The sequence below is a fragment of the Copadichromis virginalis genome, linkage group LG3 (genome assembly GCF_057382275.1).
Source record: "Copadichromis virginalis isolate Kocher_CV1m ecotype Utaka linkage group LG3, C_Virginalis_male_GT1.1, whole genome shotgun sequence".
Taxonomy (NCBI): domain Eukaryota; kingdom Metazoa; phylum Chordata; class Actinopteri; order Cichliformes; family Cichlidae; genus Copadichromis; species Copadichromis virginalis.
In genome coordinates this window covers 33,093,010-33,236,852 of record NC_140620.1, presented here as the reverse complement: position 1 = coordinate 33,236,852, position 143,843 = coordinate 33,093,010, and the positions used below count along the sequence as shown (strand labels likewise).

The 143,843-nt window shown below is 40.3% G+C and overlaps 2 protein-coding genes, 2 long non-coding RNA genes and 2 pseudogenes across 11 annotated transcripts in view; 3 read left to right on the top strand and 3 right to left on the bottom strand.

Moving 5' to 3' along the window:
- Positions 1 to 3,911: 3,911 nt before the first annotated feature.
- On the bottom strand, positions 3,912 to 4,444 carry LOC146714268 (uncharacterized). Its single transcript, XR_014919295.1, has 3 exons — positions 4,394 to 4,444; positions 4,054 to 4,113; positions 3,912 to 3,974 (listed from the first exon to the last, which is right to left on the bottom strand). It is a non-coding gene; the product is annotated as an uncharacterized LOC146714268 (long non-coding RNA).
- Positions 4,445 to 16,406: 11,962 nt separating this feature from the next.
- Positions 16,407 to 20,268, top strand: LOC146714267 (G2/M phase-specific E3 ubiquitin-protein ligase-like). The gene is made up of 7 exons (XM_085450737.1): positions 16,407 to 16,487; positions 16,687 to 17,180; positions 17,362 to 17,672; positions 17,784 to 17,959; positions 18,322 to 18,494; positions 18,677 to 18,891; positions 19,183 to 20,268. The coding sequence occupies exons 1-7, from the start codon at positions 16,425 to 16,427 to the stop codon at positions 19,440 to 19,442; spliced, it is 1,692 nt and encodes a 563-aa protein (XP_085306863.1). The 5' UTR covers positions 16,407 to 16,424; the 3' UTR covers positions 19,443 to 20,268.
- Positions 20,269 to 36,890: 16,622 nt separating this feature from the next.
- On the top strand, positions 36,891 to 99,851 carry LOC146714266 (uncharacterized; annotated as a pseudogene). The gene is made up of 53 exons (XR_014916480.1): positions 36,891 to 36,948; positions 43,446 to 43,466; positions 43,859 to 44,182; positions 48,031 to 48,036; positions 48,703 to 49,441; positions 49,544 to 49,866; positions 50,597 to 50,911; positions 51,012 to 51,335; positions 51,456 to 51,767; positions 51,868 to 52,636; positions 55,097 to 55,411; positions 55,505 to 55,855; positions 55,980 to 56,291; positions 57,122 to 57,436; positions 57,537 to 57,860; positions 57,982 to 58,293; positions 58,387 to 58,713; positions 58,838 to 59,149; positions 65,575 to 65,889; positions 65,983 to 66,321; positions 66,446 to 66,757; positions 72,384 to 72,413; positions 73,151 to 73,306; positions 73,403 to 73,570; positions 74,357 to 74,386; positions 76,435 to 76,590; positions 76,690 to 76,857; positions 77,143 to 77,172; positions 79,102 to 79,140; positions 81,029 to 81,184; positions 81,281 to 81,448; positions 83,145 to 83,174; positions 83,620 to 83,658; positions 83,860 to 83,898; positions 86,146 to 86,301; positions 86,398 to 86,565; positions 87,524 to 87,553; positions 89,735 to 89,773; positions 90,080 to 90,229; positions 90,328 to 90,495; positions 90,632 to 90,909; positions 91,003 to 91,055; positions 93,155 to 93,276; positions 93,373 to 93,591; positions 94,761 to 94,964; positions 95,149 to 95,280; positions 95,399 to 95,592; positions 96,725 to 96,901; positions 96,986 to 98,359; positions 98,457 to 98,498; positions 98,856 to 98,906; positions 99,027 to 99,102; positions 99,389 to 99,851. The product of XR_014916480.1 is annotated as an uncharacterized LOC146714266 (transcript).
- Positions 99,852 to 109,394: 9,543 nt separating this feature from the next.
- On the top strand, positions 109,395 to 113,217 carry LOC146714265 (uncharacterized). 6 transcript variants are annotated; one of them, XR_014918783.1, is made up of 6 exons: positions 109,395 to 109,440; positions 110,482 to 111,254; positions 111,739 to 111,859; positions 112,112 to 112,150; positions 112,344 to 112,465; positions 112,611 to 113,217. It is a non-coding gene; the product is annotated as an uncharacterized LOC146714265 (long non-coding RNA). The 6 variants fall into 6 exon arrangements; XR_014918785.1 differs by lacking the exon at positions 109,395 to 109,440 and having other exon boundaries at positions 110,146 to 110,662; positions 110,762 to 111,254; XR_014918786.1 differs by lacking the exon at positions 109,395 to 109,440 and having other exon boundaries at positions 110,146 to 110,667; positions 110,762 to 111,254.
- A 13,052-nt stretch (positions 113,218 to 126,269) lies between these two features.
- On the bottom strand, positions 126,270 to 133,394 carry LOC146714264 (scavenger receptor cysteine-rich domain-containing protein DMBT1-like; annotated as a pseudogene). Its single transcript, XR_014916479.1, has 9 exons — positions 133,365 to 133,394; positions 132,725 to 132,920; positions 131,865 to 132,176; positions 131,391 to 131,744; positions 131,003 to 131,314; positions 129,977 to 130,109; positions 127,738 to 127,997; positions 127,402 to 127,520; positions 126,270 to 126,893 (listed from the first exon to the last, which is right to left on the bottom strand). The product of XR_014916479.1 is annotated as a scavenger receptor cysteine-rich domain-containing protein DMBT1-like (transcript).
- A 2,612-nt stretch (positions 133,395 to 136,006) lies between these two features.
- The window catches only part of LOC146714263 (scavenger receptor cysteine-rich domain-containing protein DMBT1-like), a 20,543-nt gene continuing 12,706 nt past the window's right edge, over positions 136,007 to 143,843 (bottom strand). The window contains exons 2-5 of the mRNA XM_085439655.1: positions 137,418 to 137,741; positions 136,998 to 137,309; positions 136,560 to 136,615; positions 136,007 to 136,012 (exon numbers count right to left, since the gene is read on the bottom strand). Of these exons, the coding sequence (XP_085295781.1) occupies positions 136,007 to 136,012; positions 136,560 to 136,615; positions 136,998 to 137,309; positions 137,418 to 137,741 (698 nt within the window). The remainder of the gene's footprint in view (positions 136,013 to 136,559; positions 136,616 to 136,997; positions 137,310 to 137,417; positions 137,742 to 143,843) is intronic.

Below are 143,843 nucleotides of genomic sequence, written 5' to 3'. Positions count from 1 at the left end.
TGACTAACCTCGTATTGTGGATGGATTATCTCAGTTGTTCTCCTGACTGAAGTTTGGTCCGTTTACAGCATCCTGCCATGCGATTGCATTTGTCTCTAACCACGAGGAACCTTCACGTTAACTTTTATTAGTGGAAATGTGTTAGTGTTCGTCCTCCAGCTTCACTGTTTATATTATGCTAACATAGCTGTGTCGCTAGCGATCAGGTAGCACATCATTATATACCAGCTAGCCCAACTTCAGTAACCCTACAAACATCACTGCTGTTTAGTTTCCTGTCTTCATTTATGTTGGAAGTGATAACAGAGCTGTACGTTTGAATTTTTTCAGAAATCTCTCAGTCAGAACATGCTATATCATGCTTAGGTAACTAGCGAAACTAGTGAGCTAACTTCTGCTAGCTTCCCCATATGGAAAAGATATATATAAATCTTGTAAGGTTTTTATCTGTCTTGTGTGAAACTTGTATGAAAAATATACAAGAGTGAAAATACATATAAGATCCCTTAAAAAATTATATAAATGAAACTTGCATGTTTTGGATACTTCTTAAAAAAATATATGACATTAACCCGACATATATTATCCTAAGAAGAAAAATGTAATATCATACTTATATGAGTTAGACAATCATGAGTGAAACTAAACTATTGTAAGTTTTTCATAGAGAACAAAAGATTTACTTGTGTTATCACAAACAGGAAACAACTAACAATTAACATTGAATGACAAAAAGATGTGGGGGAAAGCCACAAATTTACGAGAAGTTTGCTTTGAACATGTGATTAAATAAAACCCTACATTAGAATTTCCCTCTGGGATTGATAAAAATGCTTTTCATTCATTTGTGTAAAGTTTATTTATTTCTTTGTTTAGCATTTTTGCAAAACTAGGCATCCTATTCCTGACTTTCAAATAATGTTTTTTCCCGTTATTGCATTGACATTTAAAGAACAAACTTTTACAATAAGTTTGACAAATGATTAAATCAACACAGTAAATATTCAAAATACATCTCAAATGTATTCTATATAGATGGAAAAGATATTAGACAATATTCATATTGTAGAAATATTTTTAATTTTGCACAGAATCAGCAGATTACACAAAGATGTAGATAAAATACATTTTATATATAATATATTTCTGTCTTTTTACATGACCCAGATTCATTATGACAGTGCTTTAAGGACCATTTAAACACCACACCACTAGCTTAATGGAATTACATTGAAATACATAAATGTTGTGAACATGCATTGCAAAATGTTTTGACAGAATTATTTTTTTCCCCCAAGTCAGAAACCCATATTTCAATAAGAAATATGTTCAGAAATGACAGCGTGAATGCGCCACCTTTATGAACTGCTATGGCTTTAGACCTTGTTAGCTGCACATTTCACTCTTAATTAGAATGACATTTGACACAATTGAAAGCCTTTGAATCTCTCCCATAATCAACCCCATAATCAGTAGCTCCACCTTCACATTTGGATTGAATCATTTACAATAAGATTTAAGATTAAATTATTTACAATAGTACGTATTCAGTAGCTGACATACAATTGAGGTAGAGTCTGGACACTGTATGTACATACGTGGCCTAACTATCTGAGTAGCATTTATGGCTTTGTAAAAGCCTGTGGGAAAGTGAACAGTTGACATATAGCTCAGCTGAGTTCTTATAAGAGAACCTCTGGCTAACTTTTGCACTGTGCAATTACCATATTTTCCTATAGCATATAAACAATGACTATCCATTTCAACAAAGTGTGAGACAGCAAAAATACTTCCATTTTTTAAAAGCACCACATAATTGTTTCTTTGTTTTGTTTTGCTGTACGTGTAACCGTGAACAATGTCTCCATTCATAGAAATTCTCTTGTAGTAACTCACCACAGAGTTTGTGGGAACCTCTCTAACTGGGTGGAGAGCAGCTTGATCTCTCAGAGATATTTGTCTTACATTTGGTGAACCAAGGGCAGTCACCTGAGTAAACTTTTCATGCTTCTTGACATGCTGGGTTCCTTGTCCCATTTCATTGCAGAACTGTTTAACTTCTGCAGCTGCATTTGTTAAGAACTGCTTAGCTAAACGAGGAAAGGCACGGGAGACTGCCACTCGTTTGCATATTTGTTGTGGTACAGCTTGACTACTTTTTATTTGTTTCAAGAGGTACCCATTGAAACTTTCAAACATAAAGGCTGAGTGAGCCCATAAAGGACCCCATTGCACAACACTTTTACTCAAATGCAACAATGAATGAACATTGAATGTCATGTGCTGTTTTCCATACAGAGATTGTACACCTCCAACAAAGTACACTAATGCGTCGTGTGCGTGGCTTATCAGTTCAGTATTTAATTCGGACCCCAAGAGAATGCTTATCCCTTCTACCAGTAATGCCCAATGACAGTGATACTTCTGTGGAAGTATGCCTTTCAGAACTGGCAAGCTACAGTACAAAAGCCAATGCTGCCACTCATGAGCTTTCCAGAATTTGCGTTCAATTAAAGATCTTGGAACTCGAGCGACGATACCTGGAGGTTTAATAGCCAAGAGGTGTTTGTCTATGCTTGCTGTTTGTACACCAATGTACCATGGCTCAGAAGTGTTTTTAGAATCCATCCATAAAGATGCCATGTATCTGCACACACCAAGCAGTACACAGTGCATGTAGTCAGGGACCATTCCATTGATAAGATCAAACAATGGCAAATCTGCAAGAGGAGATGAGCCCTTTATCCCCAAAATAGTCTTCCCTTGTCTTTCAGCTATTTGTCCTATTTCTACTGTGGTTTTATGATTTCTGTCACTTGGCTTTTCATCAGGACATGCGTAAACCCTTGTTTTTCCATTCCCTTTCCTTGTTTGCATCCCAGGATGAAGGCAAACTCCACAGCCATATTCACCATTAAATTGCTTGAAATTCTGTAACAATGGTCTTGCTACAGCATCACACACACAGCACAATGTCTGTACTTTCATGTGTCTCCGTGCCTGATTGTTAGGATCTTGCCACTCAAAACCAACTTGAGAAAGATTTGCACACTCCTCGACAAATGGTTTAAAGAAGCAGGACATGTCTGGCTTTTTGGATCCAAACCATAAAGCACATAGAAGTACATGTTTGTCTCTACTCTCTGGTGGTATCTCATTAATGCAACACAATATTGGCCAAATACTAAATTTGGAAGACTGAAAAACTGGTACACCATCACAATTAAAAGTGAGGGACAGAAAATCATCTTTACTGGTAGACTTTAAGGTCTGATACAAGCTGCCATCACAGATGTCCTTTATTACATGGCTACCACTGGGATCACCTCTGAAACATAGATCATGCACATTGTAGTTCTCAAGAATGTCTTTTAGCTGATCTTTTAATAGTATACTAATAAAAAAGTTACCTTCCTCTAAACTGGCTTTCACTGTTGTGAATGAAGAACATGACACACAATTAAGTGTTTCCTCCAAAGATTGTGAAGACCCAATGTACTTAGTACAAACTCTACAGTAATGATGTCGTTTAAACTGGTTTGTAATATCAGCGAAGGGTTTCTCCAGAAAATACCTGCTTGATGGAACTACAGTAGTCCCAGCAGAATGTAACTTGAGCAGTTTCAGCAAGTCCTCCATTAATACACCTGTAGTGTTGTGTCTCAAAGCAAAGGAGAGGATTGACATGATGCTTTGATTTTCTGTTAGTCCACTGGAGCAGTTCACATCAACTCCTGCTTCAGGGACGTTCTCCTGAATGGTTGAAAAAGAATTGTGTTATATTTGAGCAGGTTTCACTTGTTTTCATATATAGCCTTGTTTTTTTTTTTTGCAAAACTGCATTTACAACATAAACAGCAGTCATAGCGACGTTTGTCATAGTTAAAAATGCAATTAACCGCAAGTCTTACCTGCACCATTGTGACCATTTCTATTCTTTCCTCCTGTCTTTGGGTGGCATCTTCATTGTTTCCCTGAGAAGTATTCAAATTAACTACTCTTTAAAGAAAAGAGAGCCATAGAAAGGGAACACATCTTGCATTTGTTTCTTACCAGTGACACCGTTTGTGGTTCTGGTATCTGCTCATCTCTTTGGGCAGCATCTTCACTTTCCTGTGAGGAATACAACCCAAGTATTGAATATATATATGAATTAAATATCCGAATGATATATTCCAGAACAAGTAGTGAGTCTGTCACTGACATATTTAAACAGCTTAATGGTGAGCTGTACTTTTTACTTTTACAATGTGATGGAGTAGTGTAGAAGAGACATAAGAATGAAAGTAATGCTTTATTGTGGCCTTTTTTCTGTATGTTGCTTTTAAAAGGAGAGAGAAAGAGAGAGAGAAAGAGAGGGAGAGAGAGACTATAATAATGTATTTTTATTTACCATTGGAACTGTGAAAGTTCCTTCTCTCTGGCTGTCATCTTCACCATTGTCCTTGAAATGATACAAATGAACAACTTGTTTAAGATACATTTTTCACAGCTCCGCTGAAAACAGTCGGGATGAAATTTCCATGTTGTTATTATTGTGATTGTTATTATTCTTAATGTTTTTATTGACCTTTAAATAAACACAATGAAAGAGGTTGTCTTCTAAGTAAAAAACTACATTTTTTTTATTATATTTATCATCTCACAATTACTTAAGTAGCACTTCAGATTACTTTCAATGCAGAAACATTATGAATATAGTCTAGATTCTCAAATACTTTGCATTTTCTTATCATAACTAACCTAAACAGAATTTATCAGTCATTTGGCAAACACAATAAATTATGTTGCATAACTTATCATTGAAAATAAATATCTATGTAAGTGTATGGAATTATTCGTTTGTTAACCTACTTAGTACACACAAGACAAAAATATAAGCCAAGTTATGGGTGTCAAATTAGAACTGAAATGTTCCACTTAACCAAAGTATTAAAACCCAAACACTTTGTATCAAGTGCTACTATGGTAGCTGATAAGACATTAACGATATACATTCACTTACTTGTTGTTGTGTGTTGTGCTGTCCGATGTCAGTCAAAGCTCTGTCGATTTTTCTAAAAAAGTAAATAAATTCTTGTAGCTTTCATAACAATGACAGAAACTGACAACTGTATTAACTTATTGGCAAAGGTGCACATACCGTTTTTTCCATCTGGTCAAAGTACGTGAAGGAATGTTTTTCCGCATCCAGTCTATTTCACTTGTGTCAGATCTATAATGTTTTCTTTTCGGCATCACTGTCTCTTAAGTTACAAAACTCAGTTGGAATGTCAGTATAGTCTATAATCTGTGAAAAACATATTCTACCGCCAAATAGAGAAAATACTGACGTAGAGCATGAACTCAAAAATTTGTTTTCAGCTGTGAGTGCCATGATTGGTTAAGTGTACGGTCAAATATGAGGATACACCAATCAAAGGCAAAGTAGGGCGGGCCATGCTGCAGCGTACAGGTGGCCAGCTTTCACCGCGAGACCTCACACGGTCCTCATCAGGTAACGGCTTCCTTACGTAATTTAACAACAAGCGGGAAATCGGTCTAATAAAGTGTGTCTTGCAAAGATGGAGACTACGGAGACGAATAAAACTAATATCAGAGGTAAGTCGCCTAAATGTTTTCGAATTTGAATGACTTAGCTTAAGCTAATAGCTTGCTAAAAGTGGTTTGATGTTTTACGGGTCACATAGAAACAAGTGACCAACGTGGAAATGCTCTTTTCAGAGAATTATGCATGCGACATAGCACTTGGCGGCATTAAAATGGTTCAAACGGTAAAAGTATGCCTATAGAAACCATGTCAAATAGAATATTTTTTGATAAGAAAAAGCCTTTATTAGCATATAGCCCGTAGCATTCTAGCTAGGAAATAGCAACTTTTTTTCCTCCCCCTTCATTTACAACAGAACACGAGGAGAGGAAGTTTGCAGTGGTGCTGTGGAGTGAAGGGGAGGACTATGGAAAGCTTAGTGAAGTAAAAACTGTTAACATATGGGGGTATGATGACTCCAAGATGGACCAGCATGGGAATCCCATTTCCACTTACTCGGCAGTTATTGAATGGCGCCATGGGAAGAAACAGCGAGGAGGGTGGCCACACTACAGGGGCACTGTTGTTTTTGTCTCTGGTAAGTAATTGTTAATGATTTGAAATGTAGAATGTCCTTCTCTACTTGAAAGTAGTTCTGTAAAGAAAAACTGAATTCACTCTTTTTTTTTTTTTTTTTTTTTTTTGTGTCCCGTTTGGATCTTTAGCCATCAGAATTGTTGTCTTAAGGCCAAGAAAGATGCCAAGCGGATTTATTTTACCAAGTGGATCATCATGGCCTTGCCATATTGGTCCATTTGATTGACCTTTATTATAATTATGAATTTATTTTATTTTCAGTTGCTACAAACGGGACAGACATAACTGGGGGATAGGACAGGGAGAAAGAATGAAAGAAAGAGAGGGAGAGAAAGAAAACCAAAGGGGAGAAGAGACGGTGAGAAGGGGGGGGGGGGGGGGGGGAAGAAAGAAAAAAAACAAACAAAGAAAAAAAAAAAAAACACCTGGGTCACCTGTATGGAGAAAAAAAAACAGAAGAGAAAGCAAACAACAAAGAGCAACATAATAAAAAAACACGGCACCATCACAATAAACTAGCTAGCAGTAGATATCAGTAGATACTAAATAATAAATGATATTGTGCAGCACGCAAGATAGACAGCGCACAATGTGCTTTGAGGCAGCAGCCAAGAAAGCTGTAGTCCGCGTCTGTGAATACCCGTGTGTACACCTGTGTGCACACCTGTGTGGATCAGCATGCTTGTATTCCAAAGGTTTCTCCATGTAACGATCTGCTAGGGAGTGTGGGGAGCCACAGCCCCGTCCTCCAGGGTATGAAGCAGGTATGGAGGAGATCAAAACTCCAGACATCCAGAGGCCCCCAGAACACAAGAGACCAAGGAAGACCAACAGAGGGGCAGCCGCGCCACTGTCCCAGTAAGAGCTGAGGAGAGTCCCAGATGAGGGCTCACTCAGCAGCCGCGGAGCAGAAGCCAGGGGGAGTTGCAGTGACGCGCCCGTGAGCTCCGCCGGCAGCCAGCTGTGCCTGAGTGACCGAGCCCCAGGCCGAGAGGCCGGGGGCACCCCACCTCCGAAGTGGCCCGAGCGAGCCCCAGGCTCCAGGCCCCGATAAGCGGCCGCCAAGGAGTGAGCCGGTGTGTACCCGGACGCCCACCCCCAGACACAAAGAACCACCAACGCACCGACACTTGAGGGAGTCCGCCACTGGCAGGGGAAGTGTTACATTCCACTTCCCATAAACACATGGAGCAACACAACAAGAACAGAGAGAGAGGTGAAGTAGATCAGATTTTCACCATTGCTATGTGTGGTTGGAATAACAGGGAAACTAGTAGGGACAGTAGTGTTAAAAAGGGTAGGAACAGTGGGAGTAATAATGGTAGGGACAGTGGTAAATTTAAGGGGAGAGATGGTTGTAGGCAGTGGCGGAGCGGGGGGGTGGCTTACTGGGCTTAAGCCCGGGTTGTTTTTTCAGAAGTCCGGGGTCTTTTGGAGTGTAATTTTTTCATAGTTATAACTATAACCTCTGCAGAGAGGGAGAGAGAGGAACAGAGTGGGAGATGGAGAATGAGGACAGAACAGAGATGGAACAAGAGCAGGTGAGACACACGTGTTAGTCAAATGGTTGTTTACCAAAAGTATCACCATATCATAGGTACTCATGTATCTCGTACCTAGTGTTTCTTTTTAGGTTTGTTATTTTTCAAATTCTGTATTTATTAAGTTATTCAGGCTAAATAATTATATAAACTTTTCTGAATCTAAATAGGGGTGGCACGGTGGTTAGCACTGTTGCCGCACAGCAAGAAGGTCCTGAGTTCAATTCCACCATCAGGCCGGGGTCTTTCTGTGTGGCGTTTGCATGTTCTCCCCGTGTTTGCGTGGGTTCTCTCCGGGTACTCCGGCTTCCTCCCACCGTCCAAAGACATGCAACTTGTGGGGATAGGTTAATTGGATAATCCAAATTGCCACTAGGTGTGAATGTGCGAGTGAATGTGAATGTGAGTGTGAATGGTTGTCTGTCTGTGTGTTAGCCCTGCGACAGACTGGCGACCTGTCCAGGGTGTACCCTGCCTCTCGCCCTATGACAGCTGGGATAGGCTCCAGCGCCCCCCGCGACCCTGAAAAGGATAAGCGGAAGCGAATGGATGGATGAATCTAAATAGTGGACTTTGGTAGAATTAAAAAAATAAGTGTAGTGCAGGTCTATGATGATTTTTTTAGTGCTACTATCATCTAGTTCTGATTCTGGTTCTGTCTTGGTTAAATCCTAAGTAGTCCTGATTTTGAACTGTTGTAGTCCTGTTTTAATTCCGGATCAATTCTGGGTCTGGTTGAATTGGGGTTTAGTCCGCGTGTCTTGATACAGCCCCGACTTTGTTCTGCCTTGCTGCTTAATTAAAAAACTACTTTAAGGTGTCCTGCAGATGTGATATATATTTTTTTCCTATATGAAGTCATTCTTTTTTAAACAAAACTCAAAACAGAGCCTAATAATCTTTCAGTCATTTCTACCCCTCCCAATCCCACATGCATACTACCCTTTAGGGCTAAGCCCCGGGTGTATCAAATGTCTGCCTCCACCTCTGGTTGTAGGTGGTGATGTTGGGCAGATAAAGTTTGAGTCACTGTCAGTTCCTGAGGAGGAGAATGTAACAAAGCCTAGTGGTGTCTCTGTGATGGTGTCACTGATCCATTTCTGGTATTGGGACAAACAAGTGTAGATTGAAGGTCCCCAACAAGTACTATAACTCGTAATTTCAAACTGGACCCAGACTGATTCTGCCTTTATCATGAGTGGTTCTCCTTGATCTACCTGTGAAAAGATATTCATAAAAACTGTGTAGACAGGTCAGTAACTTTTAGAAGAGGATGTGTCTAAGTAATATCTATCTTGCCGAAGCACTAGTCTTATCAACTTTAAACTAACTTGTTATTTTTATTTTCTGAATAGCAGGCGTGAGAAAATTTCTAAAAGTTTCATTTGACATCTGAGCTATTATTCTATTACTGGGTCTATTGTGTAACTGCAAGCAAGCTACTGACAAATGTATTAAAGAGTCATTTTACTAACAAGCTGCTTCCAGTGCTGAAAGTTTAAGCCAATCACTTAGCATTCCACCCTCTCATCCAATTATCCAATTATCAGAACTGGCACTAGTGTTAACTGAACTGGAGTTTTTTTCAGTTTCTTATTTTATCCAATGCTGGATATAAGCTACTGGCTTCATTCATCCCCCGCTGTCTTGTGCTAACATTGAGGTCATGAAATGTCCTTTGCAGTCAACTGTTTAGACAATCTTTAAATCTGGGACTCTCCACCATTGGACCCTAGAACTGAAGAAGCTTCTCGGATGAGAGGTGAAACGTCTTCAAGCAACTTAAAGAAATCCAGACGCTTTTCTCTCGAAGCTCCTTAGACTACGATGACCTGGATGACTGAGAACCTTCACAGACATATCTTTAATACAATTTCTACCAGAGGGCTGTGGACAAGGCCTTAAAAAGTCCAAATGGACATCTGGACTTGTTTCTTCGCTTCCTCCTTGGTCTTTCACTGCAGACCAATCACGATCTCCTACAAGGCCTGCTGACACAAACAGGAATCAGCTCACAGATAAATAAGAAGACAGTCCATTACAGTACATTAAAGAAAGGATGAATGGCACTCTCTCCAGAGAAGAGCATCAATCTGCTCCACTGTTTGATTGAACTGAACAATGACACTATAGTGAAGGAGGTCCAGCATCACCTGAGTTCAGGACAACTGTCTAAAGTTGATCTTTCTCCTGCTCAGTGGTCAGCTCTGGTCTTCATCATACTGTCATCAGAAACAGAACTGGATGACTTTGACTTGAGGAAATACTTAGCTTCAGAAGAGGCTCTTCTGCAGCTGCTGCCAGTGGTCAAAGCCTGTAAGAAAGCCCAGTAAGCATCCAGTTTGATCCTGGCAAGAGATTGCTTTAAAGCGTTTCTTTGAAGACTTTGGAGAGTTTACTAAAATGTATGTTTCTAGGCTGAGTGGCTGTAACCTCACAGAGAGAAGCTGTGAAGCTCTTTCCTCAATTCTAAGTTCCCAGTCCTCCAGACTGAGAGAGTTGGACATGAGTAACAACCACCTCTGGGATTCAGGAGTGAACCTGCTTTGTGTTCTACTTGGGAGTTCACACTGTATGCTGGAAACTCTCAGGTAAGCTGACTCTTTGCTTAAGAAAATTTGGATATTTCACAACTGTCATTATTTTATAGATTTAAGATGTTGTTTGTCTTCTGGTGTAAGCTCTGAAAGAGAACAGTAGAGTAGAAGTGAAACACACACACACTTCATAAATCAGAAAAACATAACTTTGATTGTCCGTCATAGTGAAAAAGACGTTTTATTCTATTTTATTCTATTTTATTCTATTCTTTTTTTAACCTTTTTTTTTCACCCTTTAAAACTGGTCAAAGCGGGCACGCTATGTTTTGCGTAACTATTTTTAAATCCCTGTAAAACCAGAACGTAAGCTAGCGCTATAATTTTTTTTGCATATGAAACCGGAGTTGTACTTGCATCTTATGCCATCCGCTTGTCCTAGGTCACGGTTTCCTTCCACATATGGCTTTGCAAAAAATGCATAAAAAGCACTTGCAGCAACAAAAACACGATATTCCAGAAACGCGCTTTGCCGATCCGATCAGCTGTTCAAAACACTTCCTACGTTGGAACAGACGTCAGCGCGAACGATCGTATGTCCGCCATTACCTGCCCGAAACCGGAAGTGACGTCATTTTCGTGGAAAATGTAGTTTTTGGGGTTTTTTTTGTTTTTTTTTACCTTCAGGGCCTTATAAGCCTATACTGGTATTTGAAGTCATGAAGTCATGTTTGACTTCATGCTTTTCTGAATAGTTTCTGGGATGCTTAGAACTTAAATTGCACTGCTGGAAATATTTTATTTTGGTGCACATGCTGTTTTTTTTTGTTTTTGCAAATTTGGATTATAATATTTATTTTCATTTTTCCTGCAGTATATAAAAATTGGTGTATCTCAGAAATAAAACTATGAAGACATGCAAAATAAATTTCCTGTTGTTAGAAACTACTTTGTGCAACTTGTTTGTATTGACAGTTTTGAGGAATAAACCTCTTAAATTTCTCTAATTAGAAATATATGTAAAAAACAAAAAACAAAAATGATTTTCAATTTTTTGTAGTTTATTGCACTTTTTTGCAATTTGTGTAGTTATTATAGACTTAATGCATGCATGTTATTAAAATATGTCGGCTATAGCGGTTATATTGATGTATAGCAACTTGAAATGCTCCCAAAAATGGCACTACAGCATGTAAAAATATAAAGATAACTCTGGCGGACTTGGTTCTATGGTAGGTCTTAAAGGGTTAAAATGTATGCAAATATATGTGGGCCTTAAGCCCCACCCCTCAAGTGTGCCCCCGAATGGCAAAACAGTGCCAGCAAATCGAAACTGAAAAACAGCAACACTGACAAAACAGTGTCAGCGAAAAAACAAAAACTTTAACGGTAAAAAAAAAAGATGTAAGTGTAAAAATTTGGTTGTAAGGGAATTATTTGTTTTAGATTTTTTATTTAGCGTTTCAGTGAATCTTTTTTCACTATCATTTTGTTTGCTTTCAATACAACATTTTTCAATACATTTATTTCAGTTACAATATTATTTTTCAATGCCAGTATTGTGCCAGTATTTAAGTTGGCATCACTTTAACCTTATAGAGAGGGAGCCTCTAAAACTGTTTACAACTGTTAAGCTTTGTTGAGATTCATTATCTGTAAAGTTGGCTGAAACTGTTCAGTCTCAATTAGAAACAGTAAAGCGGAAATTCAAAATTTTCCTCCCTTTTTTTTCATTTTTCTGAAATCAAACACTTCATTTGCATGGCGTTATTTTTGTGCCTCTATTCAGAGAGCACATAAAAAAATTTTTGTAAGCGTAAATGTTGCATTTTGAGGAGAAAATTATTTTGAGCAAAGAAAAGTTTCATTTGGGGGAACAAAATTCATTTTTGAGTGCAAGAAATTTATTTCAGTGTTTGCTATTATCCATGTACACACACAATAACGCTCAGTTGTTGGCACTTGCTCTTGCTCAGATCTCTGCTCTGTGTGCTCACAGACGTCTGCAAACCTGCTCTCAGTGTGTCATTCACGCTCACAACATCTCTGCTTCATGCTCAACTCTCTGTACACCATTATAAGTGTGCAACAAAACCAACCAATCACAGACTTTGATGCAAAAATTCTGATTGGCTGTTACGGTCTCCAATTAACTCGCTAGCTGCATTCTGGAAACACAGTCCAGAATGTAGCTAAATCCAGTGGAGTGGTTTGTTTTAAGCTAGATTAAAACCAACAATGGTCTTAAAAATTATATATATTAAAATAAAATAATTTAACATACTAACCGAAAATGGATCTGTCTTGTTTCCACTAAAAATGTTTTATCATAATTATGGTCCTGGCCGTATTTAATCATGAATGAGTGTTTCTTTGGATTGTTTAGTTGTGTGTTCTGTCTTTTTTAAGGTGGGCATACACTGTGGGATTTTTTTTCAGTCGCGTAATTTAGCTCATGCTCAAACTGTACGATTGACTCACAGGGGTTGGGTCACAATGCAGGATCTCACACTATACGGCCCGATGCTCTGATGCGACCTGAGTGCTCACACTGTGCGTTCATAACATGAAGCTTATAACACAAAATCTGTCTCTCGCGCTCCCTCTCTCTCCCTCTCTGTCTTTCACTGACACAGACATGCACATCACCACCATCAACTTTGCTAAATTGTTAAATTGCTAATAAGATAAAATAAGATTATTATTCCCACACGTGGGAAATTTGTTTTGTTACAGCAGAAAGTGGACAGTGCAAAGTTATATAGCAAAAATTAGAGAACACTGGAATAGAATAAGATACTGTATACAACTGTACAGAATAGAATAAAGTAAAATACTATATACAATAGAATAAAATAAAATACTATATACAATAAGATAAAAATAGGATACCGATGCTATATACAGCTTAGTAAAAATACAACTTTTTCAGAAAAAGAATATTGCACTTAGTCTTACTGCACGTGAAAAACATTGATCAGCTGTGATTGAGCAGCAATGTCCATCCAGCTCTTTTCACAGTTGTTGCGGTTGTGATAATTTTGTGAGGCCACATAGAAAAGGCTCAGATGAGCTTTGCAAAGTTCTGCAAGTTGTGCCTCCATCGCTTATGTCCAGATCACACGGTGCACTGCCACGCTGCTCCGTCTTTTCACTTTCATTTCTGTGTTTGCGCATGCGCAGTTTGAGAGGCTGCGTCGACGACGACAGGATTTCAAACATGTTTGATTTTCTTACGACCAAACGATTGATGACCGGGAGCTGGTTGTGTGGTGTTAATCCCTTCTCGTTACCCCTTGTATACTACACGATGCACGACACACGATTAAGGCGAAACTCGGGCCGATCCCCGAAACTCAAAATGGGCCAAAAATCGCACAGTGTGTGCCCAGCATTAAGTATGAGGTGCCGTAAGGGACATTATTACTGAAACGCTCTCACACACACTACTGAAATGCTCTCACACACACTACTGAAATTTTACCTCTCACACACACTACTGAAATGCTCTCACACACACACACTACTGAAACGCTCTCACACACACTACTGAAATGCTCTCACACACACACTACTGAAATTTTACCTCTCACACACACTACTGAAATGCTCACACACACTACTGAAACGCTCTCACACACACTACTGAAAATCCAAGGCATTTCAGTTGAACAGGAAGGCGTTTCAGTTAAACAGGAAGGCGTTTCAGTTAAACAGGAAGGCGTTTCAGTTGAACAGGAAGGCATTTCAGTTAAACAGGAAGGCGTTTCAGTTGAACAGGAAGGCATTTCAGTTAAACAGGAAGGCATTTCAGTTGAACAGGAAGGCATTTCAGATGAACAGGAAGTTGTGTCCAGACCAGGAAAGTGAAGGAAAAAGTGGTACACTTCAAACCACTACACAGATGTCTACTCAGCAACCTGCTAGTAGCCTAAGTGAAGCAGCCGCATTACTCAACAGTATATTAGCCTCAGCAGAGACCATCAGAACTTTGTCAAATGCAACAGTTGTGGGGCAGCAACCTGTTGCAAGTACCAGTGTGGACGGACTGGATAGTCACTTAACATCCCTCTTTCCCTCACGTCAACGTAGCAGCTTGCCCATGCCAGCGACATCTACAGTCAGGAGAGAATGTGCACCTGCACCACGTTATCAAACTCGGCAATGCTTCGGCAGCTGGACATCAGGCACCAGAAGAAAAAGGTAGTTACAAAGTTTAATGAGTTTGTATTCACTTGCCTGAAATGGGGCCATATGTAATAGTCTGATATTTAAGAATATACTGCAGGATATGAAATTCTGTTACTGTCTGACATGTGCAATATCACTTCACAGAGGAATCCTTGTCGCAATCCCACCGCTGCCTCAGCATTCCCATTGCCAAATTAAACACTTGTAAGAAGAAAAAAAGAGAAAGAAAAAGAGAGAGAAAAGAAAAAAAAAAAAAAAAAAGAATATACTGCAGGGCTCGCAAAATCGCTAGCCCGACGTCCTGGGGCTAGCAATTTTTCCAGGCTACCAAAATCTATCTCAGCCCTGCCCGTCGGCCTATCGTAGGAAGGAAAAATATATGTCAATGCTTTTGCATTCTTTCGGAAATGTAGCTGGGTAATTATGTTATTGGCATCGGTGAGCCACTGTCAATATGTGACATATTGAAATCGCGTTTGAATTTGCGCTTGTTTTTTGCTTTCACTTTGCAATCACGCGAACTGTGTATAGAGAGCGACAGCACTGATTGGTGAGTGACGATAATTTGCGCACCAATTCCTCTGACATCATCTTATCAATCGTTAGCTTACTACGCAAACATGACAAGTGAAATCTCCCGCTGCAAGCTTAAACATGTGAGAGGTTGATCGCGCAGAGAATCGCTGAGCTTATGTGAGTGTGTGTGTAAAAGCAGCAGGATATATATTTCAGTTCTGCTGAGCCAAATAAGACAGGTCAGGGTGAAGAAGTGACAAGAAGAAAAGCTTACCACAAAACGGAACAGTTATGACAAATCAGACTATAAGGCAAAAAGAAAGTGCAGCTTTATGGTTTCATGGACAAAATAATTTCTGTGGCTGCAATATGACGAGCTAAATAACCAGGGCTGCACATAAGTGGTCCGCAGGTGCGCATTCGCTGTCAAAACAAAAGACGCGCACAAGATAAGAAGTTGCAACGCGTGTTTGCGTACATAGGATTTTCTGGAGGAGGACAGACATTTGTTTAGAACTCTTAAAGATGTCGAAGACGCTCCTTTAAGCAATTACTTTGGTTTTCCTCCACCTCCAAACAAATGTCAGAAGGAGTCCGAACCACAAAAGAAGCGCTTATTCTCGGAAAAGTATAAAAAAAAAGTATATAAAATTAACCCTTATGTTTGCCTAACTACAACAATATATTTATATTTCAGAGCTATGGCCCAGCAGCATGACCATTTCAACAAAGATGTTATACTACTTCCAACTCCATCATGGGGAGTAGTGTGCAAACAAGGTTCAAAATTATGGTTACACAAACATGGGCACATCCTCAGTGCTTTTGAATTCCAGAAGACCTGGGACAACCAAACTGTCGTGAAACACATCAAGGAAAGCTTTGGTGAACACATTCCAGAGGATGTCAGGTAAAATACTATTGTTTATTGTTACTGTGTGTATTCATGTAATGACTTGTACTTAAAGATAATATACCAAAGTAAAGAAGTTTAAAATATTGTGGCGAGCTCAGACAAGGAGGAGACGGAGGTATCGTTTGGTCTTGCTTCCCGTGAGCTAGCCAGGGAGCACAGCCGTTTATTGACATTTGCAGAAGAACACTGCCGCTAGCTAACTGCTCAGCGCGGCAACAACAACAACAACAACACACAGGGCGCCCTCTGACCCCGGAAGGACACACTGTCGCAGCGAGAGGGCGTCACCCGTCACTATGGCAACATACACAAAACATAACTGTACAAACAGAACCCCGAACAGCCCTGACCCGCTACAATATTATTCATCATTATAAAAACATATGGACTATACCAGTAGAATTTAAAAGTCATAAAAGCATACACACAAACAGAACAGTATATAATAAAATATTTAACTAATATTTAAAATATTTAACTAATTAGCAATTGCTGTTGTCCCTATTTATTTTTTGTAGCCTCGAGTTTCTAATGGCTTGTGGCAATAAGCTGGTGTCTCCAAAGCTCAAAGATGGTCAGGAGCTGAATGGGATGGGATGCTGATCCTAAAGGTTTTTAAAACCAAAGCCCTCTATGTAAGGCCATCAAGGACACTTTTAGTAAGTTCCTAAAAGAATGAAAAGTAATCATGATTTGGGAAAAAACATGTCAACAATTGGGCTTCTAGCAAAATAGAATATATTTATTTAAAACAAGTGTTTGGGAGCAATCAATATGGATATTTCTTATTTTAATCTTTTTAAGATAAGCTATAATTACTTGCTTTTGATATATGTTTTTGGTCTTTCTCTGTTGAAGAGTGAATCAGATGAAGACAAAGATCCTTCCCACATCAGCTCCAAATCAGCATTAAGCAGTTGTGCAACTGATAAGGACAGTGACAATGATTGTTTTGAAGTTGATAGTTCAAAAATCCAACAAGACATGAGCAGCCAAGTCACTACAAGGTTAAGAAGTCATGTTAAAGGTGATAACCCTGGCACTAGCAGTGATGAAGAAGATGATACTGGGACCAACTGTATTGGAAGGAGTGTTGGTAAAAGGCAACGAGCTAAGCAAGGAAGTGATGGGAACAGCATTTGTGATGAAGGCTACATGGCAAGAAGTGATGACAAACCTAGCACAAGCAGTCACAGCAGAGATTTCAATGCAAGAAGTGAAGACATCCCTGCCATGAGCGTTAATGATGAAGATTATTCTTCATATTTAACTCTCGTGGCATCGCTTTCTGGCGATTCTTCAGATGATGAGGATTTAAATCAAGCTATAATTGCGAGCTTGGAGAATCAGATGTGAGTAACAAACATACAGAATTTGAGTTTGAGACATGATTATAGCTTTCCAGAATTGTCAAATCAATATAAAACTTTTAAGCTTTAAATCTCTATGATCAGTGTGACACATATTCTCAAATTCTGTAACATGACTACATGGCTGATATATTTTATTTTCTGTTTTATTTTCTTTTTTTAGTGCAGAAAAAGTCCCTGTTCAAGAGATACTGCTGGAACTATCAAGCAAAATTAGCACAAAACAGCAGTGCAAATTTAATATAAATCGCTCTGCTGTGTGGGAGGGAGCCTTGCATGGTTTTCAAAGGCTATCTTATGATCCCAACTTGATGATCTGTGTGAAATTCTCAGATGATATGGGGAAAAATGAGGAAGGGGTTGATTTAGGTGGGCCAAGGAGGGAATTCTTGAGACTATTGATGGACACAATTGCCAGGTCAGCCATGTTTGAGGGGAAAGAAAACTGCAAGGACTTGGCTCTTGACAGTACTGGTAATTACCTGTTTTTCTAAGATTAATAGTGGGAACTGTTTAACTGATATCTATTTTTACAGGCAACATTACTGACAATTTTGCTTTTCCTTTTATTCTGTTGCTTTGCAGCTCTCAGAGGGGACTGGTACTACATCTCTGGGAGAGCCATTGCAGTGAGCTTGGTACATGGTGGTCCACCACCTAACTTTCTGTCACAAACAGTATTTTCCCTTCTGGTTGGAAATTCAGCAAATCCAGCCCTGGAAGACATAGCTGACCTGGAACTCTTTGAAAAAGCCAGAAAGGTCTCTATATGTTTATTTTATAAATCTTATAGTGAATTGGAAATAGTTTGTGTTCCAGTTTTCTTTTGCAGGGAATGTTTATCCGGATCAGTCTGGCCATTGCTGAATGCCAAGTTTTTATATGTTGCTGCTGTATTAAACTAAGACTCAGCAGATAAGGGTAGACAAAAGAGTATATTTTCTCATTTTTTTAAGCACATTGTAAACATATTAAAAAAATATGTGTAGTCATTTGACTTCCAATGTACGCTTGGGCATATTGTGATTGTGTAGACTACTGGTGGCTGGGTTCCTTCTAATAGGTTATAAGACTACTGAGTAACTTCCATAACAAGCCCTTCCTCTGCTCTTTGTGATGCTAGATATCTCAAAGTACAACCCTTGAGGACCTTGAAAAGTCAAAAGAACCTCTGCTTGATTACTTGACCAATGCAGGATGCCTGAGGCCTATGCGTTCACTAAGAGACAGGGATCTGCTGGTACATGACATTGTCATGTTTCAGGTCATCCACAGGGTTCAACGTCCATTTCAAAGGTATTTGGGTATTCTGTGTTTTTCAGATTAATTAAAATGGTGATAAAAATCTTACCTATTAATCAAAATGGCCAGTTAATAAACTAGTATAATTGATTGTGCCAAATTGATAATATACAATTAACTTAGAAGCATGAAATTGCAGAATTATTGAATAAAATTTCTTTGTGCTGTTTATCCAGATTTTGTGAAGGTCTGAAAACTCTTGGGGTTCTCGAGAAAATGAGGAGGCATCCAGACAGTTTTCGCCCTCTGTTCTGCTATGAGCCACATATGCTGACTGCTGACCAGGTGGATGATCTTTTTAACATTCATCTATCTCCAGAAGGAAGCAACAGAAGAGCTGCTGAGGAGATGGTTGTTACCTTCTGGAGAGACTATCTCCAAGATGCAGAAGGTAATTGTCACTTTAATGCACAATAAATAGATGTAACGATTTATAGGTTAGCATTTCTGAAATCTTTATTTTAAATAACATACTCATATAACAATAACACCACATTACCCTCTTGGTTGTAGTAACATTTTTACATAGTTCTTTGAGACTATTGAAAGATGAAAAGCATGCTCTATAGTCATTGCAATAACAGTCATTAAAATTCTTGCTTTAGATTAGTACTCACTGACAATTTATGTTGGCCAAATGAAATAACCTTTTAACACTTTTTTCCTTCTCTGTTTTATGCAGAAGAAGAAGAACCTTCCAAATTACAGAAGATATTGGCCTTTGCAACTGGAGCAACTGCGGTGCCACCTATTGGCTTTTCCCCAGCACCCTCGATTGAGTTCATTCATAGAGGAGACGATGACTTCTCTTCTACACCAATTTTCCCTCTTGCCAACACGTGTGTTAACTGCATTAGGCTGCCACTGCATGTTTCATACCAGCTGTTCAAGGAGAAGTTTGATTTTGCATTAGGTAACACTTACGGCTTTGGCAGGGTATGAACACATTATGCTGGAGGAGTTTGCGTGTTTCTCTTTTGTATTGGTCTCTCTATTGATTCAAAGTGAGTATTGAGTATTAACTTGTTAAGGTTTTAATATTTCCAAATTTACCTGCCTCAGTCAAATTGATGTTTTAAGACATCAATTTGACAAGAAGTGATTGTTCTTCAGGATTCATACAGGTAGATACCAATTGTTTAACAGCACGTCAGAAGTTAATTTAGATTGTTGAGTTTGAATATACAAAATTTGTGTCACTTTACTCATTTCATGTGTATGTCCATCGGTTTTTGATTTGGTTGTCTTTGTGTTTGTTTATTCTTCTGCAGTTTCTGTTTGACAACAGAGCTGTCATTTTATCAGTTTAAAGAAAATGGTTTCAATATGTTAGTTTCGATCACATATGTTTTCTGAAATGTTTGTTGTATATTTTTATTTTTTGCAAAATATTTTATTTAATTCAGAAGGTGTAAAAGTGACGAAAACACATCTATTCCATGATTTCCATCATTTTCTAATGGATTCACTTGTTGAATTATGTTCATTGCAGTCTCATTTATGTTGATGTCAATATCTGGAATATTGACATTATTGTTTGTTTGAAGTTCTGGTAATGGCCCTTCTTTATCAACGCCATAATAGTTATCAACATGAAAAATGTCATTTATAAATGACAGGATTCCCACATTGTTTGTGACACCTGTATGCCACAGCTGAAGAGGGGTCTGTCCTCCTTGTGTAGAGAGACCATGGTTGTTCCACTGATTGACAAATTCTGTTAATGCTCTTTCAATCCTTGGCAAATAAACATAATGCAGACAAAAAAGATGTAGCTCATTCAGTGAATCCAACATACCCTGTTCTTCCATAAAGTTAAAGATATTTATAAAGTGTCTTGATACAACTCTGTTGAGTTCTGCCCACAGTCTTTCAATTCTTTGGTTATGTACTGAAACACCTGTAATAACACTGCCTACTCCTATTCTCTGTAACATAAAACGAGCAACCTGCATATTTTCCATACCATGATCACACCTGACCCTTAAGGGCAAACCAAAGTTTTGTATTCCTTCCAAAAATAATGATAAGACACTTGAGGCTCTGTTATTGGATAAGCAACGTAAGTATATGATAGTTCGGCTGAAGCCATCAACACAGCCATGCAGGACCAAGCGCCACCTAATCAACTTGTGGTTGCCGTCAAAATGCCTGTTGAGAGATCAGAAAGCATTACTACAGTCCCACATGTTTGTTCATATTATTTAGTAGTGAATTCCTGACCCTGTACTTAAACAAAAACTAGAGGTTTCATTTTGTACATTTACTTCAACAACAGCACACCTCTGTCTCACACACACACACACACACACACACACACACACACACACACGTGCTTACATGTGCACACACATACACACAGTGGCATAAAATGTCTTTTTCCACACTACGTTTACCTGGCACAATTGATGTTAGAGATTAAAATTGTGATGTAAAATAAAGGATTAAACAACTCAACAGTATATACATTAGACATCTAAATTGATGTACTATGAATCTCCCAAATATTTAACATACTTATATCAATTTCAGTTTTTTTGGTTATTGTTATTTTTTATTATTATTATCGTATGCTGATCATATAGATTAACTTCAGTAATGTTTTGAATGAAGGACCTTTAATTTTGATGTATTGTGTTAATACTTTTAAACAGAAGGCCTGGCCATTTGTTTCAAACCAGTGAACTTACCATAAGTGGTTGGGGGCATGAACACTATAGATCCTTCACCTTATCGCATGACGACGTCTAAATGCACGTCCAATACGATCCACTTCCTGTAGACTTTGTCTGACCCTCCAACGTTGAACTCTTAAGCCACGAGATCTCAGACGTCCAAGAATGTATACTTCCCCTGCATTTGGAGTGTTCTGTAGGATATCCGTCACAAGGCCATTCAGTTCTTGATTTGAAATATCCACATAGCTTAATGGCTCAACTCCCAAAGTTTGTCTGTGTCTGTACAGGGTTGTTCGACTTATTCCAAAGCATGATGCAATTCTCTGCCATGTCATACCAATGGAAACAAAGTGAGAAATCTGTTCAGCAGATATAGTGTATCGTGGCCGACCTGGATGACCACTCAAGGTGGTTGGGGGTAACAATCTGTGGGTCACATAAGCAGATCTCTGTCTAGCATCATATTCATGCAGCAATCTGCAAAAGCATCTATACAAGGATCCTAGTAGGTTGGTGGCAACCCTATTATTGGGATCATATCGAGATACAGCAGCAAGAAATTCTGATAGAGTTCGTGTATGATCATCTAGCTCTCTATAAAGCTGCTCTTGTCTGATATTGTCCGAATTTTCATTTTGGAGCGCCCCTACATTGCAGAGCACAAGTAAAAAAATCTTTCAACATCTTCTTCATTGGTTCTCACTTCAAACAACAAAGAATGTATGTAAAAAATGACAAAGATCCGATGTAATTTCATTGTAGATGAGGTACTGTCAGACACAGTCTTTCCAGATTATACGGGCAGCTAGCATAGCCAGGATGCCCCGACTTGTTGCAATAGGCTGCTACCCTACAACAATGTTTGGATAGTCACTGATGAAAGCAAAAGATTTTTCAATTATACCTCTAACAGACTGTTGTAGACGTCACCGCGGTGTTAGCTGTGCATTAATGTGTTATTTGTTTTTCCTCACCTTCCTGTGCAGCTAAAATACCTTCCTGTTCAATTGAAATCTTCTTGGTTTTCAGTAGTGTGTGTGAGAGCGTTTCAGTAATAATGTCCCTTACGGCACCTCATAATTAAGAGTCTCTGCTGGTCCCTGGTTGGATTGGGTGAGCTGTTTTGGACTTGTTTTGATATGACAGCTACTGATTTTCCATTTAAAAAAACTGCCTCCAGCAGCCATTCCTCTTGCAGCAACTGGCAGCAGCAGCAAACCCTTTATTGTTTAACCCTGTGTGTGTGTGTGTGTGTCTGATGCACAAGGGGTAAACTGCCTATTCATCTTAGTATGAGGGTAGCGCTTGCCTTTTGTTTGGCTTTTGTTTCTCGTAGGGTTTAGGTAGCACTACTGTGGAATAACTTGTTTTGCTTGTTGTTTTGACCTTGTTTAACTCTGGAGGTTATGCTTTCAGTTTTGGTATGATTAGTGTACTCAACCTTCAACCCTATCACCCTTTTTTAACCCTTGCTCTCCTGTACCCCCAGTCTAGGGTGCAACATGAGGTGGGGGCTTGTATGTGTTTTTTCTGGGGGAGGTGGGGGTATTGCCATGCAGGGTTTTCTGGCGTATCAACCATTGGCCAATGGATTACTATAATTTCCTTATGTGTATTATCTTTGCTTATAGTGGTAAATAAACTGCAGTGAACAGGATTTATGAAGAGCTCATATATAAAATAGAGCAATTATGCATTTGCAAGTGTCTTTTATGACTCCACCCAGTCATTTTTGGCCATATAAAGTATCTTTGCAAAACTGTTATAATTGTTGCTTATATTTCTGCTGCCCTCATGACCAGAGTGCTCTTAAAAGACATTTTAATGTCATGTTTTAATGTCAGTGACACTCTTTCATCCTCTTTTCATCATCCAGTCCTTAAGTGGCTGGAAAAACTAGAAGCTCTAGCAGCAGGCGGGTGCATGCAGCAAGAACAGCCAGCTCACAAGTACCTGGGAAGAGAGAGAGCAATACACGAAACTAAGATTGGGGAGTGGACCCCAGGAAGTGCTGGGACCATGACTATCCAATACAAGTTGCCAATACTACTAACAATAAAACAAAAACAAACCTGCATAAAAAAAACAAAAAAACAACAGCAACAATAGTAAAAACAATCATTGCTGAATCGTAGCTTCAAAGACTACAGTCCGTTGAGGAACTTTGTGTAGAAATGTGGTCCAGCTGGCTACACAACATCACAGTGAATGCATTCTTTCAGCAGACCAAGTGAAAATATGAAGACCATTATGTTTGATCTTTATCTTGTATAGGAATTTATTTTACTTATGTATAAATGACATTATTTTATTGTATAATGCCTTGGTGCCACTGGATTTTAACAAGTCTCACACTCATACAGTAAGACAAATGGTGGGGGTGTAGTAAGGAAGTTGGGGGAAGCAGACCACTCCACAGGAAGAAACTTTTGTCTCTTCGAGGACTCTGGGAGTTAGCAAGGGAGTGTGAACCTTAACGCTGTGTACTGCCTTTTGTTCCTGAAGAAGGTATTTAACTGAGAGCCATGCTAGGCTCAGGGAGACTCTGTTGACCGTCTGCCCCACGGTCATGCAGGGACTTCATCAAGCTTGGTTGTCTGTTGTTTGTGTGTTTTGATTAAAGATTGTTAGCTACCGCTCACCGTTCGTCTGCAGGCTTTATTTAAATGGAAAACTTCCACAACAAAATGGCGTCGTGAACAGGATGGTCCGTGTGGTTGCTGAACAACGGTTCCGTGGACGGGCTGATCACCCCTGAGGAAAAGGTACCTTTGTCCTACCGGCTGTTGAAGCAAAGGAAATGGAGATGTCACGGAGCCGTGTGTTTCAGCCACCACCGAGACCATAAATTTTGAGGGGACTCCTGCAGATGGGTGAGTTGTAGCTAAGTTGTATATACAGTCATGAGGAGTTTTTTGTCTGGCCGAGCCGTGAAGTGCCTGCTGCTCCGGAGTTCAAGTCTCCGTAAGGAAAATCCTGGGGTTCGAGTCCCCAGGCTTGTGTTCGGTTCCGGTGTTGTGCAAAAGAAAAGCAGTCGTCTGCCAGAAAGTAATTGCAAAAACACCGGTCCATCACAGGGAACGGTGGTTTGAGTCCACCGTTGATAATCACGTCTGCACAATACAGTGTGTGGAGTGATGGTATTTTAGCACTTTTCTGCCGAGAAGGGAAGAAGGCCATTGCAGGGGACGCTCTGAATGTAAATATGGGATCTAGATCCAGTAGCAGCGGACGTTTCACCCAGCGGCCAGATATAAAACTCAATATCTGACTGTATGGGAAAAACTGAGTAAATGTGTGGTGTGTAAGATTGCAGAGAATGGTTGTGTGGGAAAAGTTGATGTGTGTGTAAAAACAGAAAAAATGGGGTTAAAAAATGTTGAAAATGGGGAACAAAAAGAAGAGAGAAGTGTAGAAATGTGTGTAAAAGTTGTTTCCAACTAGAGGGAGAGGGTGGTACTGCAGGCCACCAGCTCCCCTAGGAGCTCCCCTACACACATGAAAAGGTCTTTTTTAGCAGACTTGTTGATGAAAATAAGCAAAAAAAAAAAAAAAAAATAGGAAGAGGGTTTGGTGTTTTTCAATGTAGAACAACTACAATCTCTCTGGGTTTTTAAGAAAGGGGAGTTCAGAATCAGAGAGAGGAGATGTGTTGTTTTAAGCAGTGATAAGAATGATCAAAATGTCTCAGTGTGTCACAGGTGAAGAGCAGACCCGGATCAATTTTCCACGTGCCGCAGTCAGAAGAAAATTATAGCTTAACTTCCATGTGTTTGTCACCTTGAGAACACAAGCTCCAAGAATCTCTCCCTGAAGACAAGAAATGCAGTTCCAGAACAACGAGATGGATATCAAGAGCTTACAGCAGCATCCTGAGTAGTGAAGAAAAGGTCCAGCAGCAACTGTGCAAGACAGCGGCAGCAAGGAGAAAAATGGCATCATCATGACTGGATGGATGGATGTGCATTTCCAACGAGCTGCAACTTCACTGTGTGTGAATGGACTTTGAAAGGACTGCCTGAGTTGCACATTTGCCACTTTTGGAGCAAAATGGCAAGATGAGACAGTGGAAAACAGGACAAAGCTGAAAGACAACTGACTCTCACTGGACCGCCTTAAGGGGGGGGGGGGGGGGGGGAGATGAGATGAGACCACAGTGGAAGGAGCAGGGCAGGACATGGAGGAAGGCTGTTTTAGTGTGGGAATGAAATTTGAGTTTAGGAAACTGGGAAGAAAAAATGACTGCCTTGTGTGGAGAATTGAAAAGTGTCTGGCGCACCGCAAAGAGGAGAGGTACACAAAAATTACACAAACAGAAAAATGCATTAATCCTACTAACACAAACACACATGCAATGAAGCTCATGAAGATCAAACAGTATTAAGCATGCATTTCTGTTACCATCATTTTGTCCGGTTCACTTAGCAGGTTAAGAAGTGATACATAGACTAGTGAACTAGTATTATTTTTGAGGAAGGATGATTGAATCATAGCAGGGGTGAACAGAATGCTGCAGGGGGTCAGATGAGTGGAGACTAATAGTTTCTTGTTTCTGATGTGTGGGGGAGGTTTTATCATGACACACATCTGGGTACATGGGGGAAAACAAAAACTCTGATAGAAAATCTGATAGAATATTGTCGTTGTGTGAGGTGTGTGACTGGTGGATGAAAGTTTTGGAGATTTACTGATGCATTTTCCTTTGGTACCACTTTGAACCTGCCAGTTTTGATCTATCATTCTAAGAGAGTATGCTTAGACAACTTCTAAAAAGAGGCCTTCATATTTTTTGATTTTTAACAGTGCACTGAGATTTTTTGTTTGGCAATTTTCTCTTTTTCAAGCAGGCTGCAAGATCGGAATCGAAAGCGCTACACAACATGTAGCAAGTGAGCTTCTCCAAAATGAAAATGGGCTCGGGAGAAAGCCACTTATTTGGGACAATCAGAAAACAAGTCCCTGTCAAAAAGGATTCAGCGAGGTAATCCAGTCTAAATTCTTTTTTTGTTTTTTGAAATGACATCATTGCTGGCAGTAGAAACTTATTGCGTCACGAGAGGTTCTACTGTCAGCAAATAAAAAATGGGGACTGACTGGACTGACAAAAAGCTTGACTGACTGCACCTCCACCCAGAGTGACAAAAGGGTGGATGTATGTATGTATTGTTTCTTTTTATAGGAGCAGAAAGGTGACAGCAACAGGTTGCATGAGCTTTTGGGCCGTGCTGACTTAACCTTTTAATTGCCACTTTCAGTGTCTTTGTGAATTTACCAGCAGTGTGTTATTCATGACCTTGTATTGCTTACAGTGCAGAGTTCACTGTGAGAAAGTGTGCATACAGATGCGCTGCGCTAACATCTATATCACTTTTTCCACAGCAGAGGGTTAATCGTCGGATCTAATCACATGATTTACAGCAGGACACACTGCTGGCTAATGTTTCACCCCCAACTTCCTAATAAGCTGACATAGGGCAAAAGAGGGTTTTCCGGGGAGCTTTCATTTTTAAATTGCAGGGACCGTGACATGAGGGATACGGAAGGATTGACTGAGGTGCAAATGCAGACCGTGACTGGGAGAGAAGGCTTCAAGAGGACCAGTGAGAAGCAGGAACCATCTCCAGGACAACTGACAAACGACAGTGGGCTGCACCACTGGGCTTCCAAAAGATTGTCATGAGGAGAACAGCAAAATCTTAAAATAAAATGAAAGAGTTTCTACGTTGATGTTGAGGAAGACTACAGGCGTGTACAAAATACTCTGCTCCTCATCTACAGCCGCGTTGGAATAGAAATGTGAAGAGAGCGTGCCAAGCTCCAAAGGTGACAGCACAGAGGGAGACCAGCATTGGAATTATGACTCTGTAGATGGCACAGACACCAGGAGCCATGACTGTGACTGAGAATGACCACCTAATGCTGTTTCACTTTGCCATGCAAAGTATTTTGACACTCTGGAGAAGGCCTTTCCTCTGTGTCATTGTTGTTTCCATTTGCATGTGACAGCTTAGATTGTGGGGGTGATTAAAGATGAACAAAGGGTGGTGAGAGAACAGTGAAGTGAGGATACACAGTGTGAAACTCCTTTAAGTGAACAATAATGTTGATGTGATATACAGAATGTCAGGAAAGAAATTCTGGTATTAATGTGATTCTTGATTTAAGAATCAAAGGGTGGGATTGTATAGGAATGTGAGGACTCAGGGCTGTGTGTCGGACAGGGTCGTCTGCAGTACGGGGGCCCCACAGGGAACGGTTCTGGCTCCGTTCCTCTTCACCATCTACACTGCAGACTTCTCCCACAATTCCACCCAGTGCTTCCTGCAGAAGTTCTCTGATGACTCTGCAATAGTCGGCCTCATCACTGATGGGGACGACAAGGAGTACAGAGGTCTGACCCAAGACTTTGTGGACTGGTGCCAGCTGAACTACCTCCAGATCAACGCCAGTAAAACCAAGGAACTGGTGGTAGACTTCCGCAGGCACAAGCATTCTCCACTGCAACCACTGAACATCCAAGGTATGGACATTGAGGCTGTGGACAGCTACAGGTACCTTGGTGTTCATCTGAACAATAGACTGGACTGGACTCATAACTCAGACGCCCTCTACAGGAAAGGGCAGAGCAGGCTGTACCTGCTGCGGAGACTCAGGTCGTTTGGAGTGGAGGGCCCACTCCTGAAGACCTTCTATGACTCTGTTGTGGCTTCTGCTATCTTTTATGGCGTGGTCTGCTGGGGCGGCAGCATCTCTGCTGGGGACAGGAAGAGACTGAACAGGGTGATCCGAAGGGCCAGCTCTGTTCTAGGATGCCCTCTGGACCCAGTGGAGGTGGTGAGTGACAGGAGAACGGCGGCTAAGCTGTCATCCCTGATGGACAACATCTCCCACCCCATGCAGCAGACTGTGACAGCACTGAGCAGCTCCTTCAGTGGGAGACTGCGGCACCCACGGTGTGGGACGGAGAGATTTCGCAGGTCTTTCCTCCCCACTGCTGTCAGACTCCATAATAAAGACTTTAACTGATCAAGCACACACATCCATACATATGCAATAATACTAAGTGCAATAATCCTTTCTGTCATCGTTGTATTTTTACTCAGTTGTATATAGTATTTGTATTTGTATTCTATTTTTATCTTATTGTATATTTATTTTATTTTATTCTACTGTATATAGTATTTTATTCTATTCTGTACAGTTGTGTACTGTATTTATTCTTATTGTATTCTAATTTTTGCCTCATAACTTTTGCACTGTCCACTCCTGCTGTGACAAAACAAATTTCCCACGTGTGGGACTAATAAAGGTTATCTTATCTTATCTTAATTTATTTTACTTATGTATTAATCACATTATTTTATTGTATGATACCTTGGTGCCACTGGATTTTAACAAGTCTCACACTCATACAGTAAGATAAATGGTGGGGGTGTAGTAAGGAAGTTGGGGGAAGCAGACAACTCCACAGGAAGAAACTTTTGTCTCTTCGAGGACTCTGGGAGGTAGCAAGGGAGTGTGAACCTTAAGGTGTGAAACAGCTGTGTACTGCCTTTTGTTCCTGAAGAAGGTATTTAACTGAGAGCCATGCTAGGCTCAGGGAGACTCTGTTGACCGTCTGCCCCGCGGTCATGTAGGCTCTCCACAAGCTTGGTTGTCGGTTGTTTGTGTGTTTTGATTAAAAAATGTTAGCTACCGCTCACCGTTCGTCTGCAGGCTTTATTTAAATGGAAAACTTCCACAACAATCTCATGAAGCTACAAATGGTTTACGAGTCATGCACATGGAGTGCCTTCAGTCACGAAGTGTACATTATCAATATCACATGAACGTTTATGAGTATCTGCTGATCCAGTCCTTAATTAGCTGGAAAAACTAGAAGCTCTAGCAGCAGGCGGGTGCATGCAGCAAGAACAGCCAGCTCACAAGTACCTGGGAAGAGAGAGAGCAATACACAAAACTAAGATTGGGGAGTGGACCCCAGGAAGTGCTGGGACCATGACTATCCAATACAAGTTGCCAATACTACTAACAATAAAACAAAAACAAACCTGCATAAAAAACAACAGCAACAATAGTAAAAACAATCATTGCTGAATCGTAGCTTTAAACACTACAGTTCGTTGAGGAACTTTGTGTAGAAATGTGGTCCAACTGGCTACACAACATCACAGTGAATGCATTCTTTCAGCAGACCAAGTGATAGTATCAAGACCATTATGTTTGATCTTTATCTCATGAAGCTACAAATGGTTTACGAGTCATGCACATGATGTGCCTTCAATCACAAAGTGTACATTATCAATATCACATGAACGTTTATGAGTATCTGCTTTGAACTACGATATTAAGCAACATTTTTTTTAAATTTAGTAACCTGACCTGGGCTGCTACAGCGGGTCAAATATAAGCTCTAACAAAGTGTCTCAGACAGTGGAAGATTTAATCTGGCATCCTGCATTCAACAACATCACGTACGAGAATGACATTTGTCTTGTGAAGCTGTCAGCTCCTGTGACTTTCACAGACTACTTTCAGCCAATCTGCTTAGCCTGAGAAAGCAGCACTTTCCACAGTGGGACAAGCAGCTGGGTCACTGATTTTGGTGAAACTTGTAACTTACAAAATATTAATTTTATTTAATAGGAATATGCAGGATTTTTTAAAGCTGCTGACTATTTTTTATTTTTTACAATTAGGTAATGGTCCGTTCCCAAACATGTGAAAATGTGAGAATTCTGTATTACTTTATATATTACTTTCACACTGAATTGTTGGGGTGTGTTATTGTTTCAGTTTCACTGATATTATACACTGTTAGCTTTCATGACTTGCCCAAGATGATTTATTACTCATTCATTTGAGTTTCAGCAGAGTTGGATACATCTGTAGCATGTAAAATACCTTCCAATAACTTCCGGGGAAAATGAGCTCCTTAGTTCAACATGTCAATCAGATAAAGTGGCTTTAAAAGTATGTCTCTATTGAGACTGTTCAGTGTCTGCTTAGTTTTTCAGCACTGGAAGCAGCCTCTTGGTCAAAAGTAACCAAATCTTCAATATATCTTCAATATATTTATGATTAGCGTGCTAGCTATTAAGGTACAGCTCTGCCCTGTGAGCTCACTGCACCACCCCTCCTCTGCAGCAGGCCAAAGACCACACCTCCACCACACCAAAGCCCCCCAAAAAGGTAGGAAAAGCCCTGTAACTTACTTTCAAATGAAATATGTTCCCTAAAACAGTGGACAGAGCTACAGTGGCATGAGGCAGTTACTTACCCAGTTAGTTAGCAGCTACGACCCAGCACTACTTGTGCAGTTAAAAGAACAGGTAACGTTTTGTCGCGCTGTTGCACACACAGCATGCTAATTTCTTTCATTTCATCAGCTGCAACAGGACAACTCACCAATGTGTAAGTAATAACCTAATACTCCTTTGTGCTATAGACTACAGTATATGCTTATATAGATACCTTGTCACGGTACTGGGTCTCCGAACCAGTATATGTGTTTCAGCCCTTGTAATTATATTTCTTGACTATTGTTGTCCGTAGTTTTTGGTTTTCATTAGTTCTTAGTGATTTCTTCCTCCCTTAGTATTTATCTTAGCCTGTGTTTAGTCTCTGTTCCCATGTGTACTCTGTACTTTTCCTGTGTCACTCTTGTCTCTATCTTCCCTGCTTCCAAGTCAGCCATGTGTCTGTGTGAAGCCCGTGTCTCTGAGTCTGTGTCTGTGAGTTCAGTTGGTGTGTTTCCTGTCTTACTCTGAACGTCCGTGTCTTACGTCAGTGTAATCGGTTTTGCTTCTCCTGCCCAATTACTCCCAGCTGTGCTCTTCTCCTGTGCCTGATTTCCCTTGTTATCCCTCAGCGTATTTAAGCCCGCACGCACAAACACATCCTCCAACCACACACACCCATATTTTGCTCCATTGCGGGTTTTTTTTAACACCTCAAACATTTAGTAAACAATTAAGCAAATACAAGTAATCTGCAATAAATTACAGGTAGTAATAAAATAAACTACTAACTCTTATACGCTATGTCCACACCTACACGGGTATTTTTGAAAACGCAGCTGTTTCGTCCACACGTAAATGGCGTTTCGAATCACCAAAAACTGAGATTTTTAAAACTAATTTTTCGCGTTTACGTGTGTACGAGGAATACAGAGTTTGTCATGCAACGTCAAAGGTATGTGCCTTTTTTCACGTCACGCTGTGCTTTGTTTTTTACTTTTTCTACGTGCTGAATTGCAGAATGGCAGATAGAGATGAAATACTGTTAATCTGACTATCTGCAGGTTTTACACGCTTACATAGACACGCAGTTAATATCCCTCCATTTACAAATGCAGAGGCGTCACGGTGTGATTATTTTACGTGTAGTTGTTTTTTGTCCTGTGTAATAATATTCAACATTGCTGTCAATAAATTTTTCAAAAAATGCCTCTCTGTGCAAAATGGGTTTAAAAACATAAACAGCTGTGGGATCCTGTTTGTCCGTGATTTGAACCGAGGGAACAAATCGTGGCAGAATCCGCCTGATGTTATTTGTATCCAGCTGTAACTTTACTGTATAAAGAGCTAACATCTCCAAAATGTCAGGAGTAGTTAGTTATTATAACAAGTGTTTGTGAACTAAAAATCAAGAATGTGGGATACTGTTTGTCCGTGATTTAAACAGCCCAGCGGTGCTCCCAACGAAGGGAAAACCAATTCTGCAGGGGAGACCGACCTTGACACTTGTGCAGGTGAAACAAAAGGGCAGATATGCTTCACCTTCACCATATTTTTTAGTCTTCAGCTTAGAATGAATTTGGTTTGGAAACATGTTCAGCGATGCTTCATCTCCTGCTTTGCGTTTCTGTGGGCGCCCCGTGCTAGCAGTGTCCAAGCCTTTTGTTTTTTTTCCCTTGTCATACCGCACCCCCCCTGCCATGGCTCTGCGCTCCCCCTAGGGGGCGGGCCCCACACTTTGGGAAGGTCTGCTCTAGCAGATCATTACATGAAGGAACCTTTTAAATACAAGCGCGCTCATGCTCACAGGTGTACACACGGGTGCTCACACATACAAACTACATCCTTTTTGGCTCCTACCTCAAAACACACTGTGCGCTGTCGATCTTACAATAATATTCAATATTTAGTATTTACTGTTATATTCACATAGATTCAATTCAATTTTATTTATATAACGCCAAATCACAACAAAAGTCATCTCAAGGCGCTTTATATTGTACAGTAGATACAGAGAAAAACCCAACAATCATATGACCCCCTATGAGCAAGCATTTTGGCGACAGTGGGAAGGAAAAACTCCCTTTTAACAGGAAGAAAGCTCCGGCAGAACCAGGCTCAGGGAGGGGCGGCCATCTGCTGCGACCGGTTGGGGTGAGAGAAGGAAGACAGAATAAAAGACATGCTGTGGAAGAGAGACAGAGATTAATAACAGATATGATTCAATGCAGAGAGGTCTGTTAATACATAGTGAGTGAGAAAGGTGACTGGAAAGGAAAAACTCAATGCATCATGGAAATCCCCCGGCAGCCTATGTCTATTGCAGCATAACTAAGGGAGGATTCAGGGTCACCTGGTCCAGCCCTAATTATATGCTTTAGCAAAAAGGAAAGTTTTAAGCCTAATCTTGAAAGTAGAGATAGTGTCTGTCTCCTGAATCTAAACTGGAAGCTGGTTCCACAGAAGAGGGGCCTGAAAACTGAAGGCTCTCCCTCCCATTCTACTTTTAAATACTCTAGGAACAACAAGTAGGCCTGCAGAGCGAGAGCGAAGTGCTCTAATAGGGTGATATGGTACTACAAGGTTATTAAGATAAGATGGGGCCTGATTATTTAAGACCTTGAATGTGAGGAGCAGGATTTTGAATTCAATTCTGGATTTAACAGGAAGCCAATGAAGGGAAGCCAAAACAGGAGAAATATGCTCTCTCTTTCTAGTCCCTCCCATACGGAAAAGAAATAGTAAAAACTTATATGTGATTACTCATGAAAGTGGCCAATTTTGCATTACTTTCATACATTGTTTTAGTAAGTATCCAAAACATACAAGTTTCATTATATAATTTTTCAAGGGATCTTATATCTGTTTTCACTCTTATATGCTTTTCATACAAGTTTCACACAAGACAGATACAAACTTTATAAGATTTATATATATCTTTTCCATATGGGCTGTCAGGACTCTTGCTGCAGCATTTTGGATTAGCTGAAGGCTTTACAGCAAGTTTTTAGGACATCCTGATAATAATGAATTGCAGTAGTCCAGCCTGGAAGTAATAAATGCATGAACTAGTTTTTCAGCGTCACTCTGAGACAGGATATTTGTAATTTTAGAGATGTTGCATAAATGGAGGAAAGCAGTCTTACATATTTGTTTAATATGTGCGTTGAAGGACATGTCCTGGTCAAAAATGACTCCAAGGTTCCTCACAGTGTTACTGGAGGCCAAGGTAATGCCATCCAGAGTAAGAATCTGGTTAGACACCATACTTACTAAGATTTTCAGGGCCGAGTACAATAACCTCAGTTTTATCTGAATTAAGAAGCAGAAAGTTAGCGGCCATCCAGGTCTTTATGTCTTTAAGACATTCCTGCAGTTTAACTAATTGGTGTGTGTTATCTGGCTTCATGGATAGATAGAGCTGGGTGTCATCAGCATAGCAGTGAAAATGTATGCTATGTCTTCTAATGATGCTGCCTAAGGGAAGCATGTATAATGTAAACAGAATTGGTCCTAGCACTGAACCCTGTGGAACTCCATACTTAACCTCAGTGTGTGAAGAGGACTCTCCATTTACATGCACAAACTAGAGTCTATTAGATAGATATGATACAAACCACTGCAGTGCAGTACCTGTAATACCTACAGCATGTTCTAATCGCTCTAATAGGATATTATGGTCGACAGTATCGAATGCTGCACTAAGGTCTAGCAGGACAAACACAGAGATGAGTCCACTGTCAGAGGCCATAAGAAGATCATTTGTAACCATAGATCATCGCGATGATGTTGTTTATTATATTGCTCTCTATTTTTTGTTTGTTTTCTCTTTTTTCTTTCTCAACAGGTGATCCAGGTGATTGATGTATGTATTTTTTGTCTGTTTGTTTTGTTGGTTTTTGTTTTTTGCCCTTTATCACTGTTCCTCTTCCCCACTGTTTTTCTTTCCCTCTTTCTTTCTCTCTTTTCTTTTCCCCGGTCAAGTCTGTCCCGTGTTTAGCAAGTGAAAATAAAATAAAATAAACAATAACAGCAAAGGTGAATCAAATAGACCAATACGGAAAGGCTGACGGTCCGTTTGGTAAAGCAAATCCATTGGGCATCTTTCTTTGCCTTTAGACAATAATTCTGATGGCAAAAGAACCAAACAGGACAGGTGAAAAAAAATGGTGGTAGTCCGACGTAATGTTCCTCGCACAGCGTAATCCCAAACTCAGAAGGTCCTGACATAAGTGGACTCTACTCAATATATAATAATAAAAGACACATACTGTCACGGTTCTGGGTCATTTTGACCCAGCATTTTCAGTTCTTATATTACTTTGTATTATGGTTTGTATCCTGATGCTTTTGTTATGCTTTGTTTATTAGTATTCTATGTTTCTGTTATTCTTAGTGAGGGATTAGTTCTTAGGTTGTGTCTCGTGTTTAGTATAGGTTCAGTGTCAAGTCTGCATCTGTTTCTTGTTTCCTGTTATATTGTGAAGGGTTGTCTCATGTCAGTGTGTCTAGCTTTGCTCCCAGTGTCTCGTTAGCCCTAACTCTCCCAGCTGTGTCTCCCTCCTGTTTCTCATTCCCTGATTACTTCCCTGTGCCCTGCGTTTTCCTGTGCTCTCTGTCGCGTCGTACCCTCAACAGGCTATGTGTTTTGCCTACGTGGTCCCAGTCTTATGTCTTCCGGTTCCAAGTGTTTGTTAGTAGCTTTGTATTTTCAGTTTAGGGTTGTTATTTGGTGGTCACGTCGTTCTGTCATGGTGTGCTCTGTGAGGGCAGGAGAAGAAGACCCAAACCAGGAGACATAAGATTGGGAACACGCAGACTTGACGCTGTAATCTTGACAAAGTAATATAAGAACTGAAAATGCTGGGTCAAAATGACCCAGAACCGTGGCACATGCAGCCACACATATGCACGTAGAAAAAGTAAAAAACAAAGTACACTATATGCAGAGCAGTGAGCCGCTGCATCTGTGCACGCTGCCATCTTGCTTGGTTACCGAACACTTACTTACTTACTTACTACCAAGTAAGAAAGGAGTGTGCGCAAAAGGATGTAACTATTGCAGCGTTTACAATGTATTAGATGGATGAGTTGTACAGAGAGATGCCACAGCCAGGAATGATTTCCTGTGTATGGGGATAGTGCTTGTCTTTTGCTTGTCTTTGTTTTGACATAGGGTTTAGGTAGCACTTCTTTTGAATAGCTTTTTTTGTTTGTTGTTTTGACTTTGGTTCACCCTGGAGATTATGCTTTCAGTTTTGGTATAAATAGTGTACTAATCAACATCACCTCTATCTGTGAATGGGCTTTTAAGTTTCTGGCTTTGGGGACCGAAGTGGAGGCACTTTTTTAAACTCTTATGTTGCTCTCCTGTCTCCCTAGACTGGGCATAACATAAAGTGGGGGCTGGTATGTTTGTCTTTTTTGTGGTTTTTTTTGTTTTTTTTACATGCAGGGTTTTCTGGCGTATCAAACTTTGGCCAATAAGTTACTATAATTTCCTTATGTGTCATATCTTTCCTTATATTGGTAAGTAGACTGTAGTGAACAGAATTTTTGAAGAGTTTATATATAAAATAAAGGAATAATGCATTTGCAAGTGTCTTTTTGCTTCTGCCTTTTGTATGACTCCACCCAGTCGTTTTTGGCCACTGAAAATATCTTTATATAACTGTTATAATTGTTGCTTATTTCTGCTGCTCTCATGACCAGGGCGCTCTTAAAAGACATTTTAATCATATAATGAGAGATATGTTTGGTATATGTTTCACAGATCATAGTCCAATAAGTCACAATAGTTTTATATACCGGAAAAACAACACCTGCTGTTGCTGGTCTGTCTTGGTTTCTGTCAAAAATATGTATAGACTGTGTTCTATGGACTTTTTAAACCGTGTCTCATTTTTTTATTTAGAAAAAGTTCTTTCTGGAATATTATCTTTATTGTTTTATCATCCAGTCCTAAGGAGGCAAGAAACAGGTATAACAGCTATAGGCTGGAAAAACTAGAATCTCTAGCAGCAGGCAGCTCCATGCAGCGAGAACAGCCAGCCCATAACTACTCCAGAAAAGAGAGAGCAATACACGAAATTAAGATTGGGGAGTGGACCCCAGGAAGTGCTGGGACCATGACTATCAAATACAAGTTGGCAATACTACTGACAATAAAACAAAAGCAAACCTGCTTTAAAAAACAAAACAACATCAACAATAGTAAAAGCAATCATTTCTGAATCATAGTTTTAAAGACTAAAGTCCGTTGAGGAGCTTTGTGTAGAAATGTGGTCCAACTGGCTACACAACATCACAGTGAATGCATTTTTTCACCAGACTATACAGGTACCAAGACCATTGTGTTTGACCTTTTTCTCATGACGCTAATAATGGTTTAGGAGTAAAGAATGTCGCCATGGGTGGAGCAAGTTTTCTAGGGATTTAAAGTCTAAGACAATGTGAAAGAGGTGTAGTCGGCAATGGCTCTGCAACAGCTTGTGTGCTGGTTTAATTTGATGATCATACTCTTTTGCAAAGGTGAGGATTTTTCTTTACTTATTTCTTTCTCATTAACTAGTTTAATTAGAATTAATTAAAAGCATAAATGTTAACTATTCTAAACTATTCTAACTATTCTAATACTGTCATAATAATAATAATAATAATAATAATCATCATCATCGTCGTCTAACATTATAATGTTATAAAAGTAAATTAGTCAAACTCATTGACTGTTTAAAATCTGAACCCATACGCAAATGTTCACACTGAGAAGACATCTGAGAATATAATATGTGTTTGACTCAGTTTAGTCAGTTTCTTCTTTACTAGTTTAGGATTTCAGGTTAGTATGTTTTGTTAGCTGTGCAGGTTATATTTTGCAGTGTTCATACTGACAAGTGATCACTAGCAGTGCAGATTTAATAAAATTTCTAGTTTACTTAATTCCTAATTAAACTTGGGAAGATTATTTTATTTTATCATCCTGTTAACAATTTGTTGATTAACTATTAACATGATCCGTTGTGTTATTGTATAGTTGAAAATGGTATTTGTAATGTGGTTAATGATTTTTTTTGGATAGCTATCACAATAATGAAAATGAAGTTTGTAATACTGTTATTATCACAAATGATTTATGGTCCTGGCGCTGGTGTATGATCCAACAGTAAACCTGGAGGTGGTACAAATTCTTTTGGCAATTCAAAAATCTAAATAATTTTTTCTCTTTGTAAATGCTGCTGTAAATATCTCCATGAGATATGTTAGTGATCAGACAAATCTCACCTTTGGAGTGTCACAGTACCAAGGACAAAGCACACTTTGTCTGTGAAACACTTTGACAAGAGAGTGAGAATGAGCTCACTGTAAATCTGTCACAATTACAAGTTTTTATTAACAAATGCATAATATATAAAATAAAATAATTGTCGACCTGAGGCCATCAGAATATTATTAAGATAATTATTATTACAATACTGGACAGACTGACCTAAAACAACCATAAATTATAACTTAAGTGATAATTATTATTGAATTATTAAAATGTTTGTACATATATACACAAATGTCACGTGAGCGATGTCAAACGTTTTCTTCACTGTAGCATTTGGCATCTCCCAACAATACAATTTGATACCCAAATCAAAACACAGCCAATAAAACACAGTTCTCTTCATGTAAAAATCAATAACTCAAAATTAGCAGCCAAAGGGTTGCAGTTCCACACACTCACGAGAAGCTACAGTTATCCCCTGGTCTCTCGTCCTCCTGCTCCTACTGAAAACACACCTAAATACACTCTTTTTACCACTAGGGTGAATTAGGCATTGGAAATTACTAATCCTAAAATAAGTCCAGTCTTTAATCTCAATTTTCAAGTCTGTCAAAACTTTAGTCCACATCTTCAGTCTAGTCACACGTATTCATTGACACGCATCCATACCAGGTATTGCTGATAATGGAGTCTCACGCGCAAAATATTCGCGTATCCATTAACAACAAGATGATGTCATCAGTTTTAAAAGAAAAAACAATTCTTTATGATTTTGGACTGGACTGACTCGCTGCAATCCTTTTAGGCAGGGACTTACCATCTAATCGTGTCCCACATAGATAACTTTCTCCAATGCCCATTGTAATTTGGAGAAGCTCACCTTATATTTGCTCTCAAGAAAATGTTTTACAGCACTGTTAATTCCAATCGTGCAAGCCTGCTTAAAAGAGAAAGAGAGAGAGAAAGAGAAAGAGAGATGATTAGTCAATTATCAACAAGACATCACCACCGGAGAATGATGCCTGACAGGTCCTTCTAAGTGCACTGTTATATATAAACTATTAAGCCTATTTCAGGACACGCCCAAACGTAAACTATTTTCCTCTCACCAAATGAACCATAAAACCTTCCACTCCTAATAAGACAATATGATGTAGGGTCTAGAACTCTCGCTACCATAACAGGCAGTGCTATTGTCACTGCTCCTTGCTTTATTTAATTGCTGATGCTTACCTGGTCTGAACTGAGACTTGAGAGTCACTACCTCTGTTCATTTTCCCCACATCATATTTACTGGTTGCCCACAAGTGCTCCACAATTCTGGAGAGTATGGGGTCAGCTGGCATAGTTCCACCCAGGGCTGGACTGGGACAAAAAACCGGGCATTAGACTAGAGACCGGCCCACCAGGTATTATAGGAAAAGCCATAAAGCCTTTGAATGAAAACAAATGCTGTTGTGACAGTGATGTACAGTCTTGTTGGTATATGTATGATTTCTATACATTTTATATCAGATAAAAACTTTGGTTGTAAGATTCAGATAAGTATTTATTAAAACCTAGATATTTTAAATGAGAATAAGAAAGAAAAGTACTTCTTTGTGCCCCCCTTTCCCTGTTAATGCCCTACCTGGCCCCCCTGGCCAAACTTTGCTAGATCCGCCCCTGCACAGTTACCAGCTGTCGGCTACTTAGAAAAGGATCCTGGTGTTATTTGTCTCTCAGAAACAGTTCATAACTTCCCTTCAACTCATTCATGTCACCTAAAAGGTAAACCTGTTTCTCCATTCCTGTTCAGCTCTGATGATTCAGTAAGGACATCTCCTGGTTTCATCTTCATGTTTCCCTCTCACCACATATTCAAACCGACATCATGACCAGCAGCTTTACAGCTGTGGCTCCAGCAAACATCAGCTGTACTAGAAATTAATATTAAATAAATTTTAACAACAGCTGATCAAGCTTAAACGTGCTGCTGTTGTTTAGCTTGACATCTGCTGGTTTCCTCCTTCTGGCGCAAAGTGGGCGATAAATAAACAAGAGAGAAAAGCCGATCAGCTGATCATTGATCAGTTGCATGATTGAAGTAGCAACAGGAGAAGGAGGGAGAGAGAATAAGAGAAGAAGAGGCAGCTTCAGCATAAAGACAGAATAAATCCAGCTTTGTGTCTTTTTCCATTCTAGCTGAAGTCTGGGACAATCTTTGCGTAATATTTTCTCTGAATACAGGACAATTTCGTTTTTTTACGAAACTCTACTAACTAACCTTATGAATTAAATAAAGTTCACTATCAATAACATCATAGCACCCACCCAGCTGTATAGAAACTCCGTCATGCTAGCTAGTACGCAGTACGAGTTATTGTAACTGACTGTAAAAAGTCAGCACAACGAAAATAAACTCCACCTAAACATTGTTTATATCTGACCCAGATAGACTGCAGGTCATAACTTCTTACCTGAAGTTCAGTTCACCTGACACTCGGACGCCTCGGGTCTCTCCTCCTCCTGCCTCCCATCTCACAATTTACTATGTTGAAAGTGCATTTATTACCTAATTACCAGTTGGTCATACCAGTTTTCCTCTTTTCTTTTCTCCTTTTCTTTTTTTTTCTTTTCACACATGTCAACCTGTTGTCCTGCAATCCAGAGAGTTACGTATTAGCAGTAGACTCAGCGTTTGATAGCAAGTGTCTGTTGAGTCTATTTTAGCATTAATGAGAGATATGGGCGTGTTCATGAGTGTAAGCTGGTCTTCTTTGCATGTATGGTTAGTAGGCGGAGGTGGAGCTGTGGATTGAAACAGTCTCCCCCAGCTCCCTATTCTCTCCAAAAAGCATTTCATGTCTGTGTGTGTGCTCTCTTTCTCTCTCTCTCTTTTTTTTGTCCATTTTATTGTGATAATCTGGACACTTTCTCAATCCTCCACAACTCCATCTGCCTTACTTTTCAACAGTTTTCATATTCTCTCACTTTAACAACATCATCCTTCATTTTCCTCCATGTTCTCTTCTCACTCCTCACAACTGCTGTCTCCTCCCCCACATCTGCGGCAGTTCTCGGCTGTTGACATGTCAGAGGCCCAGTGGGCCGTTCCTCTTCAGCTTTGTCTTATGTCTTTCATTCTTTTCTTCCTTAGCCATTTCAAATGTGAGACTCAGAGCGTCTTCTCAACTCCATTCGCACACAATGATGTTGCAGGTGATCCTCTCAGCCTGTGATAGAGAACGCATGCTTCCATCTGCAATAGTATTTGTACATGCTGCTGAACCCTTTGAAGTTTTAGGGCAGCGCTGTTATCTGTTCACTTGGTGTTGACTCTTAACGTTGATGCTTTTGCTCTGAAGCTGCCCCTTGTTTTCAGGGAGAGATTGACCGTCCTTGAAGCTTCTTTTCAGAATAACATATACATGAAGGTGAAGCTGTGAATTTTCAGCCAAAACATGGCCTCGTTGTGGTTCCAATTATTATATCTATCATTATGTTCTGGCCGATATGCTCGTGGAGGGGGTTGATCCAGGTCTGTAGTCACCTGTATTAACACACTAAGAGATTTATTTAATATTTCATCCCTCGTTATTTGACACTCTTGAAATACATTTCTCTTTGTTGCTAATTTAAATATTTTTCCAATTCATCCTGTTCTGCTTCAGCTTTTGTGCATAATTCATAATAATCCCCCCCCCCCCCTTCTTTTTGCTCTTGACTCTCTGTTTTAGGCACTTTTCCCCCGCTGTCACAAAGACTGCTTCTCCTAGCTCCTCCTTGGTTCCACCTCACACTCAGCTCCTCCCCTCTGAGTTGGGCCGTTTGCTCTTCCTCCTTCTGTCAGTCTGGCTCACTCCACTCTGAGAAACACTTCTCCTCTCCTAGAATGTGACACGATACCTGTCACATTCTATTCCACACACACACACACATCTGCGGAGATCTACTATGCCAATCCAACCTGCCTCTTTTTTCAGCTGCTATTTAACAACACAAAATAACTCACTTTCCTGTGAGACAGGTCACAACATATGAGACTCTTAAAGTCCTTTTAATCTAAACAGTCACAGTCAATTTTACACTTTATGGCCAGCAGACATCAACTCCGCACTATTGTAGTGCTCACACACTATTGCAGAGCGCATCTCACTTTGCACACACCCAAACACACGGTTTTAGACGCAAGTTTCAACTTTAAGCCTAATTTACTAACCCAAAATTGACCCACACAGTCTTTAGGCACTACAGCGGGCTATCGCAGCTCGGAATCTAACCAGCAAAAGAACTTAGCCCCACTGTCAAGCAGACTGTCAACTGTAGGAAATTTTAACTTTTCTTTTTTATACACGCACACAGTCTAGAGGCACTAGAGCGGGCCAACGATCTTAGCTTGGGATCCATCCAGTGAAAGAACTCGGGCCTACTCTCATACATGCTGTCAACCATGGCGAATTTAACTACTCAATTTCAATCGAGACGCAACCTTTCGCTCTTTCACATTCACACACGCAATCTAACGCCGCTGCATGGGCTCGCCGCTCCCCGCACGGAATCTGGCCAGCGGAGAAACTTTGGACTGCTCTTGTGTAGGCCGTCAACTGTGACGATGATACCTCACCTCGATTTAGCTGTTCGGGGGTCCACACCTGCCCAGGTTGCCACCCTAATTCCGGTCCCATGGGTTTCGCCTCACGTCCAAAGCAAGTGGAGCCACCACGCCCAAGGATAATTACTCTTACTCTTTTCAGTCACTATCCACAACAGCCAATTAGTTTTACTTGGCTTATTACACCCACAATTTAGTTGCTCTAACACACTGAGACAGATCACACATCATCTCTTTGTCTACTGCAGCAAATTGACTCTGAGAATTCCATCAACTAAGCGAACAGACAATTTAGATAAGCTCCAACATGCAAGCTTTGATTTTGACTTTGAACAGGTGGTGCTTACCTTTATTTTAAAATGAGAATGAGGGTCTCTGTTCGCTTTGCTGGTTGACCCCCCAAACCGCTTAATCTGTCTTTCTTAGCCTAGTATTGGAATCCCGGACGAGCCCCCAATTGTTAAATATCAACACTTCACCAAGTTCTTTTGACTCGTCATAGGCATCTGATGGAAGACAAAACACTGCTCAGTAGACAATTTCACACTTTTTTCTCTTACACAATTACTTCTAGAAGGGAGAGGTGTTCTGCATGACACAGTGCAGCAGACCTCAAAATGAGGGTGTACCCCTAACAGTTATTGCTAGCTCTCTCATTCGAGTCTAAACACCAGTGCTTCAGTAACTTTCCACTAGAAGATGGAGCCCTGTTATCGACTTTTTTCCCCCCAGGCAAGCGTGGGTGAGAATCTACCCCCTAAGGACACGTAGTCTAATGCCTTTATTTTTCAGGGCTGTGTCCACTTAATACTACACTATATGGTTATATGGCATTTTAGTTAATCCAAAGCATAGAATTGAGGTACTTCAAATAATTTAATCTCAACAGTATTCAAGAGTTTAATCAGTTATTAAATAATATGTTATTACGGGCAATTTTTTGTAATGGGTGGTTAGAAAAACTGTGCGAAATTCCTATCAGATATGCCAGGGTTGCAGTTTAAAATTAAATGGAGTTTGTCAGATTTTGATTTTTTCGTGAAAAATATTTTGATTTAAGAATTATGAAAAAAAGACTTTACTGTTAAGTTTCACATATTTGCTTTCTCACAAGTGCAAGACATCTTCTGCTCTAAACTGGTTTTGTCTTTTTCCACTTTTCAGGTTGTCACGCACAGCTGCCTGGTGAGCAAAAAAAAGCATTGTTACAATTTACAAAATCATCAAGTTTCATTTTTGATGTTTGTTTTTTTTGTTTTTTTTACATATTTGATAACAAGACAGAAATGCCACCATCACTTACATTTTCTAATACAGCCCGTGACTTAGTGTGCAATCTTCTAAATCAAACCTTGCATTTTTCATGTAAATTTTTGGTGCTACGGTGTAATTTTAGTTTCCTTAAAAAATAATTCAGCGGAACTTAAGGCTAAGGATGTCTTTTTAGTAGAAAGAAACAAAGTATACAAAGTATTTTTCAGCAATATATGGGTTCAGAAAGTTTAAAAAAAGAAAGAAAACAGTTGCTATAGCCTACTGTATGTAATTTTTAGGTTTTTTATGGTTTGCTTTTTCAGGTACATCCACAATCAGATTAACTGGATCTGGATCGACTCGATGCTCTGGCAGAGTTGAAATCTTTTACAATAACACCTGGGGAACAGTTTCTGATTATAACTGGGACTTAAAGGATGCTGAGGTGGTTTGCAGACAGTTAGACTGTGGGTCGGCACTGGAAGTTCCTCAATCAGTTCAATTTGGTGCAGGAACTGGACAGATTTGGCTCAGTGGTGTGAGCTGTTCAGGAAATGAAAGTTCTCTAACTGAATGTCAACACTCTGGATGGGGAAACTACTACAACTACTATGGACATTCTTATGATGTTGGTGTCATCTGTTCAGGTGACAAAACTTTTTTATATGGAACATACTGCATAGGGGTGGGTTGTTAAAAATCAGAGAAATGTAAACTTTTGAAAAATATGCCAAAGTGCAAAACGCTCAGCTGTGTCTCTAATAAACCTCTGTAAAATTCCTCTGCTTCACTTCAGCAGCATCAGGTAATGTTCATATGTTTATTTGTGGTATTCTTCCGTTTTTGACCTACTGCAGAGTATTTTTACAGGTTATCTGCTATTAAAAGCCAAGCCAAATCCCAATCATGCTTTTCTGTGTTTTAGCTGCAGTCACTTTGACACAAAAGCATCTTGTCATGGTGAGCTGTGTGACAGGCAGAGGTTTGACCGACGCAAAGGACTCAGACAAGGAATATTTAACTTGAAGGCGGCAGTTTTTATTCACTGGCAGAAAACAAACTTAGAAATACAATACACGAGCACAAGAATTAAAAGCTAAATTCAAACTAGGAAGGATGATCAAAACTGGGATTTCATGATGTGGCATGACATAACCTGACAAAATATGACGACTGAGGAACGACAGGGAAAAACACAGGGCTGGTGTAATAAGGGAATCAGAGATAGGAGGGAATCATAGCTGGGATAACAGAATTCCAGAACTGAAACCATAAACAATGGAGAAGGACTACCTAAGCAAAAAAGGACACTCAGACAAAGTACCAAGATGCAGACTAGACACTACGATGTGGAAACAGGAACCTTAGGAACAGGTTTCATAAAAGGTAGGCAATCATCAACAAACACACATAGATTACTTAATTTAATAGACTACTCATACAGTAAAAACATTTTAACCACAATATTATCTCTAGATGAAGAAAGCGTTTGACAGGGTTAACTGGAATTTTTTATTTGCAACTTTAAACAAATTTGGCTTTGGAAACTCTTTCATAAACTGGCTAAGAATATATAATTCCCCAACAGCTCGTGTTAGAAGAAATGACCAGATATCCTCCAGCTCCTGTCTCCTGAGGGGCACCCGAAAGGGGTGCCCACTCTCCCCTTCACTTTTTGCAATTTTTATCGAACCACTAGCAGCAGCACTTAGACAAGCTACAACAATTAAGGGCATAAAATGTAAGAACGTAGAACATAAAATCAGTCTCTATGCGGATGATGTGTTGCTTTTTCTCCAAAGCTCACAAACCAACCTTTCTGAGGTAATTACTCTAATAAACTGGTTTTCAAGATCAAAATCTACAGTTCTTCTGTAGATTTTAACTGCTCCTTCCATAATTCTTCTTCTGCCCCACTACAATCTGGAAATATTAAATATTTAGGTATTAATGTCTCTCCTAAGCTTTCAGACTTAACTAAATTAAACCACATCCCACTTCTAAAGAAAGTAGAAGGTGATCTGACTAGATGGAAATCTCTACCCATATCACTCATGGGAAGGGTCGCCACTATAAAAATGATGGTCTTGCCAAAAATAAATTACTTATTTTCAATGATCCCCAACAAGCCATCACAAGATTGATTCAGATCTCTGGATTCGTATATTTCTAAATTCCTTTAGAAACATAAACCCCCGCGTATCAGTTTAAAAACGCTACAAAGAACCAAGGATAAAGGAGGATTAGATGTGCCAAACTTTCAACAATACTTCCTAGCCAACAGGCTTCAGTTAATCTCAGGATGGTTAAAACATACCTTCTTAGATGAGCCCTGGCTAGATGTTGAACAGGCACTATGCAATAATCTAGAGATTTCAGACCTACCATTTATCAGCTCAAACATCAAAAGACATGAATGCTTTAAAAGCGTCAGCATCAGCTCTTCTCTGACAGCATGGTGAGAGTTTCTAAAAATAACGGAGTCTTCATTAATCCCATGCAAATGTACACCTATCTGGAATAACCCTGACATATTACAAAACAATAATATGATTAATTTTCCAGAATGGAGTTGTAAAGGAATTAAATACTTGGAACATATATTAGAAGGAACAGACTTTATTCCATTTGACAGACTAGTTATACAATATGGGATCAACAAGAAAAGATTTTTAGAATATCAACAAATTAAATCCATAATAAAAAAGAAATTTAACCTCAGTCAAGTTGAATTACAAACACCACCAAGTGCGGTACATTTTATTACTCTTAAGTGCCCCCAAATTATTGTCTAAAATATACAGAACACTTTCTAAAATAGATGAATCAATATCTCTTCCTATTGCAAAGTGGGAAGCAGATTTATCAGTCAGCTTAGACCAAAACTTCTGGTCTCAGGTATGCTTAAAAACATTTAAATTGATTAGAAATCCCAGTCTGCAATTAATACAATACAAAATACTACATAGAGTGCACTATACAGGTCATCGGATGTTCCAGATGGGCTTTACATCTTCCAACAACTGCTCACACTGTCAAGGCAATACACCAGACAATTACATGCACGCTCTTTGGTTCTGTCCACCAGTGCAGAAGTTTTGGCGTGGGATATGTAAAGACTTATCAAAGTGTCTGAAATGTAAAATTCCAACCTCCCCTTTAGTGTGCTTGATGGGCAAATTGGATGATGTCACTACAGAAACTAATACAGCCCACATGTTTTTACTGCCCTATGCATTGCCAAGAAAACGGTCCTCATGAACTGGAAAAATAAAAATAATCTTAATTCTAGCCAATATAGAAACAATCTAATAGATCACATTAGTCTCGAGACAGCCTCTGCCACCACATTAGATCAATCCCTCTGGGCTCCTGTGATCGGCTCCATCACATAGCGGGGCTGGGGGGTTGTGGTTTGGTCCCGCCTTTGCCTGGAGGGCTTAACCTGGGGTTTGTGGTCATAACCTGGTTAGTGGCTCTGGTTGTGGCTCGGGAGGGACCGTGCTAACACCTGCTAATCTCTGGCAGCAGCACCATGCTCTCCTGTGTTTCAAATGCACTTTAGAACAACACGCAGCAACACTACACATGAGCGAGAGGAGGGAGGTTTGGGGTCTTCACACACCCCTATTCTCTGCTGGCCATCGGGGCAGGGGGGCTGGGAGGAGGTATTGGCCGTTCGTTTGGGATCTTGGGCCTCCCTGCTGCTGTGGAGCCTGGGGCGGTCTGCTTGCCTCCACCCCGGGGGAAAGGGTAACATCTCCTGGGTCTAGGTGCCGTTTCCCCCTCTGGGGGCGTGGATACCTGGACCTGGGGTATAGAGTATGTTTGGGGAGTGTGATTGTGTGTACATGTCCATTTATGTATATCCTTACATTGGGTGAGTGCTGAGTATTTGTATATGTGTGCATGAGGGTGGGAATGCATGTTTGTGTCTGTGTATGCCTGTTTGTCTGTGTCTATATGTCAGGTCGGATCTTAGACTCCACCTCTCTGGGAACTCCCAGGCCCTCCAAAGTGTGGAGGCCTATCTCCCCTCACCATACTCCCTGCCGGTGACTGATGCCCTCAGGGGTTGGTGCGTTGGTGGTTCTTGGTGTCTGGGGCTGGGCGCTCAGGTATGTACCAGCTCACACCCGGTGGCTACTTGGCGGGGCCTGGCGACTGTTGTGTGGTCAGGCCTTTTCCGGGGCGTAGGGGGCCGTTGGGCCTCCGGCCTCTGGGCCTGAGGCTTGATTCACTTAGGCACAGCTGGCTGCCGGCAGAGCCGGCGGGCACGCCAGTGCAGCCCCCTCTGGTTTCTGCTCCGTGGCTACTGGGTGACCCCTCATCTTGGGCTCTCCTCAGCTCTTCCCAGGAGGGTGGCACGGATGCCCCTCCGGTGGTCCTCCTTGGGCTCTCGCACTCTGGGGTCTCTGGATGTCTGGAGCCTAGATCTCCTCCATGCCTGCTTCATGCCCTGGGGGGTGGGGCTATGGCTCTCTACACCCTTTAGCAGACCGTTACATGGGGAAACCTTTTGAATATGAGCGTGCTGATCCACACAGGTGTGCACTTGGGTGTTCACTGTTCATAGAGATAAACTACACCTTTCTTGACTGCTACTTCAAAGCACATTGTGTGCTGTCGGTCCTGCGTGCTGCACAACAGCATTCAATATTTAGTATTTACTGCTGTTTACACTTTACACACTACAAAGAAAAGAAAAAAGATAAAGGAAATCTAGGAACCTGAAGAACAGAGATGACACAAAACAGAAACCACAATCCAGGGATGTACCGTAACCAGAGAACCATAACTCCTAATAATAATCTGAACTGTCAGTTCACCAATAAACACAAAGCACTGGGTCCGTGACCCAGTACAGTGACACATCTGCTGTGGTGTTTACACCTCTTACGAATTTCCATGCTTGTCACCTTTATTTTTATACATAGATATAAAAATATAGTTATGTACATGATAATGATGATCATGATAATTATAATATTTCTGATTTTTCTGAGTCAAAATTGAATCGAATTGGTATTGAATAAATTATAGAAATCAATTGCGATACGAAGACCTAATACTGCACGTCACTGTGTTTTTGACTGTTATGCATCTATATTTTCTTTAAGGGATGTATATTGAAATATAGTTTGTGTTATATCTTTTTATATACAAGGTGTGATCAGATTAATTGGATCTGGATCGACTCGATGTTCTGGCAGGGTTGAAGTTTATCACAATAACAGCTGGGGAACAGTCTGTGATGATGGCTGGGGCTTAAATGATGCTGAGGTGGTTTGCAGACAGATAAACTGTGGGACAGCACTACAAGCTCCTCGATCGGCTTACTTTGGTGCAGGAACTGGACAGATTTGGCTTGATGATGTGACCTGTTCGGGAAATGAAAGTTCTCTGACTGAGTGTCAGCACAGTGGATTTGGATCAAACACATGTGAACATGGTCAGGATGCTGCTGTCATCTGTTCAGGTGTGAAAACTGCTGGATCAACATGATATTGCAAGATAGTCATTTTTGAGGTAAGGCTGTATTTAACTGCTTTTCATGTTCTTTGCCTTTTAGATCTGATCAGGTTGGCCGGTTCTGGATCGAGCCGATGTTCTGGCAGAGTTGAAATCTTTCACAATAACGTCTGGGGAACAGTCTCTGATTATAACTGGGACCTAAATGATGCTGAGGTGGTTTGCAGACAGTTAAACTGTGGGTCTGCACTACAAGCTCCTCGATCAGCTTACTTTGGTGCAGGAACTGGTCAGATTTGGCTCAGTGGTGTGAGCTGTTCAGGAAATGAAAGTTCTCTAACTGAATGTCAGCACTTTGGATGGGGAAACTACTACTACCACAACTACAATGGACATTATTCTGATGCTGGTGTCATCTGTTCAGGTGACATCACTTTTTGGCATAGAACACACTCCATGTTAATGTATTTTGTGTGATATATATCTTTGTTTTCTTTAAGGGACATATATTAAAACATCGTTTGTGTCACATGTTTTTCATTAAAAGGTCCAATCAGATTAACTGGATCTGGATCAAGTCGATGTTCTGGCAGAGTTGAAGTTTATCACAATAACAGCTGGGGAACAGTCTGTGATGATGGCTGGGACTTAAATGATGCTCAGGTGGTTTGCAGACAGATAAACTGTGGGTCTGCACTGGAAGTTCCTCAATCAGCTCACTTTGGTGCAGGAACTGGACAGATTTGGCTTGACAATGTGACCTGTTCAGGAAATGAAAGTTCTCTAACTGAGTGTCAACACAGTGGATTTGGTTCAAACACATGTGAACATGGTCAGGATGCTGCTGTCATCTGTTCAGGTGAGATATTCTTTTGATCATCTGATGAATGTTAAACACTGTAAAAACAACCTTTTTTTTAGACTTCCGTCTTCCACTTATTAGTGTGTTTTATAATGAAATTCAGTGTGAACAGTCAAAGTCATCTGTGCAAGAACCAAACTGTTGAATATTTAAGCGGTAAAACGTTTGCATCTTTCTCTATAAACGCGGCTCAGATCCAGAGAGATGTATACATTACTTGTTAATAACTTACAAGATGACAGATTTCATTTTAAATACCTTAAAGGAACATTTTAATAGTTTCAAATGAACATTTATGAGCGGGACATGGAAGATCTTTTCAGAGGGAAAGTCAGCCTGTCATCTGTGTGTGTGTGTCTGTGAGTGAGTCTGTATGTGTGTGTTTAAGGGAGACCATACCCCTGAAAGATTTGATAAAGGCTGCAACTTGAAGTTTTGATCTTGAAGCAATTCAAACAAAGTTGCCTGCTTCAACTTTCTTAATGTGGATGTTCTGCAGTCCTCACAAACTTTGTCATAATACAAATTTTGGAGCTGAATGTCTTTGTAGGTCAGGAGTGAATCCATTGGACTTTTTATAGACTGTTTTATTAGTGTTAAAGCTGTGTGGACTGACAGTATTACACCTTTCAGTTTATCGTTCTGCTATAACTTGGAATCTATGGCTGGAAACTAAAAGTATTCTATTTTTGGTCCCCTTCATATCTTCTCTGTATTTTGTTTTCAGCTGTGTCCATCATTTTAACTGGATCTGGATCGACTCGATGTTCTGGAAGAGTTGAAGTTTACCACAATAACAGCTGGGGAACAGTCTGTGATGATGGCTGGGACTTAAATGATGCTGGAGTGGTTTGCAGACAGTTAAACTGTGGGTCGGCACTGGAAGTTCCTCAATCAGCTCACTTTGGTGCAGGAACTGGACAGATCTGGCTTGATCATGTGACCTGTTCAGGAAATGAAAGTTCTCTAACTGAGTGTCAGCACAGTGGATTTGGATCAAACAGATGTGAACATGGTCAGGATGCTGCTGTCATCTGTTCAGGTGAGAAAACATTCAGTTAGTCTGTTCATTTGTGTCTTCCATTAAGTCTTTTTTGATGTAAGGTTTTATTATAATGTTTTTCATGTTCTTTCCCTTTTAGATCTGATTAGATTAGCTGGTTCTGGATCATCTCGATGCTCTGGCAGAGTTGAAGTTTATCATGATAATGTCTGGGGAACAGTTTCTGATCATAACTGGGTCTTAAACGATGCTGAGGTGGTTTGCAGAGAGATAAACTGTGGGTCTGCACTACAAGCTACCCCATCATATAAGTTTGGTGCAGGAACTGGACAGGTCTGGCTCAGTGGTGTGAGCTGTTCAGGAAATGAAAGTTCTGTAACTGAATGTCAACACTCTGGATGGGGAAACTACTACAACAACTACTACAGTTTACATTCTTATGATGTTGGTGTCATGTGTTCAGGTGACATGACTTCTTGATATGAAAAAACTGCATGTTAATGTATTTTTGAGTGTTATGCATCTGTATTTTCTTTAAGATATGTATTGAAATATAGTTTGTGTTATGTCTTTTACATAAAAGGTGTGATCAGATTAACTGGATCTGGATCGACTCGATGTTCTGGTAGGGTTGAAGTTTATCACAATAACAGCTGGGGAACAGTCTGTGATGATGGCTGGGGCTTAAATGATGCTCAGGTGGTTTGCCGACACATAAACTGTGGGTCGGCACTGGAAGTTCCTCAATCAGCTCACTTTGGTGCAGGAACTGGACAGATTTGGCTTGACAATGTGACCTGTTCAGGAAATGAAAGTTCTCTAACTGAGTGTCAGCACAGTGCATTTGGATCAAACAGATGTGAACATGGTCAGGATGCTGCTGTCATCTGTTCAGGTGAGAAAACTGTCAGTTAGACTGTTCATTTGTGTCTTCCATTAAGTCTTTTTTGATGTAAGGATTTATTATAATGTTTTTCATGTTCTTTCCCTTTTAGATCTGATTAGATTAGCTGGTTCTGGATCGAGCCGATGTTCTGGCAGAGTTGAAATCTTTCACAATAAAGTCTGGGGAACAGTTTCTGATCATAACTGGGATCTAAATGATGCTGAGGTGGTTTGCAGACAGTTAAACTGTGGGTCTGCACTACAAGCTCCTCGATCAGCTTACTTTGGTGCAGGAACTGGACAGATCTGGCTCAGTGGTGTGAGCTGTTCAGGAAATGAAAGTTCTCTAACTGAATGTCAACACTCTGGATGGGGAAACTACTACTACTACTACTACTACTACAACAATATACATTATTTTGATGCTGGTGTCATCTGTTCAGGTGACATCACTTTTTGACATGGAACATACTGCATGTTAATGTATTTTTGTGTGATATGTATCTTTGTTTTCTTTAACCTACATATATTAAAACATCGTTTGTGTCACATGTTTTTCATTAAAAGGTCCAATCAGATTAACTGGATCTGGATCAAGTCGATGTTCTGGCAGAGTTGAAGTTTACCACAATAACAGCTGGGGAACAGTCTGTGATGATGGCTGGGACTTAAATGATGCTGAAGTGGTTTGCAGACAGTTAAACTGTGGGTCGGCACTGGAAGTTCCTCAATCAGCTCACTTTGGTGCAGGAACTGGACAGATTTGGCTTGACAATGTGACCTGTTCAGGAAATGAAAGTTCTCTAACTGAGTGTCAGCACAGTGGATTTGGATCAAACAGATGTGAACATGGTCAGGATGCTGCTGTCATCTGTTCAGGTGAGATATTCTTTTGATGATCTGATGAATGTTAAACACTGTAAAAATAACCTTTTTTTTAGACTTCCGTCTTCCACTTATTAGTGTGTTTTATAATGAAATTCAGTGTGAACAGTCAAACTCACCTGTGCAAGAACCACACTGTAGAATATTTGAGTGGTAAAATGTTTGCATCTTTCTCTTTAAACGCAGCTCAGATCCAGAGAGCTATACATTACTTTTTAAATAACTTATAAGATTAGAGATTTCATTTAAATACCTTAAAGGAACATTTTAATAGTTTCAAATGAACATTTATGAGCGGGACATGGAAGATATTTTCAGAGAGGGAAAGTCAGCCTGACATATGTGTGTGTGTGTGTGTGTTCCTGTATATCTATCTTTGTGAGGACCGACATCTTTATTCTACTACACTTGTGAGAACCAACAGTCACTTGTGAGAACACACAAACCGGTCCTCAAAAGTTTGAAGGCTTGTAAAGGCATTCTTGATGCTCAAAATGTGGTTTTAGTGTCAGGGTTACAATTAGGTTATGGTTAGGTTTAGGGTAAGGGCTACGGTTAGGCCAGGGGTCGGCAACCCGCGGCTCCGGAGCCTCATGCGGCTCTTTAGTCTTTATTTTGCGGCTCTGGGTGGTTTGGGAAATTAAATTTGAAGTATTTAGCTGAAGTGTATATTATTTGTGTTTAGTTCTTTTTTTAACTTGTAGTTCTAAATTGGAAGATTATTGTGATTTTGAAATATAAAAATAAAATTATATCTTATTATTTTTTTCATCGCTCAAAATAAGCGTCACACTCGCGGAAGCCAGTATACCCGCCGAAACGCTGTGCATTTATCGAGGCTTTCGACCCCAGGTAGGCCAATTATGGATCTTCTGATCCTTATTATGTCGTTAGCTGTTCTCCACCGTGAACTATGTTAAAAACAAACACCGCTCATGCCTCACAGATGACAGCTTACAGTCCTGCGTGAAGATGAAAGTGACTTCATGCAGCCCCGATTTGCAGGCGCTGTGCGCAGAGGTTCGGGACCATAAGTCTTATTGTATACATATCACGGCAGACCCGACGATGTTTCCATCAACATGCTTTTCAGCATCTCTTTATCGACCACTTTTCACACACGGTTGTTGTACGCATACAGCCGGCTGTAGCTTTTCAGCTCACAGCCCGACACACACCAAAGCAACAGCAGAGAGAGCACAGACTTTGAGGCGACGAGGCGTGACTGCGGGTGCCGCTCAGGTGCGTCCGACTCCCATGCAGCGGCACTGCAGACCACGCCCCGCCACACACATTAACCAGGTAAAATACATATTTAGGCAGAATTATGCAAATATCAATTTTTCATCTTTTAGCAGCATAGTTCTTTTTTTCCAATTATTTTTTAAAAGTCAGGTCAAGGCTCCAAAAGCCCAAAGGCGATATAAGGGTGGCGGCTCACAACAGTTTTTTTGTTTGCTACATGGATCATTTTAGTTCAGCTGGGTGTCTTTCCTTTTGTTATATTTCTTTAAGAGTTCAAAATGTGTTAATTACATAAATAAAATGTAATTTTCTCATTAGCACTTCATGGATTTCACAAGTAACGCACCTTAGTTGCTCTGTGGATTCTTTTAAAAAGCAGTTTAACTTTTCTGTTCAAACAAGCCTTTTGTTGATCTACGTATTTTATATTCTTTATATTATTTACATTTGATCTTTTACATTGTGTATAATGTCTATTGATTGTATTGTTTATTTTAATATTTGTGTACAGCGCTTTGTGACTGCCTGTCTGTGAAAAGCGCTTAATAAATAAACTTTACTTACTTTAGTTGTTCACACAAAGCATAAAGGTAAAAAAAACCCAATATATACAGTGTTATCTTCATTTTAGATGTCAAAAAGTATTTGCGGCTCCCAGTGTTTTCTTTTGCGTGAAAACTGGGTCCAAGTGGCTCTTTGGGTGTTAAAGGTTGCTGACCCCTGGGCAAGGGAAAGCATTATGTCAATGAAGGTCCTCACTAAGATTGCTGAACGGGCTTGTGTGTGTGTGTGTGTGTGTGTCTGTGCGTGAGTGTGTGTCTGTGTGTGAGTGTGTGTGTGCATGATTAAGGGAGACCATACCCCTGAAAGATTTGATAAAGTCTGCAACTTGAAGTTTTCTTAGTTCTTTTCAGGTCTTGTAATTGAAACAATTCAAACAAAGTCTCCTGCTTCAACTTTCTTAATGTGGATGTTCTGCAGTCCTCACAAACTCTGTCATAATACAAATTTGGGAGCTGAATGTCTTTGTAGATCAGGAGTGAATCCATTGGACTTTTTATAGACTGTTTTATTAGTGTTAAAGCTGTGTGGACTGACAGTATTACACCTTTCAGTTTACCGTTCTGCTATAACTTGGAATCTATGGCTGGAATCTTAAAGTATTCTATGTTTGGTTCCCTTTATATAATCTCTGTGTTTTGTTTTCAGCTGTGTCCATCATTTTAACTGGATCTGGATCGACTCGATGTTCTGGAAGAGTTGAAGTTTACCACAATAACAGCTGGGGAACAGTCTGTGATGATGGCTGGGACTTAAATGATGCTGAGGTGGTTTGCAGACAGTTAAACTGTGGGTCGGCACTGGAAGTTCCTCAATCAGCTCACTTTGGTGCAGGAACTGGACAGATTTGGCTTGATCATGTGACCTGTTCAGGAAATGAAAGTTCTCTAACTGAGTGTCAGCACAGTGGATTTGGATCAAACAGATGTGAACATGGTCAGGATGCTGCTGTCATCTGTTCAGGTGTGAAAACTGCTGGATCAACATGATATTGCAAGATAGTCTTTTTTGAGGTAAGGCTGTATTTAACTTTTTTTCATGTTCTTTGCCTTTTAGATCTGATCAGGTTGGCTGGTTCTGGATCGAGCCGATGTTCTGGCAGAGTTGAAGTTTATCATGATAATGTCTGGGGAACAGTCTCTGATTATAACTGGGACTTAAATGATGCCGAGGTGGTTTGCAGACAGTTAAACTGTGGGTCTGCACTACAAGCTCCTCGATCAGCTTACTTTGGTGCAGGAACTGGACAGATCTGGCTCAGTGGTGTGAGCTGTTCAGGAAATGAAAGTTCTCTAACTGAATGTCAACACCCTGGATGGGGAAACCCCTACTACTACTACTACTACTACTACTACTACTACTACTACTACAATGGACATTATTTTGATGCTGGTGTCATCTGTTCAGGTGACATCACTTTTTGGCATGGAACACACTGCATGTTAATGTATTTTTGTGTGATATGTATCTTTGTTTTCTTTAAGAGACATATATTAAAACATCGTTTGTGTCACATGTTTTTCATTAAAAGGTCCAATCAGATTAACTGGATCTGGATCAAGTCGGTGTTCTGGCAGAGTTGAAGTTTATCACAATAACAGCTGGGGAACAGTCTGTGATGATGGCTGGGACTTAAATGATGCTGAGGTGGTTTGCAGACAGTTAAACTGTGGGTCGGCACTGGAAGTTCCTCAATCAGCTCACTTTGGTGCAGGAACTGGACAGATTTGGCTTGACAATGTGACCTGTTCAGGAAATGAAAGTTCTCTAACTGAGTGTCAACACAGTGGATTTGGATCAAACAGATGTGAACATGGTCAGGATGCTGCTGTCATCTGTTCAGGTGAGATATTCTTCTGATCATCAGATGAATGTTAAACACTGTAAAAACAACCTTTTTTTTAGACTTCCATCTTCCACTTGTTAGTGTGTTTTATAATGAAATTCAGTGTGAACAGTCAAAGTCAAGGTCAAGGTCAAGGTCAGATTTATTTATATAGCACATTTCCAACAGCCGATGCTGCACAAAGTGCTTAACAATAACAATAAAAGTCATCTGTGCAAGAACCACACTGTAGAATATTTGAGTGGTAAAATGTTTGCATCTTTCTCTTTAAACGCAGCTCAGATCCAGAGAGCTATACATTACTTTTTAAATAACTTATAAGATTAGAGATTTCATTTAAATACCTTAAAGGAACATTTTAATAGTTTCAAATGAACATTTATGAGCGGGACATGGAAGATAATTTCAGAGAGGGAAAGTCAGCCTGACATCTGTATGTGTGTGTAAGTGTGTGTGTGCATGTTCAAGGGAGACCATACCCCTGAAAGATTTGATAAAGTCTGCAACTTGAAGTTTTCTTAGTCCTTTTCAGGTCTTGTAATTGAAACAATTCAAACAAAGTCGCCTGCTTTAACTTTCTTAATGTGGATGTTCTGCAGTCCTCACAAACTTTGTCAATATTCAAATTTGGGAGCTGAATGTCTTTGTAGGTCAGGAGTGAATCCATTGGACTTTTTATAGACTGTTTTATTAGTGTTAAAGCTGTGTGGACTGACAGTATTACACCTTTCAGTTTACCGTTCTGCTATAACTTGGAATCTATGGCTGGAAACTTAAAGTATTCTTTGTTTGGTTCCCTTTATATAATCTCTGTGTTTTGTTTTCAGCTGTGTCCATCATTTTAACTGGATCTGGATCGACTCGATGTTCTGGAAGAGTTGAAGTTTACCACAATAACAGCTGGGGAACAGTCTGTGATGATGGCTGGGACTTAAATGATGCTCAGGTGGTTTGCAGACAGTTAAACTGTGGGTCGGCACTGGAAGTTCCTCATTCAGCTCACTTTGGTGCAGGAACTGGACAGATCTGGCTTGACAATGTGACCTGTTCAGGAAATGAAAGTTCTTTGACTGAGTGTCAGCACAGTGGATTTGGATCAAACAGCTGTGTACGTGGTCAGGATGCTGCTGTCATCTGTTCAGGTGAGAAAACATTCAGTTAGTCTGTTCATTTGTGTCTTCCATTAAGTCTTTTTTGATGTAAGGATTTATTATAATGTTTTTCATGTTCTTTCCCTTTTAGATCTGATTAGATTAGCTGGTTCTGGATCATCTCGATGCTCTGGCAGAGTTGAAGTTTATCATGATAATGTCTGGGGAACAGTTTCTGATCATAACTGGGTCTTAAACGATGCTGAGGTGGTTTGCAGAGAGATAAACTGTGGGTCTGCACTACAAGCTACCCCATCATATAAGTTTGGTGCAGGAACTGGACAGGTCTGGCTCAGTGGTGTGAGCTGTTCAGGAAATGAAAGTTCTGTAACTGAATGTCAACACTCTGGATGGGGAAACTACTACACCTACTACTACAGTTTACATTCATATGATGTTGGTGTCATGTGTTCAGGTGACATGACTTCCTGATATGAAAAAAACTGCATGTTAATGTATTTTTGAGTGTTATGCATCTGTATTTTCTTTAAGATATGTATTGAAATATAGTTTGTGTTATGTCTTTTACATAAAAGGTGTGATCAGATTAACTGGATCTGGATCGACTCGATGTTCTGGCAGAGTTGAAGTACATCACAGTAACAGCTGGGGAACAGTCTGTAATGATGGCTGGGACTTAAATGATGCTGAGGTGGTTTGCAGACAGATAAACTGTGGGTCGGCACTGGAAGTTCCTCAATCAGCTCACTTTGGTGCAGGAACTGGACAGATTTGGCTTGATGATGTCACCTGTTCAGGAAATGAAAGTTCTCTAACTGAGTGTCAGCACAGTGGATTTGGATCAAACAGATGTGAACATGGTCAGGATGCTGCTGTCATCTGTTCAGGTGTGAAAACTACTGGATCAACATGATATTGCAAGATAGTCTTTTTTGAGGTAAGGCTGTATTTAACTGTTTTTCATGTTCTTTGCCTTTTAGATCTGATCAGGTTGGCCGGTTCTGGATCGAGCCGATGTTCTGGCAGAGTTGAAATCTTTCACAATAACGTCTGGGGAACAGTCTCTGATTATAACTGGGACCTAAATGATGCCGAGGTGGTTTGCAGACAGTTAAACTGTGGGTCTGCACTACAAGCTCCTCGATCAGCTTACTTTGGTGCAGGAACTGGACAGATCTGGCTCAGTGGTGTGAGCTGTTCAGGAAATGAAAGTTCTCTAACTGAATGTCAACACTCTGGATGGGGAAACTACTACTACTACTACTACTACAATGGACATTATTCTGATGCTGGTGTCATCTGTTCAGGTGACATCACTTTTTGACATGGAACATACTGCATGTTAATGTATTTTTGTGTGATATGTATCTTTGTTTTCTTTAAGGGACATATATTAAAACATCGTTTGTGTCACATGTTTTTCATTAAAAGGTCCAATCAGATTAACTGGATCTGGATCAAGTCGATGTTCTGGCAGAGTTGAAGTTTATTACAATAACAGCTGGGGAACAGTCTGTGATGATGGCTGGGACTTAAATGATGCTGGGGTGGTTTGCAGACAGATAAACTGTGGGTCGGCACTGGAAGTTCCTCAATCAGCTCACTTTGGTGCAGGAACTGGACAGATTTGGCTTGACAATGTGACCTGTTCAGGAAATGAAAGTTCTCTAACTGAGTGTCAACACAGTGGATTTGGATCAAACAGATGTGAACATGGTCAGGATGCTGCTGTCATCTGTTCAGGTGAGATATTCTTCTGATCATCAGATGAATGTTAAACACTGTAAAAACAACCTTTTTTTTAGACTTCCATCTTCCACTTGTTAGTGTGTTTTATAATGAAATTCAGTGTGAACAGTCAAACTCACCTGTGCAAGAACCACACTGTAGAATATTTGAGTGGTAAAATGTTTGCATCTTTCTCTTTAAACGCAGCTCAGATCCAGAGAGCTATACATTACTTTTTAAATAACTTATAAGATTAGAGATTTCATTTAAATACCTTAAAGGAACATTTTAATAGTTTCAAATGAACATTTATGAGCGGGACATGGAAGATATTTTCAGAGAGGGAAAGTCAGCCTGACATATGTGTGTGTGTGTGTGTGTGTTCCTGTATATCTATCTTTGTGAGGACCGACATCTTTATTCTACTACACTTGTGAGAACCAACAGTCACTTGTGAGAACACACAAACCGGTCCTCAAAAGTTTGAAGGCTTGTAAAGGCATTCTTGATGCTCAAAATGTGGTTTTAGTGTCAGGGTTACAATTAGGTTATGGTTAGGTTTAGGGTAAGGGCTACGGTTAGGCCAGGGGTCGGCAACCCGCGGCTCCGGAGCCTCATGCGGCTCTTTAGTCTTGATTTTGCGGCTCCGGGTGGTTTGGGAAATTAAATTAGTGTCACGGCGAGTGAGGTGAGCCGTGTGGAGGAAATGAAGGAGGATCCAAGTGCAGGCAGTCGTGAAGGTGTAAAGGTGGTTTATTGAACATGAAAGTAAATACAAACGGCAAATGGAGCTGGAACTAAACTATACTGGGAAACAACTAAACTACAAAGCACAAACCTGAATGAGAACGAGCAGAGGAGAATGACGATGGACAGCAGGGAGAGCACACGGATGTGACATGGTAGATACACAGATGAGACAGGGTGGAATACACAGACGGACCAGCAACAACAATGACGGAAGACATGACTTAAATACACAGAGAACCACAGGGGAATTACACACAGGTGGTGGACACAGCTGGGAATAATCAACAAGACGAGACAAAGGTAAAACTGAACACACTCACATGAGACCCAGACCTTCACAATAAAACAGGAAATGAGAACACCACACCAAGACGCAGACCTGACACTGAGAGACAGACAGGAAATGACATATGAAACTAAACTCACATCGTAAACCCAGATAAACAGAAACATGGAACTCTAATAATAGAAATCATAATCATCACCATAACACGACAAGAGAACAAGAACACAATCCCTGATGAAAACTTAAATCAAAACACAATAAACTCAAAATACTGGGTCCAACGGACCCAGAACCGTGACAGTACCCCCCCTCAAAGGGCTGGCTCCCGACAGCCCCAAACAAAAAGCACAAGCACCAAGCCAGGGCGGGCGGAGGGGGCCCAGGAAGGAGGGCCTGAAACACAAAAAACCAGGAGCACGAGAAACCAGAACCAAAACACGAATGTTCACCAGTCCACAACACAGTCAGGGGGCCGACCATGCACACAGCAACGGCGGCGACGGGCAAACAGTTCTGGGGGCCGACCGAGCACACGGCAACGGCGGCGACGGGCAAACAGTTCTGGGGGCCGACCGTGCACACGGCAACGGCGGCGACGGGCAAACAGTTCTGGGGGCCGACCGTGCACACGGCAACGGCGGCGACGGGCAAACAGTTCTGGAGGCCGACCACTTGGAAGGTAGTGGCGGCCACCGAGCAGGTCCGGAGGACGGCCGCGATGCCAGCGGCGGCGACGAACCCTTTCCGGAGGCCGTCCCCGAAGGCCATGATGCCTTCTTAGAGACCCGGAAAACGGCCGGCAGAGGCGAGGCAGAACGGGTCGAGCTGGCCCCGACGGCGGTGTGGCAACCGCAGGATCAGACGAAGGCGAAGCCGAGGCTGGACCAGGCGAAGCTGAAGCTGAAGCGGAGGCTGAAGCTGGATCAAGCGTGGATGAAGACACGGAGGCAGGACCAAGCGTGGATGAAGACGCGGAGGGAGGACCAAGCGTGGATGAAGGCGTGGAGGGAGGACCAGACGAGACAGAGGCTGAAGCGGAGGCTGGACCAGACGAGACAGAGGCTGAAGCGGAGGCTGGACCAGACGAGACAGAGGCTGGACCAGACGGGACAGAGGCTGAAGCGGAGGCTGGACCAGACGAGACAGAGGCTGAAGCGGAGGCTGGACCAGGCGTGGATGACGGCAGCGGGACGGCTGCGGAACCTGACGGCAGCGGGACGGCTGCGGAACCTGACGGCAGCGGGACGGCTGCGGAACCTGACGGCAGCGACGCTGCAGGCGGTGATGCGAATGGCGGTGATGTGAATGCTGTAGGCGGTGGCGTGAATGCTGCAGGTGATGATGTAGAGATGTGCTGGCTGGGTCCTCCAGGACCGTCAGCAGGTGTGAGGACGTGCTGGCTGGGTCCTCCAGGACCATCAGCAGATGTGAGGATGTGCTGGCTGGGTCCTCCAGGACCCTCAGCTAACGAGGCGTGGTGCTGGGTGGGCTCCTCGGGCCCTCCAGCAGACGTGGCATGAGGCTGGACGGGCTCCTCGGGCCCTCCAGCAGACGTGGCATGAGGCTGGACGGGCTCCTCGGGCCCTCCAGCAGACGAAGCATGAGGCTGGCTGGGTTCTCCTAAACCCCCAGCAGAAGACACTTGAGGCTGGCTGGGTTCTCCAGAACCCCCAGCAGACGAAACATGAGGCTGGACGGGCTCCTCGGGCCCTCCAGCAGACGAAGCATGAGGCTGGCTGGGTTCTCCAGAACCCCCAGCAGACGAAACATGAGGCTGGCTGGGTTCTCCCGAACCCCCAGCAGACAAAACATGAGGCTGGCTGGGTTCTCCCGAACCCCCAGCAGACGAAACTTGAGGCTGGACGGGCTCCTCGGGCCCCCCAGCTGAGATTGACGGCTGAATGGGTCCCTCTGGTCCTCCAGCGGAGGACAGGGGTAGAGGGGCGGACTCACTGGAGCTCTCAGCAGGGGACGACGGCTGAGACTGCTCAGTAAAGTCCTCTAATGAAGCCACTGGTGCTAGCATCTCGACCTCTAGGGGTCCAGAGGTGGCTGGTGACTGGCACCCTACCTCTGGGGAGGCCCTAGAGGGAGCAACTGTCTCTGAGATGGCCAGTTTAAATGAACCAGTTAAAGTCTGTGTGAAGTGTGTTCCCTGCTTGTAATGAGGCTGTGAGGATAAAGGCTGGGTAAGTGAGTGGACAGGCTGCTGAACTGGTGGCAACTGAGCTACAGGTAGCAAAGTAGTAACAGGTGGAGTGGCTGGCTGAACTGATAAGGCTGATGAATCTCTTGCCAACTGGGCTATTGACTGGGCTATGGACTGTAACATGGCGTCTACTGGGTCTGACTGTGACTGTAATGGAGGTGATGATTGAGTGGCTGACTGGGTTAGTGACTGCTGGGCAGCTAACCGAGCTACCGGCTGAGCAGCTGAGTCAACGAACACAGCCCCGGTATAAACAGTCATATGAACTGGTGAAACAGACAGAGCGTCTTTTCCACTCACCACAGCCGGCAGTTCTGAAGTCCTATTCTCCAGCTGTGGGGCGACGCGCCGACGGCGCGATCGTCGCTTCCTCCCGGGCAAAACCTCCAGCGGGCCGGGCAAAACCTCCGGCGGGCCGGGCAAAACCTCCGGCGGGCCGGGCAAAACCTCCGGCGTCCGGCTGGGTTGGGAAGCGATAGCGGCTGGTGGGTGTAGGTGAAGTTCGTGAAGGATGAAGTCTTGCACGAGTGGGTGTAGTGAGTCCAATAGCCAGGGATAATCCGTGAGCAGCTGTTGCAGTCTGGCTTCCAGAACGTGGAGGAATGCTTCTCCCTCATGCTCTAGCCACAGGTTGATTATTTGTGAAGCGGAGTTCGTGATGAGGTCCCGAAGCTCCGTGGGTGGGGTGAATGCCGCTGGATCCATATCTGGCTGGTCCGTACTGTCACGGCGAGTGAGGTGAGCCGTGTGGAGGAAATGAAGGAGGATCCAAGTGCAGGCAGTCGTGAAGGTGTAAAGGTGGTTTATTGAACATGAAAGTAAATACAAACGGCAAATGGAGCTGGAACTAAACTATACTGGGAAACAACTAAACTACAAAGCACAAACCTGAATGAGAACGAGCAGAGGAGAATGACAATGGACAGCAGGGAGAGCACACGGATGTGACATGGTAGATACACAGATGAGACAGGGTGGAATACACAGACGGACCAGCAACAACAATGACGGAAGACATGACTTAAATACACAGAGAACCACAGGGGAATTACACACAGGTGGTGGACACAGCTGGGAATAATCAACAAGACGAGACAAAGGTAAAACTGAACACACTCACATGAGACCCAGACCTTCACAATAAAACAGGAAATGAGAACACCACACCAAGACGCAGACCTGACACTGAGAGACAGACAGGAAATGACATATGAAACTAAACTCACATCGTAAACCCAGATAAACAGAAACATGGAACTCTAATAATAGAAATCATAATCATCACCATAACACGACAAGAGAACAAGAACACAATCCCTGATGAAAACTTAAATCAAAACACAATAAACTCAAAATACTGGGTCCAACGGACCCAGAACCGTGACAATTAGAAGTATTTAGCTGAAGTGTATTTTATTTGTGTTTAGTTCTTTTTTTAACTTGTAGTTCTAAATTGGAAGATTATTGTGATTTTGAAATATAAAAATAAAATTATATCTTATTATTTTTTTCATCGCTCAAAATAAGCGTCACACTCGCGGAAGCCAGTATACCCGCCGAAACGCTGTGCATTTATCGAGACTTTCAACCCCAGGTAGGCCAATTATGGATCTTCTGATCCTTATTATGTCGTTAGCTGTTCTCCACCGTGAACTATGTTAAAAACAAACACCGCTCATGCCTCACAGATGACAGCTTACAGTCCTGCGTGAAGATGAAAGTGACTTCATGCAGCCCCGATTTGCAGGCGCTGTGCGCAGAGGTTCGGGACCATAAGTCTTATTGTATACATATCACGGCAGACCCGACGATGTTTCCATCAACATGCTTTTCAGCATCTCTTTATCGACCACTTTTCACACACGGTTGTTGTACGCATACAGCCGGCTGTAGCTTTTCAGCTCACAGCCCGACACACACCAAAGCAACAGCAGAGAGAGCACAGACTTTGAGGTGGCGAGGCGTGATTGCGGGTGCCGCTCAGGTGCGTCCGACTCCCATGCAGCGGCGCTGCAGCCCCCCCGCCACACACATTAACCAGGTAAAATACATATTTAGGCAGAATTATGCAAATATCCATTTTTCATCTTTTAGCAGCATAGTTCTTTTTTTCCAATTATTTTTTAAAAGTCAGGTCAAGGCTCCAAAAGCCCAAAGGCGATATAAGGGTGGCGGCTCACAACAGTTTTTGTTTGCTACATGGATCATTTTAGTTCAGCTGGGTGTCTTTCCTTTTGTTATATTTCTTTAAGAGTTCAAAATGTGTTAATTACATAAATAAAATGTAATTTTCTCATTAGCACTTCATGGATTTCATAAGTAACGCACCTTAGTTGCTCTGTGGATTCTTTTAAAAAGCAGTTTAACTTTTCTGTTCAAACAAGCCTTTTGTTGATCTACGTATTTTATATTCTTTACATTATTTACATTTGATCTTTTACATTGTGTATAATGCCTATTGATTGTATTGTTTATTTTAATATTTGTGTACAGCGCTTTGTGACTGCCTGTCTGTGAAAAGTGCTTAATAAATAAACTTTACTTACTTACTTTAGTTGTTCACACAAAGCATAAAGGTAAAAAAAAATCAATATATACAGTGTTATCTTCATTTTAGATGTCAAAAAGTATTTGCGGCTCCCAGTGTTTTCTTTTGCGTGAAAACTGGGTCCAAGTGGCTCTTTGGGTGTTAAAGGTTGCTGACCCCTGGGCAAGGGAAAGCATTATGTCAATGAAGGTCCTCACTAAGATTGCTGACCGGGCTTGTGTGTGTGTGTGTGTGTGTCTGTGCGTGAGTGTGTGTCTGTGTGTGAGTGTGTGTGTGTGCATGATTAAGGGAGACCATACCCCTGAAAGATTTGATAAAGTCTGCAACTTGAAGTTTTCTTAGTTCTTTTCAGGTCTTGTAATTGAAACAATTCAAACAAAGTCTCCTGCTTCAACTTTCTTAATGTGGATGTTCTGCAGTCCTCACAAACTCTGTCATAATACAAATTTGGGAGCTGAATGTCTTTGTAGATCAGGAGTGAATCCATTGGACTTTTTATAGACTGTTTTATTAGTGTTAAAGCTGTGTGGACTGACAGTATTACACCTTTCAGTTTACCGTTCTGCTATAACTTGGAATCTATGGCTGGAAACTTAAAGTATTGTTTGTTTGGTCCCCTTCATATCTTCTCTGTGTTTTGTTTTCAGCTGTGTCCATCATTTTAACTGGATCTGGATCAACTCGATGTTCTGGAAGAGTTGAAGTTTATCACAATAACAGCTGGGGAACAGTCTGTGATGATGGCTGGGACTTAAATGATGCTGAGGTGGTTTGCAGACAGTTAAACTGTGGGTCGGCACTGGAAGTTCCTCATTCAGCTCACTTTGGTGCAGGAACTGGACAGATTTGGCTTGATCATGTGACCTGTTCAGGAAATGAAAGTTCTTTGACTGAGTGTCAGCACAGTGGATTTGGATCAAACAGATGTGAACATGGTCAGGATGCTGCTGTCATCTGTTCAGGTGTGAAAACTGCTGGATCAACATGATATTGCAAGATAGTCTTTTTTGATGTAAGGCTGTATTTAACTGTTTTTCATGTTCTTTCCCTTTTAGATCTGATCAGGTTGGCTGGTTCTGGATCGAGCCGATGTTCTGGCAGAGTTGAAGTTTATCATGATAATGTCTGGGGAACAGTCTCTGATTATAACTGGGACTTAAATGATGCCGAGGTGGTTTGCAGACAGTTAAACTGTGGGTCTGCACTACAAGCTCCTCGATCAGCTTACTTTGGTGCAGGAACTGGACAGATCTGGCTCAGTGGTGTGAGCTGTTCAGGAAATGAAAGTTCTCTAACTGAATGTCAACACCCTGGATGGGGAAATCCCTACTACTACTACTACTACTACAACTACTACAATATACATTATTATGATGCTGGTGTCATCTGTTCAGGTGACATCACTTTTTGGCATGGAACATACTGCATGTTAATGTATTTTTGTGTGATATGTATCTTTGCTTTCTTTAAGAGACATATATTAAAACATCGTTTGTGTCACATGTTTTTCATTAAAAGGGCCAATCAGATTAACTGGATCTGGATCAAGTCGATGTTCTGGCAGAGTTGAAGTTTATCACAATAACAGCTGGGGAACAGTCTGTGATGATGGCTGGGACTTAAATGATGCTCAGGTGGTTTGCAGACAGTTAAACTGTGGGTCGGCACTGGAAGTTCCTCAATCAGCTCACTTTGGTGCAGGAACTGGACAGATCTGGCTTGACAATGTCACCTGTTCAGGAAATGAAAGTTCTCTAACTGAGTGTCAGCACAGTGGATTTGGATCAAACAGATGTGAACATGGTCAGGATGCTGCTGTCATCTGTTCAGGTGAGATATTCTTTTGATTAATAACCTGTTAATATAAACTTTAATCGCCTCCGCCTCTCATTCATGTGCTTGCTAAGGCTCGGCAAATGTGTGAGACAATGAGAAACCCTGGGCACAAAACCTTAGACCACAAAACTCACAATCTTGACTTTTTTTCACAGATCATATCTGCGCTTACATTTAGCACAAATTATTTTGTGTGGGAAGACTCTTGCTCTTGACAAAGGCAGTCGCACTTTTCTCCTCTTCCTCCTCTCCCTGCTTAGCCTCTTATGTCCTTGTCTAGTCTCGTGTTTTTTGTATTACTTTTCCCTGGAACATTCTCTCACAGTCTGTTCTCTAAAACCTAAAAGAGGAATTATGGATTTGATCATCTGGTCCCTGAATGCAATTGACACCCCTTTCTCAACGAGAAGTTTGGGCTTGGGTGAGCCTGAGTGCTGAAGATATCTACCTATTCGGAACCATGATAACAGGGTTCTTGCTGATCGGAGCTGGTTTGGCCCTGACTTATCGAAGAATTAAGAAAGCGGAACCGGCTGTTCAAACCCCCACAAGGCTGCCCACTGGGATTGAAACGATGGGACGAGGCGTGAGTTTCTCAAAATGGGCTCATTGAGTGCAGCAATTACAAGATCTTGGAGAAGCTTACGGCTGCTGTGAATACGCAGAACAAGACCTCTGAGTGTACATTGGATTCAATCTTGGAGCAGCTCACTGCGGTCGTAAGTTCTCAGAATAGGCTCTTTGAGCACAAGAATGACAACATCACGGAGCTTAAGGTTGATAACATCATGGAGAATCTCACGGCTCTCCAACGGGAGATTGAGAGACCAGTGTTGGACTGTTAGAAAAGCTTTGAAATTCATATGAGTTGTTCGCACTAAAGTAAAAAACACCATCACTTCATGCGGATACCCCCTCGGTGCCAGCTGCGGCCTCAAGGCTGGAGCCAAACAAGAACACGACTGTGTTTAGAGTGTTCTTCCCATTCTATGCAAGGCCACCTGGGTTGGCTGGAAGACTGTTTACTTAGCCTGGCAGGGCGAAGGACACTGTCTCAGCTGAACTCTGGACACACACACACATGCACACAGACATATATACACATGCAGATGTACACTCATCCCCCCTACCCCCCAAACGCCTTCGACGCTTATTACCCTCCGATGCTGACGGTGGATCAAGGAGACCAGCGCATAGGCTGCAGGCCCGGATGTACTGACTAAATCGGCTGTCTCTCACCCTTTACCCATCCCTGTTGCTTGTCATGTGTTTCTTTGGTGTATTAAGAGTTTTTTTTCATGTGCTATGTGCAGAGGTGTTTTTTTCTGTTCTCAAACTGATCTCCCTATTGCAGCTCAGTCTGGGGGGAGTTATTTTTTTTCTCCTTATCTTTCCTCATGTTGTGCTTTTTCCATGTTATACCCCTCTGACCTGTCTTCCCCATGTGATGTTTGTGTAATGTATGTAATGGTCGGAAGGGTAACACGGCGCTGGCACGGTTGGCAGCCTTAACCCAATTTCCCTCGGGATGAATAAAGTATGATCAGTCAATCAATCAATCAATCAATACTGTGGCAACACAAGAAACCTTTTTAAAAACAAAAAGTGGTGAGGTGACTCTCACTTGATGGGAGTTGGTTCTTCTGATTCACTACAAAGTGAATGACACATCACTACTGAGGAATATTTGATTGGGGAAATGTTGAACCTTTCTCTAAAAATGCAGCTTTGATCTAAAGAGAAATACAGTAAAGTTTAACCCTTTAAAGCCGGTCGGAGTGGGCACGCTCTGTTTTGCGTAACTATTTTTAAATCACTGTAGCACTGCAACCATGTAAGCTAGCGCAATAATTTTTTTGCACATGAAACCGGAGGAGTTGTACTTGCATCTTATGCCATCAGCTTGTCCTCGGTCACGGTTTCCTTCCACATGTAGCTTTGCAAAAATTGCATAAAAAGCACTTGCAGCAACAAAAAAATAATATTCCAGAAACACGCTTTGCCGATCCGATCAGCTGTTCATAACACTTCCTACGTTGGAATAGACGTCAGCGCGAACTATTGCATGTCCACTATTACCTGCATGAAACCGGAAGTGACGTCATTTTCGCAGAAATGTAGTTCTTTACCTTCAGGGCCTTATGAGCCTATACTGATGTTTTTAAAAGTTATGTTTGACTTTATGACCCTTCTGTATCATTTCTGGGATGCTTACAACTCAAATTACACTTCTGGAAATAGTTTAAATTGATGCATATGCTGTTTTTTTTTGCAAATTTGCATTATAATATTTATTTTCGTTTTTTCCTGCAGTATATAAAAATTGGTGTATTTCAAAAGTAAAACTATGAAGCCTCTTAAATTTCTCTAACTAGAAATATATGTTAAAAAAACAAAAACGATTTTCAATTTTTTGTAGTTTATTGCACTTTTTTGCAATTTATGTAGTTACTATGCACTTAATGCATACATATTATTAAAATTTGGGTTATAGTGGTTGTATTTAAGTATAGCAACTTGAAATGCTCCCAAAAATGGCACTACAGCATGTAAAAATATAATATAAGCTCTGGGGGACTTGGTTCTATGGTAGGTCTTAAAGGGTTAAAGAACTTACAAGATTACAGATACAGGGAGTGCAGAATTATTAGGCAAGTTGCATTTTTGAGGAATAATTTTATTATTGAACAACAACCATGTTCTCAATGAACCCAAAAAACTCATTAATATCAAAGCTGAATGTTTTTGGAAGTAGTTTTTAGTTTGTTTTTAGTTTTAGCTATTTTAGGGGGATATCTGTGTGTGCAGGTGACTATTACTGTGCATAATTATTAGGCAACTTAACAAAAAACAAATAAATACCCATTTCAATTATTTATTTTTACCAGTGAAACCAATATAACATCTCCACATTCACAAATATACATTTCTGACATTCAAAAACAAAACAAAAACAAATCAGTGACCAATATAGCCACCTTTCTTTGCAAGGACACTCAAAAGCCTGCCATCCATGGATTCTGTCAGTGTTTTGATCTGTTCACCATCAACATTGCGTGCAGCAGCAACCACAGCCTCCCAGACACTGTTCAGAGAGGTGTACTGTTTTCCCTCCTTGTAAATCTCACATTTGATGATGGACCACAGGTTCTCAATGGGGTTCAGATCAGGTGAACAAGGTGGCCATGTCATTAGTTTTTCTTCTTTTATACCCTTTCTTGCCAGCCACGCTGTGGAGTACTTAGACGCGTGTGATGGAGCATTGTCCTGCATGAAAATCATGTTTTTCTTGAAGGATGCAGACTTCTTCCTGTACCACTGCTCGAAGAAGGTGTCTTCCAGAAACTGGCAGTAGGACTGGGAGTTGAGCTTCACTCCATCCTCAACCCGAAAAGGCCCCACAAGCTCATCTTTGATGATACCAGCCCAAACCAGTACTCCACCTCCACCTTGCTGGCATCTGAGTCGGACTGGAGCTCTCTGCCCTTTACCAATCCAGCCACGGGCCCATCCAAAATAGCAAAATAGGAATGATTTTGGTCAGCTGGGAGGGACTCCCAAGTTCAATTCAATTCTATTTTATTTCTACAGCGCCAAATCACAACAACAGTCACCTCAAGGCGCTTTATATTGTAAGGTAGACCCTACAATAATACATACTGTACAGAGAAAAACCTAACAATGATATTGTCATGTTCTTGGGTCTGTGACCCAGTGAATTGAATTGTTTATTACATGTTTCCCACATTATTACTGTCGGTGTTTTGGTTTTGTATTTCTAGGTCCTAGGTTTTGTTCCCTTTGCCCCCTCATGTTACTCTGTGCTCCCTCTGTTCTGTGTCTAGTCTACCCTGCCTGTGTGTTCCCTCTGTGTGTGTATATAAGTGTTTCCTTCTGCTTGTTGCTGGTTCATTTGTGTTGTCTCCCCATGGCTGTATCCCAATTCTGGGTCTGCAGCCTTAAAGTACGCAGCCTTAATGGTCCTCAAAGACCGCTAAGGCTGAAAGTGCGAGGCTTGTAGGCTTGTGAAATGGGACAGTCTAGCCTCCGTCGCGCTGCCCAGGTTGCCTAGCAACCATGATACTAACAGCTGGAAACGTTTCATACAGCTTTGTTTGACAGAAATGAAGGAGAACATATTTTGTTCATTTGTTTCTACATGAGCTCTGTGTGATTTGATAAGTATCTGAGGCTGAGACCACAGGACTGTAAAACATGATTTTTGGGCTTAATTTCTGTACTGAACAGTCATTTAAGATTAGCTAGTAAATAACAATTAGCTAATGTTGTTCATGAGACTAAAGTCATCTCACTTTGGTAATGTAAATATAATATGGCCAATATTATAGTTATTATATTAATCATTATTAGCTATTACAGCAGTAATTGGCCCAATGCTTACGTATATGTGGAAAAAGCAAATGTACGAGCTGTGATAACTGTTGCTGATAGAATGAAGAGTAGACTGATATATTAAATATTCCTTTATTGGGTGAGAAATCATATCATGTCATAACTGCTTTAAGTCATACAGAATACATAGAAATCTGTTGGTGATCATGGATGTTTTCACACATTTCCACGCTGTCAGATTCCACTGGTGGAGTTGAGCATAACTTGCTTTTCGCAAGTTTATCGCCGCTCGTCATCCACGCCTCCCGCTGAACGCGTAGCGCTACTTTGAAGTTTGTTTTTCGCACTACTTCGTACGGCACTACGTTGCCTGGTGGACGGACATGTGACCAACATACCACTCTTGAATCCCGATCCTTCTGCCAGGCAACGTAGTGCCGTACAACAGCGGAAAAAACAAAACAAATCCTCTTACGATATCACAAAAATCATGGACAATCCATAGAAAAGCCGCACCTGACTAAAAGCCACAGGGTTCAAAGCTTGTGCAAAAAGTAGTGGCTTATAGCCCGACAATTACGGTGTATATTTTCCCAAAAATACTGATAGACCTACATTTCCTTACACTGAAAATCTTTCTGTACACCACCACCATAAAACATCACACCAATTTCTTTGTCATAATAAAAGAGTCATAATTCCTAACAAAAAATCTGCATTTTCTATTTGTTACTAAAGGCTCACTCATGGCTATCACTTCAAACTGATGAGTTGATGTTTTTAAATAATTTTCAGTTTTAACAATAATAATAATACTTCTACTATTTAAATGCAAGATATAAATAACCTCCAAATTTATATTGTTAAATTGATTGTTGGAATAATGTTCAGAATGGTTTGTATCATTATAATAAAAATTTGCATCAAAATCACTGTTGTTTTCAAAATTAAATCATTTATGTTCAATTGGATCAGCTGCAGCTGCCCAGCCAAGGAAACTCATGTCTTTGAGCTCATGCCAGAGAAGGCTTGGACTTCTGTAGTTAGTGAGTTAGTGAGCTCTTTAGAAAGATCCATTCTTTCATAGATGCTATTTTTAACAATTTTAACAATAGATGCTATATGCTATTTTTTTTTTTAATCAAGAGATATGGGCCTGTACTTCCGTCCAAATAGCAAATTCTTAAGATGATGTATGTAAACCGTTATTGTGTTGTTTTCCTGGGTATTAAAAATAAATAATTAAATGTTTTATCTTGGTTTACAGGTATTTCTCCAAGTCCAACAAACCCTCCCGGTATGAAAAAAATCCATTTTCTTCTAATTATTGCTTTTACTTTAAATTTAACAGGGTGGGATAATTGTATGGCACCAATCTTCATTCACTTTAGAAAAAACAAGAAGTGTGTGCATATGTTTGATTTTTTTTTCAATTTGCCTAATACAGAAGTTTGCTATGAAATATGTTTCAAAAATTCTATAGCTGTAGTGACAAATATGTTGTGTATGAGAGACATCACCATATGTTATAACACATTTAATTTAACCTCCTAGGACCTGGCGTCCAGATATGTGGACATCACATTTTGGGTTGTCTAGACCAAATTACTAAATTTTGCTCTACAAGGGCCTGATATCCACTTACAAGGACGTTATACTGCCACTGTTCTATCGAAATTTAAACCGAATGTCCTCATATGTGGATCTCATTTTTCTCAGAAACAAAAATCAGGTTAAAAAAAATCACATAGTTCTTTGTTTTTAAATTCATCAGGTCCCAATCAGCCCAAATAGCAAAAAGAAATTAAAAATGCATGCCACGAAAGAGTTCGGGTCTTGGGAGGTTAAAGCACGAATGTCTATTTACCACAGATTACTGTAACATGACAGCTTTTTCAATAGTCGTTAACTTGTAAAGTCTCAATAGAAGTAGAGACATAGAGATAAATGTGATATAAAAATAAAAAAAATATGTGAAATTGTTTCTCGTAATTGTGAAAGAGTTTTGTGATTTTCTCCTTGTCTCCTCTACAGAGCCAGTGAAGTTTATTATAGACTTGAACTTGCTCTTCCCAATATCCAGTCTGCCCCCAAATTTCATTGATCTATTCAGAGGCTATGTGAGAAATGTGTCCTTTCCCCAAACCATCACTGAGTCTTTAATACTAGAAGACTTGAACTTCTCCACATGTAAGAATTTTGTGCTCAGTCACATTTAAATGTGTTCATACTCTGGTGCATGATTTATGAGCTGTGTTTGGTCATTCTCTTAAATGTCTTAATCAGGGTGCTATCCAAACTCCACTGGAGGACTGCAGTGTCAATGTGAGGACCAGTTTGCCTGGTCATGTGACAAATGTGGCCTATACGGTGCATGCAATAATGTCACCTCCCAAACCTGTGAATGCATCAAAGGGCTTCCTCCTGGTGGAGAGTTCTGTGAACCAATCACAAGTAAGCAGCTTGTAGCTGAAGAAATAGAATAATTTTCAAATCCAATCCTCTGAACTGCTCATCTTAGAGGAGATGCAGGGAATACAAAAGAGTGTCTCTGGGTGCTCTGTTTTTTATGCTCTGCCAAGTGCCTACTCACCTTCCTCCTCTGTCTCCCCCCATCTAGACATCCAATCATGTTGGTTACATAAAATCATCCAATGTCCAGCCACACCCTATCCGTCTCTCTATATCTATCTCCATCCTCCCAGTCGAAACTCTAAAATCACTACATTACATTTTTTATGTTATTCTTCACATAGAAATTCCACCACTTCAACATTCAGTCATATATGGTTATACTCTATCTTTAGTACATTCTCACATGAACAGTCATTTTAACGTAATCTCTTTTTAATCCAGAAATCGTTCTTTTAATTTTTCTCTTTATAACTGTGTATATATTATATAAGCCAGACATTCTTTAGTGGCTCTTGTGTATAGCTGCCACCCATTCTCCCACAATTATATCTTTCAAGGATGTTTCCAGCCAGACTTTTAGTGAAAGGGTTGTTATTAGAATCATCATCATGGTTTATTTTTTTGTTATTCTTTATAATGTTTTTAACTTAAACCAACTTATTTTTTACATAACTGATTGCATTCTGACCAGTACTGAGTATAATGTGTGGCAAAATGCTTGTGTCCATATTTAATATGTTTTAAATCTGGTGCTGATTATGACTGAAATTACCGTTTTACAGGGAGAAGAAAATGAAATATTTAAATTTTTATCTTCATTCACAGGTATCTCTCCATGTCCAACAACAACTCCTGGTATGACAAACATCTTGGTTATTTATGCATTTATTCATTTATTTATTGCAGGGATAAAGTTCGACCAATTATGTAGTAATAAAACTTACGAAAGATAAGCATTACAGTTCGTTCATGAATCAATTATTTGTAGTGGTGCAACCGATTATGGTTGATCCATAATAATCTGAACCGATCCCACTCCACGGTTCGGCACGCACGTGATCCGAAGATTCGAAAAAGAAGAAAAAAAGTATGTGTATGGTGGTGTGGTGGGTCTGTTAAGTGATAGTTATGGCCAGCGCTAGTGGTCCAAGTGGAGAAGCAGAGGAGTTTGCGGTATTTAAGCAGCGCTTTGCTGCCCAATCCGACCGGGCTAAAGCTATTACAAAAGCTACTGGGGTGTTTAGCTGCAGACGGGAGGCCGTATTTCATTGTGCAAAACAAGGGGTTTAAACTATGATGCACGTGCTTGAGCCACGCAATGATATCCCGTTCGCGTCCACTTTAGTGGCAAGATCGTTCAGACCTCCAGAGCAACGGAAGTGCGATATAATGAGCGGTATGTATTATAGACCCTGTGCACGAGAAAATGCTAAGTTCCTGGTTTGAGACCGGATGTAGGGTTGTACATTTCTGGTAGCTTTACTTTGCGGTCAATCGCTACTAAGATATACTCCAAAATCATGTCCAAAACTCGAAAACGGAAAGATCGTGTTAAGTTACAAAGAGCAGAAGGTGGGAACACTCACCACTGTGTGTCATAAAAAATCTAATGATCAATTTTGACGTTTAAAGAGTTTAGATCGATCAGTTGTTTACATCACTCAACACAAGCAGAACTGCATTACTGCAGCAGAAGACACATCATCCACATTCAGAAGCACATCTCTGTATAGTGACTGGTCTTATGATTTAAACAGGCAAATGTTCAGCATTCAAACTACAGCTGAAGAATAGTCAAACCAGATGTTTCCCCGTTATGTCGAGATCAGCTAGTCAAGTACACACCTACACAGCATGTCAACAAGCCGTGAAAAAAAGCCACACAAAAAATGAATGATTGCTGGTAACGGTTTCTATACATTAGTATTTACAAAGGGTATGTTGTGAATTACCTTCAAAATTACAGTGGTCCCTCACTATAACACGGTTCGCTGCGTGTCCTGCGTCCTGATCGCTGCAGATGGTCTCCTCCGTGACGTCTCTCCTGTACAGTACAGAATCGCTGCATCGATTGCTAGCAGTGTGACTCTGAAGTGCAGTACTGTATGTCCACGATGTCCACCAAACGTTTTGCACCGTCAAAAAATAAAATTGGCTACTTGATTTCACCTATCGCTGGTTATTTTTAGAACATAACACCCGCGATAAACGAGGGACAGCTGAGAAATATAACATTCGAATCCCTTTTCTCTTTTGCTCTGAGGCGCGGGGGAAAATATCGACAAGTCGATGAACATCATTTACAAATATATTGGGTAAATGCCCAAGACATAAACCAGGCGTGAATAGGACACCGGAAACAAAGCTCCCCACAGGAGTTTCCGCACCGGAAGTAGCATATGCTAACGTGCACGTAGGGTCTACCTTAACAATATAAAGCGCCTTGAGGCGACTGTTGTTGTGATTTGGCGCTTTATAAATAAAATGGAATTGAATAGAATTGAGTGATACAAAGACTGTACTGCCCTAATTTTTTTATATAATTGCGTGGAATGAGTCTTGAGTTGAATGTTTTTAACAGGCAAAAAATACTTCAATACGTAAATGTTAAACTTTTGTGTTTTTTCTTTTTTTGCTGATCCAAAAATCCGATCTGTGACTTAAAACCTTCATCCGATCCGAACCGTGAGATTTTTGATCCGTTGCACCACTAATTATTTATATATTAGGTTGTCTCATGTAACGAATGAGGAGAGCTGACTGGAGTAAATTATTGGAAAACAAAGCTAAACTCCTTGATAATCTGACATATACACTGCTTAACACAATATCTTATATTAAATGACATCTCCCATCATTGTAACAGGTCTATGTGATGAATTTTCCCCTTTTTTCCTTCACAGCACCAATGGACTTTGATATAGTCCTTGAATTACACATCCCAGCATCCAGTGTGGCCCCAGATTTCAGTGATGTACTCAGACACATTGTGAGAAATGTCTCCCTAACCCAAACCATCACTGAGTCTTTAACACTGAAAAACCTGACCTTCACCACATGTAAGGACTTGATCTTAATTGACTTTTGTACTCAGTCATATGTAATAGTGTTCATTTGATCCCGCATGACTTATGAACTGTGTGTGTTGTCTTAAAAAGGGTGCTATCCAAACTCCACTGGAGGGCAGCAGTGTCAGTGTGAGGACCAGTTTGCTTGGTCATGTGACAAGTGTGAAGTATACGGTGCCTGTAGTGATGTCATCTCCCCAATATGTGGGTGCATAAAAGGACTTCCTTCTACTGGAGAGTTCTGTGAGCCAATCACAGGTAAGCACTGAAATCTTCTAGCTGTTGCTACAGAAAAGTGCTTTCACCAAAGACCTTAATGAATGTATCTGACCAGCGTGTGTTCATCAACATATAGTTATGGTTACTTAGAATCACTTATTAAACATATGCTTCACTGTAAACTCTCTATAGTTAGAAATAATGGTGTGTTCTTGTTTCCTTTGTCTCTTTTTCATGTGTTTTTGGATTTTCTTCTTTGCTGTTAATTATTTTTTGTCATTCACTAGAAAATGAACATTTTAAAAGTATAATTTCCCTCTACAGATGTTTCTTCATGTCCAACAACAACTCCTGGTATGTGAACATTCTTCTTGCATCATTGTTCCTTCTTTGAAGTATTGTTTTGCCGTAAATATCATTACAAAAAAAATGTGTAGTCACTGTATTTTACGGAAGTGTAGAGCTGCCACCCAGGGAAAAGAAAAATCGAGCCTATATCACGTCATAACGTGAAAAGTTTACTGTTGTAACATTACACTCTTCATGTTTGAACAATATACTATCATGCAAATACAATATACATAATTATCATGTTCGTGAAATATAATATTTATATTGTATGAACATAAAAGTTTTTTGTTATAACGTGATAGTAGTGATAGTATATTGTACAACCATGAAAAGTATATTGTTAGAACAATAAACTTTTCACGTTATAATTAGAGATGGACCGATCCGATATTACGTATCGGTCCGATACTGACCTAAATTACTGGATCGGATATCGGAGAAAAATAAAAAATGTAATTCTATCCATTAAATATCACGAAAGCACCTCACAAAACTTGCAACACGCCGTAACTCACCTCAGAACGTTAGCACGTCGGAGCAGTATGCATCACGTGATAGAGCAGCTGTGGCATGCGGGACCTGTGGTGGTCTGGATAGCATTTGGAGCTTCGCTAGCAACCCGGCATTTCATCTCCGACAAAGTTATCCCGAGAGAAGTAAAGCAAGTGTGTAAGTCCATCTCTGAATGTTTGTAAAGCATTCCTGCGTTAAGCTTAACAAACGATATATGGAGCGACTGCCTCTTCTGCTGCTACTTCAATCATGAAACTGCTTAATGATCAGCTGATCAGCTTTTCTGTCGCGAGTCCGTCTCTCTTGTTTGTTTTTGGCCCACTTTGCACCAGAAAGAGGAAACCAGTGGATAAACAACAGCAGCACATTTAAGCTTTATAAGCTGTTGTTAGAATTTATTTAATATTACTTTCTACACCAGGATCTTTTTCTACGTAGCTGACGCTGGTAACTGAGCAGGGGCGGATCTAGCAAAGTTTAGCCAGGGGGGCCGATAGGGCATGAACAGGGAAAAGGGAGCACAAAGACATACTTTTCTTTCTTATTCTCATTTAAAATGTCGAGCTTTTAATAAATAATTATCTGACACCCAAAGTTTTAATTTGATGTAAAATGAATAGAAGTCCATTACTGTATATAGTAACTATTAAGTCTAATATATATATATACCTAACTAATATATAAGCTATAGTACTAATATGTAAGCTATAGTACTTTTTCCTTTGGGAAGGTACCATCTGTGCAGACTGCAATTTTGTTGAAGAAAGATGTTGAATCTATTTAATATTTCTTGAAAAATAATTGATTTCTGTGCATTTTTTTTCACACTGCATCAAATTAAGGTTGATTACGTCGATTAAGCATCATGAGGTGGAGCGTGAGGGGTGGTTCCTTATTATTTTTTATTTATTTATTTTTGTTGTTGCTGGGAGTTGGAACCCTATTAGTTAGGTTGCTTAATATTTACGCTAAGTACTCTTTAAAATACCAGAATAGGGAGGATGGTGTAGATTTAAGTTTATTAGATTGATCAGTATTGCTGAACTATGAAATTTTTTTTTGCATACAGGTATAACAGAATAGCTTTAGTGTAGTTGTTGTTTTAAACTTGAGTATGAACTTATACAAAATGCAGCAAGATATAAAAAAAAAACTGTTTTGTTGATTAAAAAACACTATATCGGATTCATATCGGTATCGGCAGATATCCAAATTTATGATATCGGTATCGGTATCTGACATAAAAAAGTGGTATCGTGCCATCTCTAGTTATAATGTGATATACCTCTATTTTTCTTTTGCCTGGGTGGCAGCTCTACACTTCCGTAATATATAACAACAACACTTTCAGTGTTCTTAGTTTGAAATGTAAAACAGTATGCTGAAATCTAAACTGCTGCTTTTTTCCTGTTTTTATAGTCATAACACCATCAACAACATTAACCACAGCAACAACCGGTATGGCGTTTGAAATGTAAAGTAAAGAATGAATGTCTGTGTGTGAGCTCCAGATCATCAGTTCCTCTGTAAAATCTAAGACATGAATCCCTTTTTTTTGTACCAACACAGCTATTTATTTGGCTGCATTAGAAAAGAGAAATTTGAAATATAAGAAAGGTATGCTGAAATCTGAACTACTGCTTTGTTTTTCTGAGTTTTTCAGTCCCAACCAGTGTTGGGCAAGTTACTTTGAAAAAGTAATTAATCATAGTTACTAGTTACTTATTTAAAAAAGTAACTGAGTTACAAGATTACAAGTTACAAAGAAATTAATTACTTGAAAAGTAACTATTGTTTTACTACTAAAAAATGTTTAACCCTCTGGGGTCCAGGGTATAATTGGCCATTTTTAACTACTTTTGATTTTCCCCACATTTCACCTTTAAAAACTGTTTATTTGCCTTGTTTGGTATCATCCTTTTCAGCACAACCTCACGTGTCTGAATTTACAGTTATGTTTTCATTTTGACATACTGTATTAACACAATTGATGCAAAATCAGACAAAAAACATAACATCCGAGTAGAAAAAGTTATATTTTTTACTGTAACAACCACAAACATTTTTAATGAATCATATTTCATAACTTTAAATGCAAATATAAATTGTCAATTTTAAAATCATATGCACAAGTTTTGCAAACAACAAAATTATTTGCAGCCATTCAACTTTCACCCTTAAAAAAAACAAAAACATTTAAAGCTATTTCCATAACAATCAGGTGTCCTGCATTCAATAAGATGCCACACAAAATATTTGTGCGACTCCCAAAAAATCATTTCTGTCCACTATAAAGGAGAACATCACAGCCTGATACCTGCAGGTCTGACAGCAGCAGGTGTATCACTCCTGTTTCTACCTGGAGACAGCAGTCGCCTCATTGTTCTGACACACAACACCAACCTATCCACAACACTACACACTAAATACACAAGACAACACATTAACTACACACCCCAAACATGCTAAACGTCACAAATCTCTCACATCTCAAAACTCTCTCTCTTTCTCTCTCGCTGTCACTCCTAAAACCTCCCCCTCTTCCTAAACAACCAAATGTCATGTTTTCATATCATTTTTTGATTGGTCGACATGGCGCATTTTTTCACCAACATGAAAGGTCTGTTTTTTGTTTAGTTTTTTTTAATTTTTTGCTCATAAGCAGAGAGTGCTTGCTGCGCTGTCCTTGGACAGTAAACATGATGAAGCTATTGAGGAAAAAACTCTGCGTATATATTGTTTATCATGACTCTGGTTTTACGTGGCCTATCAACACAATTTAAAAACTGGTATATATGACCATTTTGCTTTGTCATCTTAAAGTGGTCATGTGATTGGCTTACCACGACTACTTTATTCTTCCTCAGTCAAAAAGCAGCACTCATGTAATTGTTTTGCCCCCTTTGCTTCAGGTGTTGTGCCAAAAAGCAATTGTCTGCCAGAAAGTGATTGCCGTCCGCGGGAACGCGCACAGCTGCTTAAAGCTGTAGCACGTAGATTAGAGCATTTTCAGATGAAAACACAGTTTTCAAACCTGTCCGGGCTAGTGTGGACGTACCCTTAGTGAGCTCTTTAGAATGATCCATCCTTTCATAAATGTTTGGAAAAAGGTGGACTGCATGGCTAGGTGCTCTTTTATACACCTGTCACAATGGAGCTGAAAAAATCTAAAATAAAAAATTAAGAGGTGTGGCCCTTCACTTCTGTACTTCTTCTGATCCTGTGCATCTCAAAAGAAGTAGAAACATCTTAGATGGGGTGTTTGTTCATAAACAATTTATGTAAATGTTGTTTCTCATATTTGTGAAAGAGTTTTGTGATGATTTTCTTCTTGTCTCCTCTACAGAGCCAGTGGAGTTTAATATAGACTTGAACTTGCTCTTCCCAATATCCAGTCTGCCCCCAAATTTCATTGATCTATTCAGAGGCTATGTGAGAAATGTGTCCTTTCCCCAAAACATCACTGGGTCTTTAATAATAGAAGACTTGAACTTCACCACATGTAAGAATTTTGTGCTCAGTCACATTTAAATGTGTTCATACTCTGGTGCATGATTTATGAGCTGTGTTTGGTGATTGTCTTAAATGTCTTTATCAGGGTGCTATCCAAACTCCACTGGAGGACTGCAGTGTCAATGTGAGGACCAGTTTGCCTGGTCATGTGAGAAGTGTGGCCGATACGGTGCATGCAGTAATGTCACCTCCCAAACCTGTGAATGCATCAAAGGGCTTCCTCCTGGTGGAGAGTTCTGTGAACCAATCGCAAGTAAGCCTCTGTCACAGCCAGTTTCTAACTCTTTGCTCTGCAGCACAGACACCCCCAATATTGCAAACCAACCAAAAATAATTATTATCCTGTTTTGTTTTTTAAACTCCTTTTACAGTATGGCAAAAAAACAAAACTTCAGCTTCAACTTCTTCTCTCCAGTCCTCTCTATCTTATGTTTTTCTCTATATTGTTTATTGCATATTAAGGTTCCTATTTACTCTCCATAGAAAATAGAGAAACGGTACATTTGCAATAGCAAGATACTCCATGATCCAAACTGCACAGACAAAATTTGTGTTTGCTTATATTTGTTGAGCTTACTTAAAATTTCATGACACCTAAACAAAATAACTCCATTGACTCCCATTTCTCTTCAGCAATACTGCTAAACGCCTTGTGTTGACTTAATTCTCACCATGGCCACATAGCCATGATGGGACGGACAAAAGGGTTGTTTCTGAGGGTGTACACGGGCCTGTGGGATGGCTTTACTTTCTTGTTTTTAAGGAGTATCTCCAAACCTTCCACCACAAACAATTCCAGACTGGCAACAAGAAAGAATTAACCAACACTTTAATGAATTTATCTCATACAAATTTAATTTAATAAACTTCTTAACCAAACGTAATTAATAGTGTTCCTGATTATTCCCATCCAATTTAAAATATTCTAAGGCCATTTCAAAACAACTATTCCTAACTGTCAAAAAGGAATATTTTAAAGTTAGAGAGAGAGTGCCTCCCAAATCCAATCTTGGAGCTGGTTTTATGCTTCCACTGAGGAGGAGTCTGAAAACTGAAGATCCTGCCTCCCATTCTCCTTTTAAAAATCTTGCACTCTGCAATAATGTCTCCTCACAAACCTGCAGGTACATAAAAGGGCTTCCTCTCACTGGAGAGTTCTGTGACCTGATCACAAATGAACTACTTGTAGCTGAATGCATCCACTTTGTGATATTACCACTCCCAGATATCATGAAACATAGAGAAGAGATACAATTTCTTAAGTAGACTTGTTTATTACGATCACAATACCACCCTTTCTAGAATTCATGAGCTTTTCAGAATGACCCATTCAAACATTTTAAACTGAGTAGCCTTGCAGGTTGAGTCCTGTCAGCCACACTCCCCCTGAGATTGGTGCATTAGTTTAATTAACTGGGTCAGCTTTAGTGGCCTAAAAGTAGGTCTCAAAGGAATACCACCTACAAATACACCAATACAGATGTACACATCCAGTCACATTGTTTACTTAAAATCATCATCATATCATTCTTTCTATATCTATCCCTACTCGCCCAGACTAAACTCTAAAATCCCTTCATTACATTTTTATGCTATTCTTTACATAAAATTCGATGATATTTCCGTCCTTCTAATGGAGAGTTTCGTAAACCAATCACAAGTAAGCACTGAAATCTAGCTGTTGCTACAGAAAAGTGCTTTCGCCAAAGACCTTAATAAATGTATCTGACCAGCAGGTGTTCATCAACATATAGCTATGGTTACAAAGGATCATCTATCAAACATAGGCTTCAGTGTAAACTTTCTGTTGTTAAAAATAACGGCGCGTTCTTGATCTTTTTTCCTTTTTTCTCCGTTTTTCATTTTTGATTTGTGGTCTTCTTTGCTGTTAATCATTTTTGTCATATACTAAAAAATAAACATTTTCAAACCCTGAATTTCCTCCACAGATATTTCTCCATGTCCAACAACAACTCCAGGTATGTGAACAATTCTTGCTTTCCTTGTTCCTTCTTTAAAGTATTGTTTTGCAGTAAATATCTTTACAAAATTTGCAGTCACTGTATTTACTAACCTAAAGTCTTTCAACAATGTCATTTGTGTTAATAATTAATTAACACAAATTATTTATTATAAATAATTACTTATAATTATACATTATTATAAATTAATTAACACTAATTGTTAATAATTTATATAGTCAAATATAAATATCACCAAAGCTTATGTGGTGATAATATATAACCACAGCACTTGTTGTGTTCTGCTTCCTGTCCTTAAAGCAAACACTTGATATTAAAGACATAATATGTACGTTGCAAGGATAATTTAAATTAGATTCTGTGGCTGCATTTAAAAATATTAATCTACAACACAAAAAAGTATGCTGAAATCTAAACTGCTGCTTTTTTACCTGTTTTATAGCCATAACACCATCAACACCAGAAACTACAGCAACAAACGGTATGGTGTTTGAAATGTAAAGTGAAGAATGAATGTATGTATGTGAGCTCCAGATTATCACTTGCACTGTAAAATCTAAAACGTGAATCACTTTTGTTGTACCAACACAGCTATTTATATGGCTGCATTTAGAAAAGAGAAGTTTGAAATATAAGAAAAGTGTGCTGAAATCTGAACTACTGCTTTTTTCTGTTTTCACAGTCACAACACCAGTAATAACAATGCCTACTACAACATATGGTATGAAGTATGAAATGTAAAGCATAAATGTTTTTGTGAGCGCCTGATCATCACTTGCACTTTAAATTCTGAAAAACTGCATGACTGTTGTTGTAACGACATCCGTATTTAAATGATCTGCAACTACACCCTATTTATGTGATTTTGTTAATAACTTTAATCTCTGTTAATACTTTATATATTCATATGCAGTCCCAATCAAAAGGTTAAGACCACCTGCAAAAAGTCAAAAAATCATATTTTGCATGGATGGATATTAACAAGGTTCCAAGTGGAGCTTCAAAATGCAACAAGACAGAATGGGAGTGTTATGGATGTTTTCATTTAATAAAGCCTGGACACAAACAGTGAGCGGTCGCTGGACAGAAACAAAAACACAGGCCTGGGGACTCGAACCCCAGGATTTTCCCTCTGGAGACTCGAACTCCTTTATAGGAATAAGATAAATCATTTTTTGAGCATGCAATTTATTGAAAAAAACTGAAACGGGCTGTTTTACTGCTGGATTCATTGTCATTTTCTGTCAGGTAGTCACACTGTAATTCCGATGGCCAAAGACAAAAAAGGTTTCTTTTGTTTAACGTAGTCGGGTTGTTTAACTGCATAAGCAGGATCTCTCACGGCGCACCATCGCTGCTGAGGTGGGCCGTAGTAAGACAGTCATTTGAAATTTCTTAAATGATCCTGAGGGTTATGGAACAAAAAATTCAAAGCTGTTTTGGCTGTCGCCATTACATATTCAGTTTACCATTCTGCTATCCCTGAGTATCTATGGCCGGACACTAAAACTATTCTGTGTTCTGTCCCCTTCATATCTTCTCTGTCTTTTGTTTTCAGCTATGCTCATCATTTTAAGTGGATCTGGATCAACTCTGATGTTCTTGTAGAGTTGACGTTTTTTTAGGAATTGCTACCTGATGTGGTCAAAGCATTTGTTCCTTTAAGCATTCGATCCAGGTTTTAACCATGAGTTGTTGTCATGAACTCTGTGTAGTGACTGAACAAATTATATTGTGGATATTAGCAGAAATAAGCTTATTATTTTAGTGTGTCAGTAGAGTCTCTCTTTTAGCAAAAAAGTGAGCATTTTGGAAATTACTCACCAAGCTCTACTTGGTGTAGAGCTGCTGGACCAAGTGCTTAAATCAACTGCAGCAGGACTATATTATTATTATTATTATTATTATTATTATTATTATTATTATTATTATTATTATTAGTATTAAGCAAGTAAATCTGAGCTGTCCACTTTGTACTTATTCTTACAAAAGATTTTTTGATATCTTCAAGACTTTTTAATATTCAATACTCTGACATTCTCACTATTTTAAAAAATAGTTTAAAATTTTTTTGTCTTTCAACCAGCATTTCCTAATTATACATTATATGCTTGACATGGGTCATCAATATGGATACATCATCCTAAATTTCATTTATTTGATCAGTCTTCAATGCCATAATTCTTTCTTGTGACTCATTTTTAAGGTGGTTCACTCACATTAAATGAACACTTGACATCTGAATTATGTATAATCCAAAAAACAGGAATATGATAACTTCCATCACTTAAAATTAATCCACTTGTTATTGAAAAATGAGCATTTGGAAAAACCATTTTGTTAATAAGGGTTATACTTTCTTTGGTAATCTGACTAGGTTTACTAGGTCAATTGAAACCGATGAGTTAATGTTTTTAAATAATTTACATTTTCAACAAGATTTATATAAATGCTTCTACTATTTAAATGCAATATGTAAATACTATTAAATTTCTTCTTGAATAACATTTAGAATATTATTCATCATTATAATAAACATTTGCATCAAAATCAATGTTGTTTTTTAAAATTAACTAATTTATGTTCGATTGGAGCAGCTGCAGCTGCCCAGCCAAGGACACTCATGTCTTTAAGCTGATGCCAGAGGAGGTTTGGACCTCAGTAGTTATTGAGTTAGTGAGCTCTTTAGAATGATCCATCCTTTCATAAATGTTTGAAAAAGGTGACTGCATGGCTAGGTGCTCTTTTGTTTTGTTTTTTACACCTGTGAAAATGGAGCTGAAAAAAATCTGAATTAAAAAATTAAGAGGTGTGGCCCTTCACTTCTGTACTTCTTCTGATCCTGTGCATCTCAAAAGAAGTAGAAACATCTTAGATGGGGTGTTTGTTCATAAACAATTTATGTAAATGTTGTTTCTCATATTTGTGAAAGAGTTTTGTGATGATTTTCTTCTTGTCTCCTCTACAGAGCCAGTGGAGTTTAATATAGACTTGAACTTGCTCTTCCCAATATCCAGTCTGCCCCCAAATTTCATTGATCTATTCAGAGGCTATGTGAGAAATGTGTCCTTTCCCCAAAACATCACTGGGTCTTTAATAATAGAAGACTTGAACTTCACCACATGTAAGAATTTTGTGCTCAGTCACATTTAAATGTGTTCATACTCTGGTGCATGATTTATGAGCTGTGTTTGGTGATTGTCTTAAATGTCTTTATCAGGGTGCTATCCAAACTCCACTGGAGGACTGCAGTGTCAATGTGAGGACCAGTTTGCCTGGTCATGTGAGAAGTGTGGCCGATACGGTGCATGCAGTAATGTCACCTCCCAAACCTGTGAATGCATCAAAGGGCTTCCTCCTGGTGGAGAGTTCTGTGAACCAATCGCAAGTAAGCCTCTGTCACAGCCAGTTTCTAACTCTTTGCTCTGCAGCACAGACACCCCCAATATTGCAAACCAACCAAAAATAATTATTATCCTGTTTTGTTTTTTAAACTCTTTTTACAGTATGGCAAAAAAACAAAACTTCAGCTTCAACTTCTTCTCTCCAGTCCTCTCTATCTTATGTTTTTCTCTATATTGTTTATTGCATATTAAGGTTCCTGTTTACTCTCCATAGAAAATTGAGAAACGGTACATTTGCAATAGCAAGATACCCTATGATCCAAACTGCACAGACAAAATTTGTGTTTGCTTATATTTGTTGAGCTTACTTAAAATTCGCAAGTAAGCTGCTGTTAATAAAATATTACTGCTTCTATGGGAATTAAGATGATAAAAGCAGTGTTGCTGATTAAATAAATACCTTAAATACCTTTTGTGGAAATGCACAAAAGGTCCATCATGGTCCGTGGTGAATTTCACTTATTGCAAAGTGGAATGCATCCAATTTCTTAAATAGACTCACCCAATGTCAAGCCACACCACATTATTCTATCTATATCTATCCCTACTCGCCCACTCTAAACTCTAAAATCCCTTCATTACATCTTCATGTTATTCTTCACATAAAATTCGATGATATTTCCGTCCTTCTAATGGAGAGTTTCGTAAACCAATCACAAGTAAGCACTGAAATCTTCTCGCGGTTGCTACAGAAAAGTGCTGTCACCAACGACCTTATTAAATGTATCTGGCCAGGATGTGCTCATCAATATATAGCTACGGTTACTTAGAATCATCTATTAAACTTCAGTGTAAACTTTCTGTTGTTAAAAATAACGGTGTGTTCTTGTATTTGTTTTTTTTTTGTCTTTGTCATTTGTGTTTTTTTTTGTCTTCTTTGCTGTTAAAAATTTTTGTCATATACTAAAAAATAAACATTGCAACCCTGAATTTCCTCCACAGATATTTCTCCATGTCCAACAACAACTCCAGGTATGTGAACAATTCTTGCTTTCCTTGTTCCTTCTTTAAAGTATTGTTTTGCAGTAAATATCACTAAAAAATTTGTAGTCACTGTATTTACTAACCTAAAGTCTTTCAACAATTTCACCAAGGCTTATATGGTGATGATATGTAAGCACAGCACTCCTGTCCTTAAAGCAAACACTTGATATTAAAGACATAATATGTACATTGCAAGGGTAATTTAAATTAGATTCTGTGGCTGCATTTAAAAATATTAATCTACAACACAAAAAAGTATGCTGAAATCTGAACTGCTGCTTTTTTCCTGTTTTCACAGTCACAACACCAGTAATAACAATGCCTACTACAACATATGAAATGTAAAGCATAAATGTTTTTGTGAGCGCCTGATCATCACTTGCATTTTATTTGATTTTGTTTTTTTGTTTTTTTTAATTTTTTATATATTCATGTACAGTCCCAATCAAAAGTTTAGGACCACTTGAAAAATCTCAAAAAATCACATTTTGCATGGATGGATCTTAACAAGATTTCAGGTAGAGCTTCAACACGCAACAAGAAGAAACGGAAGTGACACAAAACATTTTTTGAACGTGAATTTATTGAAAACAACGCTTAAACTGAAACAGGCTGTTTTACAACTTAAGAAAAGTTTAGGACCACTTGCCTTTAAAATGCCAGATCTTTGCAAAAATGTGGATTCACTGTCATTTTCTGTCAGGTAGTCACACTGTCATTAAGTTCTGATGGGAAAGGCAAAAAATGTTTCCCTTTTTCAACATGCTCGGGTTGCTAAACACTATAAGCAGGGTCTCTGGCAGTGCACCATCACTGCTGAGGTGGGACAGTCATTTGGAATTTCTTAAATGATTCTGAGGGTTATGGAACAAAAAAGTTGAGTGGAAGAAACAAACAATTTCTCCTGCAGTGAGCCACAGGATCCAATTGGCTGTCCCTCAAGACACTGGACGATCCGCGACTCAAATTCAGGCCGTTACTGGTACCAACTGCAAACCCATAACCATCAGATGACATCTGAGACTGAAGGTCTTCAAATATAAAAAAACATCTTCAAATGCCTTTTGTCCTGGAACGCCACAGAACTGACTGTTTGGACTTTGCAAGAGAGCACCAAACACTGGACATTGAAAGGTGGAAGAAAGTTTTATTCTCTGATGAGAAAAAATCCAAGCAGATGCCACTTCAGATGTTTTCTATGCACCACAGTGGTGGTGACACCATAATAGTCTGGGGTGCTCTTTTTCTTCAGTGGAACAATGGAGCCTCAGGAGGTGCAGGGGTGTCAAACATAGCCCCTGGCTATGTCCAGATGTTGCAGAGAGCATCCCTGATGACTGAGGCCCTTGTCTGTGTGGTAACGACTGGACAACGCTACAGTACACAAGGGCAAGGGACTTCTTTCCGGAGAATAACATCAGTCTTTTTTGGACCATCCTACGTGATCCCCTGATCTAGATCCTCCAATTGAGAACCTTTGGGCATGGATGGCAAGGGAAGTTTAAAAGATGGACAACAATTCCAGACAGTAGATGTCCTTTGAGCGGCTGTCTTCACCACTTGGAGAAATGTTTCCACTCACCTCCTGGAAATGCTTGCATCAAGGATTCTGCAATAAATTTTTGAAGTGATCGACAATAACAGTGGAGCTACTCATTACTGAGATCATGTTTGAAACTCTGATTTTTGTTCTTTTGATCAGCTGTTAAACAGCCTGTTTCAGTGTAAGCATTGTTTTCAATAAATTGCATGCTCAAAAAATGAATTGTCTCATTTCCATTTCTTCTTGTTGCACGTTGAAGAACATTGTTAAGACCCAACCATGCAAAATATGATTTTTTGCCATTTTTAAAGTGGTCTTAAAATTTTGATCAGGACTGTATAAATTTAAAATGCTTTTGTGTCAAAGCTCACACAGTGTTAATATCAGACCAAATCACTTCAACTGTCAATAAATATGTGTGTCAACATGTCTGCTCATATGTTGATTGAAAAGATTTTAAGTGTTCTGTTTCATGTCCATAAAGCAAACACTTGGGTTTAAGATATAATATGTAGTGTTGCAGCATGTACGTTAGATTCTCTGGCTGCGTGGGAAAAGAAAAAATATACATATTTAAAAGTATGCTGAAACCTGAACTGCTGCTTTTTTTTCTTCTTTTTTTACAGTCACAACACCATCAACAACAACACCTACATCAACAAATGGTATGATATTTGAAATGTACAATGCTCCAGATTATCACTTGCATTGTAAAATCTAAATAAATCGAATCTCTTTTGTTGTAACAATTCAGCTATTTAAATTATCTAAAAATGAATCTGTTTGCCAAGTGACTCATGTAACTGAGAGCTGGGGTAAATTTAATTGTAGATTGCTGCCAACAGGATTTTGACCATGTGGAAATTGCTTTTTTTTTTTTTTTTGATATGGGAGCTTGTTGTCAACATTTTATTGTGTCCCATCATTGTGACAGGTTCATGTGATGCATTCACTCATTTTCTCCTTCACAGCACCAGTGGTCTTCTATATAGCAGTTGAATTGCACATCTCAGCAACCAATGTGCCCCCAAATATCACTGTTGTACTCAGAGACGTTATGAAAAATGTCATCTCTCCTCAAATTGAGTTTTTAACAGTAAAAGACTTGAACTTCACCACATGTAAGGACTTGATCTTATTTATGTGATTTTTGCGCTATTTTTATATAGTGCTATATGAATGAGCTTTGTTTTGTCATTCTTTTAACTGTCTTGAAAAGGGTGCTCTCCAGTCTCTACGGGAGGGCAGCAGTGTCAGTGTGAGGACCAGTTTGCTTGGTCATGTGACAAGTGTGACAAATATGGTGCATGCAGTAATGTCACCTCAAAAACCTGTGGGTGCATCAACAGGCTTCCTCCTGGTGGAGAAATTTGTGAACCAATCTCAAGTAAGAATTTAGTAAATAATTTTTATGTGACCTGAATATGATGTATTCAAATATGTCTTTAATACATTTATTTCTGTTGGAATTCTCTGGTGTTAATTTCCTTCTTTTTTCTTGGATCTTAATTTATTCTCCACAGCTTTCAATCCATGTATAACACCAAATACAACTACATTACCATCAGTGACAACTACAACAATGCCAACACCAACAACAACAACAAAAATGCCAAACATAACAACAACAACAACAATGCCAAACACAACAACAACAACAACAACCACAACAACAACAACAACAACAACAACCACAACAACCACACCAGTGACACAGACATTTGAAATAACTATGGATGTTGAATTCAAGGAAGAATACAATCAAGAAACCAATGACTTTCACAAAAATGTTAGCAACACCGTAAGTCTTTGCCTTTTTTTCTTTGTTATTTAGTTTTCTCTTTTTCTCCTTCTACTAATATTTATTCCCTGTTTTTGCCACTGTCTCAAACAGATCAGAGAAGAAGGACTGAATCAAGGAATACAAGCAAAATTAATTAAATTCCGGTAACTCACAGTGTCTTTTTTTATTACTACACAATTCCTAACAAGGTTTTTTCTTCACTCCTTTTATGGTATGGTTATTGAAACATTCCACTTGTTTTTGCAAAGTCCGTTCACAGAAACGGATTTTGCAAAAACGTTATGCAAAAGCGTTATGGGGGGAATATCATCATCCCCACCCTATGAGATTAGTTACCAACCTCCAAGAACAACTGATGTGTTGAAGGCACTGAATGAATTGAATTGAAGAAAGAAGTACACAAAAGAGTAAAGAAGTAGAACAACCTTTACATGCCTGGGGCCTTAGAAACTGCCATTTTTTATTCCAAATGCACCCTGAGATAACTTCCTCCATTATGAGTAAAGTCACCCTATCCATCTTAACCATGTGTGGCACCACACACAAATGTGAGTTTTCTGCACAGTGAACTTAATCAAAACTAAATATCGGTCCAGGCTTGAAATAGGCAAATGAGAATGTGCCCGACTCCATTCAAGCCCAGGTTTAAAATCCTGGCAGCAAAAGCGAGAGCTTAGTTAGTAGGGAAGTTGATTAAAAGAGGGGGGAGAAAGTGAGCCCCTGCTACTCTATAGTTATTATCAGAATCAGAATACTTTATTGATCCCTGGGGGAAATTATTTTTTGTTACAGTGCTCCATTTTAAACCAACATTAAGACAAGACAGACAATACACTAACTAAGAATAGTACAATATATACATATATATACATACATACATACATAAGTCACTCATAAATAAATAGCTGGAAAAGAAACATGTGTAGTTGTAGCAGCAAACAGTGTGTTAAGTGGATGCGTTGTACAGGGAGATGGCCACAGGCAGGAATGATTTCCTGTGTCGTTCAGTGGTGCTTTTCGGTAATCTCAGTCTCTCACTGAACGTGCTCCTGTGACTGACCAGCATGTCATGGAGTGGGTGGGAGGTGTTATCCAACATTGTCTTTATCTTGGACAGCATCCACCTCTCCGACACCACCTTGAGGGAGTCCAGCTCCATCCCCACAACATTGCTGGCCTTACGGATTAAGACTTAAGATGAGATTTATTATCTGCAAAACTGGTTGAGACTGTTTAGTCAGGATGTGAAACACAAAAGGGGAAATTTAAATTCTTTCCCTTCACCTTCACAGACACCTTCACAGACATCTTTCCCTATTCATTTAATTTTTCTGAGGTTAGCCACTTAATTTGAAGGACAAAATTTTCAAATTTTATTATTTTCTTTTGTTTTAAAATGGAGCCTTACTTTAAATAAGAATGTTGTGGAATCTAAATGCAACATGGGTCCCAGTGGTAATCACAGCACCCGGGGCAGTGATTCCTAAAATGGGGAAAAGGGTCCAGCAGATCCCAGGAAAAACATCTGACATCTATATCCAGAAGTGCGCAGTCCTAGCAACAGCAAAGATCCTGTGCATGGCCCTCAAGCTGCCAGGATCTGAGCTTGAAGGATAAAGACTGCTCGTAGGTCGAGTGAGGAATTTATATGTTCAACATTTCAGGACCTAGAGAAGGCCTTTAACTGCAGTCCTCAGGGTGTTCTGTGGCCCATTGTTGGCCATTGTGGCTCATGAATATGGACCCATTGTTGCAAGATATCTGGCCTCACAAGCAATCATGGTTGGTTTGCATTGCCGGCAAGATGTCAAATTCATTCCTGGCGGGTTCTGGACTTTGCAAAGGCTGCAGTTTGTCAATGATTCTGTTCATTACTTTCATCACAATTAAGACTTCACTGTAAACATTTCCATCTGTTAAGTTGTAAATTAATGTGACTGAGGGAAAACTCAACATGCAGTAAAACTGTCTCTACTACTCATTCTAAAAACATATAATCTGGAAATAGTCTGACATTTAGCCTTTACCCAGTAGAGGAAAAAATTAATTGTTAATTATTTGCAATTTACTGTAATGTATTTATTTTATGTTATTTGCCATAACTAAAGGCATTTGATGTTTTTGTTATTTGAGATGAAACTTGTTTGGCCTGTGTGAGTGAACACATAGCATGTGAGAACTTAAGAGTTGGCAACTCTTTTGTGGTTACGTTTTTTTAAAGGAACTCTGTTCTCTGTTGCAGGAGTGGAAGTACCATTGCCCAATATGAAGTCAGTGGTCCCTCTTCTATTACACCAGACTTTCAGGCACTAAAGTTAAAAATATCTAACAACCTGGCAAAATTATACCCTGTAATATTTGAGGGTAAGGTAGTTTTTTACATTTATGCTCTTAAATGTTGTGAATATCTGTTGGTACAGATAGTTGTTTAGTAATTGTGCGACATTTTTGTCCTTAAAGCCTCGGGTCCCCTGACATTTTCGCCAAATGATGGATTTTATGAGCAACCAGTGACTGTAACATGTGGCCCTCAACCAGGGGATCTCAATTTTGGCACTGTCTCAGCAGCAGAGTGGAGACGTAATATGGTGCTCATATCTGAAGATGGAGAACACAGAATTTCAATTAAGGATGGAAAATCAACCTTAACTGTGTCCAGGTTTATTAGCGCTGACGATGGTAAGAAATGGGTTGGTGCATTTAATAGGAATACATTTTAATAGAATGTGTTCAATTAAAATTAAAATTAAAGTTCTGCATCACAGTTTTCTCTTAGTACTCAGGCCAGAGCAACAGCAAAATTCTGATTGGCTGGGTAAAATTCATCTTACAGTGCAACGCAAGCATTGTCAGTGCATCAATCAGTCTGACCTGGTTTTGAAAAGAACAAATTGCAGAGAAAGTTTCACCCAAAAATAATTATAGTGCAGTCTGTCTTAGTGTAGTAAATATACCACTACAATTATTTTATGTATTGAAGAGGTATCCAATGGTTGGGCCTAAGTCTCTCACAGAAATACAGTGCAGAAGAATTCTGCCATGTTACTGAACCACCGCAATAAACTCTGATGAGAGCAAAATGTCTGGTGCGGAAGACTCTGTATACAGTATATATGTTCAGTGCAGATAGATATATAGTGTATAGGTATACATGTCATCCAAAAAATCCACAACACAGATCATACAAAAGAAATATGGTACAAAAGCCAAAAAATGTTTTCCTTTGCTGAGCTGTTACACTTCATGTGAGCAGTATATGCATTTTAACCAGTGATTTAAGGACCACAATAGCATCTAAACAAAGGGACGTGACATTTATAGGTACACTAATATTCTGATATACAGTTTTTCCCAGTTTCTATGGCTCACTTCTCAAATAATAGTTTAGTGATGCAAAAGAGTACCGCCATTGGTTGGGGGCAGACAAACAGTTTCCCCTCTTGGGTTTGCAAGCACATTATAACGGGTGTGCAGTTTATGACAATTTGTGGCCAAACAGAATATTAGGTTTTTTTTTTTTTACTGTACTATTTTATTATTAATGAGCTGATATTCTACTTTTTAGTTCTGTGCAGTCCAGTTTTTTTTCCCTCACAATACATTGTAAAGAGTCCTTTCATTTTAATACAGAATGTAATATGTTCTGCTTTTAAGCATTTAAGCTATATTTTTACACAATCGCAGTTGGTTATTCCCAGAAAAATTAGGGTTGGATTGCTAAAAAGTAAAGTTTCAGTGTATGAGTGCGGAAAACCAGGAGTATTCCAAAAACGTTATTGTTGTTGTTATTACAAATATTTTATACCTCTTTTGTTGGTTTAATTTGAACATTTCACTTTTAATTACAGGAGTTTATGAATGTCGGCTGATGCGCACAAATGACAAAGCATTTTTTCGTCAGAAATCTGCAACATCATTCAGTCTGAAAACAAAACCCACAATCACAGTCTCACCAATCAGACAGTATGTGCAATGTTCTGGAGGAAGTGTGGCTCTGAAGTGCAGTGTGAATGATGGGTATGAGGTTCAGTTTCAGGACATTTCTGCAGCAGGTAAGCCTGACACAAAAACACAAAAATCAACAAAAGGCAAATCTGTTACTGAGAAACATTTTATATTACAGCATTTTTCACAAAAGCATATTTAATGCAATTAATATTATTTTGTAACTTTTCGGTCTTGCTATTGTTCTGCTCTCTAGGATATTTTTAACTTACCTTTATTGTTGTTGTTTAGGCACTGGTACTTCCATTACCTATAATTATCCTACACCTCAAGGTTGTCAAGAAGGGGAAAAGACAGTCATCTGTCAGTTAAAAAACCAAAATTTATTTAAAAATACAATAACACTGCAGTTGTCCTCACAGAGTGAGTATTACTTAATACATTCAGATATTCACAAGTATGATCATGAACATGCATTCATACATACAAAATGAAAAATACATATTAAAACTGATGATGTATTTGTTCTCTCTCTGCATAGGTGCTTACTGTACAAATGACACATTTGGCCAAGGAGATATAGGTTACAAAGCTGCAGTGCCCTGTGATCCAAAATTTGTGGGACCAAACAAGGTGGGAGAAATAACTGCAGTGTGCAAGGAAAATAGGAAATTTGACGATGTTGAATACAACTGCATCCTGTTGCCAGTTCAGGAGCTGCTTGACCAGTCCCAGGTAACCTAGCGCTCTGGTTGTTTCCAACAACAGATAATGAATCATTGATTCAATTAAGGCAACACAATGCAAGTCAAATCAAATTACTTTTATTGTCACATCACAATATACTGGTACACTGGTACAGCACATGCGAGTGAAATTCTTGTGTGCAAGCTTCAAGCAACAGTCTTGTGCAAAATGCAAGAAACAAGAGAATTACAAGAATAGGAATATGAGAATTATAAGAATAAATATATGTACAACTATAATAATGTATGCACATCATTAAGTGTGTGTGTGTGTACATATGTATAAAATACACAGAGGTCAGATGTAGTAATGGTCTGAGCCAAACCCTAATTTGGCAACTGTGATGGAGTTGGTGGGAGGTATTGGCCTGTATTGAACTTATCTTAGATACCATCCTACTCCCCAACACCACCTAAAATGGGTACAGCATGCAACATCACAGAGGAAAGCACTGCCCACAACAGATTCATAGAGTATTATCCAACAGATGTTAAAAGACCTCATCTGCCTCAGAAAATAGAGAAAACTCTGGCCCTTCCTGTAAAGTGCAGTTGTGTTTTTAACCCACTCCACTTTATTGTCAGTGTTTTCTCTGAGGTATTTATGTTGTGGTGGTTTCATGGTCCTCCTAAAGTCCACAGTCAGCCACGAAATAGTAAAATCATATGGTCACTGGACACCTCTGCACATAGTGTGCCAGACACAGCCTGCAAAAGAGACATGGGCTCATCCTCCTGTAGGCCCACAGTCCTGTAGGAGGTACCATTGGGGGTCAGCTGCAATGGGTGTCGCACGTCAAATGGGAGCAGAGGCCCTGGCAGACTGATTCCCGGGTACCAAGACTAGCAAATAATTATGTGTAATAATAATTATATATCAGTATATTGGCTGTATGTAATGAATGAATATCTGTACTGTTGATGCACAGTGGTCCTGTGTGTGTGGTCCAGTGTTCTCCTTAAAAAGGGAATGAGAAAAATGCATCAGAAGCCTCATATGTGATTTTAAAGCAAGTGCATCACTTATGCTTAAACCTGCAGGAAAACTAGAAGAAAGTAAAATAAGTAGAATATATAAAATTATTAAGTGGAGTTAACATGCCTCTGTTCAAATCTCACAGTTCTTGACTGCCGCTACATTGCCAGTATTTTTGGAAGAGCTCAAGAACGTCACTGTCAATTTTACTGAAGAAGTGATTACATCTCCTCCCAACATTAAAGCTATTGTGAGAATACTCAGCAATGTCGCCAACAAATCTTCATCCCTCGATATCTCAATTAGCAGAGATTCAATGGAGGTATGTTGATTAGATTGCAGACGTTTTCACATTCTGAACAGTTAATGTTTTTAATCTAAAATCATTCTTTTCTCTTTACTATAGAATGTCTTGATAACAGCAGGGGTTCTCACCATCAATGGAACAAAGAAAACATGGAACATTCTCAATAACAATGACACCAAAAGCATCTTAAACAACACTGATGTTAAAAGTGTTAGCTCATCATTTTTGGACTCCCTTGAAAAAATAACCTCTCGTCTTGTCAATGCAACTTTTGAGATTATGACAGGCTTTATTCAGTTAAACAGAACTACATTCACAGACACTTTCAATGCTGAATTTAATTCTTCAGTGACAATACAAATACCAGAGTCTAATGGAGATAACAAAACAATCACTATGATAGTATTTAACTCGTTAGATAACGTACTACCTGCAAGAGATGAGGCCAATTCATCGCTCAAGTCCATAAACGGCAGGGTTGTACTTGTTCAGTCCACTGGCCAAATCAATAATATCTCTTTCACATATGATATTTTAAATGGTACACTGGGAAACCCTGAATGTGTCTTCTGGAACTTCAGCCTCTTTGATGGTCTGGGAGGATGGGACGGCAAGGGCTGCGAGTTAGTGTTAAACATAAATGAAACAGAAACTGTCACCTGCAACTGCAACCACCTGACCTCATTCTCCATCCTCATGTCACCGAACAGTCCGAAGAAACTCTATTTGGACATTATAACCTACATTGGAGTTGGCATTTCGATGGGATCCTTGGTCATATGTCTCATCATTGAAGGCCTCATTTGGAGAAAAATAAGAAAGAATGAAACCTCTTACTTGCGTCATGTTGCCATTGTTAACATCGCCGTTTCCCTCCTGATTGCAAACATTTGGTTTATAATTGGAGCGGCCATTTCAGATGCAGAAGTTAAAAACCCCCCAGCATGCACTGCAGCTACCTTTTTTATCCATTTTTTCTACCTAGCCCTGTTCTTCTGGATGCTGGCCTCAGCTATGCTGCTGCTCTACCGTACAACTAATGTTTTTGGTGGGGGTTTGTCGAAAGCATCTATGCTGGCCATTGGATTTTTTCTAGGCTACGGAGCTCCTCTCATCATTGCAACAGTAACTATAGCTGCAACTGCACCTGACAACGGATACATTCGAGAAGATACCATATGCTGGCTCAACTGGGAAAAGTCCAAAGCTCTGCTGGCATTTGTGATTCCTGCACTTTTAATAGTGGTGATAAACCTCATTATCCTGGTTGTGGTTTTGTACAAAATCATAAGGAGAAGGGTTGGAACAACTGCTGCACAAGCAGAGGAAAAGCACGTCTTAGTGGTTATTGCCAAAAGCTTGGCTGTGCTCACACCATTTTTTGGCATAACTTGGGGTTTGGGAATTGGAATTCTGGCTGATCCACCAAATGAAGGAATCCATATTGCATTTGCATTCTTCAATTCACTACAGGTACAAATTCATTTTTTCCCCTATCTGTATACCATGATAGTAGCATCTTTAATCACTAAATCCTTGATAACTCATGTTACTCTGTTTTTAAAAAAAGGGCTTCTTTATTTTGGTGTTTGGAACACTGCTGGACGGTAAGGTACGTACAGCTCAATTTTAAGAACAGAAATATAAATTCTAATAATACTGCACTAAAATCCACTTCCACTTTCAGTGCCATGTCATGGTTTCTCTGTAAGCCCGTTTAAATGGCTACTCAGACTTGAGGATAGAAGTAGACAAGTAGTAGACGGGACCATTTAATAAATAACAGTTATGTGCATATGCTCATATTCCACACAAGAACACACACAAAAAAATATGATGAACATCACCATAGTGCAAAAACAATACAAGATAGTTTGCTTATAGTGTTTGGCTTGGCAATAAGAACAAATTTATCAAATTTCTGTGACTTCTATTTTAGTGTTCTAACATTTGACATTTCATTTATCAGGTGCGGTCAGCAATGGCATCATGGTCACAACCTTCCAGAAGTAGGACAGGGGTAAGAACAAGTTTCCCTGTCATGGGCTTCATGTTCCTTTTTTCTTTCCTTTCTTGTTAATCACAGCTAATTTGCTTCTTGTTAATATTGTTTGATTTGCTTTTTGTTTTGTTTTTTTAGAGCACAAGTGCTGGAAACTCAACATCAAGTCGACTTCGATTTTTAAGGAACTGGAGACGTGGAAGACGTGGAAGAGGTAAAGAACCATCAAGGAAACCATCAACTTAATTTCTCTGTAAAAATGAAGTGAAAGCTGTGTGTTTTTAGGTGTGCTTGTACTTTGATCAGGCAGTCCAACATGGAAAATAATAATTGGATGCGTTTTGCATCAACACATACAAAATGTCATTTAAAAAAATGTTATTTATACAATTATTTAATCTGCCAACAAAACTACAGATTCCTGGTGTCGTACTGTATCTACTGTTGTATTTTTTTTTTTGAATACACAACACAGAATAACTTCACTCTTTTTTTTTTAGATGGCTACCAGATGACATCCAGTGCATCCAGTGATTTCCATTCCGCTAGCAACACATAATGTGTGCAGAAAACTGTGGTTATTCAGATAACCAACAAGTCGGCTTCCCCCCCCCCCCCCCCCCTTTTTTGCCATATTTACAATAAGTTAATCTGTGATGGTTTTATTTATATATTAAATAATATTGAATCCTACAAGAATCTGGCTTGATTTTGAAGAAAATTTAATTAAGAAAAACGTATGTGATTGCTACAATATTTTTGAATGGCATAATAAATGTTGGAATTGTAATTATAACTTGTTATTTATCTTTGATTTTGATTTGAATGCATGATTATCACATGTCACAGAGTACATATTTGCAATTAGTAATACATTTTTATTAATCTGTTTTAGAGGAAGAGTTAAGTTTACTTATTCTAAAGAGTGAGTATATCCATGTAAAATAAAATGCTTAAGTTTCCAGAAGGTTCTCAATTATATATATATATATATATATATATATATATATATATATATATATATATATATATATATATATATACGTGTGTGTGTGTGTGTGTGTGTGTACATATATGTGAAATAAAGAATATACAGAGGTTAGCAATTGGATATTGTGCAAAAGAAATGGCATTTATGTACACTATGGAGTGTAGAACCTGTGACTCTGTGTCTGAGGCAAAATTTCCCAGATTTTAATCGAATCGAATCTAGAAATCAGTGACGATACCCAGCCCTAATGGCCTTACAAACCCAATAGTGAGATCTTAAGAGATCCGCAGCCTACGGGTTTTCAATGGGGTGTCTCAGGGTCCCCAGGAAAAAAATGTAAATGTAAAATAATAAGATAAATATTCTTCTGTAGCAATAACAAAGTATAACATAAATTATTCTGTAGCAATTACACAAGAATATCCAGTAATGTCCTGCCTACAATTAAACACATTCACTTTAAATCGGGGCATCTGCTGTGGCAAATGGGTGCAAGCCTTTGACCACAAACTTAGTCACTGCTCGGTGACATTCGTCTATCCTGGCCTGAAAGGAGACGCTACCGGTAGACTGCAGCGAGAACTGCCAGCATCTGAGCCAGACTCTGTCTGTCTCATCACGGTCACCTAAATGCACAGTAATGGCAGGTTTTGTAATAAGGCAGATCGTGCTAACATAATATGCACTGTTAGTTGATTACCGTATTTCCCGGACTACAAAGCGCACCTGAATATTAGCCGCACAAGCTAAAATCACGGTAAAATCCTGTTTTGTACATACATTAGCCGCACCTGACTAAAGGCCGCAGGTGTTTCAATGTTGACTTATCATATGTAAGAGAATATGCACATAGGGAATGGTCAGGAAAGAGATGGCTGTTTGGAGACACACCCCTTTTATTAATATTTTGAAGAACAAGTTATGGGTACATGTTTGCATAACTTTTTAGGTATATAAGATAAGATAAGATAAGATAGAACTTTATTAATCCCTCGGGTGGGTTCCTCTGGGAAATTTGATTTCCAAAAAAGCACAGCACCGACAGAAGTTACAGAGTTATACACACACACATATATATAAATACAGAGACAATATAAATAAAATATACGAAGGGGATAAATAGAATAAATAGGAATAAAAATAAAAATACAAGTGAATTGCACATTTCAAGTATTGAGTCTATTGCACCGTTGACTATTTACAAAAGTATTGCACAAAAGGTATTGTACAGTGAGGTGCAGAGGCACTACAGCTTAGTTGCCCCCTCCTTTGTCCTCCTGTTTCCTCTCCCCTCCAGAGAGGAGTTAAACAGTCTGATGGCGTGTGGGACAAAGGAGTTTTTAAGTCTGTTAGTTCTTGTCTTTGGGAGAAGCAACCTGTCACTGAACAGACTCTTCTGGTTGTTAATGGCCGTGTGCAGAGGATGCCTGGCATTGTCCATAATGTCCATCAGTTTCTTTAATGTCCTTTTCTCTGCCACTGTCACCAGAGTGTCCAGCTTCATGCCGACCACAGAGCTAGCCCTCCTGATCAGTTTCTCCAGCCTGGATGAGTCCTTCTTTGCTGTGCTGCTCCCCCAGCACACCACAGCATAGAAAAGTACTCCAGCAACCACCGACTGGTAAAACATCCTCAGGAGCTTCCTGCAGATGTTAAAAGACCTCAGCCTCCTGAGGAAGTACAGTCGGCTTTGGGCTTTTTTATACAGGTGCTCTGTGTTGCATGACCAGTCCAGTTTATTGTCCACCCACAGCCCGAGGTACTTGTACTTGTTGACCACCTCCACCTCCTCCCCCTCTATCTGAACCGGCAGTGGACCTGCTCTAGACCTCCCGAAGTCCACAACCAGTTCCTTAGTCTTTGAGGTGTTGAGTTGCAGGTGGTTTGTGTGACTCCATGCGACAAAGTTCCTCACCAGACTTCTGTACTCCTCTTCCTGATCATCCCAGATACACCCCATGATGGCTGTGTCGTCTGCAAACTTCTGAATGTGGCATAATTCAGAGTTGTAGCAGAAGTCAGAGGTGTACAGGGTGAAGAGAAGAGGGGACAGCACAGTTCCCTGTGGTGCTCCTGTGCTGCTGACCACAGTGTCAGACGTGATGTCCTTCAGCCTGACGTACTGTGGTCTGTCGGTGAGGTAGTCGGAGATCCAAGCCACCAGGCAGGGGTCCACCTCCATCCTGTTCAGTTTTTCTTGAAGCATACAAGGCCGGATGGTATTAAAGGCACTGGAAAAGTCAAGAAACAGTATCCTGACCGTGCCTTTTCCCCCATCCAGGTGTGAGTGGGCTCTGTGTAGGAGGTACAGGATGGCATCCTCCACTCCGACACCCGCCTTGTATGCAAACTGTAGTGGGTCCTGGGCATGTTGTACCTGTGGTCGGAGGAGGTTGAGGAAGAGCCGCTCTAGAGTCTTCATAAGATGTGACGTCAGTGCCACCGGTCGGAAGTCATTCAGCTCATTGGGCCGGTTCTTTTTGGGGACCGGGACGATGCAGGATGTCTTCCATAGGGCGGGCACTCTCCCCAGTCGCAGACTGAGGTTGAAGACTCGTTGTAGCGGCTCCCCAAGTTCAGCAGCACACGCCTTTAGCATCCTAGGACACACCTTGTCTGGGCCTGCTGCCTTTCTGGGGCGAAGCTTCCTCAGTTGTCTCCTGACCTGATCCACTGTGACACTGGGAGATGTTTGGGAAGAGGGGAGGGGGGGAGATGTCTTGCTGCTGAGAGAGGGATTGGAGGAGGGGGGTGTCATGGTGTCAGGAAGGGGGGGAAGCGAGGGAGGTAGGAGAGTGGGGATTGGACTCTGTAGTGAAGGTGAGGGTGGGGGGGTTGTGGGCTGGTCAAACCTGTTGAAGAAGTTGTTGAGTTCGTTTGCCTTCTCCACAGTCCCCCCCCACTGTGCTTTTCTTGGTGTTGTGGCCTGTGATGGTTTTCACACCATTCCAGACCTCCCTCATATTGTTCCTCTCCAACTTCTGCTCCACCTTCCTCCTGTAGGTGTCCTTTGCTTCCCTCAGGCAGCGTTTCACCTCCCGCTGTGCTGCCTTCATCTCCTCCTTCACTTTGCTCCTGAAAGCCTTCTTCTTCATGTTGAGGACAGCTTTGACTTCCTGTGTTACCCACGGTTTGTTATTAGGATAACACCGTACCGTCTTAGCAGGGGCGACCGTGTCCACACAAAAGTTGAGGTAGTCTGTAAGACAGTGTGTCGCCCCCTCTATGTCCTCACCATGTGGGCTCAGGAGCACATCCCAGTCTGTGGTGTCATAACAGTCCCTCAGAGCATCCTCCTTTTCTGGGGTCCATCTCCGGATGGAGCGCGTTGTGACCGGCTGCCTTTGGACGAGGGGTGTGTATTGTGGCTGTAGGTAAACCAGGTTGTGGTCTGACTTCCCTAGTGGGGGGAGGGGGGTGGCTCTGTATGCATCTCTCACATTAGCATACAATATGTACAAGTAGCGGTAATTACAAGTAGGAAACATGTACTGTGCTTCATAAATGAGTAATAAATGTAGTACATAACAATAACCTACAGCACACCAGAAAAATAGATTCAGACTACCTTTTAGGCTCAGGTGCAGTCACACGCTTTAACAAGAAGAAAAGTCAGTCATTCACCACCATCTTCCTGCGCACTAAAACCACCAAAGTCCTCTTCTCCAGTGTCAGAAACGAACAGGCTCAGAGTGGCTTCGTCATCCACTCTCAGCTTCTTTCCTTCGTTGTCACTTACAAAACCAAACAAATCCTCGCTGTCAGTGTCAGAGTCGAACACCCTCTGAAGGGCCGTGGCGGTGTCCTCCTCTCCATCATGCAGCAGTCCAGCCCTTCGAAATCCGTTGGTGATCATGGATGTTTTCACACTTTTCCACGCTGTCAGATTCCACCGGTGGAGTTGAGCATAACTTGCTTTTCGCAAGTTTATCGCCGCTCGTCATCCACGACTCCTATGGCGTTATTTTTGTGCCACTATTCTGAGCGCACGTAAAAAAAATTTGCAGGTGCAAGTGTTGCATTTTGAGGAGAAATTTATTTTGAGCGAAGAAAAGCTGAATTTGAGTGAACAAAATTCATTGCTGCGTGCAAAAAATGTATTTCAGTGTTTGCTATTATCCACACACACACAATAGCAGCCCCTCTCGCTCAGTTTTTGCACTTGCGCTCGCTCGCAATGTGTCGCTCGCGCTCTCAACATTTCAGCCCGTGCGCGCTCAACTCGTTCTGTACACCGTTATATTTGTGCCACAAAACCAGCCAATCACAGACTTGGATGCAAAAAAAATCTGATTGGCTGTTTTCGTCTCCAACCAGCTCGAAATGACGAAATGCAATATCCCAGAATCCATTTCGTCCAAAACTCAAACGAGGCAGTGGCGGAGGAACACAGAGTGGCAGAGTTTGAAATATTACTCTTTGTGGGTCACAAAATAAACTTTTAAGATATTTTCATGCGAGAATGGTGCTGTGTAAACTTCTAATATCTGCTCGATTTATCAAGACATCACATATTTGCATAAGTGCTCTAACATTTTTGGAGATGCCTGTTACCCACCAGCTGACCGAATACCTGGACTGGACATTGGGCATTTACCCGGCATTTGCCCGGTGGGCCAATGGTGATTTTTCATTTTTATGTTAGTTTGTTTGTTTTTGTAATGGTATAAACAATGAAAGGTGGTGGATTAGCCAGCTGGTAATAATCAACTCTGGGCTGGACCAATTACAATACATCCGTATTGAGGGGAAAAGACTTCAGCGAGAATAAAAAAGACACAAAGCTGGAGTTATTCTGTGTCTTAGCTGCCTCTTCTCTCCTCATTCTCCCTCCCTCTCCTGTTGCTACTTCAATCATGAAACTGATCAATGATCAGCTGATCGTCTCTCTTGTTTGTTTATCTCCCACTTTGCGCCAGAAACAGGAAACCAGCGGATGTTGCGCTAAACAACAACAGCAGCACGTTCAAAATTGATCAGCTGTTGTTAGAATTTATTTAAAATTAATTTCTAGTATCAGCTGATGTTTGCTGGAGCCACAGCTGTAAAGCTGGAAACATGAAGGTGATACAAATCATACATATATACCAACAAAACAGTGTACATCACTGTCACAACAGCGTTTGTTTTCGTTCAAAGGCTTTATGGTTTTTCCAATAATACCTGGTGGTGTAGTCGGTGATTTTTTTGTCAGTTCAGCCTTATATATTATGTTTAACCCGAGTTCCCACCCGGTCAGCTGGTGGGTAACAGGCATCTCCGAAAACGTTGGAGCACTTATGCAAATATGTGATGTCTTGATAAATCGAGCAGATATTTGAAGTTCACACAGCTACATTCTAACATGAAAATATCTTAAAAGTTTATTTTGTGTATATTGTATATTTCAAACTCCGCCACTCTGTGTTCCTCCGCCACTGCCTCGTTTGAGCTTTGGACGAAATGGATTCTGGGATATTGCATTTCGTCCTTTCGAGCTGATTGGAGACAAAAACAGCCAATCAGATTTTTTTGCATCCAAGTCTGTGATTGGCTGGTTTTGTGGCACAAATATAACGGTGTACAGAAAGAGTTGAGCGTGCACGGGCAGAAATGTTGAGAGCGTGAGCGACACATTGCGAGCGCAAATACAAAAACTGAGCGAGAGGGGCTGCTATTGTGCGTGTGTATATGGATAATAGCAAACACGGATATACATTTTTTGCATGCAGCAATGAATTTTGTTCACTCAAATTCAGCTTTTCTTCGCTCAAAATAAATTTCTCCTCAAAATGCAACACTTGCACCTGCAAACCTTTTTTACGTGCGCTCAGAATAGTGGCACAAAAATAACGCCATAGACTCCCGCTGAACGCGTACCGCTACTTTGAAGTTTGTTTTTCGCGCTACTTGTACGGCACTATGTTGCCTGGCGGATGGACACGTGGCCAACATACCACTCTTGAACCCCGATACTGTGTGTCTGATCACATGCCCTTCCACCAGGCAACGTAGTGCCATACAACAGCGGAACAAACAAAACAAATCGTCTTACGATATGACAAAAATCATGGACAATCCACAGAAAAGCCGCACCTGACTAAAAGCCGCAGGGTTCAAAGCTTGTGGAAAAAGTAGCGGCTTATAGCCCGACAATTACGGTATTTACCTGCCGCATTAACGGGAGAGGACGTGCAAACGTTACCGCTGCTGCTGGGCTGAGGTTCACGAGTCCGGAGCGAAATTAAAAACACGACATTCATTTAAGGATATCGCGTGTTTGATGAGCAAATGCTTTTGCATATTCGTAATGTTTCCTCCCTTAAATTAAATATCTACTTTGCAAGTATTGCAAGTTGCCCTGTTGTCATCCATTCTCATAAAGCATAACCAAACTTTTGAGCGTTTGAGCCGCCGTGTTTCCTGCCAGGTAAATGACGCTCCGCATTCCGGGTGACTGGAATTGATCGAATTAATCAACTAAATTTCTATATAAAAATGAAGTGAAAGCTGTGTGTTTTTAGGTGTGCTTGTACTGTAATCAGGCAGTCCAACAGGGAAAATAATAATTGGATGCATTTCGCATCAGCACACACAAAATGTCATTTAAAAAAAAATTATACAATTATTTTATCTGCCAACAAAACTACAGATTCCCGGTGTAGTATGTATCTACTGTTGTATTTCTTTTGAATACACAACCCAGAATAACTTCACTTTTCTTTTTTTAGATGGCTACCACATGACATCCACTGATTTCCATTCCGCTAGCAACACATAATGCGTGCAGAAAATATATATATATGTATGCCAAGAGTGAACGAGACATCGATTCACTGATCCACACCACCAGGCTATACAGCAATGACATCGGAATGTCGTTCGGACTGCAGAAGTGTAGGCGGATGGTAACAAAGAGAAGGAAGGTAGTCAGAACTGAGGAGATTGAACTACCAGAAGGCAACATTGCAGACATAGAGGACAGTTACAAGTACCTGGGGATCCCGCAGGCGAATGGGAACCATGAAGAGGCTGCTAGAAAAGCTGCAACCACCAAGTACCTGCAGAGGGTCAGGCAAGTCCTGAGGAGTCAGCTGAATGGTAAGAACAAGATCCGGGCCATCAACACGTACGCCCTGCCCGTGATCAGGTACCCTGCTGGGGTAATAGGCTGGCCAAAGGAGGAGATAGAAGCCACTGACATAAAGACAAGAAAGCTCCTTACCATGCATGGAGGGTTTCACCCCAAGTCCAGCACCCTGAGGCTGTACGCTAAGCGGAAGGAAGGGGGCCGGGGACTGGTGAGTGTCAGCACCACAGTCCAGGATGAGACAATGAACATCCAAGAATACATTGGGAAGATGGCCCCAACTGACCGAGTGCTCAGTGAATACCTCAGGCAGCAGAAACCCAAGAAAGAGGAGAGAGACGAGGAACCATCATGGAAGGACAGGCCCCTGCACGGTATGTACCACCGGCAGATAGAGGAGGTGGCTGATATCCAGAAATCCTACCAGTGGCTGAGTTAAAGAGTTGAAGCTCGGTCAAGTTAATTAATGGTTTGAAGCTACGGCCGACGCGATGTTCGACCGATCAATTGTGCAAAGTGACCCACAGCTATTGAAAGAATTGCATACATACTTACAGTACAATTTACCACATATTAAAGGCCTGTGTGTGCCCTCAGCAGCCTGCTGCATTGGAGTTTGCCTGGTAACAGTTGACTCAAACGGAGTCAGGACGTATATTTCTAAAATGTCTTTGTTTGTCGAGTGAGGTCATGCACTGAGGTAAAGACACACGGGCTGCCTGCACACATGCACAGTATATAGACTTGTTTTGCTTGTAAACGACATGCTCATGTTCTGTTCTGAAGTGCAGTAAGTGAAATAACAGGAAGCATCTGGCGGTGGCGGAGGAACAGAGGAAGGAACTGTTCTTTTTTAGAATATGTCCGAGCTGGAATTACTGGAACATGCATGTTTATTTATCTGCTCTGACACATAATGCTCGTCATCAACTATGTTATATATATGACACCCCATTTATTGTCCGGAGAAGATCGATGCTGTTTGAGTGATTGTGCTCGACTTCCCACATATATGTGTTTTAATAAAATCATTGTTTTGACGCACAATGGACCCCCAGTCGTATGTCTCTTCCCTCAAATACAAATCAGGACAGGAGCATGAAGCTACCATGCTATAACGGGGAGGCACCTCCAGAGACCTATCTAATCCAGGTACAGCTGGCTGCTCAGCTAAACCAACACGTTCTCACTCCCAACTCGTCAAACGTGTGACGCATGGTCAGGCTCCCTCTGCTTCACTTATGGACGCGCAGGGTACCCCCCTCGCGTCGGGAATTGACGTGGAGGGTCCTCCGATTGAAGAGATTGCCGCGGAAGTGCCTGTTGTCAGTATATTTAGACATTTTCCAAATCACATTGTAGTGACGTATACAGAACACAATAAATTATATAATGTAAACAACTACCTGAAAAACAGGTAGAACGATACTTTTGTATCGTTTATTGCATTTACGGAGGGAGTGATGTATCCTGGGTAACGGCACAGCTAGCTACTGGGTGACTTTATTCACCCGCTTCGGCTGTTATCAGTCCATACAATGGGCGTTATTAGCACAAATCAGTCCCATAGATATGGGCCATCTCCTGCTAGATTGTTCAGAAGGTTGTTCTCATCCATCCAGATGGAGGATCACTAACAGGAGCGTGGGAAGACTCCAGAATCCACTCTGGCTGGATATGCAGTGGATATTACCAACAGGTAAGACCATTTAAACGGACAGCATTTATAGAATGACTATTAAAAGTCAGCGAGTGTCAGTAATGTTAATGTGGTTATCTTAGTAATACACCGAATGCTAATATAACAGCTTTAAGATGCATTTGTAGATATTATTACGTGTTTTACCGTCTTTGTGGTGCTAGCTTAAAGTTACGGTGTAAACGTTAGCTTATATTAGTAAAGCTGTTACTGGTTAAACGATGTTAGCACAGAGATATTAGCTTCTGTCATGACTGATGAAGTTACTAGTTAATAAACTTTTCAGTAAAGTGTTTAATGGCAGCCACAGATTGACAGCAAATATCTCGATTAGCTTCAGTGCATCTATAATAAATATGTGCAAGTTTCAGTGCTTCGTTTAAACTGTATGATACTTATACTGACCCAGGGTCAGTGTAAAATACAATCCCAGCTGTGTGAACAAAGCCTGGCTCCTTTAATCCTGCATGACAAACCTCAGGATGCAGGTTATTATTACTCTTTCCTGCTGGCACACCTGTCACACCTGAGAGTCAGCTAGAAACTTACAGTGATGAGTAAGTCATGCAAAGACTGCCAGACTCTGTAATACTGCAAATGATCAGTGACTCAGGTTATCACTAAACTTTAAACGGCACCTCTGTGTCTCTGTGTGCTGAACATCTAGGATTGAGTCAGGCTGCATCAGCTGAAGCTGTTATTTGTATATATCAGTATTTTTTTTAAATTCAGATGTGGGGAAAATACGTAAGACTGCAGTGAAGCGATGCACCAGATGAATCCCTGGCCAAAGGTATCGTACTTAAATCAGACTACTGATCCAGCCACATCAGCCTTTTGTGAGGTCTGTTTAAAGTTGACTAAAAATGAACTGCAGGTTCCTGAGAGGTGGACTGTGAGCACAGAAACACATGTTCATACATACAGCTGCAGCAAACTTACATTAATTTTAAATAGATTTGTTACTCTGATGTCTGTCTCTGTGTTAGTCCTCTGACAGACTGCTGACCTGTCCAGATGTGTTCTACCTATGACTACTGGGACAGGCTCTAGCCTCTGTAATAGAAATGTTCTGTTATTCTCATTTAAAGTATTTAAGTGCTTATGCATGTGCTTAGTTGTGACACTGTTACTGTTCAGTGAAAGTTTCTAAAACTAGATGAACTTACTTCAGCGTCAGCAGTTTTAGAAAACAACTCCCTTTACAGGTGCTGATAAGGCCAAGGGCACAAAACAGCTTAACCATTGATCGGTTAGGTTTCATAGCGAGACACGTGAAGTGTGGTGTGATCAGTTTAACTTCCTCCCTCTTCCTTGGAATGCAAAAAGGAGGAGGAGCACGACCTCTGTGGCAGCGCTGACATGACTGAACTGTGATGTTTGATGTGTGTTGGCGCAGTAATAAATAGCTTGATCACAGCTTTCTGTGTTGCAGACTTTATTTAAAAAATTCCACGACACCTCCCCACCCTCCCACTGCGAACCTGAATTGAATATTCAGAAGACATTTGTTTAAATAGTTCTACAAATCTGAGCTGTTGGTGTGTCCTTGGATTGTGTGGTAATAATATTAGAGCCTGCAATCTTTCTTACTGAATCTCTACTATGAGTCATGTTACCTGAGATTAATTCTATGTTTACCTGTCAGCCTGGACGAATGTGCTGTGTGAAGGAAATTAAATTAAATCAGATCTGAACTGCGTACATTTGAGGAACCTGTTCATATTTAATTGAAATATGAACCAGTGATTTTTTTGATTGCTGATTCCAAGAGAGTCTTTGTGGAAATCCTGTTTGGCTTTTTGTTATTTTAATTCTCTTCTCTGTTTTCCAGAACAGTTCTCCACAGTCACTGTCCACATGGGTCAGTGGGACCAAGAAGCACTCTGCTAATGTGTGGACTCTGACCAGCAACATCCAGCAAGACCCAGACAGCGTTTTCTATCTCCCAGCTGGAGGTTTTTGTTTGTCTGTGACTGGAGAGTCAGATTTTTGTTGAGCTTCACACTTGCAGAGTTAAGTCAGTTTGCAGAGATCCCTCCCACCCTGGCTTTTATGTCCTAGATTTCTTATCTGAAACAGTAATATTTCAGTGACTGCTGCTTATACCACAGGTTAATACACGCTACTGATCCCTGATGGGAGAATCATCAATTTTGGCAACAAAGAAGCCTGGTGGATGTTTGTTTACAGTCTGATGATGGGACATCATGCTCTGCATCTTCAAAGTTTGCCTCCTCATTATTATTCATACCCAGTAATGTGAAGTATGCTTATATCTACTATAACTGAACCAACCTGGTGCTCTTCATTTATGGAGGCTGTTGAGTCTGAATGTTGGATGTTGTGTATCTCGTGTTCTCTGGGCTTTGTTGTCCTCAGTCTTTTTGCAGGATCAGAAAACAAAACCAGGAGGCGCGTAAATGTTTCTTCTCCATGATGTTTCTTCAAATGTTTCTTCTGGATGATGATAAGACTGTGACACGGGATGCCACCTTTGGTCTTGTGATGAAGCAAAGCTCAGGAAGAAGTGGGATTAAATGGTACCCACATGTGTGCTGCTGAGAAGGATGTACAGGGGCACCTGCAGCCAAATCCAAGCCTCAGGTTAGTTGTAGTTGCAGAACGCTATAGGACTGAGACAGCTGAGGCATCAAATGTTTGATTAAACGGATGAAAAGGAGAAGTTTCCTCCCTGTAATTATCACTTCTTAAAATCTGTAGCAACTTCAAGTCTGTCAGCATGCTGAGCATGCTCAGAATGTGACAATATATTTTTGTTCAATATTTAATTTCTTTCAGTTGCAATTGATAAATGAAAAAATATATATATTCTTATAATTTAGCAAACTAATTTATCAAAAAAAGAAACGTATATCTGCATTAGTTTTAATAAATTAATTTGACACCTGCATTGAAAATACCATATTGTATTCATACAGAATCAGTATGGTATCATTGTTTGTCTGATTGCTGAAACTAAGAGCTACTTTGATCTGTTTAGATCTAAAGTATCCAAAGTTGAGCTCTGATGTTTCTTCACCCCTGTGTGTGTGATATGTGATTCCTACATGCGGGCAGAGCAGAGCAGCAGTTTGTGCTCACAGATGGTGACGGTGTGGAGAGACGGTGGTGTTTCCTCAGAAGAACCAGCAGAGTCACTTGCTGACTGATGTTCGTCTGCACTGCACAGAGGAAATCAGCTGACCGAGGTTTGTCCAGTGACGTGTTATGAAATGTATATTTGTTTTATGCTTACAGTTATGTTTTTCTTGACAGAGGCTCTGCAGAGGTTAGACAAAGCAGAGAAAACATGTGCTTTACATTTTACTGTGATTTATTGAGATATTTGTTGCCTGATGTTCAGCAGGAATGGAGAAATAGAATCAAAGGGAGATGTTTTTGCTGTTTTTGTAATGATGTAAGTAAATCTTCAATATTATTTATTTGCTTGGTTATATTAGGAGTGTTTCTGAGTGAGGGGGAGAGGAGTCATCATCCAGGTAAAGTGACATAGATCAGTGGATACACTTGTCTCCCCTTTAACACTAGGAGTCCCAGGCTTCAGGAGACGATCCAAGTCATCCTTAAATGTTAGTGCTTTCAAATACACAAACATTTTTAAAGGACAAATGAACATCCAACTTTGACTGTAATACAAAATAAATCTTTGCATGTGTGTTTTCAAACTCTCAGATGGGCAGCATATCAGTCTTGGACTGTCTAACCTGCCGGAGCAGCACTGAATGACCACCACACATGAGCATGTTCCTGCAACATTCAGCATCTGATCCTTCATCTGTGTGCTTCTGCTTTTGGTAAGTAGAGTTACCCAACTCCAGTAACTCTAAACACATGCCATCCATTTCTAACGGCCTGGTTACTTCCTGTCAGTTACTTTAGAAACCATGTGGTCACCTGACCTAACACTGTTTCTTCTTCTTCTTCCCCTTAATGTTCAAGTGTCACATGTCAAACAGCTGGAGAGGAAACTACACCAGTGTACTGGGATGTTTCACCAACACGTGCCAGATGCTGTTCCTTCATGGTGACATCACCAGAGACAGCCCCACCCACCTCAGGACCTCGCCATTGATCATGATGATTATAATGATGACAGCGAGCGGAACTAAGACTGTAAAAATCCACGACCAGAATTTTTCTTTCTAATTATTAATGAATACTGAGAGCCTCTTTCTGTGTTTTGTCTGTTTTGGGGTTGTTGTTTTTTTACCTCATTTGTTACTAACAAAGTTCACAAACTCACACAGTTTACATTCTGTAGGTTTCCATCTTTACCAGCCACACTCCAACTGTATTTAAGAAAATAATCCTTAGAAATCGTCATTTTTCTCTTTTGTAATTGATGATAATTCAGTGAATATACTGCGCTGCTTCCTTCTATTGCGTCACACATTGCTTTAAGTTTTTCAGTGTCCAGTTATTTTTTACTGCTGTTTGAATTCTCTGAATGTTTGACCCTGTAGACTGTTTGATGGACTGCTTGTCTTCCTGTTTGTTACCGCCGCCTGTTTTTTAATAAAGATTTGGATTTCTGACTTCAACACAGCCTCTGCGTGTCCTCCCTTTGTGTCCTCTTCCTCTGTGAATGTGTTGCATGTGTCACAGATTCATTTTATTAACAGCTTTCCCACAGTGAGTTGCATCAGCGTTCATTCACAGCACATTTCAGAAGGATTCAGATTAATACAGTGATCTTACAGTCAGAATGATCCTGACAGAGTGCCACTGTAAATGATCTTTCATCAGGTAAATTTTAAAGTTCAGTATTTCAAAGCAGGAGTTATGAAGACTCATACTGGCATTAGGACTAATAATATGTACTTACAAAGTCAAAGTTTTTTAATTATGCTAGAATATTGGAAGACAATCAACTTTTAGTGTTTTCCGCATATTAATTATTCTGAAATAGAGACGGTGACCCTAACTGTACAGAAGCACTAAACAACTGACAATCTAACAGACATCATTGGCCTGAGCCGTCATGCACAGTGAGTCTGATCCTTTGCTGTGAGAGTCTGACAAGCATGTTTCTGGTCAGTTTGGAAGAAATAATATCACAATGTTGATCTTTCTTTCCAATATTCCTTCTCTTTTACAACATAAACTGTGATCAAAGGTACTTATGTTCACAGCATGTAATAATACTGACAGTCCAGGGCATTGTGGTCTGTTGAGCTAGGGTTAGGGTTAGCAATTCAGACATATGTAATCAATATTAAACGTCTCTGACGTGGGCCACTGTCCGCAGTGTTGGGAAATCCATACCAGGCTGGAACGAGTCAAGGTAGGTGAGCATCCACGAGAAGACACAGCAGATGCATCCTACTAATACTGACAGGACCAGGAGACTCCAGAAACCGAGCATCTTCTCTTCAGTGCCATCCTCTCCTGTCACCCTCTCTGCCCGCAGCTCTTTGAGTATGGGGTAGATAAGGGCGCAGAGAAACCCTTATTACTAATTTGTATTATAATTCAATTTTCATGAAATATTCATATTCAGTATTGGTCCTTTTATATTATAACCACGTATCCACCCAGGCTCATGGTGGGGCAGGGCTCTGTCCTGGGATGCTTGAGTAAAAGGTAATGTACACCTGACCAGGTATCCAGTCTGTCAGAATTGTTTTCAATATTTGGTTCAAAAACATGAGTGACAACAAAAATCCAACTAGGATTCTTGCATATGATGAATGAAGTCTGTCTTTGACTGTATTGTCCAGCTGATCCATCAAACCCCCAGCAGGTGAACCTTATTCATGACATAACACGGCAACAATGTAAAAAATGAAACAGCAACAGTCTAAATGTAAAGTGCATTCTAAAGTCCTCTTCAATAAATCATATGCAAAGAGTCATTCAGGACTGTAAAACGTGAGCTACAGAACCCAGAGTCTTCATCATTAAATCTCTGGTTGCTTCATTTTTCTATCCTATATCAGATACTTAAGGTTAGGTTAGGTAAACTTGCATTCTCATGGTGAGGCAAAATGCTTTATGTGTGTGTGTGCGTGTCATGAACGGCTAAAAAAGGCCTATAATTAAAGAACAAAGCGGGGTTTGAGTTCGAGTTGCGGCAGACTGTCACTACTTGTAAATGGAACGCAGCCTTCCCGTAGCGGACAGCTAATAACAGGAATCGGACGCGGTCCACCCAAGTCCACAGCAACCACCATAGCAACCGCCTAGCATGACCTTAAAAACATATTCTGTCTTCATAACTATCAAAAACATGAAATGATTTGCAAAGTGTGAAAGTGTTACAGCTGCAGAGAGCTATGGCGGTATCTATGGAAGCTGTTTACATAGCTAATAATATACGATGTAACCATGGAGACAGTCAGTCACGTGAGCTATCGGTGCATGTTTACTACAGTGAATAAGGTGATTGCGTGCACAGCGTCCACACGCTGCAGAGGGTAAAGACATTACTTCAATATTGTTTTATATTGATATATGTTTGCCTTCTGTTGACCATCACCTCAGGTTCACCATTACAGTTTCAGCAGACAGATGCACACTGTCTAAACACATTCAAAAACTCATGTCTCAGAAATAAGCACAGCTGTTCATGTTTGTCATTAGAGTTTTATTTGTAAGAAAATTATGAACTTCATATTGTGCATCAAATAAAAGAACATTTCACAACTCTGAGTCAACAGAAACAGGAAACAGAAATGTCTCTAATGTAGACATGTACAGTGTAGTGTAAGCATTAAAAGATAATAAAGGAAACACTAACATTTATGTGAAACTAATTGTAATAAAAAAATGAACAGGTGGTTTATAGATGTAAAAGAAAGAATCTGAAAACAACACTTTTTTGGTCTAAGTGATCAAAGTAGAAAACAGAACTGATGCTCAAAAACAAACCATAGCTGCACTAATATTACACATCTCCATTGTTGTAGTGAACAGACATGTTGCTTTTAAAACCACATGCAGTGTGTGACCATGACTGTTCACTGAGACCATGAACGCCACTTCGCTGAAGCCTTCGCCTTCTTCTTCTTCTTCTTCTAAATTGGAAGCAGAAGGAGCATTTGTTACCACCATCACCCAGGACCTGAAGTGGGAGCCCACCATCACCTCCGTCATCAAGAAAGCCCAGCAGAGGATGTACTTCCTGAGGCAGCTGAAGAAATTCAACCTGCCAACACGGACGATGATGCAGTTCTACACTGCAATCATCGAGTCCATCCTCACCTCCTCCATCACCGTGTGGTACGCTGGAGCCACTATCAGGGACAAACAGAGACTGCAGCGTGTTGTGCGCTCTGCTGAGAAGGTGATTGGCTGCAGACTCCCATCTCTGCAGGACCTGTACACCTCCAGGACACTGCGGCGTGCAGCCCGGATCTCAGCTGACCCTTCTCACCCTGGACACAGTCTGTTTGACCTGCTCCCCTCAGGCAGGAGGCTCCGGTCCATTCGCACCAGAACCTCTCGCCATAAGAACAGTTTCTTCCCCTCTGCTGTTGGACACATGAACAATAACCACATGACTGCCCCCGCCACTAACACATGACCCTACGCTGTGTCACTGCATCATTCCATGTTTGGCACTGATCACCACCTGCACTCATGTATATATCATGTATGTATCTATCTACTTAGCACAATTCTTATTCTCATGTATATCTCATGCACATATCTTTCTACGGAGCACTTTTAATTCCTATTCTTATTTTTATATTTTTATGACACTATGTTTGCACTGAAGCACCGCAGCAATTTCCTAATGTTGTAAACCTGCTCAACATTTGGCAATAAACCCCTTTCTGATTCTGATTCTGATTCTGAAACAGTTAATTGCTTACTTGAGATGAAATCTGCTCAGCTACTTTGAAAACAGCTTCTAACTGGTTCCTCCTTTAACAGGATGACTGCTCAGGGGTAAGGCCATCATGCAGTCCAGCAACCTTTATGGTTCTGCTTTGATTCACCAGGAACTATTAGGGAAACCTTCCAGCACCTCCTGTGAAAGACACAGGCATAAACACACAAACATTTATTAACATGTTCCAGTCTTCCAGTTTGATTTTCTCATCCTGTGGACAACAACGTACATGGATGCAGGTTTATTGTTAACTTTTGTAAGGTTTATTTAGTGAACATATCCAGCTGCAGCTCCACTGTGATCCTGAACTGGATAAGCACTTAAGAAAATGTGTCAATAAATGCACATACATCAACTTACTATATTTATCCAAACAGACGGGACCAATAATGCTTCACTGAGTTAGAGACTTTAATGTCTCTTCTATGTAAGAATGTCTCGTGCTGATATACCTGCAAACTTGACAACAAAGGTTTTTCAGACTACATGTAGCTGTCCTCTATGTCAGCTCACACATTTACATTCATGTCACACTTATTTCTGCTTTCCCATTTTATAATTATTACTTACATTTTGATTAGATACCTTGAGTTTGTAAATGATCAGATTACATAATTGGAATACAATGTATCCAATTCAGGGTTGCGGGAGGATGAAGCCTATCCCAGCTGATACAGGAATAAGACGGGCTGCCAGTTTATTGCAGGGCTAACACAATATGTGTAACAGAAAATCCACTTAAATGTTTGATATTTCTTATAATAATCATAATTATGACCATTATTTAAAGGTTTCTTTATAAATACATTTTGATTTTTTATATCCTCTAAAATATAAACCTGAGCTGTTTCAGATTCTGACCTCTGACCTCAGTGACCTGGCTGTGTCCTCACTGCAGCTCCCTCTTGGAAGTACTTCTGCTTCTTGTCTACCCCCAGTGTTGACCACCTGCCCTTGATATCACGTACTGTACCTGAGGAACAAAAAAGGACAAACACTTGCCTTCATTTAAGAAGTACAGTGGGGCAAAAAAGTATTTAGTCAGCCACCGATTGTGCAAGTTCCCCCACTTAAAATGATGACAGAGGTCAGTAATTTGCACCAGAGGTACACTTCAACTGTGAGAGACAGAATGTGAAAAAAAAATGCATGAATTCACATGGTAGGATTTGTAAAGAATTTATTTGTAAATTAGGGTGGAAAATAAGTATTATTTAAGTATTTTATAAGTATTTCAACGCCCATTGTATGGACTGATAACAGCTGAAGCGGGTGAATAAAGTCACCCAGTAGCTAGCTGTGCCATTACCCAGCATACATCACTCCCTCCGTAAATGCAATAAACGATACAAAAGAATCGTTCTACCTGTTTTTCAGGTAGTTATTTACATTATATAATTTATTGTGTTCTGTATATGTCACTACAATGTGATTTGGAAAATGTCTAAATATACTGACAACAGGCACTTCTGCAGCAATCTCTTCAATCGGAGGACCCTTCACGTCAATTCCCGACGCGAGGGGGGTACCCTGCGCGTCCATAAGTGAAGCAGAGGGAGCCTGACCATGCGTCACACGTTTGACGAGTTGGGAGTGAGAACGTGTTGGCTAAACAGATGGTACAACAGAGGAAACAGCTGTCCAAGTCGCTCTCGCCTTGGAAGGCAGGGCCCTGCAGATCCTCACAGATCTTCAGCCAGAAGAGCGTTTAAGTTGTCCTGCTGTAGCCAGAGCAATGCAGAGCAGGTTTGGGCTCCATAAACATGCAGATGATGCCTAAGATAAACTTGCCAGCCGCCCACGGAGACAAGAGGAGAGTCTGGGTGCCTATGCTGGAGACCTTTGTCTTTATGCATGAAGAGAGTACCCTGCTTTTGATGCTGCAGCACAGGAAGAGCTTGCTCTCCAGGCTTTTGTTCAGGGTCTCCAGTCAAAACAACTACAAGAGCACATCAGTCTGCATGCACCAGAAACCCTGGCAGCAGCTCTAACTGAGACAGAAAGAGTGGAGCATGTGCTCAGCTCAGGTGCATGCAGCCCTGGCACAAGTCACAAATGTGTCAAATGGACTACGAAGGGAGTGACCAGGAGGAGAAGGCCCTCCAAACCACCATCACACCACCCTGGCAATCTTGGCGACTAGACGAGCAGGTGGCCAATCCAGGGACAACTGCCATTGATGCGGATGTAACAGGTGTATTAAAAAATAATTTATATTTCACCAAAGATCCATCCTGCAGTGTTACTTTGCTTTGTCAGTATTGGTTATGTATAAGTGTTTATTTATACATGTTTATTTTCTGTATTTATATTATGGGAGCTTTTATTTTGTTTGTGTGACCTTTGACTTTCCACGAAGTCACTTGCTGTAGCTGCGTGCTATTTTCCTCAGTTGCCTAGAGGCCCCTGTTAAGAAATAAATATATATTCTTATTCTTATTTGCTGATTAGATTGTTTTATGAAAGGCCCAGACTTGACTAGGTCGCAGGCTGACAGGAAACTGCATGTTTTTGCAGCATATGAGGAGCAGACAGAGAGTGAAACTAAGTTCAGACGAATGATGACAGGTTGCCCTGGTAACAGACCTCAGAAAGGGGAAGTTATTGCAAGCTGCACAGGAAGTAAGACACAAAGAAAAGAGGAACGGAGTAAAAGGAGTTGTTTGTATCGAAACTGTGTGACGTGTGAAGTACCAAAATAACACCTATATGAGACTCATGTTGAGCTTCTAATGTTAGAGATTCTGCAACTGGCTTTGGGCTGTGCAGGGCTCTGTCTTCCGGAAGATGATTGAATAAAGAATTATAAATGTTTTGACCACTTCTGAATCGAGTTTTCTCTGTTCTATCATGGGGATCAAAGAATCGGGTTTAATACCCCACTGAGGAGAGGTGAGTGTACGCTAGTGTTCTCAGTTACAGTGCGAATAAACACAGTTAAAGTAACTAAAAGTAATTCAAACAGTGCTCGTTCCCTCTGTGCATTTTGTCTCACTGTTCTGTTACATGTTTTAGTGTGAATTATTCTTTCTCTGTCAAGTACAGCACTTTATTGTAACATGCTAGTTAGCCATTCTCAGATGACAGCATAGGAGCATGCAGGCGGTTTCTCATGTGGTCCACTATCCTTCTCTCCCCCTTGAAGGTGTTCATGCGGAAGTCCAGTAAAGTGAAGTCGCTGTACTGTTTTGTATTTTTTTAAAGAGGTATGTGAGCTCCCTCTTTTATTTTTGTGTCATGTATACTGGTTATATCTTTTGTTTGTTTGTGATGCATGTTCACTGTTTGAACGTACTGTTAGATATATTTAACTAAAAAAAATATGTAAAATTGCCACTGGTAAATGAAGTCTCCCTAAAGAATAATTTTGTTGATGAGGTAATTGTCGCTATATGGTCACAATGAAGTGCATTTTAATTTGTTAGATATGTTTATAAATACATTTTAGTATTTTAGCAGTTTTATTTGTTAATTAGATTTGTTGTGATGTTGCACCTCAGTCGCCTAGAGGCCCCGCTGAGGAGAGGTGTTCATGCAGAAGTCCAGTAAAGTGAAGTCGCTGTACTGTTTTGTTTTTATTATAAACAGTTATGGGAGAATAAATCCACTCCAGCTGGCAAAGTGAGAGCTGACTCCTCTGGTCATTCGCACAATGCAACGCAGAGAACTGACGGCAATCAGAGTTTAAGGCCAGACCAGCTACACGGAGAACCAGGCCACATTGCACGCTACTGTCCAACACTGAGCCCACGAAGCCTGGCACCTCAGCTGCCGTTAAACTAAGGCGGGGTGGCACAACAGAGGAACTGCCCCCCACCAGCAATCTGTCCTCGGCCAACCCACCGAATCACACTCAGCACCACATCACCACAGTCACGAGGGAGCGCGCCAGAGTTAAGGGGGAAAGATCCCTTCTGGTGACTGTTGCTAACTGCACTGTGGACCACTGGTTCTGGCTAGTATTTAATTCTGTTTGAATTCTTTTGGCGACAGAGAAAGACTTCCGTCACAGAGTGGTCAAGTTCAAAAAATTATATTTATTTTATATTTCCAGAAAAGGAGAACTGCAGACACAAGCATGTACCCCCCAGTTCTAAAAGCATGGCCGGTGAAATACGTATATGTAGTTCTGCCATACGTCACACACCCACACAGAGCTTCGACCAAAACAACTCCCTCAGGTCTGACTAATGTGTGTGTATGTTACTAGTTCCGCTTTTTCTGTCTGGTTTCCTGTATTTTATTAATATGCCTCTGCAACTTCCTGTTTCTTAACTTCCCCTTACTGAAGCCTCTGTTGCTAGGCAACCTGTCACCCTCTGATCTAGTTCTTTCTGCCAGACTTTATTACAAAGTACAAAAACAATATAATCAGAAAATAAGCACAAAAAAATATATATTTATATTTTGTCACTAGCCAGCATCCAGGACCAATGCATCATTGGTCTGGACCTGCTGGCCAAATGGGAGGCCACGGTGGATGGGTCAAGAGCAATCCTTTACCTGGGCAAGGAGGCTGTGGAGCTCCACACCACCAAGGAAGTCCCGCTGCCTGCCTCCACTTTTTCAGCCAGTGTCAGGAAGCCTGAGGGCCTGTCGCCACTGGCGGTGGAAGGGGCCTCCCCTTATTCAGCATTACAGCAACTGTCCACTGAGACCAAGAAAGCTGTCGAGGACCTATACCAGAGGAGCTGCGAGGGTCTGATCAACAACAGCAGCTGCGGGAGTTACTTGACTTGTTTGCTGACATCTTTGCAGCCAAGGATGAGGACTGCATACAAACCAGCCTGGTACAACACGACATTGACACTGGGGATGCACACCCCATCCACCTCTGCTCTTGTCACCTTCCCCTTGCCAAGTGTGCCGTAGCAGAGCAGAAGATCAGGGAAATGGCAGAGGCGGGCATCATAGAACGCTCAAACAGCCCCTGGGCAGCCCTGGCCGTGCTTGTTCGGAAAAAGGATGGTACCTGGTGATTTTGTGTCGACTATCGTCTACTCAACAACATCTCACGCAAGGACTTCTACCCATTGCCCTAGATTGACGATGCCCTCAACGACATTGCTGGGTCCTGCTGTTTGAGTTCCCTTGATTTGCGCAGTGGCTACTGGCAGGTGGAGCTGATGCCAGAGCCCCACCCAAAGACTGGTTTCTCCATTGGCCAGGGACTATGGCAGTTTAAGGTGACGCCCTTCGGCCTCTGCAATACCCCAGCCACATTCGAGCACCTAATGGACAGGGTTCTGGCTGACAGTATGATCTTCACGTGCTTCATCTGAAGCACACCTTCTGTGTACTCACTACCTAATTTATAGCCAAAGTATTCAATCACTGTCTCTGTACTGTTTTGCTAGCTTAGCTTAGCTCGTAGCACCATGGCTACTTCACCTGTCCCTCCTGCACTTTCCTGTTCATTGTGTCAGATGTTTAGTTACTCCTCGGCCTCCTTTAGCAGTAATGATACTTGTAACAAATGTAGCATGTTTGCAGCTCTGGAAGTCAGGATTACTGAATTGGAGACTCGGCGTCACAACCTTCATTCACTCGTAGCTAGCCAGGCACCTGTAGCTGGTGCAGCCGAAGATAGTGTAGGCCCCGCTAGCTGTTCCCCGGCAGACCCCAAGCAGCTGGGGAAAGAGGGCGGCTGGGTAACGAGGACGCATAGTCTTAAACAGAAGCCCCAGGTACACCATCAACCTGTTCATGTGTCTAACTGTGTTTCCCCACTTGGCAACACACCTGCCGGGGGTCAAACTCTGGTAATTGGTGATTCTGTTCTCAGACATGTGAAGCTAGAGACACCGGCAACCATAGTCAATTGTCTTCCAGGGGCCAGAGCAGGCCCCTTATGAGGAAAACATCAACGGAACAGTTTACCCTGCCTGAGATAGGGTTACCGGGGCCCCGCCCTCCACAACAGTGGAGAGTAGATTTTATCACATTAGAGGTCATTCTGAAAGCGCTGTAACTAAGTTTAAGAATATAATCCACCCACTGTTATCATCTTCAATGCTCATCGAGCAGAGCAGCTATCTGAACACTACCACATCAGTGGTCGATTATCTTGTTAATAATTTTACATTCCTCACTACGTACGACTCTGCGTACGAGGTCTGTTAGCGGCTGGGTATCAGGAAGACCTGGATGACGCCACTGCATCCCCAAAGCGACACTTCAACGACACCCTATCCACCCAGCTTGCTATCCTGACCTCCCGCCAGCAGCGCGACTGGGATCAACACCTTCCCCTGGTCCTAATGGCCTACTGTTTGGCGGTCCAGGAATCTACTAAGTGCACTCCAGCGACCTTGATGTTCGGGCATGAGCTTCGTACCCCAGTGGACTTGGTCTTCGGATCCCCCCCATGGAATGTCCTCAAAGACGCCGTCGCCTTCCCCAACACCTCAGAGACTTTGCTATGGACTTGTCGGTTGCTGGGGACAGCTATCCACTCAGGTGGGGGCTGTGTGGCGTGTTGGGGGAGCAACTAGTTCTCTCCCATCATGCCTTGGGACATGTGCTGCTGTTTAGATGTCATTGTTTTATTGTTTATGGTTACGTTACTTTTAACTGTTTCTTGAATGTTGCATTTATACTGCGGTTTAAAGTCACAGACAGTTATTGTTTTATAGAATGAATGCAGTACCATAAGTGAGTTCTGTTATGCTGCTATTGACCCTTGAAGCACAGTGTAGCACCAGCAAATTATATGTATCTATATATATATAATTTTTTTCCAACTTAAATATATGAATGCTTTTCATTTTCCAGACGTGTTTGATTCAGTCTATATACTTGATCAAAAATTATATTGGAACAATTTGGCTCCAAGCAGAGCTGTTTATATCTTTTAGGGGTCCTTATGCAAGCGTCATGGTCTCTGCTTTTTATACTCTCCCTCCATTATGTGTTTTTGTGTGTTTGTGTGTGTATGTATGTCTAGACGTCTTTGTCCATCCATCCTTTTCAGCATAGGTGTCAAACTCTGGCCCGCGGGCCAAATTTGGCCCGCAGCCTAATTACATTTGGCCATACCAAATTACTATTAGAGCTGGCCTACTGGTATTATACAGCTAATATAAATATTGTTTAGTATTAAGCTTTGCTTTCTCCATATTTAGTTTTTCAGCAAAACTTGTTTGAGTCCATAAGAAGAGATTCATTCTTAAATCTGGAGGAAGATTTTTTTTTTTAATAAATATTAATGTTAGCCCGCGACCTTGTTCCAGTTTTGAATTTTGGCCCACTGTGTATTTGAGTTTGACACTCCTGCTTTTCAGGGTCGCGTGGTTTTAGTGTCAGGGTTACAGGTTATTGTCGGGTTTAAGCCAGGGGTTGGCAAACAGCTGGCACGTGAAGGGTTAACTGATGGCATGGCCATAGCTAGACTGGCCATCAGTCCAGCTATGATTTTTTTTCGTAACAGTTGTACATTTAATTTATCCACCGTCATACATTAAGCCAAGAAGAGTTCATTATACTAACAAGACGTATCAACGCTGGGCCAAAGTTCAGCACGTGGTTCAAGTTTGTAAATATCACTCAGCAGCCAGTCACAATGATGAAGCAGGTAGCATCAACACATAAATCTACCTGGCTTAAATCACAAGACCACCTCTGACCGAAAAGCTGTAGATATTTCTTGTTTGCACAAATGAATTATAGTGCATCTGCAGGTAAATGAACATCAAATCCCTCAGACTAAAATCTGTATTATTCTTTTAGTCTTAAGAACATATGTTGTATATTTATCACCCTTATGATAAAACCCATGTCAGCCATTGGTTTATGGACTTTGTATTTAGAAGCCTCAACATTTGCTTTATTGCTATTGCTTTGTTTTGTTTTTTTGTGAGCCTTTTTGGACCATATTAGGATGAGGGATCAGAATCTGGAGTCATGCAGACTACTGTTTCATTTAGCGTGAATCTATAACATTTGCACAGCAGATCCAAGTTGATCCACGTCATCTGCATAGAGGAGAACTTTAGTAGCAGGCTTGTATAAAGTGAAGCTTTGTGCTCAGATTTGCTGCAAACACTCGTTTTACTTCTGTTACCCTGTTTTGATGCAGAATTCAGTTGAAATCAGGCAAGAACGGGACTTTCTTTTTTAATGTGTTCTTGTGAATTGATTGTGTATCGCATACATTTGATTTGACTTTCTTCGAGACAACAGTCGTCCGCTGGCCAAAAAAGTTTTCCAAATACTTCCACGTGATTAAGCCTGGATTTAGAAAAGAATAGCAAAAAAAATCTGCACCTCCTGCTTCACATGCAATTTGTGTTGTGTGTTCAGAGGCGGTGGCAAGAGGGGAGACCTCGGCTCATCCAGCTGGACAGCCTGATCAGGAGGAGTCGAACATTAACTCAGGTCTTCCAGGGCACCCTGCAGACTCAGCTGCTGGCAACAGCGAGGGAGTGCGGCTGCCGCTGGGATGACGTGAACGCCAAACAGGAGTCCATCACAGGTCGATTGCAGGTATGCGAGTCAGACCTTCTGAGGAGGGTTTCACTTTTCTCTCTTCTTTATAATTGACCCTTTTTTTCTCTCTCTCAGCTCCTTGTCTCAGAGTGTCCACCTGAGTGAGGTTTACCAGCTAACAGGAAACACCAGTGAAAAACTGAAACAACTGCAGGTGTGGCCTTGTTTTGATATAACATATATTTGATATGATACATACGTCAGAGACATTGTCCTAAACTGGACTAACAAAGGACCATGAGTCCAACATGAAACTTACCTTACATAAGGTAAGGCTGAAGTTCATTGATAATTTTAATCAAAAACTTGTTGTTGAAATATTTTTACTGAATATGCAAACATCTGCTGATGAAAATGTGTTGATTTATTGGTCTGTTATGAAGCTATTGCTATTTCTAATGTGTTTTTATCACTTTCTGATGTTTTATTAATTAAACAATACATGTAGTAATTGTTGTGTTATCTATAGATATAGTATTTATATATATATTTATTTATTCATAGTATAGTAAAAATGTTTAATCATTACTGTTTAAATGACTAATATGTGACATGTATTAGTAGTGATGTGGTGCTGAGGGTTAAAATGCCTTTTTGTCTTTTGGTATACAGTATCTCTGTCCTGTCTTCCTTACCTCCCCCTTGCCACCCCTTCTTGAGCCTGGTTCTGCTGAGGTTTTCTTCCTGTTTAAATTTAGATTTTTCTTCCCATTGTCTCCAAAGCCCTTGATTATGATGTTGGGTTTTTCTCTGTTTTGTTTGCATTATAATAGGGTCTTTACCATAGAATATAAAGTGACTTAAGGCAACTGTTAATGTGTTTTGGTTCTAGCACTACTCCATTGGATCATTTTTCAGAGCTATGTTCATATCGTAGCTCTGAAGAATCATATAGTCATATACTGTCTCCTGGATGTAGAAAAGCTATTTTTTAAAACATTTCTTAAGGTTTCGGCTTTGTTTGTTTTTTTGTTTTTATTTCTCTACTGCCTGGAATGAAATGCTTAAACGTTGTTTTATTTATGTATTTATTTAATCATTAAGCACAACTGTACACAAAAATCCTGTCAAAACAAGAAATGTCAGGATGTCAAACAAGAACCAGATTCAACCAAAAACAGAAAAAAGAAATTTCACCATTTTATTTATTAATGAAAATCTAACTTTAACAAAAGATTAATAAAGAATATATTTAGTAATTAAGAATATAGTATAAAGAATATAATAATAAAAAAAATCATCATATTTGCCAAAAAAAAGTTTGTCAAAATGTTTATATAGTTTCAACTCTTAGCCACATGTTTAAAAAGTACAATGTTTAGAATAAATACTGTGTGTGTGTGTGTGTGTGTGTGTGTGTGTGTGTGTGTGTGTGTGTGTGTGTGTGTGTGTGTGTGTGTGTTATGTTTTGGAAGCAAAAATATTATTTAATTAGTAAAGTAACCACAAACCCAAGCTGTCCCATAAATAGAATAGAAACTACTACTTCACCTCAAAGTTGTAAAATGTCATAAGGACAAGAGTAAAAATTTAAGAACTCTACTAATGTATAAGTATTTGACGTTGTTGTTTTAGTACAGGATCTTGAGTTATATGCCGCATCCAAAATATGCATGGAGCAACACAGCAAGAAAACAGAGTGAGGTGAAAGGGGTGAAGTGGACCAGATTTTCACCACTGCAGGTGAATTTTAAGTCACTGTCTGTGGCTGGAGAGGTGAAGCTAACGAAACCTGGTGGTGTCCCAGTGACTGTGTTTCTGATCCATTCCTGGTACTTGGACACACGAGTGCCGATTTCTAGTTTCATTGGGTAACCATAGGAATCATGGAGGGTCATAACTCCACTCTGCACCCAGATTGATCCTTTTTTGATCATAATTGGAGCTCCTCTTTTCCACTGAGAAAAGAAATTGGTAAAAGTCAACATGGTAGCAGATTAATACAAAAATGGAAGTTTCAAAACGGAGAATGGAGAATACCATCATTTATTTACAGTGTGTGTATATTTGTACAAAAATAATACATAAATAGCACTGGAGTTCAGAAGTTAATAGTTTTCATGTTCTTTTTAACTGAAAAGATTAAAGACTGAAAACCCATTGGAGTTTTTTTTCTATTATAGTAAATCCATAAAATGAAATCTGACAAATATTTCTCACGATAAATGTGACTTTAGCTGGTAGACCTGTTCCACAAAGGAGCTCAGTCCTGTCATTTTAGAAAGAATTGTCTTATGGAAGATTCAAAATATATCAAATAAAATGATTTAGCTATTAAACAACCATAAGAACTGGTATGCTACTATATACATATATGAATAATTGCAGAAACAAAAACATAAATATTTTTTCACACTAGCATTTAACAAGTGATTACATAAGAAACAAATAAAAAGTTGTGATTACCCAACATGAATCTTGTCTTCCAGCTCTGAGCCCAGCACAGATCATGTTCTCTGTGATCACTTTGTCATGTTTATAGTGGCACTGACACTCATTTCCTCCTACTATTGGAATAGTAACATCTGTTGGATGTTGGAGAAATACCCGTCACTATCTTTGAAACAGATTGCAGGATAGCAACTTTTGAAAGAATATATCATAAGACTGTAATATAAAAAAAAACACCCAGCACGCCCCTGCGGGCGGTTTATCCTTCAAGCTCGGGTCCTCTACCAGAGGCCTGGGAGCTTGAATATATATATATATATAGACATAGATATAGATTTTATTTTTACTTACAATCAAAACCACAACCAGTGACCCAGCTGCTGATCCTACTGTGAAAAGTGCTGTTTTTTGAGGCTAAGCAGATCGGCTGAATGTAGTCTGTGAAATACACAGGAGCTGACAGCTTCAGCAGACAAATGTCATTGTTGTATGTCGTGCTGTTGTATTCAGGATGACAAATTACTTCTTCAACTGTCCGAATCACCACATTTTGACTGAAAGCTGACTGAATGTGCTGGCCCAGATGGACTTCTTTGTTGCTGAGTTTATCACTTGATTTTAAAAGAAGATTTAACAAAAAAACACAAAAGAGGAATCTTGTTATCACAGTTCAGAATAGATACTAAGAAATATTTTCAGTACACGTTTTCAGTAATGGACACATTTATTGCATAAATTATCACAAATACTTTTATCATGACTATCTTTTATCATGAGCAATGTAAATAATGTGATGGATATCGTATGGATGGGTTTTAACATCTTTGTGGGGACCAAAAGTTTGAAGTTTACTTGTGGGGACCGGCAGCCCCTGTGGCAACCAAAACCCCAGCCCCCACGAGTTTGAAGGCATTTTGAGACTCAAAATGTGGTTTTAGTGTCAGGGTTAGAATTAGGTTATGTTTAGGTTTAGGGTAAGTGTCAGGGTTAGGCATTCATTTTTGATGGTTATGGTTAAGGTAAGCAGCTAGGGAAAGCATTGTGTCAATGAGATGTCCCCACAAGGATATAAAGTGTGTGTGTTTGTGTGTGCGTGTGTGTTTGCATAGTTGAATTTTGTTATCTTCAGGCAGAGCAGAGGATTTCTTATTTAAAGTTTTTATGCTAACCTTCAAAAATAAAAAGTTAATGGATGTGCTGGTGCGTCCAAATCACATGGCAAATATTAGATGACATAGCAACAAAAGGCTGTCTCACTGAGCCTCCATTTCAAATTTTGTTGAAAGTGAGGACTACATACCAGTTTTTAATCCTAACACAGATGCATTCCTTCTATGCATTTAAATCCTACATCCATTCATACATCAAAACAAACCAAAAAAAAAAAAACCCAAAAAACTTATGTTGTCTGTTGTGGATACATCTTACTGTAAATAAAATAGAAGCTTTTAGATATTTTATTATGTGATAATGATATTGTTGAACTGCTTTAGAAAATACATACAAAAGAAAAACACTGCTCTGAATCACATTTAGTGTCATACTTTAGATGATCTGAGTTTATATCAGGAAGCACCTGCTAGCCAGGGTTGGTTCTATTTTCCTAAATTGCAGAGTAGGATTAGGTCATCATCAACACATGATGACAGATCTTTTAGGGCTAAGACAACAAGCTGCTGACTGTAACTTTGCATTTAATGGATCTGTCATTTAACATAGTAACATTGAGAGGTATCACGGTTCTCTGAGAAAACATGATATTCTTAAGATGTATGAATATTTTAGACTATGGTCCATCTATATGTTGTGGACAGCAGTTAAACCAGAGATGTGGACCACTTACAGAATTGGTCTGCTTGATCAGCTATATTTAGGGCCGGGACGACGCGTTGACATAATCGATTACGTCGACACGTAAAATACGTCGATGTAAAAAATGTGCGTCGATATGTCGTCACTTTCAAAACAGACATGGCGGCAGCGAGTAGTGACAGCATCAGTGAGGCAGCCGCAGTCGACTTAAATCACTCCACCCGAACACACAGTTCTACAGTATGGGGATATTTTAACAGAAAAGGTTGTGATTCAGTCGTTTTCTGGCTTTGTAAGGTGGAAATGGCCCCCACATTTAAGCTGCTCAGCAGTAACATAGCAGCTGCTGTTTAGTTGTTGTTGTCGTTGTTAGTAGTTTTTATTTGTGGCCCATGCTGGCAAAATGAGTCGGAATGCACGCAGGCTGATTATGAGAATCCCGAAAGACGAAAATGTGAGACAGCAAATTGGCAGCAGGAAAAAAATTAATCGTTAGATTCATTGATGCAGCGACAAATTAATCGCTAGATTCATCAATTAGGAAAATAATCATTTTGCCCAGCCCTAGCTGTACTACTTAACAGAGATGGTGGAGAGCTCTTTGTGACCTTGAAAAAAAAAATTTAGAAATATAAATTGCTGGTAATTAAACATTCCTGCTTTCATGAATAACTTTGACATAATGTAGTGGAAGAAAAATTATTACAGTAAATGTAAAATGAGCACCAACAGTCGCGTGTAACATGATTACCAATGTGAAAGAGACCCGGGGACTCACTGTGATATACAGGAAGCAGCTGTCAGCACCCACTGGTTGGTAATCAGAGACCCTTCACACCAAAACTCTCCACTGGGGTCTATAATGACCCGCCAGGGCAAACTTCCTGTGTTTTTCACAATCCTACCACATGCTGACAAAAGAAAAGAAATCACCTTTCATCAGTGAGTAAATTAATCAGCCACAATATTTAGATATATCTCAGGAATTTTCAATTTCAGATCATTTTGAATGTACTGCTGGGAGAGTTCTGACCTGGCATTCATGTGGATGCTATTTTCAAGACAGCTGACCACCTCAACATTGTTCCAACAAAGCACACTGAGCTATAGCATGTCATTGTGTTTTATTATAGTTTTGATATTGTTGATAATTGATCTATATACAAGTTTCTCTACTTCAATTACACAATACGTTTAGGATTTTTAATATTTGTCTAATGAATAGAAAATTAATAGATGGACTGAAATAAATAAAATTGTAATACAATATTTCAACACAAGAAGCAGAAGCACATGTGAGCATCTCAAAATGTGTGCACAAGATTGCACAGCTTCTTCTGTTGCAAGTCAACTTGGAGATTTTCAATTTAAAAACAGATTAAAAATTGAAACTGATTACGTTGCAAATTTCAACAAGATCACTTTCACGAGTGATTCAGCCTTGTCTGACAAGCTGCATTTGTATCCAAACCAGAGCTGGCTAAGACCTGTCAGCATCTAATGAGGATTTAATTAACAATAAGATCACACCTGCAGGCAAGTTTTATATGCAATACTAGAAAAGTGATTCGTATGACAGGCAGTTACTGAAAAATATCAATGTCTTTAAGAGGACATTTGTCTTAACAGATGTAGAAATTCTTGGAGCATGATATTTATTGTATTTGACCCATTTTTACAAAAAATAAGGCAAGGATTTATCAACATACTGTTTACTGTACAGCTTAACTGTATACAAATGGGTGGATGAAAAACTAAAAAGTTGTATTTACACAGTTTTTTAATGATTAAAAATGTATCTCACCTGAACAGATGACAGCAGCATCCTGACCATGTTCACATCTGTTTGATCCAAATCCACTGTGCTGACACTCAGCTAGAGAATTTTCATTTCCTGAACAGGTCACATGATCAAGCCAAATCTGTCCAGTTCCTGCACCAAAATGAGCTGATCGAGGAGCTTGTAGTGCCGACCCACAGTTTATCTGTCTGCAAACCACCTCAGCATCATTTAAGTCCCAGCGATCATAACAGACTGTTCCCCAGCTGTTATTGTGGTAAACTTCAACTCTGCCAGAGCACTGAGTTGATCCAGGCCCAGCTAATCTGATCAGAGCTATCAGTTAAATGACAAGAACTATGATTTGATATTTTCTTTACATTACAAAAAGGATTGTACAAGATAAAGGAACAGACTGCATTGCATTTTTTTCAGTATCTAAAATCATTCTCACCTGAACAGATGACAGCAGCATCCTCAAAATGTCCACAATTGTGTGATCCAAATCCACTGTGTTGACACCCAATAAGAGAACTTTCACTTCCTGAACAGGTCACATCATCAAGCCAAATCTGTCCAGTTCCTGCACCAAAGTGAGCTGATTGAGGAGCTTGTAGTGCCGACCCACAGTTTAACTGTCTGCAAACCACCTCAGCATCATTTAAGCCCCAGCCATCATCACAGACTGTTCCCCAGCTGTTATTGTAGTAAATTTCAACTCTGCCAGAGCATCGAGTCGATCCAGATCCAACTAGTCTGATTGCATCTATCACATAACAGATGAAAGATATTTTAAAATTTCCATTGCACTAATTAAAGGACTCCATGTAAAATGCACAAGAAAAGACTGATCTGCAATGTCTTCTAGTATTTCAGTGTATCTCACCTGAACAGATGACAGCAGCATCCTGACCATGTTCACATCTGTTTGATCCAAATCCACTGTGTTGACACTCAGTTAGAGAATTTTCATTTCCTGAACAGGTCACATTGTCAAGCCAAATTTGTCCAGTTCCTGCACCAAAGTGAGCTGATTGAGGAACTTCCAGTGCCGACCCACAGTTTATCTGTCTGCAAACCACCTCAGCATCATTTAAGTCCCAGCCATCATCACAGACTGTTCCCCAGCTCTTACTGTGATAAACTTCAACCCTGCCAGAGCACCGAGTTGATCCAGGCCCAGCTAATCTGATCGGACCTATCAGTTAAATGACAAGAACTATGGTTTGATAGTTTATTTAAATTTTTAAAAAAAGGAATGTACAAGATACAAGAATAGACTGCATTGCAATTTTTCACTATCTAAAAATGTATCTCACCTGAACAGATGACACCAGCATCCTCCCTGTGATCACAGTCGTGTGATCCAAATTGATTGTGTACACACGTAGTTAGCGAACTTTCATTTCCTGAACAGGTCACATCATCAAGCCAAATCTGTCCAGTTCCTGCACCAAAGTGAGCTGATGGAGGAGCTTGTAGTGCCGACCCACAGTTTATCTGTCTGCAAACCACCTCAGCATCATTTAAGTCCCAGCCATCATCACAGACTGTTCCCCAGCTGTTATTGTGATAAACTTCAACTCTGCCAGAGCATCGAGTTGATCCAGATCCAGATAATCTGATCACATCTATGAGGGAAAAGAGATTAACTTTCATATCATGTGTTAGTGACATTATAAATAGTGTATAACACACAGGAACAGCCTGAAGTTCAATGTCTTCTAGTATTTCAGGTTTTTTCACCTGAACAGATGACACCAGCATCCTTCCTGTGATCACAGTTGTGTGATCCAAATTGATTGTGTACACACGTAGTTAGCGAACTTTCATTTCCTGAACAGGTCACCTCATCAAGCCAAATCTGTCCAGTTCCTGCACCAAAGTGAGCTGACGGAGGAGCTTGTAGTGCTGACCCACAGTTTAACTGTCTGCAAACCACCTGAGCATCATTTAAGTCCCAGCCATCATCACAGACTGTTCCCCAGCTGTTATTGTGATAAACTTCAACTCTGCCAGAACATCGAGTTGATCCAGATCCAACTAATCTGATTGCATCTATCACATAACAGATCAAAATCAAATCAAATCAAATCAAATCAAATCACTTTTATTGTCACATCACATGTGCAGGTACATTGGTACAGCACATGTGAGTGAAATTCTTGTGTGCGAGCTTCACAAGCAACAGAGTTGTGCAAAATACAATAATGTAAACAAGCAAAATACAAGAATGGCTACATCTGAAACTAATAAATATATGTACAATATATAATAGTGATGAAAGATATTTTAAAATTTCCATTGCACTAATTAAAGGACTCCATGTAAAACGCACAAGAAAAGACTGATCTGCAATGTCTTCTAGTATTTCAGTGTATCTCACCTGAACAGATGACAGCAGCATCCTGACCATGTTCACATGTGTTTGATCCAAATCCACTGTGTTGACACCCAATAAGAGAACTTTCACTTCTTGAACAGGTCACATTGTTAAGCCAAATCTGTCCAGTTCCTGCACCAAAGTGAGCTGATCGAGGAGCTTGTAGTGCCGACCCACAGTTTAACTGTCTGCAAACCACCTCAGCATCATTTAAGTCCCAGCCATCATCACAGACTGTTCCCCAGCTCTTACTGTGATAAACTTCAACTCTGCCAGAGCACCGAGTTGATCCAGGCCCAGCTAATCTGATCGGACCTATCAGTTAAATGAAAAGAACTATGGTTTGATAGGTTATTTAAAAAAAAATTTTTTTTAAAAAGGAATGTACGAGATACAAGAATAGACTGCATTGCAATTTTTCACTATCTAAAAATGTATCTCACCTGAACAGATGACACCAGCATCCTCCCTGTGATCACAGTCGTGTGATCCAAATTGATTGTGTACACACGTAGTTAGCGAACTTTCATTTCCTGAACAGGTCACCTCATCAAGCCAAATCTGTCCAGTTCCTGCACCAAAGTGAGCTGATGGAGGAGCTTGTAGTGCCGACCCACAGTTTATCTGTCTGCAAACCACCTGAGCATCATTTAAGTCCCAGTGATCATCACAGACTGTTCCCCAGCTGTTATTGTAGTAAATTTCAACTCTGCCAGAGCATCGAGTTGATCCAGATCCAACTAGTCTGATTGCATCTATCTCATAACAGATGAAAGATATTTTAAAATTTCCATTGCACTAATTAAAGGACTCCATGTAAAATGCACAAGAAAAGACTGATCTGCAATGTCTTCTATAGGGATGGGTACCGGTGTCCGGTGCCATGATGGCACCGGTTCTGACATAAACGGTAGTAACCAGACCAAAAAGCAGCGCACATTTCGGTGCTTTTTTTTCCTGAGCTGTGATACACTTCTAGCCAATCATTTTACGTTTACCTATGACAGTAGGCGGGGCCAGGTACGTACGTTCAGTTAGAGCAGAGCTACAGATTAAAAATGTCCAAGGCGAAGCGGTCAAAAGTCTGGCTGTACTTCACAGCAAAATATGCAAACTCAGCAGCCTGCAACAAGTGCTTTAAGCTGATACTGTGATACTGTCAAAGGAGGTAACACCTCGAATCTGATGAAACACCTGGCGACGCATAGCGGTTTTTTTTTAAAAGCAGAGAAATGCGCCGTATTTGACAGCTTGCTGCGAGACCTCACACCGAGCACGTTGGGTGGGTTGCCAGTTATCGGACCCGGAGCAACATCCCCCAAAAACCCGAAGAATAGAGTCCTGGCCCCTAGCCCTGCCAGTGTAGCAGAAATGATGAGGAGGATGATGGCAGCAGCCATTCTTCTCTGCGTGAGTCGCTTAATGTTGTTCGAGTGTAATTTACGTTGAGTAGGCTAACCATGTTATTACATTAATGGATGTAAGGTGAACTAGCAAACATCATCATAGCTACATGCGGCTGTCCTCTTGTTTGATGGCAGATACTCCCTTCACCCTGGCCAAAAAGGCTAAAATGACCAAAGAAAAAGTGAAAAACATTTAAACACGAGAGGTTTTTGGACAAAGTTTGTGTTTTTTTTCCATTGTTTAAGCACTGCTTCCAGCCAAGAGTGATACCATATATGCCCTATAGCTGCAGAAAAGGCTAACATTGTTATCTTTTTACAAAAAAAAATAAAACAGCTGAACATGAGAGGTTTTTGGACAAAGTTTGTGTTCTCCATTCTTTAAGCACCGGTTCGAGCACCGTTTAAGCACCGGCACCGTTTCAAAAGTACCGATTTGGCACCGGTATCGGATAAAACCTAAACGATACCCATCCCTAGTCTTCTAGTATTTCAGTGTATCTCACCTGAACAGATGACAGCAGCATCCTGACCATGTTCACATGTGTTTGATCCAAATCCACTGTGCTGACACTCAGTTAGAGAACTTTCACTTCCTGAACAGCTCACGTCATCAAGCCAAATCTGTCCAGTTCCTGCACCAAAGTGAGCTGATCGAGGAGCTTGTAGTGCCGACCCACAGTTTATCTGTCTGCAAACCACCTCAGCATCATTTAAGTCCCAGCGATCATCACAGACTGTTCCCCAGCTGTTATTGTAGTAAATTTCAACTCTGCCAGAGCATCGAGTTGATCCAGATCCAACTAATCTGATCACATCTATGAGGGAAAAGAGATTAACTTTCATATCATGTGTTAGTGACATTATAAATAGTGTATAACACACTGGAACAGCCTGAAGTGCTATGTCTTCTAGTATTTCAGGTTATTTCACCTGAACAGATGACACCAGCATCCTTCCTGTGATCACAGTTGTGTGATCCAAATTGATTGTGTACACACGTAGTTAGCGAACTTTCATTTCCTGAACAGGTCATCTCATCAAGCCAAATCTGTCCAGTTCCTGCACCAAAGTGAGCTGACGGAGGAGCTTGTAGTGCCGACCCACAGTTTATCTGTCTGCAAACCACCTCAGCATCATTTAAGTCCCAGCGATCATCACAGACTGTTCCCCAGCTGTTATTGTAGTAAATTTCAACTCTGCCAGAGCATCGAGTTGATCCAGATCCAACTAATCTGATCACATCTATGAGGGAAAAGAGATTAACTTTCATATCATGTGTTAGTGACATTATAAATAGTGTATAACACACTGGAACAGCCTGAAGTGCTATGTCTTCTAGTATTTCAGGTTATTTCACCTGAACAGATGACACCAGCATCCTTCCTGTGATCACAGTTGTGTGATCCAAATTGATTGTGTACACACGTAGTTAGCGAACTTTCATTTCCTGAACAGGTCACATCATCAAGCCAAATCTGTCCAGTTCCTGCACCAAAGTGAGCTGACGGAGGAGCTTGTAGTGCCGACCCACAGTTTATCTGTCTGCAAACCACCTCAGCATCATTTAAGTCCCAGCGATCATCACAGACTGTTCCCCAGCTGTTATTGTAGTAAATTTCAACTCTGCCAGAGCATCGAGTTGATCCAGATCCAACTAATCTGATTGCATCTATCACATAACAAATGAAAGATATTTTAAAATTTCCATTGCACTAATTAAAGGACTCCATGTAAAACGCACAAGAAAAGACTGATCTGCAATGTCTTCTAGTATTTCAGTGTATCTCACCTGAACAGATGACACCAGCATCCTCAAAATGTCCACAGTTGTTTGATCCAAATCCACTGTGTTGACACCCAATAAGAGAACTTTCACTTCTTGAACATGTCACATTGTTAAGCCAAATCTGTCCAGTTCCTGCACCAAAATGAGCTGATTGAGGAGCTTGTAGTGCCGACCCACAGTTTAACTGTCTGCAAACCACCTCAGCATCATTTAAGTCCCAGCCATCATCACAGACTGTTCCCCAGCTGTTATTGTGATAAACTTCAACTCTTCCAGAACATCGAGTTGATCCAGGCCCAGCTAATCTGATCGGACCTATCAGTTAAATGAAAAGAACTATGGTTTGATAGTTTATTTAAATTTTTTTTTTTTAAAAAGGAATGTACGAGATACAAGAATAGACTGCATTGCAATTTTTCACTATCTAAAAATGTATCTCACCTGAACAGATGACACCAGCATCCTCCCTGTGAACACAGTTGTGTGATCCAAATTGATTGTGTACACACGTAGTTAGCGAACTTTCACTTCCTGAACAGGTCACATCATCAAGCCAAATCTGTCCAGTTCCTGCACCAAAGTGAGCTGACGGAGGAGCTTGTAGTGCTGACCCACAGTTTATCTGTCTGCAAACCACCTGAGCATCATTTAAGTCCCAGCCATCATCACAGACTGTTCCCCAGCTGTTATTGTGATAAACTTCAACTCTGCCAGAGCATCGAGTTGATCCAGATCCAACTAGTCTGATTGCATCTATCTCATAACAGATGAAAGATATTTTAAAATTTCCATTGCACTAATTAAAGGACTCCATGTAAAATGCACAAGAAAAGACTGATCTGCAATGTCTTCTAGTATTTCAGTGTGTCTCACCTGAACAGATGACAGCAGCATCCTGACCATGTTCACATCTGTTTGATCCAAATCCACTGTGCTGACACTCAGTTAGAGAACTTTCACTTCCTGAACAGCTCACGTCATCAAGCCAAATCTGTCCAGTTCCTGCACCAAAGTGAGCTGATCGAGGAGCTTGTAGTGCCGACCCACAGTTTATCTGTCTGCAAACCACCTCAGCATCATTTAAGTCCCAGCGATCATCACAGACTGTTCCCCAGCTGTTATTGTAGTAAATTTCAACTCTGCCAGAACATCGAGTCGATCCAGATCCAGATAATCTGGTCTCACCTTTTAAGCACAAAAAAAGTCAACTATGTTTTTATTTGTTTTTTACATTTAAAAACAATACTAAATGGATGACACAAGAACACTCTGCATCTGATCTCTGCATCAGCTGATCCATGCCCAGTTAATCTAATGTTTCGTGCATCTGTAAACAGATGAAAACAGAACACAGTTCAACTCAACTTTCGATTCAGTTTCATGCAAACAACCCCAGATTACTGCAACAATCACCACATTGCACTTTATACCGCAATGTAAAGCTCCTAACGTATGACAGAGAAAACTGCAACAATTCGATGATCCCCTATGATCAGGCACTAGGCAATGGTGGGAATGAAAAAAATCCCTTTTAACAGGATGAAACATGCAACAAAAAAAGAGGTAGGGAGAGGCAGTCATCTGATGCAAACAGTTGGGGGTTGAAGGGAAAAGAATAGGGTTTAAAGAAAAAAACAACAAGTATGGGTGAAAGAAGTTAATGGTAAGGAACAAGGTATTTAACAAAGTATATAAGGTATACAGGGAGTGCAGAATTATTAGGCAAGTTGTATTTTTGAGGAATAATGTTATTATTGAACAACAACCATGTTCTCAATGAACCCAAAAAACTCATTAATATCAAAGCTGAATGTTTTTGGAAGTAGTTTTTCGTTTGTTTTTAGTTTTAGCTATTTTAGGGGGATATCTGTGTGTGCAGGTGACTATTACTGTGCATAATTATTAGGCAACTTAACAAAAAACAAATATATACCCATTTCAATTATTTATTTTTACCAGTGAAACCAATATAACATCTCCACATTCACAAATATACATTTCTAACATTCAAAAACAAAACAAAAACAAATCAGCGACCAATATAGCCACCTTTCTTTGCAAGGACACTCAAAAGCCTGCCATCCATGGATTCTGTCAGTGTTTTGATCTGTTCACCATCAACATTGCGTGCAGCAGCAACCACAGCCTCCCAGACACTGTTCAGAGAGGTGTACTGTTTTCCCTCCTTGTAAATCTCACATTTGATGATGGACCACAGGTTCTCAATGGGGTTCAGATCAGGTAAACAAGGAGACCATGTCATTAGTTTTTCTTCTTTTATACCCTTTCTTGCCAGCCACGCTGTGGAGTACTTGGACGCGTGTGATGGAGCATTGTCCTGCATGAAAATCATGTTTTTCTTGAAGGATGCAGACTTCTTCCTGTACCACTGCTTGAAGAAGGTGTCTTCCAGAAACTGGCAGTAGGACTGGGAGTTGAGCTTGACTCCATCCTCAACCCGAAAAGGCCCCACAAGCTCATCTTTGATGATACCAGCCCAAACCAGTACTCCACCTCCACCTTGCTGGCGTCTGAGTCGGACTGGAGCTCTCTGCCCTTTACCAATCCAGCCACGGGCCCATCCATCTGGCCCATCAAGACTCACTCTCATTTCATCAGTCCATTAAACCTTAGAAAAACCAGTCTTGAGATATTTCTTGGCCCAGTCTTGACGTTTCAGCTTGTGTGTCTTGTTCAGTGGTGGTCGTCTTTCAGCCTTTCTTACCTTGGCCATGTCTCTAAGTATTGCACACCTTGTGCTTTTGGGCACTCCAGTGATGTTGCAGCTCTGAAATATGGCCAAACTGGTGGCAAGTGGCATCTTGGCAGCTGCACGCTTGACTTTTCTCAGTTCATCGGCAGTTATTTGGCGCCTTGGTTTTTCCACACGCTTCTTGCGACCCTGTTGACTATTTTGAATGAAACGCTTGATTGTTCGATGATCACGCTTCAGAAGCTTTGCAATTTTGAGACTGCTGCATCCCTCTGCAAGATATCTCACTATTTTTGACTTTTCTGTGCCTGTCAAGTCCTTCTTTTGACCCATTTTGCCAAAGGAAAGGACAGGACTAATAATTATGCACACCTGATATAGGGTGTTGATGTCATTAGACCACACCCCTTCTCATTACAGAGATGCACATCACCTAATATGCTTAATTGGTAGTAGGCTTTCGAGCCTATACAGCTTGGAGTAAGACAACATGCATGAAGACGATGAAGTGGACAAAATACTCATTTGCCTAATAATTCTGCACTCCCTGTATAAACATCTAGGGTAAAGATGCTCAATGTATGATGGGAAGCTCACAGCACCCTGATGCTATCGAAAATTTGTGTTTCACCTCATTTAACCTCAGTGTACTGTTGGTATGTAGATGTAACTTTGTAACTTACTTGAGCAGAGAATGACTGTAAAGATCAGAAAAGAAAACTAATCATAAGTTTTGTTCAAGGTCATGACACACTTATCAAGCTGGTGCCTACATGATGGTGAACTCTATTCACACAATTGCTATAAAGGAGCTTTAATTATGTTTTAATTTTACATTGCTAAGTTTTTGTTTTTGTATGGGTTTATATCAGTCACAAATTGAAATTAGACATCTTTGGCTTCCAAACCCTGAAAAGTGGGGATAATAACCTGCAGTAGCAATGGGTTACCAGTGCACAAAGCTGTTACTGGATGAGGACTGTCTGTCCCAATTTTATTTCCTTATTTTTACAACCTTTCTATTTACGTCTGGGCGCTTACTTTATAATTCAGATTAAATAAACCCCAAAGATATTCTGTGTTCTGGGCTGGTTAATTTATCCATGCTACAATTACAAAACAAACCAGAATCTCAAACATGAAACAAAAACACTAACTTGGCACCGGAAAATAGAATTAAGAAACAGAAGTAAACAGTAAATTGAGAGCAAGGATAATGTTAATAACACGGGAGAAGAAAGCCCATCACATAGGTAGGTTAACAATGCAACAACAGGGAATGAATGACAGAGGACTAAAATACACCACAGAACAATCAGGGAACAGGAGACAAGAGGGAAACACAGCCCTGCCAGGCTAAGTAAACAGTCTTCCAGCAAACCAGGTGGCCTTGCATAGGATAGGAAGAAACAGTCTATGCACAGTCTGTTATCAGGGTGTTTTTGTTCAGCTCCAGCCTTGAGACCACAGCTGGCACCGAAGTGGTAGCCGCACGAATGATGGTGGTTTTTACTTTAGTGCAAACAACTCGTGTGAATTTCAAAGCTGTTCTAGCAGTCTGACACTGGTCTCTCAATCTCCCATTGGAGAGCCATGAGCTTCTCTATGATGTTATCAGTCTTGCGCTCAAAGAGCAGATTCTACGAACTCACGACTGCCGTGAGCTTCTCCAAGATATTCTCCAGTTTTCGCTCAGAGTCTTATTCTGAGTGTTCACAGCAGCCTTAAGCTTCTCTAAGATCTTATCCGTGCTGCGTTCAATGAGCCCATTTTGAGAACTCATGACTCGTCCCAGAGATGGACCGATCCGATATTACATATCGGAATCGGTCCAATACTATGGCGTTATTTTTGTGCCACTATTTTGAGCAGTAGTGGTTTTTGATACAGGCGACACAGGGCGGCATTGTGGTGGGGGGCGGGCATCGGCAAAAAAATAGAAAAATAAAAAAAATTGCTCGTACTCATGCTGCCCCGACGTAATGCCAGGCACCGATCGGCTTTGTGCCGCTCATTTGCTGGGAGTAAGGGCGCCCTCCGTTTGCGAAGTGCGCCTGCTGCTTGCGGCACAGGGAGGAGAGGGCGGGGCAGCGGGGGGTTCTCTGGCTGGCTGGAGCAGCATCTAATAACCAACTCGCAAAATAAAACAAAATTAAAACAAACCAACAAACACGAAAACACCAGACATCATGATACAGACTTATAATTTGCACCAATGTTTTTTCGAAATTCTATAAAGTGAGCGCGAGAGCCCTCGGTGCGCCTGCTTGCTGCTAAAGTCAAAGTAAACTTTATTGTAATCTCCGCTTCATACAGTCCAGTATATAGAGAGACGAGACGACGAGGCTCCAGTTACAGCAGTGCAAGAAAACAAACAATAAATATAAGAAGACTAAGAAAATAAATATGGACTTTAGGACAAGGGGTAAATATGTGATGTCTTGATAAATCGAGTAGATATTTGAAGTTCAAACAGCACCATTCTCACATGAAAATATCTTAAAAGTTTATTTTGTGACCCAGAAAGAGTAAGGAGTATGGATCAATAGCAATTTAAAATTTATAATTTACAGTTTGATGATTTAAAGTCTCACACACAACCCGTCGAAAGGGGAGAGGGGCGGCTGCTTCCAAATAGAGCACATTTCATTCATAATGATGTAAATCCAAGCTCATTATGTATTCACGATTTGAATCCTGGGTTGTGCGAAATCCCAGAAATACACCTTAGACAAAGTGTAGGTCTATTAGGTTATGTTGTGGTGATCCTCGGGTTGGGGGATTTGTGTTCATACTGGAGTGCAAAATTAAAACCAATGGTAGATGTACAAAAAAAGTTCAAAGCAATCAGGCGCTCAGTTTAGAAAAAAGAGAAAAGAAAAGGAGGAGAAACGAGCAAAAGATACATTATGTTACAGATTTTAATATTAATGGGAGTGTTCGCCCAGGGCGCCAAACAGGCTAGGACCGCCACTGATTCTGAGCACATGTAAAAACATTTGAGTGCGCGTAAAAAAAGTTTGCAGGTGCAAGTGTTGCATTTTGAGGATAAATTTATTTCGAGCAAAGAAAAGATAAATTTGAGTGAACAAAATTCATTGCGGCGTGCAAAAAAATGTAATTTAGTGTTTGCTATTATCCACACACACACATAATAGCAGCCCCTCAACTCTTTCTGCACACCGTTATATTTTTGCCACAAACCAGCCAATCACAGACTTGAATGCAAATAAATCTGATTGGCTGTTTTCATCTCCAATCAGCTCGAAATAATGAAATGCAATATCCTACAATCCATTTTGTTCAAAACTCAAACGAGGTAGTCGCGGAGGAACACAAAGTGCCGGAGTTTGAAATACTCCTTACTCTTTCTGGGTCACAAAATAAACTTTTAAGATATTTTCATGTGAGAATGGTGCTGTTTGAACTTCAAATATCTGCTCGATTTATCAAGACATCACATATTTCCATAAGTGCTCTAATGTTTTCGGAGTAGCCTGTTAGCCACCAGCTGACCGCATAGCTGGACTGGCCATTGGGCATACCGGGCATTTGCCCGGAGGGCCGATGGTGATTTTTCATTTTTATGTTTGTTTGTTTGTCTTTGTAACGGTATAAACAATGAAAGGTGAGGATTAGCCAATTGGTCATGATCAACTCTGGGCGGGACCAATAACAATACATCCATATTGAGGGGAAAAGGAACGCGATTCATCCCGGACTTCAGCTACAATAAAAAAGACACAAAGCTGGATATATTCTGTCTTTACGCTTTCAGCTGCCTCTTCTTCTCTCATTCTCTCCCCCTCTCTCTCCTGTTGCTACTTCCATCATGAAACTGATCAATAATCAGTTGATCGTCTCTCTTGTTTGTTTATCGCCCACTTTGCGCCAGAGAGAGGAAACCAGTGGATGTTGCGCTAAACAACAGCAGCACGTTGAAGCTTGATAAGCTGTTGTTAGAATTTATTAGAATATTACTTTCTAGTATCAGCTGATGTTTCCTGGAGCCACAGCTGTAAAAGCTGCTGGTCATGATATCGGTTTGGAAACATGAAGGTGATACAAATCATACATATATACCAACAAGACAGTGTACATCACTGTCACAATAGCGTTTGTTTTAGTTCAAAGGCCAATTTTTTTGTGAGTTCAGCATTATATATTATGTTTAACCCGAGTGACCACCCGGTCAGCTGGTGGGTAACAGGCATCTCCGAAAACATTAGAGCACTTATGGAAATATGTGATGTCTTGATAACCACAGTTGGGTTTTAGGTTTACATACCTAGTGGTACAAGAAGCATTGGAATCCAGTATTTCCAGACAAGCTGAGTTGAACAGGGAAAGCAGACTATCAGTGGTTGAATGAGTGGTACTGTTAGTAGGTAATGCCTGATTTAGATTTTTGTAGGAACAGGGGAAGTGACTGAACAAGATTAAATGAGTCTATAAGGTTTAAAAAAATCATTGGTTGGGAGTTAGTCTTGTAGGTTTTACTTTGAAGGTCCGTGTCTCATGTCAGTGTTTCTAGTTTTGCTTCCCTTGTCTCGTCCAGCCTGATTACTCCCAGC

Excerpts from the sequence above, each read along its gene's own strand:
- LOC146714267 (XM_085450737.1), top strand. The coding sequence starts at position 16,425 with ATGCTGATCCTAAAGGTTTTTAAAACCAAAGCCCTCTATGTAAGGCCA. Across the intron at positions 16,488-16,686 it reads GGCCATCAAGGACACTTTTA|AGTGAATCAGATGAAGACAA; the intron begins GTAAGTTCCTAA and ends TCTCTGTTGAAG. Across the intron at positions 17,960-18,321 it reads TCTTTGAAAAAGCCAGAAAG|ATATCTCAAAGTACAACCCT; the intron begins GTCTCTATATGT and ends TTGTGATGCTAG.